This window comes from Moschus berezovskii, chromosome 20 (assembly GCF_049115385.1).
Source record: "Moschus berezovskii isolate FMDL1 chromosome 20, NW_MosBer_1.0, whole genome shotgun sequence".
Taxonomy (NCBI): domain Eukaryota; kingdom Metazoa; phylum Chordata; class Mammalia; order Artiodactyla; family Moschidae; genus Moschus; species Moschus berezovskii.
In genome coordinates this window covers 51,648,980-51,770,875 of record NC_142479.1, presented here as the reverse complement: position 1 = coordinate 51,770,875, position 121,896 = coordinate 51,648,980, and the positions used below count along the sequence as shown (strand labels likewise).

The window sequence follows — 121,896 nt, the reverse complement described above, 5'->3', positions numbered from 1 at the left end:
CAGGTCATTACATCTGATTTTCGCCACTCTCCAGTCTCAGCTCCACATTTCTTCCTCCTCTTCCCTCTTTACCCAGGAACACCTCACCCAAGCCCACCCCTGGCTTTTTGGAAAGGCTTGGGGGATAGCTATTAGCGCTAGGGCAATTAGGACTTCTGAATCCCTGGGATTTCTTGTTGCTGTCTCTGCTGAACTCCGTTTGGACACCTTCTCCACCCCAGCTTCAGCCTCCAGCCATCCAGCACCAACCTATTGGGGACGGAGGGGCCTTTCTGTTTGGCTCAAGGAGGCCTGGGACAACAGTGGGGAGAAAGGAGTTAAAGCCGGGTCCCAGGATCACCAGGGTTGGGAAGTTCCGGTGGCCCAGCCTGGAATGGAATGGGGAGACCAGCTAGGAAGAGCGGTTTGGGACGGAAGCGGGGGGCGGTGCTAGCCATGCTAATCCGCGCTTCGGTTCCATCCGCGCTTGGCATCCACTGGTAAACCGCACCCCCCCACCCCCCCGCGCTCAGCCCCTTGGCAAGGTTTCTAATGTCCCCCAGAGTGGCCACCCTCACCCTAGGCCAGTCGGAGACATGAGCTCGCCGGGAGAGGCGTGCGTTCCTGCAGCCTCCCTCCCATTGTCTGTGCAGAGCCAGCGGAGGGGCTGCGAGGGGCGGGGCCGCGACTGGCGGAGGGAGGGAGGGAGGGAGGGAGGGGAGGGTGGGAGCGGAGGGGGCGGGGGGAGATGCTGAGCCTTCAGGGGCGGAGGAGGCGGCGGCAGCAGAGGGGAGAGCGGGAGGAGGGAGGGAACGCAGGAAGAGGGCAACCGAAGGCCGGGCCAGGTGGCTGGACCGGGTGCTAGCTACGCTGCTCTCGGTTCCGACGGCCTCTCTCATGCGTTGAGGGCGCCCGGCTGGGCCGGGCCGGCGGCCGGAGGGGAGGCTCCTCTCCATGGTCCAGAAGACCAGCATGTCCCGGGGCCCTTACCCATCCTCCCAGGAGATCCCCATGGAGGTCTTCGACCCCAGCCCACAGGTGAGGTGTGATGGCCGGGATCGAGGGAAGGGGGCCGCTCCCGTGGACCTTGTGGGGTCGGATCGAGGGGGGACCGGGGAGAAAGGGGTTACATGCCCGGCGTGGAGGGGAAAAGGCTCTGCGCCCCCCATCCCTGCCAGTGAATGATTGATGGGCGCTTGGCTGGGAGTTGTGCTGCGGTTTTGCAGAGCGGGGAGGGGGCGGTCGGGCCGCCTGTCACCCTCGCCTCCTCCTCTCCCCCGCGTCAGGGGCTTTGCTCTTTGGGTACCGGCTCCAGTGGGTTAAGAGTGTGGGTGCTGGCGGCGGGATCCGAGGGTTGAGGAAGGCTAGAGAGCGAGCTCAGGCAAAGGGGGCGACGCAGAGCACGCTCAGGGGCTCCGGGCGGGTGGGGGTGGAGTGGGGGTGGACTGGGAGATGGCCGAGGCGGTGGTCAGAGGGCGGTGCCAGCAGGCCTTCAGAGCTGCGGACACTGGCCCTCGAGGGTGGGGAAGGGACCAGCACAGAGCTAGGCCCCTGTCCCAGCCACTTCAGTTCCACCTCTATATTAGACCACCTCCCCTCTCCCGACACCCGTGTTAGCCCTTCCCGACCCATCCCTCTAGCCCCAGAAAACGCCTCCAAAGTTTGGAAAGTTGGATGGATGCCAACTCACTGTCCTGGAGGGGAAGAAACTGTGTTACCTGGGGAAGGTGGGGGGAGGTCCTGCCGCCCCACCCCCACTCATACTTTTCCTGTACCCACCAGTTACCCCCAAAAAGGGATATTCTTGGGGGTGGAGGGTACCGGTGGAGTGACCATCAGAGTCTGGGGTGGTCGTGCCCAAGAATTTCTCTGGGACGTGTCCTTTTCCATTCTGGCAACACCCCAAGGCTAGGATCGCATTAACTCTTTTTTTGCTGTGGCCAGCCTGGAGCAACTGTAACCACCATGATAGTATGGCTGATGGGCACGTGGAGGGGGGTGTCAGATCAGACCTAAAAATACTTCCCTTCTCCACCCCAGGCCCCTTGGAGCCTGGGAGGCAGCTGACTGGGGCCTTCCTTTCAGCTGTCCCTTGTCCCTCTGGGTGCCACTCCCTTTTCCTAGTCTGGGATAGTGGTGATGTTGTGAAAGAGCCTTGTGCTCACTGGGGGAATCCTCTTAAATTCATAGGGATCCTCAGTCCTAGAGGTTGGATATATGTCTGGTTTGAGAGAAGGTGAAGGAGGGAGGATTCTTGAAGGGTTCCCAGGTGTCTCACTGATCTATCCATCCATCCCCTTGTACTCAAGCCCAAGGAACCAGAGCCTCTAGTCTGGTTATGGCTTATCTAGCTTCTTTGGCAAAGAAACTCTAGGATGGAGGTTGTGGACAGTGGCTTGGAGGGCCTGGACCCTCTATCATCCCCTGTCACTCTAGATTGCCTGGGGGCTGATGTGAATATGTGAGTTGGGGAGGGCAAAGAAGCAGCCCCCTTTCCACGAGGCCCGGAAATACCTGCATGGGTGGCTACTTGAGAGGTCAGGCAGTGTCCACGACACCCAAGCCAGGAGCCCAGCCAGCGGGACTGAGTCCGGCTTTCCAGAGCCCCTGCAGGGGCTGTGTCCTCGGTTTTTCTTGGGGGAGGGCCAAGGGGTATTTAGATTTATGCAGCCTGGTGGGCATCATGGGACAGGACATGGGCAGTGGCAGCTGAGGGCTAGAGGGCTTAATGTCTCTTGCCCCCTTGGGAAGAGGTATGATCACTGTGATTGTGAAAAGGGGGCTGAAAAAAAGTCCTACCAGGATGAGGGGTGTGCTAAATCTGCCCCCATGGGTCAAGGTTGGGGTTCGATATTTACTTTCCAAATACAGTTTCATGTCCCCTCCCCTCCTCCCTAGAAATCTATTAGTTTTAGGTCTCTAAGACCAGAGAGCTGCAACTCCCCTCCCCACTCTGCAAAAAACAAGGCAAGAGTTGGGCTCAGGAAAGCCAAGCTGGGCCTGGGTTGGCAATTCCTCTTCTCTCTGGGGACTATAGGCACACTCAGCCCCATTCTGCTCCAGCTGAAGTGGAGAGGGAAGGGAACTTTCCCGGGGGCTCTCTCCACACCCCTAGCACTGCAGGCAGTCTCTCCCTTCCCCCCAGACCTCTGCAGCCTGCCCAGCATCTTAATTAGCTTTGCTGCCTAATGAGCTTCCAGCTTCTCAGCACCTCCCCCTTCCCAACCTCTGACTTGGTTTGGGGGTTTCTGTGTGTGCTTCCTAGGGCTCTCTTGCTCTGTCCCCCACCCCATGGCTGTGGTCTGGGCCCTCCCTCTCCCTCGGGCTGTACCATCTCAGGAAGAAGATGGAGGGGCAGGCTCTTGAGATCAGGGATTGACATTTCCAAGGCTTGGCAGCAGTTCTGGACTTGATGGGATGAGGGTTGGGCAAGGGTCTTTGAGATTCTACTATTGTCCCTTCCTGGCTTCTCCAGGGCAAATACAGCAAGAGGAAAGGGCGGTTCAAAAGGTCGGATGGGAGCACATCCTCGGATACAACATCCAACAGCTTTGTCCGCCAGGTAATGGGGAGGCTGGGTTGAGAGGAGGGAGGTGGCTGGTTGGTGGAGACTAGGATTGGTGAGCTAGATCTGAGACTCTCTCCAGGCACCCTCCCCCACGTCATTTGTTACCTGCCTAGAAACACCCCATCACCCTTACACCCCATGACCTCCTCTGCATATACTGTCAGCTGCACCCACTCCCTCAGCCCCCGCCCAGCCCCTGCCCCAGCACCAGGCGCCAGCCCCTGCTGCCTGCCTGCGTCATCTCACTCAGGGACAGCCTGGCCTGCCTCCTAGCTTGCTTCAGGCTGTCACCCACTCCCCCTGCTGGCTGTGTTCTTCCTTGTCCTCCCCCAGAATCTGTGACAGCATGGGGTAGAGGGAGGTCCTACGAAATGAGGGGCCAGGACATTTGGGTCCCTGGAGCCCTGATTAGGTATGGATCGGGGAAACGCCCTCCTCGAATCCAGTTGTGACTGTTCTTTAATATGCAGAGAGAATGTGTGTTGAGGAGGGTGGAGGAGAGGCAGAAGGAAGTTGATTTGAGAGAGGACTTCAACCCAGCACCCGTGAATGAAAGGGCAGGGGGTATAACTGAATGGCCTTCTGGGGTCTTCTGTTCTCAGTCAGGAAGTTGCCATTCTCATCTCTGTTCTAACTCTCAACCCCAGGCCATCTCAGGCTCAGGGAGAAGCAGTGAGAGAGCCATGTGGTTGCTATGACTACAGAGCATCTCAACAAAGCCTGGTACCCAAAAAAGGCGAGAGGGGCTTAGGATCAAACAAGGAAGGAGTACATCGAAGAAAAAATGGGCAGGCACATGAGGACAGAGGACAGTAGGAAAGTCAGCCACCCCCAAGCCAAGAGAGAGAGGGTGATGCCAGGCACATCCGCTACTGATTGGAGTGAGGCCCTTCTTTTTGATTCTTCTGTCTCCACAACACTTGGCACTCGAAAGCCCAGGCCTGACTTGAGAGGGTCAGGAAAGGGACCTTTCATCCCAGGATTCCTAAATACACATACAAATGGGAAGTCCTTTCTTTGATCTTTCCCTCATCCCTTGTGTGTGTTGTAGGACTAGGGCAGGACCAGGGCTAGGAAAAATGACACTCTTCTCAGTGGAGCCCCTCTTGACAGAAAAGGGCCTCATTCCTTCAGTGTTTGCCAACCTAGGGGATCAGACCCCAGTTTCCAGTCCTTTCTCCTCTCAGCTCCCCAGCTCTGACCCCCAGTAGGTGGCAGGGAGTGGGGGGGGGCAGGCCTTGCCACATCTCTGAGCTAAATATACCCTAGCAGTTTGCACATGTAGCAACTCTGCTTGTAACCTGAGCCCCCTGGGGGAACGGGCAGTTTGGGCCACCCCCTAGGCCAGCAGGGCCAGGCACTGAGGGCGCCGGGATGGAGGCGCCCAACCAGACCCTCGTAGTGGTGAGCTGGGGATGGAGTGAAGGTGGGGGAGGAGGGTGGGAGCAGCCCCTCAGGAAAGCTGGTGGGAGGCCTTCACTCCAGCCTATTTCCTTGCCTTCTCACTGTTTCCTTGTCTCCCGCCATTTCTGGTATGCACGCATTTGAGTGTGTGTGTGTGTACAGGTGTGTGTGTGTGTGTGTTTGTGTGTTGGGGTCAGTAAGTGCCTCTCCTTCTCCATCTCTGGGTCTGTTCCTCTGGCTCTCCTGGTGGCTGTCTGCCTGACTCTGAGTGCTCAAGAGGGATAAAGAGTAGTTGATTCACTGGTTTTCACTCTTTCCTTTGTATCGCTTTTCCAGCTTCTATGAAAACCCCACCCCACCGCCTAGTTTTCCTCTCAGAGTCTCCCATTTTCCTGATTTGGCTGGGAAACGGATGGGCCGCCGCACTGGCTGATTACGAGGGCGCTCTGGGGAGATGGGACTTGGTCTTTCTTTCCGAGGTCCCCTCCATACCAGGCTAATGAGCATTCCTGGCCAAGTGACCCCTTCCTGTCTTCAGAAAAAAACCCTCCCACCCCTGCAGTCTTACCCTTTCATCACATCCCCTCTTGCCCTTTGTAGCAATAAATCCACACCTTCTGGCTCCCGTCCTCACGTGCCCTTGGGGACACAGACACTGAGGGCGCCCCCCTGCCCCTGCCCTGTATGCACACACATGGACCTGTGTGCGTTCAGTCATGCGCCAGGACATACCACAGAGCACAAACAGACTTGAAGTTGCACATCCAAGTACACCCGTGAACGAGCGTGTTCATTCACCTTCTGGGCTATGTGTGCCTTACACACGTGTCTGCATTGCTGAGGGAGTTCCTTGTGCCCTGGGATGGTCTGTGTGGTCAAGGCCAGCTTCCTGGCACACCCAGACTTCTGAACCTGCCTTAATGCTGGCAGTTGGCTGCCCTAATACAAGGGAAAAGCCTGCTCATGTTCTTCTCTTGATATGTTTCTCCTGTCTGTCCCACCCCAGGAACCTTGGGTTCTTTTTTGTATCTTATAAGAGCCTAAGGGTTGGGACTTTCCAGCTTCTGGCAGGGGAGGTAAGATTCTACCTTCCCTTGCCCTTGAGCTGAAGGTAGCAAACTTTTGTGTGCCCCTAGCGCATGGAGCAGGCTGCCCGTGGTCACCAGTGCAGAGGGCTCAGACCTAAGCTGGTGGCTGTGGCCCTTGGAAGGCCTTGCTGGGCCTGTGCTGAGTCTGTCTCAGCGGGTTCTGGGAGCAGGGGAGGGAAGGAGGAGCAGGGAGTAGAGACTGACCCCTGGCACTCCGCCTCTGCACTGCACCCTATCAGGTTCCCACCACTCCCTGGGCCCCAAGCAGCTGTCCTTGGACCTGCCATAATTCCCTGCTTGTTGCTGTCACCCTTTTTAGGGCCACACTCTTCCCAGGGGCCTGCAGACCTCATTCTCAGGCTCTTCCTGTCTAATACCACCTTCTCCAGCCCTTGTGGTCTCACGCTGGTGCCTTCTGGGGCCCAGGAGCTGGGGAGGTGGCGTTGGCCCTGAGCTGGCCCTGTCTGTTTTCAGGGCTCAGCAGAGTCCTACACCAGCCGTCCGTCGGACTCTGACGTGTCTCTCGAGGAGGACCGGGAAGCCTTAAGGAAGGAGGCAGAGCGTCAGGCGTTAGCCCAGCTAGAGAAAGCCAAGGTGAGAAAGATGGGAGGGGCTGTGCTGGCATTGTTTCCCTTACCTCGTGCCTTAGAGACAGCCTGGACAGACCTGAGTCAAGTCTTGGCCCAGCCACTTCCCGGCGGACATACGCCTCCCATTTGCCTCTGTCTTTCATCTGTAAAAATGTAAACTATAATACCTGCCTCCTTATAAAGTGTAATAAGTGCCTAAAACTCTTTCCACACATAATAGGAGCTAAACATTTCCAGTCTTTTTGGGTTGACTCTTACTAGCTGTGAGATCTTAAGACAATTCACTTAACCTTTCTGAACTTTAGTTTTCCCATTCATTCAAGTGAATATGATAATAGCACTTTGTAGAATTTTCATAATGAATAAATAAGATAATGGATGTGAAACATATAACACAGTGCCTGGCACACTATAAACAGTAGCTGCTATCATTATTACTACTATTATTATTACTATGACTATTCCTTCTTGGTGTCATTCTGGGGTCCCCCACCACCTGTACTTGTTCCCTGATGCCCCCCTCCATCCTGAGAGGACTGAGTTCTGTTTTTTGCTTTTTTTTTTTACTGTGAAATTTAATATACACGTTAAAAACTGCATAAGCCATTCAGTGTATACTTTTGTTTTTTTAATAAATTTTTTTGATGTATAGTTGATTTACAGTGTTGTATTAGTTTCAGGTGTATAGCAATGTGATTCAGTTATACACGTATATATATTCTTTTTCAGATTCTTTTTCATTATTGGCTATTACAAGATTTTGAATATAGTTCTCTCTGCTATACAATAGGTCTGTGTTTACTTTGTGTATAGTAGTGTGTATAATGTATATCTTAATGAAGAATTTACAAAACAGACCTCTCCATAATCACTGCCCCAGTCAGAAAGTTGTACATCCCATTGTGATTTAACTCTCTGGTTGTCATCCACCCTGGGTGCCTCCTCTAGACCAAGCCAGTGGCATTTGCTGTGCGGACAAATGTCGGCTACAACCCATCTCCAGGGGATGAGGTTCCTGTGCAGGGAGTGGCCATCACCTTCGAGCCTAAGGACTTCCTGCACATCAAAGAGGTGAGGAGAGACCACTTGGTATCTGGAGGGAGGGCAGTGTAGTGTGTACCAGGAGAGGGGCAGTTAGAGCTCTAGTGGAAAAAGACTTCTGAACCAAGCAGAGCTGGGCTAAATCTGCTCTGTGATCAAATCTTTCCACTTCTCTGAGCTTCAAATTTTTCACTGGTAATGTGCAATGGTAATATCTAGGTTGCAGGGTTGTTGGGAGGGTCTGTGAAGAGGATTGTTGGTGGAGTGGCAGTGTGCCAGGCGCACAGAGGTGTCAGCATTTACTTCTCTCCCCACCTTTCCAGGGTAGAGCTGCCACATGGCAGGAGGAAGGACTCTCAGAACAGGGATGTGCTTGGGGGTGGGGTAGTCCAGGGCACAAGAGGATGCTGGTCCTAGAGAGCCCTGAGAATTGGGAGCTGTATTCAGAGGCTGGTGCCGGGGCTCTTTGAGGGTACCATCCCCTGGGCAGAGAAGGCAAGATTGAGGGTGGTATTCCCTGGAGCTGGCTGCTGGCTTGTACCTCTAATCTCCTTCTTGGTCTCCCCCACCCCACCTGCTGTTGTTGTTTGCAGAAATACAATAATGACTGGTGGATCGGGCGACTGGTGAAGGAGGGCTGTGAGGTTGGCTTCATCCCCAGCCCTGTCAAACTGGACAGCCTGCGCCTGCTGCAGGAACAGAAGCTGCGCCAGAACCGCCTCAGCTCCAGGTGTCTGGCTGGGGGCGGGGCACTCCCACCCCCGGGAGAGGCCAGCCAGCCAGGAGTAGGCCCCAAGGGTTGACCTAATATTCTGAGGACACAGAGTTGCCCGAGGCCTCACCCGTGGGGCCAGCGAATGAGGGCCGCGGAGTGGGGGAGGGACAGCCTGTGAGAGAACAAGATCCCCCGCCCTCACACCCCTCTTTGCTCACGGCTCCATTTGCCTCTCTGCCCACACAGCAAATCAGGTGACAACTCCAGCTCCAGTCTGGGAGACGTGGTGACTGGCACCCGCCGCCCCACGCCCCCTGCCAGTGGTAAGAGCTGCCACCACCCCGGGGGGTGGGGTGGTCTCCCCATTGCCTGTCCCTTCCTTTCCCTGCAGTAAGGGGTATCCCAATCCTGAGTCCTCCAAACACATCCAGTGGTACCCCCTCCATGAAGAGCAGGACACCCCACAAGCTGGGCTGGTCAGTCAGCACCCATTCTCTCATGTCTGTCCTCTCCCATTTCTGCGGGAGCGCCACCTCTCCTCCTGACTCCCCGCCCCCTACCCCCCATTCATTTCTCCCAGCCCTGCTCCATTCACCTCTTCTTCTCTCTTTTCTCCCCATCCCATCGCTGTGTTCTGTACTTGTGTCTCCATGTCCATCTCACTCCTCCCCACCTCGCCTCCTTCCTCCCTCAATCCCGACTCTCCGGTCCAGGTAATGAGATGACTAACTTAGCCTTTGAACTAGACCCCCTAGAGTTAGAGGATGAGGAGGCAGAGCTCGGGGAGCAGAGCGGCTCTGCTAAGACTAGTGTTAGCAGTGTCACCACCCCGCCACCCCACGGCAAGCGCATCCCCTTCTTCAAGAAGGTAATTCTTGCTGTGTTCTTGTGAGAGGGGAGGTCAGGGCCCAGCTCTTTGGTGGGTGGAGGGGGGCTGGAATGGATTCAGATGGGGTATCGGCCTGATTTTGTGGGGATCAGGCCTTCCTGCCGAGGAGGAGGGAAGGGTAGAGTGGCACCAGGAATGGGCACATCTGTCTCCATACACAACCCCACCCTGGCCCTCTTCCCCGGAAGGGATGGTTCTTGCCATGGAAGCAGCCCTTCGAGCCCCCGCCCCCCAACTGAAAGCAGATCTGGTTGTAATGAAACCTGACGTTTCCCCCTCACTACCAGTGGCATATTCCATGTTTGCCCTCGCCCCCACACGTGAAGGGGAAAGTGGAATGGTGACCCTTCTTTGCCCTTTTCCGATCCCATAGGGTACCCAGGGATCTCCTGGCTGCAGAGCAGGACAGTTAAGGGAACCCTTACAATAGGCAGGTTGGCCTGCACTGGGGCCAGGAGATGGGCACCAAATTAGGGGCTATCACTCTTCCCAGCTTTTTTCCAAGACCCAGAAAAGGGGTAGAAGATGTCTGAATATTCCCAAGTTCACTGGACTGGCTGTCAGTCCCCACTCCTGGCCCTGATCCAGGGCCATCTCTGGCTCCTCCTTGGCATGGGGTCCCATCCCCTCTCTCTGGCTCTGTCTGTCACTAACACGCATGCCCTGTTATCTCTCCTCGTCCCCCCGCTCTCCCTCCCTCTCTTGTCCTGGCTCCTCCCTTGCCCTCTGCCCCTGCCTGGGTCCCCTCCCCTTTCTCCTCCCCCTCCCCCATCTTGGCAATCTCTGGACCCAGCCAAACAGAAGCAGAAGTCGGTGAGTAGCACAGCTTTCTATGTCTCCCTCCCCACCCCCTGGGATGAGCTAGGGGGGACCTTCTAACACCCATTCCCATATCTGCCCCCATTTCCCCCCACCATTCCTGGTTCTCCCTCTCCATACCTCCCCACCCTCACCCTGATCCCCCACGTCTGGGCTTTGGGACCAGGGGGAGGAAAGGATGCATGGGGGAGCCTGAAGGAGGGGGGACAGGGGCTAATGCCATCTCCACTCTGGGGTTTCCCCTCCCTGCTTCCCCCCAGACAGAACACGTGCCCCCTTATGACGTGGTACCTTCCATGAGGCCCATTATCCTGGTGGGACCGTCGCTCAAGGGCTATGAGGTAGGAGCCCCTAGAGGGGCATAGGGACCAGAGGGGCCCAGACTGCCAGAAAGACTCTGTAAGGTCTTGAGACTCCAGAGACATCCCCCAGCAGGGTCTTCCCAGGGTTTCCTCCCCAGAGGGCTACAGACCTTCAGAGACCACCCCCCTCCCCAGGGGGTCCCCAACCCATGGGGAGATTCTCTCAGAAGGGTCTAGCCTTCTCAAAAATCCCCAGAAAAGTCCTCCTAGAGATTCCACCTGAAAGGATCTCTGGAATCAGAGACCCCAGTGGAGGCCCCCCAAACTCAGAAGGATCACTTCCTCCCCTGAACAGGGACTCATTCATCTCAGGAATTAAAGAAGAAAATGGAATGTCAGGGGCAAATACCTAGTAGTCTACCCTTCTTGAGAGCTTTAAACACCTGACTTCTCCTCCTCCTACTCCACCCCCACCCCCAACCTCAGGTTACAGATATGATGCAGAAAGCTTTATTTGACTTCTTGAAGCATCGGTTTGATGGCAGGTAAGCCCTTCGGAGCTGGCTTTCCATGCCCAGCATGGTTCTCTGCTGCTGGGGTTGGGCAGGATGGCTTGAATGACAATCCTGGAACTCTTGGACTGAGGGCTATGAGGCTGGCCTAGAGCCTGGGGAGGAGGTAGGACATTTTAGCCCACCCTGACCCCTGACACTTTGCTCTGCCCCCCCAGGATCTCCATCACTCGTGTGACAGCGGACATTTCCCTGGCTAAGCGATCAGTCCTCAACAACCCCAGCAAACACATCATCATCGAGCGTTCCAACACACGCTCCAGCCTGGGTGAGCCCATCCCTTGACTCCACCCCTTCCCTGCTCTGGGACCGGATGTGGGAGTGAGGGGGCCTCTCCAGAAATGCTCTATCTACCCACTGCCTCCTGGGAGGCTGCCTTACATTTTTCCCTTCCCCATGACTCCACTCCCCTAGCTGAGGTTCAGAGCGAGATCGAGCGGATCTTTGAGCTAGCCCGGACCCTTCAGCTGGTTGCTCTGGACGCCGACACCATCAACCATCCAGCCCAGCTCTCCAAGACCTCACTCGCTCCCATCATTGTTTACATCAAGATCACCTCTCCTAAGGTGGGTGCAGGACCCCACCAGAGACAGGAGTGCTCTGGGTGGGCTGCCTGTGCGTAAGCCCCAGGCACTGCTTACTAAACGTGTGACTTCATCTCCTCAAGCCCAGATTCCTTTCTCCATCACACTCCATTGTCTGGATATTGTGAAGATTCAACCTAATGTGAATACTTAGCACTTAGCAAACAATCTGGTATAATATACCTCATTGTGTATTAAATGTTTTAAATATTATTATTAGTGTTGTGCAGGTTAGTCCCCTGTCTCTACTTTGTTGACTTCCCATCCTTAGTCCAGAAAATAGAATTCTGTGTGTTTTGCCTCAGTGTCACCCAGCTACTTGGCAGTTGGAAAAAGGTCTCTCCTGTCTTTTTTCTCCTGTCTTTTTATTTCAGCCCTTTTTGCTGTACTGCCCTCATTTAGACCTTGATAGAGATGAACTTGGTAGGAAGACTGATTTACTTCTTTGTCGTATAGCAGCTCCATTAGTTTTCCTCCCTAGACATTAGTGGTTTTGAGAAACGTGGAAGGTGAGCTAAGTTGAAGGATTTTTTAAAATGTTTATTTATTTGACTGCTCCAGAGCTTAGTTGTGACATGCGGGGTCTTTAGTTGTGACATGTGGGATTTTTAGTTGCAGCATGCAAACTCTAGTTGTAGCAATTGGGATCTAGTTCTCTGACCAGGGATCGAACCCAGGCCCCTTGCACTGGGGGTGCAGAATCTTAGCCAGTAGATCACAGTGGAAGTCCCTAGGTGAAGGATTTTGAAGTTAGAAGATGTCATGAGGTTCAAATCCTAGTTCTGAGTGGCTTATTTTAATTAATCAAAGTTTGTTGTTTTTTTGGTTGTATTTTATTGAGTTTTGGATCTTGGGGAGATAATTTAGCTTTTGCACAATTTCTTCACCTACAAAATGGGAATTATAATCCTTCTCTTGAGGTAGTGATGTAAAGAGCCCAGAGTTCTGTCTGACTGATGAAGGCAATCAGGGGTTAACATTGAATGATAGCACCCTATGAGCTAAGCACCCAGTTTCTAATGAGTATAAAGGGGAGGATGGGATTTAAGTACTTCCTGAGGTGGTTGAAAGGATCAAATGAGATAATGGATGCAAAAGCACTTTGTGAACTAAAAAGTAACACACACTTCCATTGTGCTAGCTGGGCACTGACTTTGAGGTTAAGGGTGGGGTCTCTGAAGCCAGGCTGCCTGGGTTTATGATCCACTGATGCCACTTACCTACCGGCTCTGTGCTCTTTGGGCAGGTCACCTGACTTCTCTATGCCTCAGTTTCCTCGTTTGGAAAATAGGAATCCTTAAGTGATGTTTGTGAAGATTAAATAAACAAATTTAAATAAACAAATGCAAAGTGCCTGGTACCTATTAAGTGCTATATGTGTTCAATTCTTAAAGATTTTTATTTTGAGGTAATTTCAGATTTATAGGAAAGTTGCAAGAACAGTACAAAGGATCACCTCTGAATACCCTTCACTCAGACTCGCTACTTTTTTAATGGCTTTTTAGAAATAAAATTCACACGCCATTCAATTCAACCATTTAAAGCATACAATTTAATTTTTTTCAGACTCACTAATTTTGAACATTTTGCCACATCTCCTTTATCTTTAGGGCTTCCCCCATGGCTCAGCAGGTAAAGAAGCTGCCTGCAGATGCAGGAAATGTAAGAGATGTGGGTTTGATCCCTGGGTCAGGAAGATCCATGGAGGAGGGCATGGCAACCCACTCCAGTATTCTTGCCTGGAGAATTCCCATGGACAGAGGAGCCTGGGGGGGCTACAGTCCATAGGGTCACACAGAGTTGGACATGACTGAAGTGACTTAGCATGCACACACTTTATATATGTCTGTATTATGTATATATGTGCTTATATATATTTTTTTCCTTGAACTGTTTAAGTTGTAGCTCTTGTATTTCTTTATTCCTCAAAATTTCAACATGTATTTCTTAAGAACAAGGACATTAACTTACATGTCAAATTCAAGAAACTCACTAAAATACTGTTCATCTTCAGTTTTCACCACTTGTCCCAAAAATGCCCCTTATAGCAATTTCCCCTTCAATCCAGGATCACATGTTGCATTTAGTTGTTATATCTCTTTAGCATTTTTTTCTTCTTTGTGATCTTTAAGCTAAAAACTTTCCTGAGCTTTTCTTCGAATCTCATGAGACTATCATTTTTGAAGAGTACAGATCACTTATTTTGTAGATTGTTGCTCAAGGTGGGTTTGTCTGATGTTTCCCTGTCAACAGATTGAGGTTTTGCATTTCCAGTAGAAATATTACCCAAGTGATGTGTCTTTCTGAGTGCATTACATCAGGAAGCATAGGATGTTGGTTTGTTGTATTGTTGGTACTGTTAACTTTGACCACTTAGTTAAGGTTGTAGCTTTATGTTTAGCTATTATCATCATTATTATTGTTATCATTGAGATGAGGATTATAATAGTGGCTGCATAATGGCATTATTTTTAAGGCTAAATTAAAAAAAGGACTTTCCTGGTGGCACAGTGGTAAAGCATCTGGCTGGCAGTGTGCAAGTCATGGATTTGTTTCCTAGGTTGGGAGGATACCTGGAGAAGGGAACGGCAACCCACTCCACTAGTCTTGCCTGGAAGATCCATGGACAGAGGAGCCTGGCGGGCACAAGTCCATGGGGTCACAGAAGAATCAGACAGGACTTATCAACTAAACATCAACAAAATGAAAAACAGCACAGACTGGTGCCAAGGCACAGCAAGTGTTCCTGTAAAGGATGGCTGCCTGTTGTTAACATGGCGGGGAAGTTGGCTCAGAGAATGAATGAAACCTGTAAAGAAGGTTATAGGGGTTAGGAAGGAGAATCACTGCCCTTCATACAACCACTGTTGGAATGTCCCAGGAGAGGCTGGCATGAGACCCAGGAGAGAGCCTGAGCTTTGTGTAGGATGGATACAGGGCTGGTGAGGTCATTTCTGAAAAGGCATCGAGGGCTGAGCGTCATGGAATGTTCCCCCTACCCTGATACTGTCTCCTCACGTTGGCTCCAACCAGGACCTGCCTCTCCAGGTTGGTGCATTGCTGCGTCCCTCTAGCTCCTCTTTTTCCCCTGCCAAACAGGTTCTTCAGAGGCTCATCAAGTCTCGAGGGAAGTCTCAGTCCAAACACCTCAACGTCCAAATAGCGGCCTCAGAGAAACTGGCGCAGTGTCCCCCCGTGAGTGCCCAAAGGGAAGGGAGGGCATTTGGGTTCTCCTGGTTTCCTCTGGCCTGCTGAGAGAGTAACCAGGAACACCTGGGCCCCGGTCCAGAGGTGCAGATGGATTTTCTGGGAAAAGAGGGCTAGACAGGCAATTAGAGAGTGTGTTTATCTCAGAAGCACCACTTCTCTATGGAGAGTTAAGCCCCTCTCCACGCCTTGGCTACTTTATATATAGAATGAGGGAGCTGTAATATCTAGGGGCCAAGACCTCCTCATATATATTTAATTTACATATCTGAGAGCCCTCCTCTTTCTGAACATCCAGAAGTTTCTTTTTAACTTTGTCCTTCAACCCCTTGACTCCACCCACTGCCCTCAGGCCACACCCTCACCCCTTGGTCACGCCCAGCTCATTCCAGCCCTGCCCTTAACCCCGCCTCCACAGGAGATGTTTGACATCATCCTGGATGAGAACCAATTGGAGGACGCCTGCGAGCACTTGGCAGAGTACTTGGAAGCCTATTGGAAGGCTACACACCCGCCCAGCAGCACTCCGCCCAATCCGCTGCTGAACCGCACCATGGCTACTGCAGCCCTGGCTGCCAGCCCTGCCCCTGTCTCCAACCTCCAGGTACAAGTGCTCACCTCACTCAGGAGAAATCTCAGCTTCTGGGGCGGCCTAGAGGCCTCGCAGCGAGCCAGGGCAGTGCCCCAGCAGCAGGAGCACACCGTGTAGGTGCCCCGCCCATTTCCCTTCCCGCCCAGGGCTCGGAACTGAGTGCAGGAAACTTGGGGAAGGAAGGGAAGAGTTTTATTTTGTAAAAAATGTGGTGAGTGGCAGCTTCTGGTGTCTGTGGTTTTTGATGGGTTTGGGGCTAGCTTGTGGGGCCTATCTGGGCCTGGTCCCATAAGACTGTATCTGCTGCCCTGGGGGCTTCTGCTTTGGGGGCCTTGTAAGATAAGAGACTAGGAAGAAACAGGAAAACCAATGTATGTTTGCTGGACTCTACACCCGTTTTAGACTCAACAGAGGTCACAGCATTTTAGACACAACAGACCAACGGCCCTCAGACCCAGGGAGTCACACAGAGCAGGGCCATTAAAACCAGGGAGACTGCCCCCTGCTCCAGAGCCCTAATCTCCAGGGGTTCTCAGAAGAGACCCAAAATGAAGCATATTCTATGAGTTGATATAGAACCTTCCACACTTCTCCCAGGTAAACAGATTCCAGGGAAGATCCTCCTGTGTGTGCCCCACCCTACTTTGATCTCCCATGGGAGCCATGGCCTATCTCTGAGGTCAAGCCATTAAGTATTGGGTTCTAGATTAGAGCCAGAAGAAACCCAGGAAATCATTCGAGACCACTGCTTTTCAAATTTGTTTTCAGCACCAGAACCCATCTGTTCACTGAATCTTACAGGAAGTTCAGTGTGTAAATACGGCATCCTTGCTCTGCTTGGAGAGGGCTAGTGGCTTGGCCTCCACTTTACCTCCATGGGGACCCCTGAAGCACTCTATGTCCTGTCCACCCACCCCAGAACTCCAGGGAATGAAAATTGCTGCTCTAGCCTAATCCCCATCACAGCACCACAGAGAAACTAGGCCACCGAGATGGGAGTCACTTCTCAGGGTCACACAGCTTGAAGTGGCAGGGGATGCACTAGAACTCAGGCCTCTTGGCATCCCACTCAGCAGCCTCCATGGCCATCTTCATGTGACATTGGTGCTGAGGACACAGCCATCTCACCGTTGCCAGTGGGGAATAGAGACCCCTCAGCCTTCCCCAGTATTCTAGAGAATCCCATGGATAGAGGATCCTGGTGGGCTCCTGTCCATAGGGTCGCACAGAGTCAGACACAGCTGAAGCGACTTAGCATGCATGCAAGCATTGGAGAAAGGAAATGGCAACCCACTCCAGTATTCTTGCCTGGAGTATCCCAGGGACAGAGGAGCCTGGTGGGCTGCCATCTATGGGGTCGCACAGAGTCAGACACGACTGAAGCGACTTAGCAGCAGCAGCAGCCTTCCCCAGCCTGAAGCTTTGAGTCTGTTGAGGGCAGGGGAGGAATTCTATCAACCTTGGAGACTGTCACCTGACTCAGAGTGGAGTAAGGGGAAGTGCAGAGTTCTGGCTGCCTATGATTAGGGTCCCATTGGGCTGAAGGAGCTGGATGAAATTCTCTTTAGTATATTTGGGGCAACGACTAACCCAGTCAACCACTAACAAGTGGCAGTACTAATGAGCTGTTAATGATGATTTAGCCCAAGACCGCGTTAATGAGTGCCTTGAGGAAGTGACGACTAATTGTTCATGGGCTCTCTACCATGGTTACCAGGAGAGTCATGCCTTCTGACACCTAAGAAGGTCGGGCGCCCCGTCTCCTAATGGAAGAACAAATGCCTTGAGTTCTGTCCTCTAGCTGGGCTCCAGAGCCGGTTGCCCAGCTGCCCAACCCCTAGGGCCTGCACCCTCCTCCTTCAGCCAGGCTGGGTGTCTTGGTGCCCTCACTAACCTGCCTTGCTTTGTTGTGTTTCTCTCACTCCTGCCTGATCTGCATGGTGTGTACCGTCTGTCTGCTAACCAGGGACCCTACCTTGCTTCCGGGGACCAGTCGCTGGAACGGGCCACGGGGGAGCACGCCAGTGTGCACGAGTACCCGGGAGAGCTGGGCCAGCCCCCAGGCCTTTACCCCAGCAGCCACCCGCCAGGCCGGGCGGGCACCCTGCGGGCACTGTCCCGCCAAGACACGTTTGATGCCGACACCCCTGGCAACCGAAACTCTGCCTACACGGAGCTGGGAGACTCGTGTGTGGACATGGAGACTGACCCCTCCGAGGGGCCAGGGCTTGGAGACCCTGCAGGGGGCAGCACCCCCCCAGCCCGACAGGGATCCTGGGAGGATGAGGAAGAAGACTATGAAGAGGAGCTGACCGACAACCGGAACCGCGGCCGGAATAAGGCCCGATACTGCGCGGAGGGCGGGGGCCCAGTTCTGGGGCGCAACAAGAACGAGCTGGAGGGGTGGGGGCGGGGTGTCTACATCCGCTGAGGGGCAGGGGCCGCACAGTGGGAGGAAGGGCTCTTGAGCCCAAGGGAGGGGAGGGACAGGGCGGCTCACCACGGAGGTGTATCTTGCCTCCAGGGGGCGCTGTCTCCCTCCTTTCAGATGCCTTTGCTCAGATTGGGGTTTCTTTGGTGGTAACCTTCCACCCAGCTCCTGGGAGTCCCTTAAGCCTCAGCGGCAGGTTTTTACCTACCTGCTGTGGATGTATGGAGGATGCCCACCTTTCTGCAGTATCCCCTTCTCCACCTCAGGGGGCTCTCTCCCCTCACCCAGAGAAAAGGTGCACTTCCTTAACTGCTTCTACTCCGGCCTCTAAAATGGTGTGGCCCTTTCTTTTTCCACCCTGGAGTATTTGGGAATGGGGGGAGGAGGGGCTTTTCCTGGAGAGGGAGACCACAGACTCTTTCCCATGAGGGCTGTCTTCCCCAAACCCCAGATCCAGCGTCCTTTACCATGAGCCCCACTCCCGGCACCTGCCCGCAGCTTCCTGGCTTCATTGTCTGGGAGGTGAAAGCTACAGCACCGGAAGCCCCATGGGGAGCTGTCTCACAGAGTGGTCTGGGTAGATGCTGGCAGGCATCAGGTGTAGTGCCCTGTGCATGCCCAGGACTAGAACCCTGAGGAGGAGGCCACCCCAGATGCTGCTCCCCGTCCCACCACATCCATGCCTCAAGCCTTTGCCTACCCCAGGAATGAGCTTTGCCTACAACATCCCTTGCCTGCTGCCATCAGAAGAGGGGGCCCCTCTGCATCTGAGCCCCCCCATCCTCTCGTTACCTGGGCCCATGGAACACTCTGATCCGCCTCATTTTGAAACCAAAAAAACTGCTCCTTCACTCACCCTGAGGCACCAGGGAAGAGGCCCTGCGGTTGGTGCCCCAGAGTTAATCACCACCCCAGGGTTGCCTCTGGACATCAGATCTCCCTTGGCGGGGTGGGGGGCTTGGCTGCTGCTGCTGCTGCTCTGTATTTGCCTCTTGTGATCCTGTCTACCCGTGTCCACTCCACCCAGGAGAGGCCTTGGTACCCCTCTGCTCTGGAGTGTCCCTCTGCCTAGCATCCCATAGCCCAGCAGCCCTGCCCCCCAGCACCCAGCTGGGCCAGAGAGAGCCGATTGTGCCAACGAGGACTGGGCCCTGCCCGGCTGCCCGCCTCAGGGATGGGCACCTCATGCCTGTCTCGCCACCTCCTGTGCCAATGTTGTCCCACCCCACCCCCCACCTGGGGTGGGGTGCAGCTTCCACTTATTGGTTAGAAGAGACCACTGCCCAACCTTTCCCCTTTCCTGTCTAGTGTCCTGTGCCCCCATCTGTCTGTCTGTTCGTCTGTACTACCCTAGAAGTATTTTGCCACATATAAAACCGCCGTCCTGTCCTTTGCGCCACCTCCCAGGCCTGCTTCTTTGTCCCCATCGCTCGCCACTCGATTGCCAGCCTAGGTGTGTGGGAGCTGCTGACCTGCAGGGAGGGAGCGTGAAGCGATGGGCGCGGGATTCAGCTGCGCCCTGAGCGATTTGCTCAGTGGGAGAGATGGTGCTTTGAATTTCGACTCTGACACATTATATTCAAGCCTGACAGGAGCTTCGTGGCCAGTCTCAGCTCCACTCTGCCTCAAGCCCCATACCTGTCCTATCTCCCCATAAGTAGAGCCAGGGAAAACCAGAAACTGTAGAGGGAAGTGGAGTGTCCCGGATGTCATTCAGGGGGTCAGATCCAGAGCCACTGGCTCACAGTCTTTGAAGCATGTGTGTTTTTCTGCTCCTGTGGCCTCAGTTGCTCCCAGGCTCCTCAGGGAGGGAAGGGCTGAACTTCTGGCTTTCTCCACCGATGCCTCCACAACAACCCCCACCCCAGTCACTGCTAACTAGCCTTGTGAGAGAGAAGGAGGTCTGTTTGGGGGCGGGGGTAGAGAATTGGGAACTCCCCCAGTCCCGGACTGAAAGAGAAAAAGCCAGGAAGAAAGTCAGTGGGTGAGAGTGACAGTTCCTGCTGTCATCACCTGGCAGGATGTGGACTTGTCTGCCTCACACAGCACCCAGAAACCATTTCTCCACTCTCCTGGTTCTTGTTTTTGGGGTAGTAGACCCAGATAATCCTGTCCAGAGTGTGCATGTGTGTGTGTGTCTGTGTGTGTATAGAGGGCAATGGACATTCAGACCCTCCAGATGAGGAGTTAGCAAACCCAGGGAAAGAGGAACCAGACAGGCCCACAGGTTGAGTGGCTCATGGTCAACAGGGAGTTGATGGCAAAGCCAGCGCTGCTGGGACTGGAGCCCATTCTGCCTCCCGTTGTGGTGCTCTTCCCCTTGCCTTGCAGTGGAATCAATCTTTCTTTCCTGTGTTTATTCATTGAGCAAACATTTATTGAGCATCTACTATGTACCAGGCACAAGTCTTAAGTGGGAGCAGCAGACAGTTCATAGGGAGTTCTCTCATGTGGGAAGCAACGGGTCTTAGGGGAACCTGGAAGATAAGTTCCTTAACCTGGGGAGATCAGGAAGGGCTTCCTAGAGGAGGTGAGGCTTGAGCAGAGTCTAGAAGGCTGGTTAGGAGTTAACCTGCAGAGAACGAGGGAAACTATTCAAGGCAGAGGAGGCAAGTGACATGCATGACACATTCTTGACACTTCACTAGCAAAGGGTGCTCTCAAGGTGAAGGGAAGAGTGGGGTCACAGGAGCATAGATTTGAGGCAGCCTAGCTGGGAAACAGCTGCAGTGCTCCAAGTGAGAAATGAGGGTTTGCAGTGGAACAGGTAAGGAGGCAGTGGCTGCAAGAGACAAATCGTGTTTAGGATTGAGAGTTCTTGGAGAGCAACTGGAGGTGGCTAGTGAGAGAAAAGGCAATGGCACCCCACTCCAGTACTCTTGCCTGGAAAATCCCATGGATGGAGGAGCCTGGTAGGCTGCAGTCCATGGGGTCGCTAAGAGTCGGACACAACTGAGTGACTTCACTTTCACTTTCATGCATTGGAGAAGGAAATGGCAACCCACTCCAGTGTTCTTGCCTGGAGAATCCCAGGGACGGGGGAGCCTAATGGGCTGCCGTCTATGGGGTCGCACAGAGTCAGACCCAACTGAAGCGACTTAGCAGCAGCAGCAGCAGTGAGAGAGGGAGGCATGTGGATGACTGTGGGAGATGGTTTTCCCAGACATAGAGGAAGCAAGTGAAAAAACCAGGTTAGAGGCAGACATTAGTTTTGGACAAAGTGGGCACAAGCCTAAGTGGGAGCTGCAGACAGCTTCTCCTGTGGGAGGACATCCAAGAGGGAAAGAGCAGAAAACAGGCTCCTTCTGGGGCTCCACAGAGAACTCCATCTGCAGTGGATCCTGGCATTTTCAATCAAAGGCAGGGATCATTACCTTCAGTTTACAGATAAAGCTCTGTGAGGTTAAGCAGTTTGTCCATAGCTGCACAGCCATCAAGCAAGGACTTGAACTGAGATCTTCAGATTTCAAGTTCTGTGGTGTCCATGACCCCCAAGTCTTGTGCTGATTCCCCTGGCCCAGGATGCCCTGGTTTCTGCAAGGGGAGGGGTGCGGGGCAGGAAGAAGCAGGTGTCCAAGTATGTTTCTGTGTTCTCGCCATGTGCCTTCTGCTTGAAATTGCATTCGCCTGGAACTTGCAAGCAGGGGCATTGCTAGGTGATTTGGAGATATTGAGAGATGAGGGGAGAGAGATTGTTATCTCTTGGTAACCACCAACCCTCAACTATCACATAATAAGCATGTTGGTGGTTGTCAACACGTGAGGATTTCAACGACCATGAAGTCGGTTGGGACTAGGCCCAGAGAGGCTGATGCTTCTACCGCAGCCACCTCAGGGACTCAGGAACTGGGATGCTGAGGATACCCTCTACCTCCCTCCTTCACCAGCTGATTCTGTCTTTTCAGTAGTTTCTGCCCCAGAGTGAGCTGAGGTCAGAGAGATTGAAGGTTTCCCTCATGCTAAAAAATGAGAGCTGAGTTGTGACCACCAGGACCTGGGAGCAGGGCAGAAGATGGGGTGGTTTCCAGCTCAGTAACCTTAAGAAAAATCTCATCTTAGCTCCAGTAATCACATCAGCAGATAAGTGTGCCTTGGCTCCCTTCTAAATCAGGCCTTCCCCCGACTGTCTCTTTTTTAGTTGTTTTTTGGGTGCGTATATTTGTCTCCCTAATAGATGGCAAGCTCCATAAGACCTGGACAGGGCCTGTTTTGTCTGCTTGGCATGTTTCTAATTCCTGACTCACGTTTGTCAAATGAATGAATAAATGGATGAGTGCCCCCTGAAGATCCTACCTCTGGGCCTCACAGCAGAGGCGGCTCATGTCTGTTTACTGGATGTGCTCCAGTGAGCAGAAACAGTCACTTTCAATTCTGCAATTGATGGTGGGGGCAGGGTGCACTACGAGGTTCCTTCCCTCCTCCCATCCTCCACCCCCCCCAGGAAACAGATGGTAAAAATGCTTTAAATATTGCTGCTTCCCCTAACACATTTCTGAGGCTCTACCGTACGCCCACCCCGGCACAGCCCAGCTCATTTTTAACTAGGGCTGAAATGGAATCAGCCTAACTGGGCTCTGGTAGTCAATTCTCCTTCCATCTAACTCTGGGCACCATTCTGGGTGGGATGAAAATTCTGTATTTAGTGAACTTTTCCCTCTTCTCTCCACAAGCTACCCAGCCTTCCTCAGTCCTCTTCAACTTGCGTTCATCCTCCATTTTCAATACTCCAAACACCATTTCTCAGACTGTAACTTAGCTCATAGCCCTTCAGTCCAAAAGCAACACGTCCCCACTGTGCACCAGGCTCTGGGCTGATGGGGAGTGGGTGGTGGGGAATACACAGGTGAGAGAGACAGGACCTCGCCCTCTAGGACTCACAGTTGATTGGAGAAAGCAGACAGGCCAGTTATCATCTCAGTGTAGAAAGGAAGCCCCATTTGACTGGAGAACCAGGCCAGAACTTGGGAAGTAGGTGGCTTATATAGTGGGCACTTGAAGGGATTTAGGAACTCACGTTTCTGAGAAGGTGAAAGGCGCTCAGATGGAGGAAACACAGAAGCAAAATCATAGTTGGGCATGTGTGGGCAAGAACCATGGATGCAGAGCATGGGGGATAACCCACAAAGGCAGGTGGGATGTTGTTCTTGGGGGTTCTTCAATGTCAGGTGAGGAGAATCCAGTGAGCAACAGGGAGCCATTGAAAGTTTATGAACTGTGGAGTAACAGACTCTGAGCTGTGCTTGAGAAAGGTTAATAGGTCTGTGAGGCGGATGCTCTAGGTAAAGGGGAGGCAGGGAGACCAGTTAAAGAGTTGTTCTCTTGGGGCAGAGGAGCACGGATGGGCTGTAGGTGGGCGGTGGCAGTGGGCTGGAAGAAGCTGAATCTCTTGTGTGGTGATAGGTCTCTCTTAACTGCCCCCTCCGTCTGATGTTGGTTTGCTTTCTTCACATCTCCTTTGTCTTCTGGTTTCCCCCAGTTTATGCAAAGAAGGAAATCCACACACAAACAACAACAAGCAGTTCCCCCTTCCTCTGTCTCCTCCAGCTTGGTTCTCTCTTGGCCCGGGCTCTCCTTCGCTGGGTCTCAGTATCCTAGACCCCTTTGTAGGGTCTTGGCTGAAGGCTCTCTCTTTGCTCCATCCCTATGTTCAGATGCCCACTCTTGGGAATCAGAAGGCTATGTCCAAACAGGTGGTTTGCAAGCAAATCATGGGAGCAGCACTGCTTTACTCCTAGGAGGAGCCTGCAGAAGGAGAGGACACCCAGCCCTCCCGAAGGGAGCTCACTCTAAGACGGCCTAAAGGCCCACACTGATGAAACAATTGGAGACCTGTTGAGGGATGGAACATTCTCCCAGCTCAGAGAGGTGGGAGATCCATGAGCTCTCTCTGCGTCACACAGCTAGTAGGTACAGAAGGTGGATAGCTTAGGGTTTTGCTTGTTTTGAGTGCCCCAAACACGGCACTTGGAGAAGGGAGAGCTGGCATCTAGTGTGGGCCCCTGTGCTGCTGCCGCTGCTGCTGCTGCTAAGTTGCTTCAGTCGTGTCCAACTCTGTGCGACCCCACAGAAGGCAGCCCACCAGGCTCCCCTGTCCCTGGGATTCTTCAGGCAAGAACACTGGAGTGGGTTGCCATTTTGGCCCCTGTGTTAGGTTTCCTGATTTGCAGGGGAAACTAGTCCACCCAGAGAACTCAGGGATTTCCTCAGGGTGAGGGGGAAGATGTAAATTCTGGACCCCATTTTCCTTGCACCTCCAGGGCTCTGGACAGATAGCTCATTGTCCCTGTGAGGTCCATGGTGCCCTCCTGGGGCCAGCGTCCCAGGGGATTCCCAGGCCCCTTAGGGGACAGACTAGCGGGGCTTCGGAGACCTCATAGGCAAAGCTTGTTAGAGCCTTCCCCAGAGGGCGGGGCTCCAAGCACCTGGGCTCGACCTGGGCCCCTGAAGTCCCCCCGAGTCCTAGCCCTGTCTGACTCGGGACGTGCCATGGGACAACTGATGGCCAAGTTGATGAGCATCTTCAGGGAACGGGGTAAGAGGCACATAAGTCATCCAAGTGACCACTTTGACCCAGCTCCCACCTGCTGCCCGCCGCCTCTCCTCCACCTCAACCTGTGGGGTGGTCTGGGAAGTTGCGATGGGGCACCTCAGGCTCAAAGAATCCTGCGTGGGGGCTCCCTGCCTGCTCCGAAGTCTCCCCTGCTCCCTCCCCGCCCACTGCTCGTCGGTCGCGCGCTTCGGTGCATCCCTGGGTTCCCGGCCCGGCGAGCCTCCTTCCTCGGGCTAAACGCCGTCGCCGGTTTCCTACGGTCGTGACTTCACACTCAGCGTCAGACCTCTTCTCTTGACAAGAAGTCCTGAGCGCCCCGGACCTTTTGCACAATCATTTTTCTGGAAATGCGGAGAGGGGAAAGTGGGGTTCAGCTCTCATTTCCGCAGTCCCGAGGTGGCTCAGGGGTCTCGTCCTGGTGGGAAAGAAACCTGTCCTGTTAGTTTCTTGTGGGGGGCGGGGGCGCGGGAGCAGAAGCAGTACCGTGGGCCGAGGTCCCCCAGCCTGCTGGGAACACTTGTCTCCTTCCTGGGATGCCTGGTGGGGCACACAATCCCTTGGTCATCGGGTTTGGCCCTGACCCTGCCCTCCCCCCGGATGCCTCCAGAGCACAAGGTTATCATCGTGGGACTGGACAATGCAGGGAAGACCACCATTCTCTACCAGTTGTAAGTGACTAGGGAGGGGGCTGGGCCTTCCTACTAGACTGACAGGCATTTGGACCAATCACCGGAGCCCTTCCCTGGGTCTCTTGTAGCCGGGAGAACAGATAGTGTGACCTTCCTGGTACAGGGCCACTCGGTTCAGTGGCTTCTCGGTCAGGGATTCGAATCCTGCTCGGTATGAGCAACCCCACTGCTCCCTGCCATCTACCCGCGGTCCCTGCCAAAGCCGGTTGTGAGCTAAAAGCTGTCCAAACCTAACGGATGATCTCCTGGTTCGCTCCCCCTAGCGTCAAGTCTCTGCTAACTCCGACACCCCAGCCCTGTGTCTTCATTTTTTCTCCCTCTTTCAGTCCCTTTTCAGACTGGAGAAGGAAATGGCAACCCGCTCCAGTATTCTTGCCTGAAAAATTCCATGGACGGAGGAGCCTGGTAGGCTACAGTCCATGGAGTCGCAAAGAGTTGGACAGGACTGAGCGACTTCACTCACTCACTTTCAGACCCGAAAGGGAGGGCCAGCTTTGGGTCTGGCTGGACTCTGTAGGTCCTGGTCTAGCAGAGCCTGGCACGTGTGCGTTTCCCGATATTCACTCTCTGGATGGCATCTCTCCTGTTCGGAACTTCCTGAGTATTAGGAAAATTCTCCCTGAAAAAGTATAATTTTTCCTGAAGAAAAGAGAAGTTAGAAGAAAAGAGAAATTCAAACAACATGAGTATATATATATATATATAGTATATATATATATAGTAAAGTTCCCTCTCAGCCCTAACTCCCAATTTATGTCCCAGGTTTTCCAGAGGTATTTCCTACGTATAAAAACATTTATTTTTTCTAACTCACTTTAAACAAAGCCCCTCTCTGAAGGCCCTCACTTATGTCTGTCTCCTTTTTTCAATCCCTTGCTATTCGAACTGTGGTCCACAGACTGGTAGCTTTGACATCAGCTGGAAGCTTGTTAGAAATGCAAAATGTTGGGCCCCAGTCCAGACCCTCTGGATCAGAATCTGCCGTTTAGCAAGACTCAGCTGCATATTAAAGTTGGGGGAGACTGTTCTAATGAGTCTCCCCTCTCTGTGGTCCAAATCAAGCAGGACTTGGACTCACTCCTGTCTGCATTCCCTCATTCCCAGCAGAGGCTCTGTCAACCTGGGCTGAGTTGCTCTGAGTTAGATTCAGCCTGACTTAAGGTGGGGGCCGGAGCTGACATTGAATGGGGCTGAATGGTTGGTGCCCTCTCCTGCCTCCCTAGCCTGACAAATGAGGTGGTCCATACATGTCCCACCATCGGTAGTAACGTGGAGGAGATTGTTCTGCAAAAGACCCACTTCCTCATGTGGGACATAGGAGGACAGGAGGCTCTGCGCTCCACCTGGAATACATACTACTCCAGCACTGAGGTGAGGAGGCTGCCTGGGCTGGAGGAGCTGTGTGGTATTAGCCAGTCACTTAACCTCTCTGAGCCTTGGTTCCCCCATTGTGAGATGGAAACTAATAATGACCTCTTGGGGACTTGCCTAGTGGTCCAGTGTTAAAGACTCTGTGCTTCTGTTGCAGTGGGGATGGGTTTGATCCCTGGTTGGGGAACTAAGAGCCCACATGCCGTGCAACTTGACCAAAGAATTTTTTATTTTAAATGATCTCATGAGTTGTGAAAATTAAAAAATTAAACAAGAGCTAATTCAGATGTGTTGAATACCTAATGCAGCACAGTGCCTGTTAAAATTTTTGAATACTTTCTGGCAGCTTTGTCTGCTTGCTGGCAGCTTTCTGTTTGATGCATCAGATGGGGTAAGCTCCTTGTCTCTGGGGGCCTTACTTTTTCAATCTGGCAGCAGCAGAATCCAGGGGTTTCATTCCTGGAGTGAGAGCTGATTTCAAGCTCCAGCGCTACCACTCTTAGGCTGTATGGCTGAGGGCAAGATAGGCCACATCACCGCACCGACCTTCATTCTCCTAGTTTGTAAATGGGGATAGTAACAGTTCCAGTTCTACAAGGCTGTGGTGAGACCCAAGCGGAGTCACAACGCCCAGGACGTGGCATAACCTCTGGCACACAATCAGAAGTTGTGCCCTGTTCACCCTGGGTCTGGATAAAAAGGGAATTCAAATGGGACTAGGGCAGTGAGGTCTTGCGACTGGACAGTTTGATTTCTGTGGGGCTCACATCAAGACAGAGTAAAGTGGGAAGAGACACATTCATGGGATGAATGAATGTGTGTATCATCACTCACAACATCCCTCTGCTGGCCAGTTCATCATCCTTGTGATTGACAGCACAGACCGGGATCGGCTGCTGACCACTCGAGAGGAGCTGTATAAGATGCTGGCCCATGAGGTAAGCTCCCTGCAGTTGGGAGAGGACCCAGGGCACTAGCTACTAGCTGTGTGACCTCAGTCTACTCACACAGCTTCTTGAGCATCATTACTGATGCCCCAGTCTCTGAGCACCTCTATCCTAGCAGCTTGGGCAGGGCAAGATTATTCCAGATGAAGGGCAATAACGCCTTCAGCGCAACTGATCACAGAATTTAGAGTTGCCAGTGCAAGTCTTGACCTCACTTCTCACTCACTTGTGTGGTGGGACCCCACACAAGTTACTGCACTTCTCTAATTCTCAATTTCCCCAAGTACAATATAAGTAGGAAAGGTCATCAATTCCTACCTCCTGGGATCATTGTGAGGATTCTGTGAGTGGGTTGAGAGGCACTCCGTGAACCGTTGGTGTTGTTTCATGTGGCTGTCACTGTTGGGCAGGGCCTCCATCCTTGCCCCACCTGGGCATGGGGCTGTCTTGCTGGGAAAGCAGGAGAGCTAGAGAGGGCTCATGGGGCAGTGAGAAGGGAGGCTGGGTCCTGGCAGGCTGACTGGGGCTGGGTTCCTCTGTCCACAGGCTCTACGAGATGCTTCCATCCTCATCTTTGCCAATAAGCAGGACATCAAGGACTCCATGACCATCGTGGAGATCTCCCAGTTCCTCACCCTTAGTGCCATCAAAGACCACCCTTGGCACATACAGGGCTGCTGTGCCCTCACCGGGGAAGGGTTAGTGGCTGGCCTACCTGGACCTTCAGGGCCTGTCCCAACCAGCTGACCATCAGAAACTTCTCTTGTCTCTCTCCTATCAGAATCTGAATCATTGCATCCCTTAGCATCTGGGTCAAGACAGCTGAACACCTACCCACAGTTAAGATGCTGTGGGTAAGCAATGAGCAAGACAGTGTCTCTGCTCTCCAGGGGCTTGTTCTAGTGGGGAGAGAGGTGATGCTCCAGTCAAGCACAAACATTTTTGGTACTGAGATGTGCTATGAAGAAAGTGAAATTGAATAACAGGGATGGGTTTGCTAGTGCTCTGGTGGTCAGGGGCCATGTCTACTATGAGGTGACTTCTGAACTAAGACCTGAGTGAAGAGACAACCATGGGAAGACCTGGGGGACAAGCCTTCCAGGCAGAAATCACTGACTCTGGCCTTGAGTTTCCTTATCTGTAAAGAAACCTGTTTCCTCCCAGTGTTTCTGTAGAGAATAAATTATATCATTCAATTAACATTCACTGGGAACCTACAGTTCTTCCTCCGTATCCGTGGATTTCACATCCTCAGATTTAACCAACTGTAGATTGGAAATATTCAGAAAAAAAAAAAGCCAGAAAATTCTAAAAAGTGAAAATTGAATTTGTCATGTGCTAGCAATAATTTACATAGCATTTATATTATATTTACCACTTTTTACATAGCATTTACAATATACTAGGCATTATAAGTAATCTAGAGTTGATTTAAAGTACTGATTTAAATCAGTGACTAGGTTATATGCAAATATATGCCACTTTATACAAGGGGCTTGAATGTCTGAGAATTTTGATGTCTGCAGGGGTCCTGGAACCCTGGAACTCCATGGATACAGAGAAACGACTGTACTTTGTGCCGGGCACTGTTCTAGGCACCTGAGAACAAAACAGATAGAAATCCCTGCCCTCATGGAGCTTACTTTCCAGGAGGGGAGAAAGAGACACTGAACAATAAAAATAAAAATGTACAGTAGGTTAAAAAGTGGTAAATGTGAAGGGGAAACATCAATAGGAAAGGGAAGTTGGATGTATGTTGGGGAGAATGTTGCAATTTTAGATAATGTATCCAGGGAGGGGCTGCTGAGAAGAGAGCTGCTGATTAAACATCTGAGGATGTGAAGGAGCTAGGTCATTGTCACACAGAAAGGGCCTTGAATCAGGCCTGGAGAATCCCCTGTCCTCTTCCCTCTCAAGTGGAGTCACAGTGGGTTAGGGGCTTGGATGCCCAGTTGAAGAAGGGGAGACTTTAGGCAGGCCAGCCCAAGAAACCACGTATTTCTGGCCATGTCCTTCTAATTCCTGGGTCAGGAGGAGCCCCCCGCCCCCATCTCCAACCCATATTCAGTTCAATTCAATCAGTATTTCCTAAGTAACCTTCATGTGCCAAGTGATACAGACATGACCAAGACCCCATTCTTGCTTGGAGTTGCTCACAGTCTATGAAAGAACTTGCTTATGGAGCCTCTTCGCAGGCCTTTGAAGCCACCCTGGCACTGACCCAGTAATGGAGTGAGTGAAAAGGTGGCATTGGAGGCTTGTCCAAAGACATTGCTAAGGTGGGTCTCCAGGACTCTTTGTCCAAGAAGCCCTCCCTGACTCCCAAACATCCAGAGGTCTCTGTACATCTCCTTTCTAAACGTTATCACAGTATGTAGTTATACAATTATTTGTTTAACCATGTGTTTAATATCTATCTCCTCTACTACACTGTAAGCCCTAGAGGACATGCCTATTTTTTCACCAGTAACCCCTAGCGTAATACCCATTGCACAGTTCATTTACGTTTGTTAACTGAATGCAAAACTGGATATAAATTTAGGCGTTCCAGCAGTCAGCTCTGGGTGGGGCTGTGGGTTGGGAAGGCCATCAGCCTCATGGGATATGCTGATCCTTGCCCTATTCTTCCCTCCCCCAGGCTGCCTGCCGGGCTGCAGTGGATGCAGTCTCAGGCCACTGCCAATTGATGTCCCGGCCTGAGGCCAACCAGAAACTTGGAGGGTTTTGCATGGACTATGTGGGTAGAAAACCCAAGTGACTATTATTTTTCTATGACGCTCTAGTGACCAGAGGCATCTATGGATGGTGAGATTGCCACTGTCCACCCAACTCCCCCACTGAGGAGCCAGACGGAGCACCCTGAGTTGCTGCAGACAGGACAGCAGAAAAAGCTGCCCTTCACTCCATGGAAGCAGGCATCCTTCTTACAGACACCAGGGAAGCTGTTGGATATGTTGGGGGATTAGGAAGTGAAGCCCCTTCCCTCAGCCCTCAACCTCTCTGTAGGAAAAATGGAGGGCAGAGTAAGAGACTCCTGGAATTGTTCTTTATTTCCTAGACCTCTACCCCAACCCCTTAACCCCAACTCCAGCTTTCTGGCCCCTTAGCCATCTTTGTCCCACACACTTCGGTCAAAGGAGATTCCAGAAAGGTGAAGGGGCTGGCTCAGGAGAAGGAAAGAAAGAAAGTGAAGTTGCTCAGTCGTGTCCGACTCTTTGTGACCCCATGGACTGGGGCCTACCAGGCTCCTCCCTCCATGGGATTTTCCAGGTAAGAGTACTGGAGTGGGTTGCTATTTCCTTCTCCAGGGGATCTTCCTGACCCAGGGATCAGACCTAGGTCTCCTGCATTCCAAGCAGATGCTTTAACCTCTGAGCCACCAAGGAAGGAGGGCAGAACCAAAACCTGAGAGGGCAGAGGGTGGAGGACAGGCCCTTCCAGCCAGAGACAGTTCCTCACACTGCAGGGGGTTCCACTCCTTCCTCCCCTTCCCCTTCCCTCTGAGATGCTGGGTCTGACCACAGTTTTTGAGCTTTAAGCTACCCCTTCACTCCCAGTGTCCTTCCAGTGTGAAGCCCACTCCTCCCAATATCCCAGATTCCTACAGCATTTGTTTATCTTGTCTTTTTGTAGTGATTTTTTCCCCACACCCTAGTAGGAATTTTATGAAGGTGTAATAAATGCCATTGAAAACTGCTCACCTTTTATTTCTGCCTGCTCCTTTGGCTGCACCTCAAAACTGACTTTCAGTTTCATACAAAGTTCTCTGGCAGGGGAAATCCACCTAGGAAATGAAAAGGGGTTGCTTCAAGGGTCTATATGGGGACTGACTCTTCGGTCCTGGGCTCTATAGCCCTCTGCCAGGTGACTAAACCGGGTTTGCCAGCACTCAGAGCTCTGGGCTCTGCCTGGGCCTAGGGGAAGAAGGGGAGTAGGGGACTTTAGGGGTTGGAAAAGCCCAGGAGTCCTGTCAAAGTAGAGCTGGAAACAGGATGGAAACCCAGGCTGCCTGTCCTGTACATGGAGCAGTGCTGCTACCCCCCAGAAAACCTGGGATGGTCCTGAGGTCAGTGGCTCTGTTCTCTTCAAAGTCAGGAAGTGCACAACGCTGTGAGAGTCTGGACACAGATATAGTGGGCTCAGGATTTCTTAACCCTGTGGTTTCCATAAAGAGTGATGGGGGGCAGAACTCAGGAAGTCTAAACATCTCCATTCAGATGCCGTCTTCCTTCCATTAGGTTAGCTACAAAGAAGAACACAATAGGTGAAAATTAATTATTCCCTTATTCCGTAGAAATCCATCCTAACTGGCAAGCAACACTCGAACCGCGGGGGTATAGCTCAGTGGTAGAGCATTTGACTGCAGATCAAGAGGTCCCCGGTTCAAATCCGGGTGCCCCCTCAAAGGCCTGGGTCCTTTTTTTTTTCTTCCCCGGCTTCTTAGTCCTGCAGTGCTCCTACTGAAGTTCCCTTACAGGCTAAAGGGGAAGGGTCCTTCAACGTTGCGGACCTCTTTTGCGGGAGATCAGGGTGGAGCCCCAGGTCCTGTTAAGCCACGCCCTCAGCCTCCTGGGGGCTGTACAAAGGCCCACTCTCCTGATGGTAGGGCGGAGGCGTGAGCGCCCGCGCGCAGGTCTGCGTGTCCCGGGATCTCAACTGCTTCTAGAAGACAGACAGTTTCTAAGGGCCGGGCTTGGGCTGGGACAGGAAGGACTGGAGGTGTCTGTGAGCGTGTAGGAGAGAGATGGGCGCCAAGAGAAACGCTAGGGGCGCTCTAGCAAGGCAGGAAAGGCGGACCCAGGCCCAAAGGAAGGTCCAGGAAGTGAGAAATCTAAGGGAAGTGAGGGACTTCCCCTCCCGCAGTCCCAAACTGCTTTTTCTTACATCATTAGAATTCTTTAGTTCAGAGTTTCAGGAAACAAACTCTGTATTCAGATAAGTAGTCTCTCTGTCTCTTGAAAATACTGGATTCCACTTCCGTTTGCGGATTTAGTCACAGCGCCTGCGCTGGCGTGCCACTAAGAAGTCATTCGCAGGCTCGTAACCGGCAGAGGGGGTATAGCTCAGTGGTAGAGCATTTGACTGCAGATCAAGAGGTCCCCGGTTCAAATCCGGGTGCCCCCTCGGGTACACTTTTAAGGATCCAAATTCTGATTCTCCCAGCCACCACTTTTCTTACAATTTTCTACCTCCATGATTTTGCGTTGACATTTACTTTACCAGTTCTATTTTGGGCAAGATGAGGAACGTGGAGAGAGCAAAACAGAAATTTAGAGCACAGGTTCTCAAAATGTGTTCCTGAGAACAGCACCACCAGCTGGGAACGTGTTAGAAATACGAATTCTCGGCCTCAGAGAATCCTATAGTACTTGGGGGTGGCTCCCAGAAATCTGTGTTTTATAAACCCCCCAGCTGATTCTGAGTACACTCAAGTTCTAGAAGGTTACATTTTTAAAAAATTGACACGTCATTTGCTTCTAATTATTTCCAAGTTACTGTTTCAGCCTGAGTCCTTTATTAAGAGACCTTTTAAAACAGACCACGCGCGGAGCATCCCGGACAGGGGACTGTTCAAAAAGATCAGTGCCGGAGCTGAAATTCCGTCCTGGGTCCTCTCACCTTGACCTCTCGGAAGGTAGGGGCAAGGAGATGTGAACCCGCCTGGCTGGAGTCGGAGATAGCGCGCAGCGCGGAGGCAGGTCTGGAAAATCGAGGAAAACCGCAAAACACGCGCGTTGCGGCTCGTCACGTGGCCACTAGAGGGCAGCAAGAAGCCGCAGCTGGAAGCAGCAGCTTTTTTGATCCTGAGAGTTGGCAAAACCGCAATTTAAATGAGACAAGAAGAAGAACTTACAGACAGGCCTAGTTTTGTCCCACTGTAAGTGATTAGGGGACGTGGGGCTAAAGGAGGTCGGTTCTGGGACCCTGGGTCCTGAGGAAGAAGCAACTGGGATTCTGAAAGATTAGTCTTTAGGGCCCCAGTCTATATATGTCAGGGCGTCCCCTTCACCCTTCCACCCAGCTCGGGATCTCCTTGCCTTCGCACGAAATAGGTCGAGGAGGAAAGACGCACCTCCGGGTCCTGACCTGATTCCCTGCCATCTATTAAATCTCCAAAATTGAGGGTATTTTTATTCTGTTCTGGTAGGGTGAAAAATAAAAGTAATCTATTCCCAGAGCCTGCTTCTAAGGTGGTGGCAGTTGGGGTGAGACGTTTCCTTGCTCTCCTCTGAAGATTGACTGGGTCGGGCCCTGTGGAGGTCTGGGGTCCCCAAAGAGGAGGGTGACCTCAGTTACTTTCTGGGGGTGGGAAGAAGTCTAGGTTATTTCAAAGTAGGGATGATCCAGGTCCCCTCCATCCCCATGTCTGCGGGGTGGGATAAAGTGGAGAGAAGCCATAAGAGGGCGTGGAATTGAGGCCTCTGCTGCAAGGGGAGACTCCTGGGGTGGGGGTGGGCAGATCCCTACACAACTCCGTGGAACAGCCCAGAAAGTAGGGAAGCCTGGTGGAAATGGGTCCGGGGGTGGATGGTAGGAGCCCAGGGTCTGAGGGAGGGGCGCCCGCTGTCCCTTCCTGGGGTCTGGCCCTTCGAGCCTTCTCGCCACCGCCTTCCCCCAGGGAGTGGAGGAGGGGAAGGCAGGCGAGGGCGAAGGTGCGGTGTAGAGGTAGCTGATGCTCTTCGGGGTTTCTCCCAGCCCGAGGGTTCCCCGCCCTGTCCCCCTCCTCCTCCGCTCCCCCCGCCCCCGCCTGGGAAGCGGCCGCGGGAGCTCTCGGGGAGCGCTCGGGCAGGGCTGGCAGGGCCGGGGAAGACTCGGGGCGCGCTCCGGAGGCGCCGCGCCCCCCGCCCCGCCCCCGCCGCGGTCCCGGCTCCGGGAGGCCGCTCGGCTCGCTCGCCGCCAGCCGGCGCTCCGCCGCTCTCCTGCCCCGCGCTCCGCCGCCGCTCCGCCGCCCGCCCCTCCGCCGGCCAGCCCCGGGGACCGCGCCGCCCGAGCCGGGCCGGGCCAGCTGCGGGCCGGGGGCGGGTCCTGGCCTCCACCATGCGGGCCGAGCTCTGGCTCCTCGCGCTGGTGCTCAGGGAGGCTGCCCGGGCTCTGAGCCCCCAGCCCGGAGCAGGTAGGACTGGCCAGAGTTGCTGGGGGTGGGTCAGGGTCGTGGGTCTAGGGGGCAGGTGGGCGGGCATGGACAGGTACCGGCAGGCTGGCGATGTCAGAGGCGCCGGGGGTCGTGTCCGCGGGAGGCCAGGAGCGCTGTGGACGGTGGCAGGTGAACAGGGACCCCTACTTTCCTAAACACACAGGGTGTTTAAGTGAGGGTGGAAGGATCAGACACCGATGCCCCGATTTCTCCTTCCCTCCTGGAAGGACACTGGAGAGACCCCAGTAGAGAGGGAATTCATAAGGCACTGGGCTCTGGCCCCAAAAGGGACGGTGGGAGAGTCACAGGGACCCCTGGCCACACTGGGTGAGGCTGAATTCTGATGAGATGCGGAGTCTGGGATGTCTCTTGCCTCAGTTTTGTTTCCTTTTTCTCTCCCCTGCCCCCACTCCCAAGCTGACCCAGTCTGGGGGCTGAGTGGCAATAGCCAGGAGGATGGAGGAGACCCACCATCTCCTCCAGCAAGGGCAGTGGGGAGCCTCACGCCCTCTCCTCTCTGTTTGGTACTTGAAGAGCAGCGCTGGGCCCAGAAAGAAGCAACTTGCTGCTTCCCCACCCTCAGCCTCTAGGGTCCTCCAGTCACTTTTGCTCTACTCTGCCCTGGTGGCCCTTGGCCTTTAGCTGTTCTGGCTCTAGATTAGGAGGGTGGGGTGTCCTACCTTTCCCACAGCAGTTCTCTGCAATCATTCTCCCACCTGGAAGTCCTTTCTGAGATCTACCTTGAGTCTCTCCTGTTATAAAGGAGAACCATTTTTCAACACGTAATTTTGCATTCTCCTCTTTCTTCCTCAGGTATGCAGGCATCCTCTGGGGTTGGGGAGGTGGGTAATTGCAGTCAAGCCTCTTGACAAAGAGAATTGGGAAGATAGAGTTCCTTGCCTCACAGGCATAGATGTCCCCCACGGTGGGATGGAGCAGGTGGAGGGTTTGTCCAGGGGGATGCTGTAGTTCGGCTGCTGTGTCTCAGGGGTCTGCGGGTATCAGGCACAGCATCAGTGACGGCATTCTTGACTTTAATGATTCCTGAATATAGTTGAGACAGGCCTGGGTTCCTGTTGAGAAGGAGAGTGTGGGCAGAGGGCAGCAGAAGCTGAGGTAGCAAGAGGCTGCTGATGCAAAACCACCAGTTTTCAGAGAGACCACACAGAGAGTGGCCAGAGACTTGACTTCTAGTTCCAACATCTTGCTTGCTGTGTGACCTTGAGCAAGTTACTTTCCTTCTCTGGGCCTGTTTCCTCCCTTATAAAGTGAGGCTGTGGGCAAAATCTTTGTGGGATTATGGGATTATGAGAGAGATTTTTTCTTTTTTGACTGTCTCTCCTTTTCAGATTTGTTATGATGTGTATGAGGTAATTGCAAAAAAAAAAAAGTTAAGTCACTATAAAAAGGAATGGGTTGGACAGGTCAATTTTTGAGGTCTTTTGCAAACCCATCCTGGTGGGATCCTTTGAACTCTGGATATGACTGGGTTGATGAGGGATGGCTCTAAACCTGACTGAGATGAGAGATCCACGGAAAGGGGTGGGGAAGAGGGCATTGAAAGGAAACAAGGATGGGCAATGCAGGGGCCAGAGCCAGGCCTGACTGAGGGCTGCCTCTTCAGAGTTGGTTGGAAGAGTAGATGCCCTGAGGGGCCAAAACGAGGGGCAGGCAGAGATTCGAATCACATCTCTTAGCAGAGGACACCCTGTGTCCTCAGCTTTGACAGATTGAGCCAGGAGAAATGAACTTTCTCTGCAGCAGGCGAGATTGGTGAGCCTGAAGGAAGCCAGCGGGGGCAGCTGCTAACTCTCAGGGTCGTGCTTTTTTTCTTTTTTCACAGCGACCAGACTGGGTTTGGGGTGGGGGGGCCTGTATGGAGGCAGGGGCTGTCTTCTAGGGAGAACAGATGTGGGGGCGGGACCCTCCGGGGGAGGGCTGCTCTGATTGGTGGAGCCCTGGTGACAAGTGAGAGGGTAGTTGGGAGCTGGACCTGAGGGGTGGGTGCTGCCATCCAGCCCCAAGGCTCCAAGTCCTTTGTGCTCTGCGGGGAGAGGAGATGTGGGTGGGGGGTGGAGGGGGGTGAGGCTCAGTGGGGAGCTGAGATCTCCCCTCCGTCTTGATGAACTGCACTTGAAACTTCATCTATCATTTAAACAGGAGCAGGAGAAAGATGGATGAGTGACCCAAACATACAGTCAGGTGGTAAGGGAGACCAACAGAGGCTGACAGGCAAATAGACAGATGGGGAGACAGGAAGATACTAGTGCACATGGTGGGAGCTGAGGGCACTCGGGTCTGGGCTGAGTGAACCTGGAAGTGCCTACAGCAGACAGAGAAGGAAAAGGTCTCTGGAGGTGGCATCCTGTCCTGGGAGTTCACAGATCAGGCCCAGCTCCAACCCTGGGTGACCCTGGCATCTTCATCCTTTTTCTGCCCCTTGGATTCTCCATCCATAAAATGAGGTTTGGACCAGATTGCCTCTAGGGCCCCTTGTAGCCTTGACTCTGCTTCCAGCCTTCTCCTTGCTCACCAGGGATCTTCAAATAAATGGAGACTGAAATCCAAGTTCTGCCCAGTGGCCACTGGACAGCCCTTCCCCACCCCCACCTCTGCTTGCACTCTGTCCGGGTCTGTTCCCCAAAACACGCAGGCTGCTGTCCCCTGGGGTTGCCAGGTAACTGGCTTCTCTCCATCCAGGTCTCAGTCAGCTCAAGGGCCACCTCTGAGAGAGGCTCCCCGAGGGCCCTGTCCAGAGCAGGAACAACGCCCAACCCTCTCGTCCACCGTCCTTCTTACCGTCTCATACTGTCTTACCAGCTGAATTACTCATTTTGTGTGTCTTTCCCAACTAGAATCTTCGTGGCACAGGGCTTGTGTCCACCTGTTCTCTGTTTTTGCCCCAGCACTCACACAGTGCCTGGCACATAGTGCGTGCGTGCCAAGTCGCTTCAGAGTCTTTGTGACCCTATGGGCCATGGCCCGCCAGGCTCCTCTGTCCATGGGTTTCTCCAGGCAAGAATACCGGAGTGGGTTGCCATGCCCTCCTCCAGGGGATCTTCCCAACCCAGGGATTGAACTTGCTTCTCTTAAGTCTCCTGCATTGGTAGGTGAGTTCTTTACCACTCTTGCCACCTGGGAAGCCCGCCTGGCCCAGGGGGCTCAATAAATGTGTATTGAGTGAGTGAATGAATTAGAGGGGGTCACAGACCCCATTCTGTCCCTTTGAGAGAAACTCAGAGAGGAAAATTCTTTTCTCCTCTCCTCCCCTCTTTTCTTCTGAGCCACTGGCCATCCGTCCCTGCCCCTTCCTCATGCTTCCCTCTCTCTCCCCAGATCAGGGTCCTCAGTGAATCTCTGCCTGCCTGCAGCAGGGAAGAGAGTGTGATTGGCGGCTTTGTAACTGAGAGGCAGGATTTCAATTCAGTCTGGGGAAGGCTAGACCCTGGAAAACTGGTCCTCATATGAAACCCAGGAAAGGCAGGAGGACGCTGCTGGGTGCTTTGTGTACAGTATTTTGTTAAAGACTCACAATGACTTGCCAAGTGTAGGTTTTATCATTTCCGTTTTCTAGAGGAGGAAACTTAGAGATTGTGCGATTTGTCCAATGTCATAGTCAGTAAGCAATAGATACAAGGTTCAATCTCAAGCTTATTTGATTCCAAACTTGTGTTTTTATTGCTGTGATAACATGGAGGGTTTCTGGTGAGGCTGTGCCCCAAGGGAAGGGCCTTCTAAGCCCTGTGGGTCTCAGGAGTTCTGAGAATTTAAACATGCCTCCCTCCTTACTTCCTTCTATCTGTCACCTGTGTGTGCTTGACCAGCATCTGCTCTGTGTCAGGCACCGAGAGCTTGTGGTTGCCCAGGTAGCAGTGATTTGTCAGGATCAGGGCTGGGACTATGCACATAGCATGTGGGGTGAGGCAGAGAAGGTGCTGGGAAGAAGTGACATCTCGTGAGACTTGAAGGATGAGCAAGAGCTTGTCGGCGCCATTTATTTATGGAGCAGAATGATCTAGGCTGAGAAAACTGCCTGTGTGAAGTCCCACGGCCAGAGAGAGTGGGGCTGAGTCTTGGAAAGGACTCTAGGAAGACAGGGGACTGAAGAAGCCAGCAGGGATCTGATCACGAAGGGGCTCCAGTGCTGAGTGGGAGAGCTGGGGTGTCAGCCGAAGGGTTGTGGCAAGAGAGGAGCACGGGAAGGATGGAATGGAGTTTTTCCTCTGGATAGGATGCACTGGCAGGCATGTGGGAGACTGGCCCAAGGACATGAACAGTAGAGGCTGAAGTCATCACCAGGGAAGAGGTGATGGTGGCCACAACCAAATGGTGGCCATGGGGCTGGAATGGCAAGCTTGGGTGATAGGTGGGATGAAGGTGGCTTGGCTCAGGTGCTGGGATGGTGTGACCAGGTCTCCTGAAGTCAGCCCATTGCTTCTTGCCCTGGAGCAGGGCAGTGGCACCAGAAGAGGGTTGGGGCATGGCCACTGGGTTGCCCCTCTGCATTCCAAGGGGTACAGTCTGCTGGGGAACCTCCCAGGTTCAGGCCCAACGGCACCTGTGCTTCCTGCCCTGGGCCTGCCCTGCACCTTAGAGAACAGCCTGGCGTGTCGGTCACCTGGTGTACTGTGGTGTGAGCAAACCTGCACTTGCTGTGCCTGAGTGCAAACCCTAGTGTGGACTGGTCACGTGACCTTGGTTTCACAGTTTGTAAAATGGGTCTACAGCAGCACCCCTCTCATTAGGCGACTGTGGGGATTAAATGAGTTAGTGGGTTTAAAACCCTTGGAATAGTGCCAGGACAAGGTAAGCATTCTCTAGAAGTGAGCTATTATTGTTATTATCTCTCACAGTGCGAACATTAGACTTGTTCGCCACTTGGGGTCATGGGTGGTGGAATGGATGAACACATGACTAGCTGTGCTCTGGAAGCTTCTCACCATCACTCACAGGCGGGTCCCCTCACATGCAGAGGCAGGGGATGGGTGCTGGGAAGAGGGCAGAGCAGGCAGTAGCTGGGGGTTGGAGCCCAGGCCTTCAGGCAAGTGTGTGTGTATGCACATAGGCCCTTACATACACACGTGCAAAGCCAGCTGTGCTGGCTCCTTCTGCAAGCTGAGGGAGTGATGTCCCATCCTAGTCAACTGGGAGGGGGCAGGGTGTCAGGGAGACAGTTGTGGTGGGGGCTGGGAGGGAAAGATTCAGGGTTAGGTCAGGGTGGGGCAGGTTCCTCGGTGATCTCCTTCTCTGTCCCTTGGCCCTTCTCCTTCCTGGATACTTGGTCTTTGGTCCTGGCCCTGAGTCTTCCTACTTATAAAATCTTATTTTTGCTTCTTACTGTATGCTCATGGCGGCCTGTGCCATAGGCACAATTGTCATTCCCATTTTCTACTTCTACTTAGAGAAGTAGACTGATGGGTCTCAAGGTCACACAGCCTGTGGGTGTCAGGTGTGCCCTCCCTGGCCGCACTTCTGGTGGGGCCCTCTCACCAGGCCTCGGGCCGCACCATCCAGGCACCTCCTGTCTCGGATGCAGGACTGTGATGCCTGCAGATCCCTAGCATCCCTTTCTGGGCTAGCTGAGCTCCTCTGCTTGTTCTGCACAAGCTCCTTTCCTGTTCTGGTTCCTGCCCAGGCCCAAGGGCTGCTTGCAGGAGGACCCAGGGAGCTGGGCAGGCCAGCCCAGCACAAATAATTCTGACTCCAGAGGCAGCTGTGGGCCCCACCCGAGAGAGGCAAGACAGCCCTGCCTTGGGGTCTGAGCCACAGGCAGGCTGCCTCCCCAGTACTGGGTTCAGGTCTGTCTCAGCCAGTGGGCATCTTGGGGCAGGGGTCTGGAGACCACCCTTTCCCCATCTTCTCCAGAGCATCTGGTTGCAATTAGGGGCAGGGGAGTGAGAGGGGGCCGGCAAGGATCCAGCAGGCGCCAGCAGCCAAGAATGACTTAATTGGATAAAATGTCTAATGACAAACCAGAGCCCCACAGCAAAGAGTCCTGGCCCTAGCCCCAGACCTGGTCCTGGCCAAGCCTTTTCTCAACCTCTGTCCTTGCTGGCTCCCAAGTTACCAACAGTATCGTGTCCTCAGTTGTGCAGTGATTGAGCACCCACTGTTTGCTAGGTACCAGGATGCACATTTATGGTATGGGGCAGAGTCCTGGGGGAACCCAAGTCTACTAGGGAGACGGGCACATAGTTGGACCACTGGCGGGTGCTGCAGGAGAGGAGGCTACCTCCAGGAGCTCTGGGAACCAGGTTGGGCAGGGCATCTGACCCAGCACAGGCCTGAAACTGATGGAGGTCACAGGGAATGTCAGCTCCTCCCACCTGGTGCATATACACATCCATAGTAGGTGTGGCAATTGGAGAAACAGGTTAAGACACATCTTTGTGGGCATGCGTAAGTTTTTTTCTGAACTGGAAAAGCATGGTTTCTGTGTCATTTGGAATACATTTAATGACCAAGAGGGAACTGGAGAGAATATTGGGTCGAGGAATGGCTGCTAGATGGCCTGGGTGCAGCCACTCTTCAATCCTGGGCCCGCCGCAGACATTGCCAATTGATCATGACTATCTTTCCTGCTAAATAGAAATGGATGGAACCTCAGAATTCTTCCCAGTTAGAGCATTCCTGATTCTCACTAATCCATTGGAGGTGGCTTTTGAGATGAAACCCCTTTGTTATCCTCAATGAATTTGTAAAGCTGCTAGTTTCATGGGGAAAGTGACTTGCCCAAGGTAGTGAGAAGACTAAACAGTGCTCCCCACTATAGAGACATCTTCATTTGTCACAACCTGGGAGGAGGGGCTAGTGGCATCAAGTGGGTAGAGGCCAGGAATGCTGCTAAAAAATCCTGTAATCCTGCAGTGCATGGGACCGTCCCCCACAACAAGCAATTATCCAGTCCAAAATGTCAGTGGTACCAAGGATGAGAAGCCCTGAACTAAAATAACTCTGTTCTCTGGCTTCTGGTCCCTGGAGTCCCTTGGAAGATGAGATTACGTGCCATTTCTGGCAGAGAGATAGGGAATTGGTTTGGAAAGTACTAGGGCAGTTGTTCTCACCCTTGTCTGCCTTGTTAGGTCCAGGGCTTCTCAAAAACTCCCCTGGGAATCATTTAAGAGTCCTCATGCACAGGTCACACCACAGGCTAACTACATCAGAATCTCTGGGGTGGAGAACCCAGACACCAGGAATTTTTAAAGCTCCCCAGATGATTCTAGTGAGGTTGAGAATAATCAACCCTTTGGGGGCAGATCAGCCTGGGTTTGAAACTTATCTCCATCCCTGATCTGCTCTATGACCTTCTTTAACCTCTGTGAGCTGCTGATTCCTGTTCGAGAAATGGAGAGCATCCGATTTTCAGTGGAGGGCTGGAGTGAGGGCTCAAGTGTTCCGTGTGCAAAGTTTGTGGGGTGGAGTTTGGTGCATGCTGGGTGGCTCCTACTCTGGTGTCAGTGTCCCCAGAGTCAATGATGATATCAGGAGGGTCAGGGCTTCTCAGAATAAGCGGGCCGGTCCCCATCCCGGCCTTCACTCTGACTGCCAGGACTCAGCTTTCTTCCCTTTCTCCCAGGTCAGGATGCAGGCCGAGGCTCTGGAGGGGCCACCCAGGGGACTGCATGGGGCTGGAATCGGAGAGCCCGAGAGAGCCCTGGCCAGGTGTCGGAGCTGGACAGGACTCAGCTGAGCCAGGACCTGGGTGGGGGCACCCTGGCCATTGACAAACTGCCGGATAACGGGACCAGGGTAGTGGTGAGTGCTGGAGGGACACAGAGCGGGAGGGACGTGGTGGTGGGGGGGGGCCCCAGGTGCCCCTTGTAAACTTGTCAGACCCACAAGTGTATCCTTTGGGGTCGATCCTGGAGGTCTGCATGGAGAGAGGGCTCCCTGGGGAGAGGAGATGGAAGCCCGGCTTAGCCTGGGTCAGAAAATTTTAGCATCTCAGAGCTTCATAGGCTGCCTACCTCCTTGTGGACTCAGAGAGGTGCAGTGACTTGCTCAAGGATGCACAGCATATCCACAGGGTTCAAGACACTGGACTCTTCCACGTTTTAGGGCCTCCACTAGAAGCAGAATGAAGGTGGCTATTACTCGTCACCTTGACTGCCAGCTCTTGCCCTTTGCCTACCTCATTTCTGTACCATCTACAGACCACGTAGCCCCAAAGGCTTAATGGTGTGACTGCTCAGCCCCAGGGCAGGGCACTCTGAGCAGAGAAGACAATTAGGGTGGTGAGGCTAAAGAAAACCTCCTCTGCCTAGGGCAGCCCTGGGCTGGTGAAGCAGGGGAGATGTGGAGACTGTGCAGTGCTGGCTGGCTTCCTGGCCGGCCGGAGAAGAGCTGATGGAGGCTTCTGTGTCTGGGGGAATCTGTAATCACATGTGTGTCTGAGGGTTACTGTGTATTATGTACGTTTGCCTATGTGTCTGTCACCGTGGGCTGCTGTGTCTGTGTTGAATGTGTGAGAGAGACTGGATGAGCACGCCCATGGTCATGAGCGGAGGCGGCCACGGCTGCGAGTGAAGAGGGTGGATTCACAGGAGGCAGAAAAACTACAGAAGGAGAAGCAAGAGGATGGGCATTTCTTTATGTTCCAATAACTCGTTTTTTAAATCTAAGACGTGCACACAATCAAAAAGGTCAAATAGTGCTGAAGTCAGAAAAGAAAACACAGCAGTCTGCCCCTCCACTCTGGACCTGCCCACCCCTCGCTCAGAATATGCCACTTTGAGCTTTTCACCTGGCTGTTACCTCCGTGTTTCTAAGTAATTTACTTATGCAGCTGCCTCTTGATAAATCTGTTTTGACATTATGTGTTGATTGCCCGTTTTATAGATGAAGATTCACCTTCTGTATACTTCCCCAAACATGCTTTAATGCTCTCAATATTGTTAAATCTATAGACTCTGCTTTTTATCTTTATCAGGTAAATATTATTCACTACTAAGCCAATCAGGGCACTATCATTGTTTCCTTTCTTGCATCATTTTTTCTTTTCCTACCTCCCACCCCCACCTAGTTGCTTAGATTTTTGTATTTACCAACAGTATATGTTCTTTTTTTTAAATTTTTTTTTTAATCTTTTGACTTCACTGCACAGCATGTGGGCTCTTAGTTCTCTGATTAGGAATCAAATCCACATCTCCCTGTACTGGAAGCACTGAGTCTTAACCACTGGACCACCAGGAAAGTCCATGGCTATGTATTCTTAAACACTGACTGGCCTCAAATATAATTTTTGGCATGGTGAAACCTGTCTTATTTTTATTTTTTGGAATCTCTCTCCTATTGTCACGCTGCTCCAACCTGGCCTGGTGCTCGCCTGCCTGCCCGCAGCCATCCTGGAACTCCCTAGTCTCTCTCCTCTCTGGGTGCCCTGTCCTCTTGATCCTGTGTCTTTTCTTTCCTGCTTTGCTCCCTCATTTGTTTAGCTTCCTGAGAAAGGTTATAGAAGAAGAGAAATTCTTTGGAGAACTTGCACGTCTGAAAATGCCTTTATTCTGTCCTCACACTTGATTGATGGTTTGGCTGAATATAGAATTCTAAATTAAAAATAATCTTCCTTCACGAGTTTGCAGGCATCTCACATGGTCGTCTGGCTTCTGATGTCACCGTTGAGAGGCCTGATGTCGTGCTTATGCTCATTGTAGATAACTGCTTTCCCGGAAGCCTTCAGGGTGTTACCTTAAGTTAACCCCAGCCTCCTAAAAAGTGCCTGTCCTGACTTTCTCTCTTACTGCACTGGACAGTTGATGGGCTATTTCAACCCAGGCGCTTATATTCGCCAGTTCTGGAAAATCTTCTTGTTTTGTTGCTTTGACTATCTTCTCTCTACTGCATACTCAGTTCTTTCTTCCAGACCCCTTGATTAGATGGCCATCTAGGGAACTGATCCCCAAACTTTCTTCTGTCTTCTGTTGTCCATCCCTTTGTATTTTTTGTTGTCTGTCTGTTAGTTGGCTTGTAAGTGTTGTTGTTGATCCACTTTCTGGGAGATTTTATCAACCTTTTTTTTTTTTTAGTATTTATTTATTTGGCTTTGCTGGGTCTTAGTTGCAGCCTATGGGATCTTTGCTCTTTAGTCGCAGCATGCAAACTCTTAGTTGCGGCATGTGGGATCCAGTTCCCTGACCAGGGATCAAACCCTTGCCCTCTGCACTGGGAGCACAGTAGCCACTGGACCATCAGGGAAGTCTCCTTGACCTTATTTTCTTAATTTTTTTTTTTACCAATTTTTTTCCCTACTATTGTATTTTTCATTTCCATGAGCTATTTATTTTTTTCTTAAAAAAATAGTCTCCTATGGTTCTTGTATCATGGATGTAATAGCTTTTCTAAGGATATTTTTAGAATTTTAATATTTTTTCCTGCATCATTTCTTTCTTTCTGTTTTTTAAAGAGTTTAATGTAGGAATAGTATACACGGAGGGGCCAGGAGTGGGCAGGGTGAAGGAAGAGGTGTTAGGAGAAGCTGCAGCAGGGAGCAGCTAAGACTGTCCAGGTGAGCCTGAGCTGGCAGGAAGAGAGGTTCCCCAGAGGAGGAAGAATTGTGCCACTCTGCCATAGGGGCTGCTGAACGGGGTCGCACCAGTGTGCCAGGGAGAGGGACCCAGCTGCCCTGCAGCCTGGTAGGGAGGAAGCAGGGTCACACATGCTCTGAACTCGGTTTCTGCATTGTTTCTGTGACTTATTTTTCCCTTTACCTCAGCATCTGATGTGTCTTGGCACCATTACTGATCCTGTCTTTATTTAAAATGCTAATCTTTTGTTCAGCATGGACTTTTTGGCATCAATTGAACTAATTAATTTGATTTTAAAAATATATGGCATTAAAATATTCTCTTGATGGCTGAGTTTGTTGATGCCACTTTATTATTTTAAAATATTTTTATTGGAGTCTTGTTGATTTACAATGTTGTGTTAGTTTCAGGTATGTGTGTGTGTTAGTTGCTCAGTCGTGTCCAACTCTTTGTGACCCATGGTAGCCCACTGGACTCCTCTGTCCATGGAAATCTCTAGGCAAGACTACTGAAGTGGGTTGCCATTCCCTCCTCCAGGATATCTTCCCAACCCAGGGATTGAACCCAGGTCTCCTGCATTGCAGGCAGATTCTTTACTATTTGAACCACCAGGGAAGCCCAGCTCTAGGTATATATACAGCATAGTGATTCAGTTATATGTACATATTTTCCTTCTTTTTCAGATCCTTTTCCCATATAGGTTATTACAGAATATTGAGTAGAGTTCCCTGTGCTATACAGTAGGTCCTTGTTGATTACCTATTTTATATATAGTAGTTTGTGTGCATGTTAATCCCAAGCTCCTAATTTTTCCCTTCCCACCATGTTTCCCCTTTGGTCCCCATAAATTCATTTTAAAATCTGCAAGTCTGTTTCTGTTTTGTAAATAAGTTCTTTTCGCTGGTGCCATTTTAAGGGTTGGACCGGAAGTCAGGGCCTCCCTCGCCTCACCCTAATACCAACCCTGAGGTGGAGCCTTAGAGAAGGCAGTCCCATTCACTTCCCATCCTGCCCTGTCTTCTTGCAGAACCAAGGAGCCATGGTGGGGTGATGAAACGGGGGGCCAGGGCAGGGGAGGCACCCCAAGGAAGGGAACGCCTGGAGGCTCACCCCTCCCCCAACCCCCAGCTTTGTTGGGCCATCAGTTAAAGAACTGGTATTTGCTCTGGGCCAGACCCCAGGGTCAGAGGATCATGGCCCAGTCTGGGCAGAGAGGCCCTTGCAGAAGAGAGCCACAGAGACATGGCCTTCTGGAAGCAATTGTCTGTGGGCGTTCAGAAAGGGCAGTGGGGATCATTAAGAGCCAGTATGGATTCAATAACCCCAGAGCCTAAAAAAACAAAACAAATACTCGGGCTCCACCCTGAACTGACTGGTTAAGAAACACTGGAGCTGGGCATTTGTTTCTTTGATGGTTCTCTACGTGTGGGAACTTCTGAGCTATAACATTCCACGCCAATTTTATTTTATTTTATTATTTTTTTTTTCACGCCAATTTTAAAATCCATTACCAGGTTGATCACCGGAAGGGGAGGCTTTCTCAGGTGCCATGTGGCTATACTTGATCACAAGACTTCCACCACCCTGGCCCCCTCAAGAGTCCACACGAAGGAGGACTTCTCTGGTGGTCCGGTGGTTAAGACTCCATGCTTCTACTGCAGGGGGGCAGGGGTTCTATTCCTGGTTGGGGAACTAAGATCCCCCATGTCATTTGGTGCAGCCAAAAGAAAAAAAAAGAGTCCACATGAAGGAGCACAGCCCCACCCTGGCAGGAGGCCCCTCTGACTGCAGTGGAGGTGTCCCTAGCTCTGCCCAGAAGATTGGAAAATCAAACCTCTAGATCAGACTTCTCCCATAGCCGGAAGAGAGTTCAGATGTCAGATTAGGAACCAGAAGCCCTCCTCTGTAGGCTGGATGATAGGTGGCCTCAGGCCAGATGAAACTTCCGGGACAAATATAAATCCTGGCACTTCAGCTTCAAATCAGGTGGGAGAGATGTGGCTTAGCAGCGGTTCATGAGGAAGAGTTGGAGCTCCTCACTGCTTGTGGGCTGGGATGAGTCAGGAGTGTGGAGTGGCTGCCAAGGATGGAGGTGGGAGCCAGCTGTGTTCATGGAAACCCACAGAAACCCCGGCGACAAGGGTTGGGGCTCTGGGAATCCTGTGGTGGGGAGGGAGGGTGTTTCTTGCCTTGACCATGGCTGAGGGGCTTGTGTCCCCTTTCAGATGGCTATGTAGAAACCAGAGTAGTCTAAATGGTTGAAGGAGCCTGGGGTATTTAGCCCACAATAGAGAAACTTCTCGATGTGGCTGTTTTCTAATAGCTGCAGGGTTGGGACTGGGGCAGAGGGAATGCATTATTTTTCTCCATAGCTCATATCCCTTCCTGCATGGAATTATCTATTTGTTTTTATTGCCTCTCTTCCCCTGAAACCGAGGCACGTGAAATTTGAGATTGTCTTATCACTCTGTCGCCAGTGCCTGGCCCATGGTGGGCATTCCTCCTTTGAAGGAACAGAGGAGGCAGGGATTTCTCATCTCCAGAGCCCTTGAAAGACAGGGTTGGTGAAGAGAAGAGGTTTTGCCCAGGGTGAGTCATTGGACTTAGTGGCCTCAAAGGACCCAACTCTACTAACTCCTGGGTTCCCACACACATAAGACAACATCAGTGCTTATACACCCTATACGTGCTGGAACACATGCACACACACTGCGACCCGGAGTGGGGGCCTTGTGCCTGAATCCTCAGAGGGTTCTGTGTTCCATTCCTACCTGGCCTTGAACCCATTTGGCCTTGCCTTGAGAAGCGCTCAGCGGAGAATGGTAATGACTGCCTCTCTTCAGCACAGCCAGACCTCCACACCCCCCGGGCTGTGTACTCACCCTACCCTGGACAGCGGGCCCTCTTGGCCCCTGCAGGTGTCCCAGGAAGGGGCCCAGAGACGCCTGTCTCCAGTCAGCGTCTCTGAGAGCTGGGTTCTCCTTGTCCAAAGGAAACTCCATCTTGGCAGCAGAGGGCTGAGCAAGAGAGAAGTGGCAGAAAAGCGACATCTCAGCAAGTTTGATTTGGTCTGCTTCAGGAAGTTTTCTTCAATTTCCACAGGACAACATTTCTACCTTTTATCCATATCACAGTCTATTCTGTGCCAAAAGGAACCAGACTCTGGTTCCTTCTGCTCAAGAGGCTGAGGGCCTGGCAACTGGGCTACCATCCCTTTTGCCCCGACCTCTCAACCCCACCCAGGAGCCTCATTTTCCTTCATGACTCCTCAGTCCACCCTCCTGGCCCCGGCTTCCCTGCTGGCCCAGCTCCCTCACCTCAGTGTCTGCCCAGCCCCCATTCCAGGTCTTCTCTGCCCAGCCCTGGTCCCCCATCTTCCCTTCTCACTCTTTTGGCCCAACCCCTTCTTCCTAGTCCCTTCTGCCCAGCACCTCCTGCCTGGCCACCTCGCCACAATGCTCCTTTAACTCGGACCTCTTGCTTTGGAAGCTTTGAGGTGTCTGGCCTGTGTTCCCAGGGTGGACTCAGAGCCATCTCCTGGGATTTTATTCCCATGCCCACTCTGCCACCATCTACCATCCTATATCCCCGTGGAAACAAGATTCTTATCTGGACTCAAGCTTTCCAGAGATTTTCCACCAAGACCAATCGTGAGGCCCTGGGGACACTGGAAATTTTATTGGGGAGGGAGGAATTGGGGAGGGCTGTAGTGCTAAGTCAGAAATCTTGGAAGAGCCACAGTTTATCCTCCAAGAGGCTGAAGGGGAATGTCTTCAAACCTGGGGATTTCCAAATCCAAATGAAGGGTTTTCTTGGTTCTGTGGTTCATGTCTGGTTCACAGTTTGGGAGGAACCAAGTTTAAGAGCATTCAGATTTTGGAGTTCCCCCATAATAGAACAGTTTTACTCCATAACAGAAAGTTCTGACTCCCCACCTCTCACCCCAGTATTTTCCCTGGCCTCCCTTCCCTCAATTCCTCTCCTCTCTCTCTGACCCAAGCAAAACTTCCCAGCTCATCCGACCACCCTGGCAAGCCTAGGAATGCTGAGGAACTCTGTAGCTGGGCAGGGACCACAGCATGCAAGACAGCTGGGCAGCTAGAGGGACAAGTGGGTGCAACATCTGCCTGGTTTCTACACCCGCCCAAAGGAGGCAGTTCCCAAAACGAAACCTCTAGAAGGCCCGCTCCCCAGACCCAAGGGCCTAGGGGAGACAGGACAGACAGACTCGTAGCAGGGACACAAGAAGAGCCGCAAGCAATGGCTCAGGGAAGAACCCAGGCATGCCAGGGCCTGCACTCAGGGGCAGGGATGAGGTGAGGAGGCTGCTAGGGCAAGATTCCTGAGGGTAGAGGCTGAGGTGGGTGGAAGGAAAGTTGTGAGCTGAACTGCGAAGAGAGAGAAAATAAGAGATTTTGTGAAAAGGAGAAGTGTCTTGAGAGGTGAGAGGTGAGAGGTGGAGTCCGGACATTCAGTCTTCAGCACTGGAAAGAGTACCACCACCATCTGGCATGCACCAGCGGCAGACCTTGGGCCGGGCACTTAAAAACCTTCAGTTAGTGAACTTGGAGTTTCAAACCCCTACCAGCTTCAGATTTCTCAAATGGAGCGGGTAGGTACTGATCTTACAAAGTTGAGACTCAAGAGCAAAATGCCAGGCACTTGATGGATTCTCGGTCGGGGATGTCTCCCCTGCGGGCTCGGTAAGGGTGCCACAGCGCCCTCTGCTGGCTGCTCAGCCTAAGGCGGTCCGCCTCCCGCGCAGGTCCCTCTCGTTGACCCTTTCCTTCAGCCGGCTAGTTGGTCGGTCGGTTGGTTGGTTTTCTTTTTTGTTGAGGTGAGATTCACATGAAAAAATTAACCATTTTAAAGTGAAGTGCGTTTAACACGCCCACAGTGTTGTGCAACCATCACCTCTATCTAGTCCCAAAACATTTTCATCCCCCGAAAGGAAACCCCGGATTTAGGCTGTTGCTCCACATCCCCGGGCTCCAGTCCCAAGTAACCCCCAATCTGTGTTCTATTTCTATGAATTTACCTGTTCTGGATAGTTCATATATAAATGAAATACCATATATGATCTTTCATGTCTGGTTTCTTTCACCTGGCATGTTTTCAAGGCTAGCCATTTTATGGCTGAATAGTGTCTTCCATTATATGGATATACCATGGTTTTGTTCATCTGTTCCTTTGCTGATAGACATTTAGGTTTCCTCCTTTTGGCTATTGTGAACAGTGCTGCTGTGAACATGTATACGTGTACTTGTTGTAGTACATATTTTCAGCTCTTTGGGGTGTACACCTAGAAGTGAAATTGCTGAGTCATGGTGTAACACTATGCTAAACTCTTTGAGGAACTGCTGGACTGTTTTCCACAGTGACTGAACCATGTTACATTCCCACCAGCAATGTATGAGGGTTCCCATTTCTCCACATCCTTGCCAACATTTGTTCTTTCTCTCTCTCTCTTTTTTAAATTATAGCATCCTAGTGGGTGTGATCTGGTATCTCACTATGGTTTTGCTTTGTGTTTCCCTAATGACTAATGATACTGAACTTCTTTTCTTGTGCTTGTTGGCCATTTGTATATTTTCTTTGGAGAAATGTCTACTTATGTCCTTTGCCCATTTATTTTTCTTTTGCCCATTTATAAAATTGGGTGATTTGTCTTTTTGTCTTAGGCAGGTTTCTTAACCTCTCTGAGCCCATTTCTTCATTGTCACATGAGGATGCTATTTATTGCCTAATGGCAAAGGTGTCATACACTAACCTACAGAAAGGGGCCTGGGGTTGGGAATGACATACATTAGCTGACTCTGAATTAGGCTTTGGTAAGTGACCAGCCATCTGTGTTTTCCCAAGATGGTCCTGTTTTTGGCACTGAATGTCCAGCATCCTGGGAAACCCCTCGGTCTCAGGCACACTGGGACAGTGGGTCATCTTAATCTGGTCCCAATACGGTAAATAGTGTGTATCTTTACTGCATTGCCACTCTAAACCTCGGTTTCCTCACCCAAATGTCTCATAGAGTTTTCATAAAAATCAGTTGAGCTAATTGATTGAAAATTTAATCAGAAAGGTCTAGGAAAAATGAGTAGTGATTTCCTCCCAAATCTTAGCTGGAAGTACAAAAATGGGACCCCAGCCACAAAGGAGGATTTCCTGGCCTTGAAGCTTTAGGGGCTACTCTTCATATTATCACAATTCCTCATTATATAGTGGGAGCTTGTTAGGAATGCAGTTGCTCAGGCCCCTCAGACCTGCAGAAACAGAATCTGACTCCCAGGTGATTCTGCATATTAAAACTTGAGAAGCACTGCCTTGTATCAGAGGCTTTGAAGCAGGGATGATAATTCCAGATATGAAAAGTGTATCAACAAATTCATCACCATAGTATTTAAAATAGAAAAATAGAGCATACAAACTGGAAACTATCTAAGTGCTCCCGAATAAGGAGGTAGTTAAGAAAATTATGGATTTTCTTCTGAGTAGATGGTCATGACTCATTTACAAATGATTGTTAAAAGACCATGTTCAGCATCAGAAACTGCTTCAGATATCATGAAACATGACAGAAGCCGTCCACACAACTGGATAGTCAGCAGGATTATAGCCACGTGAAATTACATCCAGATGAAAAAGACTAGAAGGAAATATGCCAGAATGGGACCAGGTGATGGGTGGAGGAGGCCTGTTTTTGTTTTTTTTTGTTCCTTGTTGTTCTAACTCTCTGTGGTTACATGAAATATATTGATGCGGTCAAAATCTCTGGTTGACTGATAGATACTCCTCCAAAAGCCCACATTTTGAATCAGTGTCAGGATAAGATGATTCTTCCATTTCCATGAAGTGTCAGGGGGTATTAAAAAATGCTTTGTTTAGAAGCAGTTCACACCCTCATTCCAAGCCTGGTCCAACCCCTCTCTCAGCACCTTCTCAGGTCAGCCTCACGCACCCTGACAACGCTTTACCCCAGGTCTTCAGCACCATATCAAGGCCCCTTTGTCCAGCCTGGGTCCCTCCCTTCCCAGGCTAGCCCAGGGGACCTGCTTTCTGCAATTCTGTGATGACAGTGTTCCGTGTGGTTTATTTCAGTCTGAGGCTTGAGTGCCTCAAGAGGGCAGATCGAGGTTATTATATAGGTGCATGAGGTGAGGGGAACTAAAGGAGCCCTCCCTGAGAGCTGGCCTCATTCCCCGGCCTTACATTTCATCCACTCAATGACAAAGGTCAGTATAGTCAAAGTTATGGTTTTCCCAGTAGTCATGTATGGATGTGAGAGCTGGACAATAAAAAAGGCTGAGCGCCGAAGAATTGTTGCCTTCAAACTGTGGTGCTAGAGAAGACTCTTGGGAGTCCCTTGGGCAGCAAGGAGTTGAAACCAGTCAATCCTAAAGGAAATCAGTCCTGAGTACTCATTGGAAGGACTGATACTGAAGCTGAAGCTCCAATACTTTGGCTACCTGATGCAAAAAGCCTACTCACTGGAAAAGACCCTGATGCTGGGAGAGATTGAAGGCAGGAGGAGAAGGGGACGACAGAGGACGAGATGGTTGGATGGCATCACCGACTCAATGGACATGAGTTTGAACAAGCTCTGGGAGTTGGCAAAGGACAGGGAAGCCTGGCATACTGCAGTCAATGGGATCACAAAGAGTTGAGCACAACTGAGCGATTGAACAACACTCCAGGAAGCAAGTGTTTCTAATACTATCTGGGAACAGAGACCTCAAGTGCTGGGAGAAGGTTGTACGACTAGTGAGTGGCAGAGCCAGGATGAGAACTCAGGTCTTTCTGTCCTCGGAGACCTCAGAGACAAAAACGAGTGACATGTTGGTCCATACAGAGGACACTTCTTGACCAGAGCTTTTCAAACTTTATTGTGCCAAATAATGCCCTGGGAAGCTTGTTGAAATGTGGATTTTGATCCAGCAGTTTTGGGGTTGCGTCTGGGTTCTGCAGCTGGCACTACTGGTAAAGAACTCGCCTGCCAATGCAGGAGCCATAAGAGATGTGGGTTCGATCCCTGGGTTGAGAAGATTTCCTGGAGTAGGAAATGGCAACCCACTCCCATTCTTACCTGGAGAATCCTGTGGACAGAGGAGCCTGGTGGGCTACAGTCCATAGCGTCATAGAATCAGACACAAGTGAGGTGATTTAGCACACACACACCTGGATTCTGCATTTCTAGTGAGCTCTCAGGTGAATCTGATGCTGCTGGTCCCTGGGCCACACTTTGAGTAGCAGGGATCTAGTTAACATTTTCATTGGCCTTGTAAGGCCTCCTAGAACAGTGGAGGCAGGCAATGGGATACCCAGTAATCCCCTCAGCACGTCCTGGGTTGGACCCAGCTGCCTGGCCCACCATTCTAACCAGCACGGCCAGCCTGGCTTCTTCAACAGGCCCTGCAGGGTGCACTTGGTTGCCTACCCCGGCATTTCCACCTGCCAGTTGGCTGGCAGGTGATGGGCTAATGGTGACAGCTTAGCCAGAGTTCCCGTCCAGAAACGGCTTGAGCTCAGCCAAGGTAAATGCCGCCCCGCTGTCAGAAATGAAGTGCCTGGCAGGCTCCCGGCATGAATAATTGAGGCAGAAGAGACACTGTAACAGCAGGCACTGAAGATGGAGCTGGGGATGGTTTTGAGGAGGCAGCCTCCACAATCAAGACCTTTCCTGGAAAGGTTCAACAGATGCATCATAATAGCTCCCACTTTTCAAACCCCTACTGTGGATGCTGGGCCAAGAGCTTTATGTGCTTATGTTTTGTCTAATCCTTGCAAGAGCTCTGTGAGAAAGGTTACTGATGAGGGAACTGATGCTCAGGGGGGAGAGGAATGTGTGGCACCAACTGTTATATAGTGGGGCTAGTTGTTGAACTTGGGTCTGCTAACTCCACAGCCCCTGCCCTTGATCCTAGAGCAGTGGTTTTCAAGTTGCAGTCCACAGAGCCCTAAGGGTTCCCAGAGGTACTCCAGGGGCCACCGTGGATGGAGGGTGGTAGAGAAGGAAATAGTACAGCAGGCTGGGTTCCAGGCCTTCTCTTTTCTCCCTGCAGAGTGCTTTACTTTGATGTAATTTATGTATTGTGCCTCCATGGAAAGTTAATTGGAAGAAAAGGTTTCGTGGCCAAAAAGGTTTGAAAGCCACATCATGCTCCTTCCCCAAATGAATGTGGTTTACCCACTGGGGCTTCTTGCAGGCATTTCAAGGAAACATGGTTCCCTTTGGCGGACTTGCCAAGTGGTCTGGCTTGTGCTGCGCTCTCTGACCTTCTGTAGTGTCAGGTCACCCCCATCACAGCTTCAAGCCTCTAGCCGCAGTGCCTGGGAGGCTACCCTCTGAGGTAACAGCTCTGCCCCACAGAGAGTATGTCAAATGCAGTGTCATCTGTGAAGTGTGTGAACTCCTCAGGTGAGTTCACTGGCAGGCAGGCCTCTAAATCCTTTTCCTTTGTTGTGCCCGGACTCTTTGTGACCCCATGGACTGTAGCCCGCCAGGCTCCTCTGTCCACAGGATTATCCCAGGAAAAGTACTGGATTGGGTTTCCATTTCCTCCTCCAGGGGATCTTCCTGACCCAGGGATCAAATCTGCAGCTCCTGCATTGGCAGGCAGGTTCTTTACCACTGAGCCACCTGGGAAGCCCTTTCGGGAGACATATCTATGTGGAAAACAGTGAAGAAGGCTTCGGATTGAGTGGCCTGAGGAGGCCATTTATAAGCTTGCATTAATTAGGATACAGATTCAGCTGTTGTAAAAATAACCAACTGACAAGGTACTTAGACATGAAAGAGGTTTATTCCTCTCTTACATGTAATAGTGTGAGCATAAGTAAGCAGGAGTTGTAGTGTCTCCATGGTGTTAGAGACCCAGCTTCCCTCTACAACATTTATCTCTCATGTTATGGTCCAAAATGGCAGTTTCAGCTCCTGCCATCACATCTGCATCCCAGCCAATGGAAACTAAGAAAGGTGAGAGCCCCTTAATTCCTTTTGAGGGCAATCATTCTTTTCATCTTCCATTGGTCAGACATAGTCATATAGCTACATGTAACTGTAAGGAGGGCAGGGAAATGTGGTCTAGGTGGATGTCCATGTGTCCAACAAAAACTGGGTGATTCTGCTACTGAAGGAAGGAGAGGAGGATGATTACTGGGAGACAGTTTTCAGTGTCTACCATGAGTGAACTTGCACCATCAAAACTGCATGCCGGTGGCAGCATGATAAGGGACCTGCAGTGGCAGACAGGAAGCACCCCCATGGCTGGTGAATTCCAAACCACCACCAAGCCCAGAAGCCAGTGGCGATTGACTTTGTAGAAGAAAAAACATGGCGGCCAAGGAAAAATTCTCCCAGAAATTTAGTTTCTCATTTCTCTCTCTCCATGCAGATTCTTGCTGTCTATGCTGGTGAAGGACTATCTGGGGTATCCCTCAAAATCCTTCTGATCACCCCTAGAGCACAGCTGTTCTCTTTAGAGCTCTTTTGGTTCCAAAGAAGCCATTCAAGCTGTCTTGGGAAAGGTTTGTAGAGAGAGTTCAGAGACATGCCATGGGATCCACGGGCTAGAGATGAAGCCTGACCTTCCAGCCTGACCTCGGACCTAGAAAGCCATCAGAAACCAGGACTACTTTCTCTGTCTTTCGAGACCCTTCTCAACTTGGTCTCTTTTTCACTTATCCAGCATATATTTATTGAAGCCACATGTGAGGGCTGGCTTCCTTCTCCTTTCTGTGGAACAGCAGTCACGCTTACGACAAGGCCCTGATTACACCAGAGGCCCTGTGCTCCTCACTTGCTGCCCTGCTCTCAGTCACGTGACTGAGTACACTTCCTCTGGGTTTATTGTGGTTTTTGGTCAGGTGGCAGCATGGAGAACCTCCCTGCCCAGGAATCGAACCCATGCTGCCTGTGTTGGAAATGCAGTCTTAACCACTGGACTACCGGCACCTGCTTCGAGTCTGAGCGGGTACAATCAGGGTTTCCTTGCATGGCCTGAAAGCATCTCCCTCGTTAGCGTCACTTCCTTGGAGAAGAGCTTGAGGAATTAGGAGATGTCCTTCCTTCCTTCCCTCCCTCCCTTCCTCCCTCTTTCCTCCTTTGACAGAGAACTGTTTTTCTCATCCTCTCCCCTTGCCTACATCTCAAATTCCTCCTACCCTGCCCCACTCCAGACAGGAATACAGCCCAAGGGACGTGCTTCAAGCTGCAACTGTACCAATTCAGGTCTTTTGACTGGAAGGGCCTCCTCAGGTGATGGTACAAGCGTTTGGGGAGGAGAAGATGGGGAGCTGGAGGCACCTTCCCATGTGCCTGATGTCCTGCCTGTGGGAATGCTGTCCAGAGACTTGCTTCCTTCACAAGTGGCTCTTGAGTCTGTCACCTGCTGTCAGTGGCAGGCGCTTGAGTCACCTGCCATCAGTGACGGGGGAGGATGCTGTCCTTATTGGAGCTTCAGCTTCAGCATCAGTCCTTCCAGGGAATAGTCAGGGTTGATTTCCTTTAGGACTGGTTCGATCTCCTTGCTGTCAGTTAAGATGTGCCACTGGAAGGCTCCTTGGGAACTCCAAGAATGAGATGATCCTGTCCCAGGATTCCCCCAGTAGCACACAGCCTCCTCAGCGGAGCAGCACTGGCTAGAGTGGTGGGCTGCTATCCTTCATGGGCAGAGGACTCAGAGTAACAGGCTGGCGAGACACATCCCCAGTCACCCCACCCTTTGCCTCTTAGGTGACACAGCAAGAGATGTGTCAGCGTCTGTTTGGGCTTCACAACAGCAGAGCGTGGCTTCTGTGCAGGGCTCTCATTTCTAGTGCTTGGAGGTTTGGTGAACACGGTCACCAGTTGAGTTCCGGGAATTAGGTGATGGAAACCAGACCCTTTTACAGGCCTCCAAGCAGCTGTTTTAAACCTGTTCCTCATGAGCTGCTGTCTCGCTTTGTTTGGTAATAACATCCCATCCTGCTCACTAGAATGCATGGCGATAGCAATAAAACAAAGGAAGAGCAGGCTTTTGACAAACTATGCTTTGAAACTATGAATGGTTGGTCATTCATTTATCAACATATCCTCCAATCAAACGCACACTCTGCTTAAACCCCAGAGATGGGACTTCCCTGGTGGTCTAGTGGTTCACACTCCCAATGCAGGGGGCACGGATTGGATCTCTGGTTTGGGAACTAAGATCCCACATGCTGTACAGCACAGCCTAAAAATAACCCACCATAGGTAAAGGCTGACCTTATTTGTGGGGAAATTATGGTCTTCTAGGAAAGGCAGGTATGGAGATAATAAGTCTAAAAGTCAAATCAGTCATTGCAAGTGTGCAACACGTGGAGAGGCAGAAGACCGAGGTGCGATGACAGTGTAACAGGGACATCAGGAAGCCACTCCTGATGAAAGAGCACAGGAAGTGACCACCGAACTGAAGGACCATGAGGAGGCAGCTTCTGAACTGAATGAAAAAGAGGTTTTGAGGCATAGGAAGTACCAAGGTCCTGAGTCAGACAAGCACTTGGTGATTTCAGGAATTGAAAGAAGCCCAGCAGGGCTGGGGCAAGGAGAGTGGGGGTGGGGGTGGGGAGGGGAAACCTGGGGAGGGAGGTGGACGGGGGAGGGGCCAGACTACCGAGTATCAGGAAGAATTCCTGTTTGCATATAACAGAATGCTGAAAGGGAGGACTTAACAAGCATTCCTCCAGGGACCCAGGTTCTGTCTAACTGTCCACTCCACCATCTTTAAGATGCAGCTTTTATTGCTTCCCTGGTGACTCAGATGGTAAAGAATCTGCCTCCAATGCAGGAGACCAGGGTTTGATCCCTGGATTGGGAAGATCTCCTGGAGAAGGGAATGGCTACCCACTCCAGTATTCTTGCCTGGGGAACCCCATGGACAGAGGAGCCTGGCAGGCCACAGTTCATGAGGTTGCAAAGAGTCAGACATGCCTGAGTGACTAACACTTTCACTTGTTTTAATGCTCACAAGATGACTGTTGAAGCTCCAGTCATCACATCTGCATTCCAGGCAGGAATAAAGAGAAGGGCAAAGGCAAGAGGGATGAGCAGTCAAATTTGACCTCTTGTAAAAGCTCTACTAGAACCTTCAGTATATCTCATAAGCCACTCTGCACCACATGATAAGCCTTAAGTCATCCAGGGAATGAAGTTTTTTAGTTGACTATACTGCTGCTTGCTACAAAATCAATGTGCTATTAATAAAGATGAGGGGTAATGAATATTGGATAGGCGAAGTCTAGAGTTTGCCTCACAGGGCCTTGGAGGTCATGTAAGGAATGTGGCCTTCAATCTGCAGCTGGGAAGCCACAGAATGTTCTAAGAGGGGCTGTGATAAGAAGGGGGAGACATTGAGGGTTGCCCCCTTGACGCACAGCATCACACAACTGTGGACTTGTGTATTAGCCTCCTAGGGCTGCCTTAACAAAGTATCACAAACTGGGTGGCTTAAAACAATAGAAATTATTCTCTCACAGTTTTGGCCAGAAATCTGAATCAAGGTGTCAGCAAGGTCACAGTCAGTCTGGAGGTTAGGGGAGAATTCTTCCTTGCCTCCTCCTAGTTTCTGGTGGTCTCTGATAATCCTTGGTGTTTCTTTGTAAACTGCATCACTCCAATCTCTATCTTTGTTGTCACATGGATTTCTTCCCTGTGTCCCGTCTGTGACTCTGTATCTAAATCTCCCTCTCCTTTGTTTTGCAGCAATCATATAACAAGCCTGTCATTGGATTTAGGTCCAACCCTAATGCAGTAGAACCTCATCTTAACTTGACATCTGTAAAGACTCTTATTACGTTCATATCCGAAGTACTGGAGGTTATAACTTAAACATAGCTTTATGAGGGACACAGTTAAACCTTCTGTGCATTCAAAAGGACTAACCTGGTTAGTCCACCAGGTCAAAGAGGGACTTCCTTGGTGATCCAGTGGCTAAGACTCCCAACTTCCAATGTAAGGGGCCTGGTATGGTTCGATCACTGACCAGGGAACTAGATCCTGCATACTGCATCTAAGACCTGACACAACCAAATAAATAAATATTTTTTAAAAAAGGACTAGAGTGCCGCCTAGATCCTGCTTGGCTCTGTTGGCTGCTCGTGTCCTCCTCCCCTACTTTTTATGAAAAGACAGCCCAGGAATTAGGGAGGCAAGTTTACTTCCAAAATTTTGACTGTGCTGGGCACTGGTCCCTCTTACTTCTATAAAAGGGCAAAAGGAAGGTTCTGGGCTCCCTGCACAGGCCTCGCCTCACCTCAGCAAACCCTTCTCAGGCATCAAGGATTCAGGGATCCTGAGTCGTGATGCAGAGGTGATTTTGCCTGTCCCTCTGTGTCAGGGGCTCAGAGTTTCAGGCAATGGGGTGGAGGTTGGAGAGGACATCTAAATGGTGGGCTGAATAGCATCTTAACTAGGGTTTCCTTTCTTCAGGCAAAATTTTAGGCCCACTGATGCTGTTTAATAAACCACTCCTTTGTTGGACCTAGTGGAGAGAAGAATTGAGCTCTAGCTGTTTCTGTGGCAGGTGGTCGCAGCTGAACCTGAACTGGCTTCAGAGTTGCAGTCCTGTAAGACTTTCGGGCGCACAGTGTTGGTCAGGGCCCCCTGTGGTTGTTTGCTGAGGCTGAATAAAACCCAATCACCACGTGATTCCCTGGAGGCAGCTTGGGGGCCTTCAGACTCTTCTCATGGGCACACTTGTTCATGTGTCTTTGCATGAGTTGGTGTGCAAGGGGCTTTCTTTCTTGGCAGGTTTTTTTTTTTTCTGGAGCTTCTTTTTTTTTTAAAATTGAAGTATAGTTAACTTACCAGGTTTTCCTGGTGGCTCAGATGGTAAAGAATCTGCCTACAATTCAGGATACCCAGGTTCGATTCCTGGGTCAGGAAGATCCCCTGGAGAAGGGAATAAGAGAGGAGCCTGGAGGGCTATAGTTCATAGGGTCTGAAAGAGGTGGACACAATTAGCATGCATGCATATATAGTTAATTTACAATGTTGTGTTAATTTCTGCTATACAGCAAAGTGATTCAGTATACACACACACACACACACACATTCTTTTCTATATTCTTAACCATCATGGTTTGTCTCAGAGTACTGAATAGAGTTCCCTGTGCTATACGGTAGAACCTTGTGGTTTATCCTTTCTATGTAAAATACTTTGCATCTGCTAATCTCAAACTCCCAATCTGTCCTTTCTGTACACCCTCTCCCCCGTGGCAACCGCAAGTGTGTTCTCTGTCTGTGAGTCTACTTCTGTTTTGTAGATAGGTTCATTTGTGTCATATTTTAAATTCCACATATAAGTGATATCATATGGTATTTGTCTTTCTCCTTCTAACTTGCTTCACATATATGATAATCTCTAGCTGCATCCATGTCGCTGCAGATGGCGTTATTTCATTCTTTTTATGGCTGAGTGGCGTTTCGTTGTTTATATGTGCCACGTCTTCTGTATTCAGTCATCTATCAGTGGACATTTAGGCTGTTTCCATCTCTTGGCTGTTGTGAAGAGTTCTGCTATGAAGACAGGCGTGCATGTATATTTCTAAATTATAGTTTTGTCTAGATACATGCTCAGGAGTGGGATTGGTGGATCATATGATAATTCTGGTTTTAGTTTTCTGAGGGACCTCCATACTATTTTCCATAGTGGTGTCAAGTGATTTGGGGAGTCGTCTTTTGCTTTTTTTTTTTTGGTGGTCAAGGTGGGGACCCCAGCAGAAATGACTGGGGATAGGAGACTTGGAAACCCAGGGGAGAAAATGTGACTTCTAGTCTTTGGCAGGGGGTGGGATGAGGAAAGAAGCAGAAGCTGAAAGGGCTGTTTTCTTGAGGGAGGCTGTGAGCACAGATATTCCCATGTCTGTGGGCAAGCTGAGATGCAGTGCTTCCTCCTCTGGGCATCTGCTGGGATCTCAGGGTAGATGACTGTGGCAGCAGTGGGAGGCAATATCCATGGCATCCGTGGTTGGCGGCATCAGGTTGGCCCCCCTCAGAAGGTTTCGTGAGTAAAACCAGAAACCCAACAAGCATGGGCCCAGGTGACTCTCACAAACAGTATCTGTGAGTCACCCCTGGAGGACTCCTGTGGATGGTGGAGGTCCTCACTGGGCAAGTTGGGGGAGAAGATCAATAAGAAGGTGATCTTTAAGCTGAGTATTGAAGAGGAGGAATCTGCCAGGGGAGAAAGCAGAGTCATTCCAGGCAGGAAGATCAGCATATGCAAAGGCCTGAGTGACCGATGGTGGCCTGAGACTATTGGGGAGTTGGTCTGGTGAGTAGGTGCCCAAGGACACATAGATGAAGGAGAGTGAAGCTAGAGAGAGGGTGGGGTGGGCTCATGGTGGAACCTCATATGCAAGGCTGAGGTTTGGGTTTTCGTCTCCAGGGCAGTGTGAGCCCCAGATGGCTTATGAGCAGAGGAGTGTGGCCTCATGTGTTTCCGATTTGTTTAGATTTGCTTGATGTCCGTGCTAGGAATGGGTGGAGGGGCCGGCAGTCTAGAGGCTGGAGGGGAGGAACCAGGCAGTGGCCAAAGGAAATCTACCCTCCACCCCCACCCTGCCTGGCCCCATGTTGCTCCTGCTCATCTTCCCCCAGCCCTGCCCCAACCCCAGGCCCCCAGAGTGTGTCATTTGTCAGAAGAACAGAGTCTGCCTCCGGACGGGTGGAGAGAGCAGGCGACCCTCGGCCCTGCTCATGCTGGGACCCGGGCAAGGGCTGGCTGGGCAGCTGGCAGCTTGGCAGGGAGAACATGGTTAGCTCTGCTGTGTCTGCAGCCACTGCCGCCCGACAGCCTGATTAATGACCCGCAATGCTCAGGGCTCTGCACGGGTCAGCAGCCCCATGGCTCTGGCAGCAGCCAAATGGACCTGCCCGCTGTGCCTTCACTCCTCCTCGGCTACGCTCCCAGATGGGCTGAAAGGCTTTGACATGGCCTCCTCCCCAGGCTCTCCCGCTCTTTCTGCAGATTGTTTCCCAGCCTCCTTTAAATCCTGCCCCTAAATGCTCCCTTGCAGGAGAGGCTTTACAGAATTAACTCCCAGCCCTCTGGATTCTGGCTTATTCTTTATTTTGTCCCAATCAGGCACATAGTAAAGCTTAAAAATATGTCTTGAAGGCATCATTGCTGCTTCTTTCCCTGTTCTCTACTCTTTAGTGACTCCTATGGGCCCTCTCTTATCTCTCTGCTAGAGGGTCTCTGTTTGGGTATTCCATCTGCATGGGTCCCACCTCCTCCATCAGACTAGCAATGCCCAAGATCAAGGATCTGCCGCCGTCTTTAGATGGGTAGCTTCCACGATTCAGATTTTTCTTCTCCGTTAAATGGGGTGCTCCCCAGGGCAGGGGGCTGTGTCTCCCCCTCAGTCTGGGAGCTCCCTGAAGACAGGGCTCTGTTTGGGGCTGCCTTATCTGTTGCTCCCTCACGTCCCAAGTTGAGCTCTGCCTTGGGTGTGCTCTGGGGTGGGGGCAAGGTAGGGAGGAGCAGAACTCAGGGCTCTAGGAAAAGCCCCCTGGCCTGTCCTGGGGATGGCAGAGTGGAGCACAGGTATAGCAGGCATGGATTTAGCTGGAGCAGAGCTGTTGGGGGGGTAGCTAGGGGACAGGTACTGAGCTCTCCCGGGCCAACAGCATCCAAGGGGCTCCCAGGCCTAAACCAGCTCTTCTGGGCTATGGTCTGGGAGGACCGTGAATTCTCTATCCCGACATCTGGATGGAGGAGGTGCAGAGGGTGGTTGCTAGCGTCCTGTCTCCTCATCCTCCCGTGGACTCTGTCTTGGATAATGACAGGAGGACAACCACAGCTACTATGTGTCCCGTCTCTATGGCCCCAGCGAGCCCCGCAGCCAGGAGCTGTGGGTGGACGTGGCCAAGGCCAACCAGAGCCAAGTGAAAGTCCACAGAATCCTCTCCAACACCCACCGGCAGGCTTCGGTGAGTGCCCCAGTCCCTGGCAGCACTGCCCTGGGCTGGGAGGCTGGGGGCCAGCCCACTCTGCCTGGTCAGTGGGCATGGCTATGGCCTGAGGTCTGGGGTCTGGGGAGTGCCTTCCCAGGGGGTCCTGGGGGGGGCTTGACCAGAGTTTGGGTGCCCACCTGTGGTCCTGGGGGCCTGCCCTGGACATGCCTACACCCCCCCATCCAGATAAGCATGGGGCAGTGTGACTGCCCGGCCACCTGGCCTGCGGGTTGGCCTTGCTGACTCTCTCCCGTCCCCTGCAGAGAGTGGTCTTGTCCTTTGATTTCCCTTTCTACGGGCATCCTCTGCGGCAGATCACCATAGCAACCGGAGGTAAGGCCTTGTCTGTGGGGCTGGGAGAGGGTGTGGAGATTTCAGCCAGAACCTGGGACCTCACTGGGAAGGTTCGCGGGAGGCAGGGTTTTGTAGATGGACTGGGGTGGGTCCCACATGTGACTCTCTCTTGGGACCCCACTCTCAGGTGAGAGGTCAGGAGTGTTTCGGACCACCTCCCTCACGTCTGCTGACTTAATTGTGTTTGTGTGTTTGGATGTGAGTGCACGTGCTTGTGTGTCTCCCTCTGGGTCAGCACAGGCCAGTGTGGGCAGTCCCTTGGCCCTTGTGCTTCTGAGTCTGTGAACGAGAGGGAGGCACTGAGAGCCCGTTTCCTGGGACCAGGCCCCCTGTAGATATGAGGGAGCCCATCTTGGATTCCTGTGCACTTTCCAAGGGACAGAGGCGGGTAGAGGGGCAGAGAGAACCTTCTCTAGTCTGGGCCCCTTTTGCTCTATATACACCAGACCCATGCCTACCATGTGATGCTGGGGGTCAGAGGTCCAAGACTCACTTCCAGCTCCATCTACACTACTCTTTCCTGCACAAGGAAGCAAGTCCATCTCTGATGACTCATCTACACTTCTTCCCACCCCAGGCTTCATCTTCATGGGTGATGTGGTCCATCGGATGCTCACAGCTACTCAGTACGTGGCCCCTCTGATGGCCAACTTCAACCCTGGCTACTCTGAAAATTCCACAGTTGCTTATTTTGACAATGGTGAGATCAGAGCTCAGAGTTGAATTCATCCAGATCCAGAGATTCCTTGGTCTAGCCCCTTTAGAGGCGCCCAAGGCCCAGAGAGGGCAAGGGACTTGCCCACAGTCACACAGTATGGCAGCTACCCTACCTTTGTGTTCATTTTCCTCACCTGGGGACAAAATGCCTGCTACCGGATGAGAAAATTAAATGAAAACAATTGGCTCTCGGTAGAGGTGAAATAAATATTAGAGACCTTGATTGTTTCTTACTCTCACCAGGTTGTCCCTTGAGCACCTACCTTCCGCCCCAGGAGAACAGAAGTTTCTACTCTTTCTCCTCCTTTTCATCTCAGGGGGTCAGGATAGGCAAGAAGGACAGGGCAGTGCTTGGGGTTGGAGATGATACAGGTACAATCACAGTACCTGGTTGGGGGCGGGGAGGTGAAGCAGGGTCTCCTGGCTCCTCTCCAGCTTGGGAGCCAGACTGTTTGTGGGCTGCCCAGCTCCTGCCTCCTGTCAAATTTGCAAACTGCCCCCATCATCGCTAAGGACACCAGCTGGTGTCCCATCCACATGGGCCACCATTTCTGCAGGGCCCGGCTGCCCCCACGACCTCCCTGACCAGCCAAATCTCTGCTCTCCTCACCAGGGACGGTCTTTGTTGTTCAGTGGGACCACGTCTACCTCCAGGGTCGGGAGGACAGGGGCAGCTTCACCTTCCAGGCGGCTCTGCACCAAGACGGCCGCATTGTCTTCAGCTACAAAGAGGTGAGTGGGCCGTTCTTTCATTCAACAAATATGTCGAGACCGTGTAGGGCGCCAGACTTAGGGTGTGGTGCTAGAGATACAGAAGTTCACAGGATGGCTGCCGGCTTATCTTTATGGAGCTGAGAATCTGGTTGAGGGGATAGATAGTAACTGTGGGGGCAAGTGCTCTTAAATAGTGATGCCAGGAAAGCCTTTCACAGGGCTCTTTACCTGAACAGGAGCCTGGGAGGCTTTCCCGAGGAAAAGAGTTGAAATCTTCAGAACGTGTAGGAGTTAAGGAAGCAAAGAGGAAGGTGAAGTGTGTTCTGGGAGGGAGCAAAGCATATGCAAAGGCTCTGTGGCAGGACTGAGCCTGGCTGGTATAAAGCCCTAAAAGAAGGCGGCCTAGGGATTTCCCTGGCAGTCCAGTGGTTAAGTGCAGGTGGTGTGGGTTCCATCTCTGGTTGGGGAGCTAAGATCCTACATGCCTCCCAGCTGAAAAAGCAAAGCAGAAACAATATTGTAACAGATTCAATAAAGACCTTAAAAATGGTCCACATTAAAAAAAAAATCTTGAAAAACACCACTCTGGCTTCAAAATGGAAAGCGAGGGCTGGGACTCAGAGGGAATGCTGGGAGATGATGCAGGAGAACAGGCCAGCTTGGGATAGGGTGGGGGTGATGGAGAGAACTGGATAGATTTGAGAGCCGGTTAAGGCTAGTTAACAGGATTGGAGATGTGTTTGACAGAGGAGGAGGGAAATGAAAGGAAGCTGGGAGAGGCTGAGGGTGACTCCTCCATGGAGGTGCCATTCACAAAGAGAAAGAAAAGAAAAAGGAAATGTGTTTGGAGATGATGTGGGGAAGACTTGGAATTTGGATGGGCCCTTTGAGTGTGAGATGTCTGAGCCCTCCAGGAGCCAATGCCCACAGGGCAGATGGGTCTGAGCTCCAAGGAGAGCTGGTCCGAGAGTGTTTGGGGGGTAGACGGAGCCTCTTCTTCCCCCCATGCAGATCCCTATACCCGTCCTGGAAATCAGCTCGTCCCAGCACCCTGTCAAAGCAGGCCTGTCAGATGCCTTCATGATTCTCAATCCATCCCCAGATGTACCAGGTGAGACCCCAGGGACTGACAGAGATCCCTGGACAGGGCTGGACTCAGCTCAGATTGAGCCAGACTGGGTAGGGGAGAGGGCAGTGGCAGGAAGTGGTTGGGGGTGTGGGGAGAGTTAAGTGGGAACTGAGGGAAGAAAAGGGGCAGAGTGAGTTCCAACTTCTCTTCATTTGAGCTGAGGAACCATTTTTCAATAAAATCTCCAGTGGGAGGCACTGCTCTGGTGGTGGAAGGGGGTGGGGAGCCAGGGCCCTTCCACTCAGCACACCCTCCACTTAGAAAAATCTCCAAAGACACCAAATTAAGGTTTATTAGTCCTCCCAGAACACAACCATAATTGCCTCCCAAACCCAGATGATAGAAGGAGCATCACAGGGGGCTTCAGAAGACAAGAAAGTTAGATGTCTCTCCTGTCCCTGATCGCCGTCCCCCAGTTCCCCTTCCTGGAAGCAACCAGGGCCACCAGGGTATTTCTAGAGCTACAAGCCTTCAGGTAAGTATACATAAGTATATTTAACATAAACAATGGCGTAAGATGTCGTCTGTTCTGCTCCTGAATAAAGTGTATCCTGCCCATCTTTCTGGATCACTCTTTTTAATAACTGTATACCCCTTGCATGGATGTACCTTAATTGAACCGGTCCCCTGGGCCCAGACTTTTCAGTTGCTTTAATCTCTCATTACAACAAATAGTACTGCAGTGAATATTCTTGCAAATATGTACTTTTATGCTCTTGTGTGAGTATTTCCATAAGATTAATTCCCATCACTTCACTTCTCCCTCCATTGTCCCTTCTCCCACCCCCAAACTCCCAGCACTCTAGTGAGTGGCTCAGTCCCTGCTCTGCTGCGCCAGTCAGCTACTCTAACAGGTTGGTTAAAACCCATACTGAGCTAGTTACTGAAGAGTTTCAGTATCACCCTGATTGTATTAGTTAGCTACTGCTGCATAATGTGCCAAAACTTAGAGGCTTAAAACATTATCTCAGGGTTTCTGTGGATCAGGGAACAAAGCATGACTTAACTGGTCCTCTGGTTTGGACTCTTTCATAGGCTGCTCTCAAGGTGGTTGCCAGGGTTGCCTCCGTGACTGTTGGAGGGACATCTTAGCTTTCATGTGGTTGTGACAAGATTCAGTTCCCCCTTGAGCTCTGGCTGCGTGAACCTCCCCATAGGACAGTTCATAATGTGGCAGCTGGCTTCCATCAGAGCAGGCAAGGAAGACAGCAGTAGAGGGTGAGCAAGAGGGAAGCCAGAGGCTTCTCGTAACCTCATCACTTTTGCCACTTTCTGCTGGTTGGAAGGAAGTTCCTAGGTCCAGCCCACGCTCAAGATGGGATTAAACAGGGTGTGAATCCCAGGAGGTGGGGAATCACTGGGGTCGTTTAGGGGCACACTGATTACAGCCCCGTCCCTAGATGCTGAGCTTATCTTATTGGATTATCCTGCAGCACTGTGAATGAAACTTGTGCATTTGTCTCTTTCTAAATGAAGACAAGGAGGCTCAGAGAGGTGGCGTGACTTGCTTTTACACAGCCCTGAGTGTTAGAAATGAAACCCAAATCTTCTGTATTTTAAACCCTAGTGTCCACCATTGAGGCTTTCTAAATCCGACCAACTCCCACTCCATCCAGAGCGGAGAACCCTTCCCTCCTCAGTTCCCCAAACCCCCACAGCACTGTGTGCGCACACCCAGGCTGCTTTACAGGAAGGACTGTTCTTGGTATCCATGCTTCCCTGCCCCTCACCACTGCCCTGTGTTACGCACCTTGGGGGTGGGGTCTGCGCCTCCCTCGCAGGCCCTGTGCCCAGTGGCGGAGTCTCAGGAAATGTGTGTTGGATCCAGCTGTAGAATAAGGGTGAGTTAGAGGAAGTCAGATCCCCCGAGAGTGTCTGCCTCTGAGGCTCCTCTGTGGTTCTAGAATGAAAGGCTGTTTTAGAGCAAACCAGGGAGATGTGGGGAGGTGTGGTAATGAGGGGTGAGGGAGGAAGCAGAACCCACCTGAAATAACAGGAGGGCGCTGCGCCTGTTCTGTAAGACCTGGAGGAGATACAAGGGCTGTTGTGGGAGCGGCTAGATCAGGTGACTCCAGCTGTGGTTCATGAGACACTAAGTCTACCAGCCAAGGGAAACCCACGTCTGACCCTGGACACTGCCCAGCAGCTCCTGGCCTCCAGGCTCCCTGCCCCCTGTCCCTTGTCCCCCTACTCCTTGTTGTCACTGCCAGACAGAGCTGATCTTGTCACTCTCTGACTCCTTATGGCCCAAAGCATTAATTCAGAGTTCTTAGTGTGGCACTTGGGGCATAGCCTACTGTTTTATTTTTCTTTCAGTGTTATTGAGTCGTGTCCGACTCTTTGCGACCCCATGGACTGGAGCCCTCCAGGCTCCTCTGTCCATGGGGATTTTCCAGGCAAGAATATTGGAGTGGGTTGCCATCCCCTCCTCTAGGGGATCTTCCCAACCGAGGGATTGAACCCAGGTCTCCCGCATTGCGGGTGGAGTCTTTACTGTCTGAGCCACCAGGGAAGCCATATAGCACTGTGTAACTTTCAGGTGTTATAGCATAAGGATTTGGAGAAGGCAATGGCACCCTACTCTAGTACTCTTGCCTGGAAAATCCCATGGGTGGAGGAGCCTGGTAGGCTGCAGTCCATGGGGTCGCTAAGAATCGGACACGACTGAGCGACTTCACTTTCACTTTTCACTTTCATGCATTGGAGAAGGAAATGGCAACCCACTCCAGTGTTCTTGCCTGGAGAATCCCAGGGACGGGGGGAGCCTCGTGGACTTCCATCTATGGGGTTGCACAGATTCGGACACGACTGAAGCGACTTAGCAGCAGCAGCAGCATAAGGATCTGACTTACATACATCATGAAATGATTACAATAAGTTTAGTCAACATCTCCCATCTCATGAAGATGCAAAATTAAAGAAAAAAAATAGATTTTTTTTCCTAGTGATGAAAACTTAGGATTTATTTTCTTCATAACTTTCATAGATAACATACAACAGTGTTAATTATATTTCTCACATGTATTATGGGCACAGGCCTACCTTGACAGGCTGGTCTCTGAACCCTCCTGTCACCCACCACTCTGTCCAGTCAGCACTGGTCTGCATGTCCTGTGTTCCCCAAACATGCCAAGGGGGAATCTGCATCTTTCTGATGCAGTTCCTCATGTAAAATGCCACCCCTACCCTAGTCCTTTTACCACTTAGCAAAATTCTACTTATCCATTGGTCCACCTTCCTCCATGCAGCAGAATTCATGTTCCTCCTCCATCCTCTGGGTACTTTGTTGCTGCTGCTGCTGCTAAATCGCTTCAGTCATGTCTGACTCTGTGCGACCCCATAGATGGCAGCCCACCAGGCTCCCCCGTCCCTGGGATTCTCCAGGCAAGAACACTGGAGTGGGCCGCCATTTCCTTCTCCAATGCATGAAAGTGAAAAGTGAAAGTGAAGTTGCTCAGTCGTGTCCGACTCTTTGCGACCCCATGGACTGCAGCCTACCAGGCTCCTCCATCTATGGGATTTTCCAGGCAGGAGTACTGGGGTTAAGAGCTTTAATATAGAACTCATGATACCACCCTGCCTCATTCATCTTCTCCCCAGCTAGCTGTGAGCTCCTTGGGGCTCCAGCACTTAGCCCAGTGCCTGCAGCAGGGCAGGTGCTCAAAAAGTGAGCCCCAGAATGGGTGCTGAAGAGACTGGGTAAGGTAGAGACCGTGTGCTCCGCCCTCTGGTGACCCTAAGTGAGAACAGAACCTGACATCTGAGTTTAGGGGTGAGTGCTCTGATAACTTCATCTCTTTCTGTCGGAGATTTTTCAGCTTGGGGATAAGGCGTGGACTTGAAAGGAACACTGAGTTGTGGGTGAAGTATGTCACGTGTATGCATTTTTCTAGGGCACTACCCATGGCCTTCATTGGATTTTAAAATAGGCTACAACTCCTGCTTTTCAGAGTGATGGCTTTTTTGTGGCTGAGAGATCAGATTCCTCTGGGTCTGATAGTCAAATTCATTTGAATTTGGTTGAGATGCAAATATTGGGTTAGCCAAGAAGTTCGTTTGGGTTTTTCCATAAGATATTATGGAAAATGAACTTTTTGGCCAACCCAATAACAATATATTTCAAAAAACCATGATAGAAGTTCAGGGAGAGGCCTTTGGTCCACAGACAATGTCACTGTGATAGTCAGTGTGGATATTCCTGTTGTCCCAACCCACATGTCCTATAGAATAGGTGATGGCCCTGCCCTGGCACCCAGGCTTGCCTCCTCCCTGCCTGGGGTGCTGTGAGGAGTGGCATTTACTCCCCACTATTCAAGAATCTCCCAGCCACTGAACCATGTCTGGGGCACTCTCTCCTTCCCCCAGGGTCCCAACACTTTCCTCCCACCCCTGTCTGAAGGTGAATTCTGCAGTCTCATTCCTGGGCTTGAGGGAGGAAAACAGGCAGAGTTTCTCTTACCATCATCTCCTTCCAGAAACCACTCTGCAGGCTTTGGAGCAGAGAGTGCAGAGTGTGCTTTGTTGCAAAGAAAAGATTCAGATTAGTAGCGTCTGTTTGCAGAAGCAGGCAAAACATACAGAGTAGTTGATACACTCTTTATTTGATTAGAGGGGGACCCAGAAGTCAATATAATTTCCTCTATTCATTTAAGAAACCCTATCTTTCACAGACAGTATAAAAGCAACTTTAGGGTCTCCAATATCAAAACTGACAGATTCTGAATTATTGGAATTGATTAATGAGGATTTCCTTATTAAAAGCTCCAAGTGGCAACCTGCCGCTTGGCTGGCCCCAGAATAGCCTCAGATGGCCCAAGCACTGGAACCTTCTCCTGTTCCAGAACCTTCCTTTCATTTCAAAGGCAAACTTGAGAAATGTGGCAGAGGCCCGTGCTGTACCTTGGTGCTGGGTGGGGAAGAGGCAGCCCCGGAACTGGCAGCAGAGGAGTGAGAAGGACCAGCCATGTAAGGGCACGGGAAGGGTATCGTCACCGTGTCTGGCCCATTCTGTCGTCTCCCTGCTCCTGATAAAGGATCCTCCTTGGTCCTCTTTATTGTAGCTTTTTATCCATCCTGGTGCCCTCCCCCAATCCCACCCCCATGGCCCTGATTTTTACTTTTATTTTCTGGTTTTCCTTCTATTCTGCTCCCTGAGCATTGCCTTTTCTTGTCTCCTCTCCTCCCTCATTCCCTTTTCTACTTTGCATCTGTGCTGAGGGGCCTCCCCTGCTGGGCTGCAAGCTTCTAGGGGTATAGGATTCTCACTGTATTTATCTCTGGGGTCCCCTGCTGGGGCTCGAGTCATGATTATTAAATGAATAGCTTACTGAGCAGAGGAAGATGTGAATGAGTAAATGAAAAGTTCCTCCTGATCCACCATCCTCAGTTGTTTTGTACGGTAGCCGCCATCTCGGAGGGAAGTTTGTGGCTGGATCTGTCAGTCTGATTTCTTCTGACCAAACCCACCCTCTCCCACTGGTGTCTGGTGTGGAAACAAAACGGGGACATGCCAAGCTCTCCTTTGAGCCACAGACATCTCTTGATTGCATGGCAGGGCTCTCTGGGGCTGGATCTTAGTATTTCTGAATGTTTGATGAGTGGAAGCAGAGATAACACAGAACGTCTCAAACTGCCAGGAATGTGGCTCTGGGGCGGCCACCATCTCGGTTCCGGGAGGGATCTGTTGGTCATGAAGACGGACGTCATCATCTTTGGGCGAGCCCCAGATGTTGGCAAGATAATCCAAATGCAAGTAACACAAACTGGGATACTAAGGGTTCTGCTTATTGGGAAATAAAAGTCTTACCAAATCAGACAGTTAAACAAGTACAAGTTGGCCACTGAAGTGAGCAAATATTTTTAGTCAGAGATATGTTTCCGTCCACCCACCCTCCTCCGCCTTCTTACCACACACATCTCCGCTTCGCTGCTGGTGGGGCTGTGCTGGGTTTTGGAGGATATATCCCATTATCTCTGGCTGCACCCTCGCTTGAGGCACATCCCCACTCCCCAGCTGGCTGGTCGGAGACCCATCCCTAGATTCTGGGGTAGGGTTTACTGGGAGCCCCGCCTTCCCCAGCTGCTGCTTGCTCCTCTCTATCCCTAAAATCGACTCTTCACAAGTTCATGCATCTCTCTTCGTGCCTCAACACTGACCCCTTTGTCCTCCTATTTCACCCTCCTTCTAACCAAGGTTTGATTCCTGGGTCAGGAAGATCCGCTGGAGAAGGGATAGGCTACCCACTCCAGTATACTTGGGCTTCCCTTGTGTCTCAGCTGGTAAAGAATCCCCCTGCAGTGTGGGAGACCTGGGTTCAATCCCTGGGTTGGAACGATCCCCTGGAGAAGGGAAAGGCTACCCACTCCAGTATTCTGGCCTGGAGAATTCTATGGACTCTGTAGTTCATGAGGTCACAAAGAGTTGACTGAGCGACTTGCACTTTCACTTTCCTAACTGAGAGCCAGCTCTCCCCTACAGCGCTGTAGGTAGAGACACCCTGGAAGCCAATTCTCCTCCTGTTTTAAGCTCTAGCTTAGGAAAGGTCTGACTTTCTGGGGCCCGTTGGGGGCGGCCCTTTTGAGAAAGGCCTGTGGTGGGCTGGGGAGGAAAGGCATTCTTCCTTTGTGCTGCGGGCTGAAGTTATGATAAATTGCTCGGGTTTTCCTATTTATAAGCCATTCATTCATTCACAGTTCTTTCTCAAGACCCTGTTGTGTGCCAGGCCTGGGGCAATGGGCTGGGGGACAGAGACGTATAACTTGCAGGCTCTGCCCTTGGGGAGCTTACAGTCTCAGGGGGTGGGTGGCCAGCAGAGTAAATGTTTGTGAAGCAGGTGACACTGGATGGGGCACAGGGGGCTGTGGAGCTCAGAGGAGGGGCCACTAACTGCATCCCAGCTTGGGGGATGTCTTCAAGGAGGACCTGTCGTTTGAGTTGAGCCTTGACAGAAGAGGCAGATTAAGGAATAAATGTTTACACAGAGTCTAGACTCCAGGGCCTCAGGCATCTTGGAAGACCTGGTTTCACATTTACGTTTATCCTATTCCATTTTGGTGTTGAAGGGGGTGATTTTTTAGTAGAATTGGCCCCTGGGGGTGGTAGGTGGGATGGAGCTGCAAAAGCCTGCCTGGAAGTTCCCCATCCTCCACCTGAGGTCTCATATGGTCCAGGCTCAAAGTCCAGGCCACCTTTGCAGAGAAGTTGGTGTCACATACAGAGGGCCCTACCGCACCTGTGGGCTGTTGGGTGAATTGAAAATTGGAGCCTCTTCTGAGCAGATAATCTGTCACCTTAATCTCTTTCAGACCCACCCCTGCTTGGCAAAGGGCCTTTCTTATATCAAAAAAATCTCGTGTGTGTGTGTATGTGCAGACTCTCACACACATGTGACTGCGTGTGTGTGTGTGTGCAGGCATGCACATGTGCACGCGTGAGTGGGTGGTACTCACATTTCAAGAGCAGACCTTTGAGGTGGGGCTGCAGATTCCTCTTTAGTTCCAGGGAAGCTTTGTGGCCACCGGCGCCAGAGCAATTTCCTTTGTGTTGCACAGAATGTCTCAAGGACATTCTGTGGTTGCAGACGTTTCAGGGACAGAGGTGTCCTTAGGCTCTGCCGCAGAGAAGAGAGCACAGTGGAAAGAGAGCATGCTTTGGAGTCATCACCTGGGGTTGAATCCTGGCTTAAGCAGGAGGTGTTAGTTGCTCAGTCGTGCCTGACTCTTTGTGACCCGATGGACTGTGGCCCACCAGGCACCTCTGTCCGTGGAATTCTCCAGACATGGTTTGCCATTCCCTTCTCCAGGGGATCTTCCCAACCCAGGGATCGAACCCAGGGTCTCCTGCATTGCAAGTAGATTCTTTACCGTTTGAGCCAAGCTATAGATTGAGGATAAACAGACGATAGAAACATAACTGAAATGTTCTTTTGAGCAACGTATGCTGCCCTAGATACTTCATTCAGGTCGGGGTGCCCAGTGGTTGCACAGGACACCCTCCTTTTTATGGATGCCCCTACTGAGTTCACTCCAGTGTTCTTGCCTGGAGAATCCCAGGGACAGGGGAGCCTGGTGGGCTGCCGTCTATGGGGTCGCACAGAGTCAGACACAACTGAAGTGACTTAGCAGCAGCAGCAGCTACTGAGTTTTGCCACCTTAGGAAACTTTCCTCAAAATCACCTTCTGCTGGAAGGAAACTTATATCCTCACCTATTCTGGGCTTCTAGTGACAAAAAAAAACAGCTGAAACTAGTTCAGCTGAAAAGGGGTGCATTGGGAATACTGAAGTAGCCCAAAGAAACAAAGGAAGAGCCAACGCCTGGGAAGATAGGACCAGGGCAGGTCCAGGGACTCCGGGGACTGGGATGCCACCAGTACTTCATACTTCTTTCCACAAGGTGACTTCATCCTCTAGCTTTCCCCGTGAGACTGGAACTGTGGCCATTCATGGACACCAAGCTTGCATCTTCTCAGCATTATTACTCGAGAGCAAAAGGCTGCATGGTTACAATTAAAAAGTCCCAGGGAAGGTCTCTGATTGGTCCGACTTCATCAGATGCCCAATCCTGGACCAATCACTGTTGGCCAGGGAGGCAGTCATGAAAGAAGATACAGTACAGACCACATGTAGAAAGGGGCTGGGGGCAGTTCCTTCTGTTTCCAGAAGGAAGAAGGGGTGCTGGGTAGGCCAAATACTAAGTGGCCCTTTCCCCTCATGGGAAAACTCATTCATGAAACTCAGCTGCTTGCAGCCTGTGTTTTGGAGCTGAAGGAAACCAACTACAAGTCATGGTTCTTCGGTGGGCATGGGGGAAATATCAGAGCATCTTAGACTGCCATTTTAGGAAAAGTCTTCTTATCTCCAATTCCAGCTTTTTCCTTGCAAGGGTGTTGGGGCAGGTGTTAATGTTTTTCTGCTTCACAGACAAGAAACTGAGGCCCTAAGTGTATCCAAATTGTCAGGAGCAGAACTTGACTCAGAATTCAGGTCTTTTGACTCTGAGGTCCCCTAGGAAGTTTCTGCAGGGACTGAGGCAGGATGTCAACCTGGCTCTGGCCCTTGAACCATCGAGGAGGGGAGAGGATCTCCGAGGTCAGCCTGTCCATCTGCTGATATTTGCAGAGCAGTCACTGTGGGTCAGGTTCAGGACCAGATGATCACAGTTGAGTGGTCCCCACCCTCCAAACTGACCATCATGACCACATAATGCAAGGGAGGAGGGCCTGGGGCAAAGGGAGTAACAGGAGGGAGCTGGTCAAAGGAGGCTGCTCAGAGGAAGTGGCCCTGAGCTAGATCTGAAAGAGTGAGCTAGACAAGAAGAGAAAGGGTGGAAGAGTGTGATGGGTTAAGGGAACAGCAACTGTGAAGGCACAGAGGGTGGAATTCTGTGTTCTGGCCCCAGCAACAGCTGGGCCTCTGCATTGTCAATCTGCTTATGACATAGAGCTCGCTGCTCAAAGTCAACTCCCATCCTGCTGTCTCTCCACAGTTTCAACATTATCCTGGGATGATGGTTTTACTTCCTGCCTTCAGGGGCTGCATACTGACTCCTGGTTCCTCTCACTACAATCTCCTGCCTCCCTGTCAGGCTCCAGGTCCCAAAGCCTATGAAATGCTCCCGATGACAGGCTCTGTCTCTGTTTCAGAATCTCGGAGAAGGACCATCTTCGAATACCACCGTGTGGAGCTGGACCCCAGCAAGGTCACCAGCACATCTGCTGTGGAGTTCACCCCATTGCCAAGTAAGTAGGGCTTGTCCCCACTGGTGGAAGAGAGGCATTCCGTCATCCTGGCAAGAGCACTGAAGTCAGACTGAGTTCCATCCCAGGCTCACCAGGGTCCTCTGTCTAGATACGGTCACCTGACTTCTTTGGGACTCCATTTCTCATTTGTAACATGGGCCTCACACTGCCTTCTTCCCAGGGCTATGGTATGGGTGAGAACTGCACTAGGTAGAGCTGAGGATGCAAATGAAAGTTCAGATACTCACTGGCACATCCCAGGCCCAGGGCATGACTTGTGCTTGATACATGACAGCTGCTGGTATTAACGGGCTTCCCTGGTGGCTCAGAGGTAAAGAGTCAGCCTGCAGTGCAGGAGCTGCAGGAGACAGGATTGATCGCTGCATCTGGAAGATCCCCTGGAGGAGGGCATAGCAACTCATTCTAGTATTCTTCCCTGGAGGATCTCATGGACAGAGGAGCCTGGTGGGCTACAGTCCATTGGGTCGCAAGGGGTCGGATACGACTGAAGTGACTTAGCACACAGGCGCTGTTATTAACATGTAATTGTAACCCCGGAAAGAGATACCTCTGATAACTTGGACTGAGCTCGTAGAAAAGATAATGCAGGAACTGAACGGAACCATAAGTTTATCCTTTAGAGGAGGCGTGATGCTGGCATCCACAGGCAGAAGGCAGTGTCGGGATTTAGCCCTCCAGGATCCAGGGGGCTGGGTCCTGTCATTCTTCTGCACCTGGCTCACCTGCTGTTGAAGGCACGCCATGGTGGAGGCCCCCCCACCGCTGCTGTGGAGCCTGAAGGATCCAGTCAGGGCAGATGGGGAGAGTGAGGGAACGATAGTGCTCCTGTTCATATATTTATTTATGTAAACTGCACCAGGTCTTTTATGTGGCTCATGAGCTTCAGTAGTTATGGCACATGTGTTTAGTTGCAGCATGTGGGATCTAGTTCCCTGGCCAGGGATTGAACCCAGGTCCCCTGCATTGACAGCATGGAGTCTTAACCACTGGACCACCAGAGAAGTTGCCACCCGCCCCCCACCCCCATGCTTATATTTCTAAAGACAGTTTTAATTTCCTCTCCTGTTTCATGATACCTCCCAGCTTCCCTCTGGAGCCATGGCTTTCTCCCTGCCTTCTGGTTCTTGCCTCTCTTTCTCCTCTTCCTTTTCCTTGGAGGTTCTGGGAGCAGGGGGTGAAGAAAGAAGAGGAGGAGGAAGGGTCTTCTCAAATGCTAGGCCATGTCCCAGCAGGTGTCCTCCCCTGATGCCTAGGGACAGGGCTGGGACCCCTGGGGGTCCCAGGCTCACCCCCATCCCAGTCGCCCTCCCTCTGGGCAGAGCTTTCTCTAGGACTGGTGAGAGCAAACCTCGAGTCCCAGGAATGACTAAACTACATTTGGGAGCAAGGACATCCAAGGGCAGGGCTAACCACCCAGGCAGAAGAAGTGAAACATCCTGGGAATGTGGTTTCTGGGACACGTCTGTACATTTAAGCCTCTCCCCACCCCGCCGGTGAATTTTGTGAGCATTTAATAGCACACAGGACATCTGAAATGCAGATGAAAGTAAAGGTCAGTGTGTTTTTTATTAATGTCTCATGAGGCTCCTAGGGATTTTTCTCAGTTTGACTGGAGCCATTTAAGGGGCCTCCAGGGTCACTGGAAACGACCAGGTCCCAGGTTCCCGTGTCCAGGAGGGAACTGCTACCAAAAATGTGATTTAAATTCCTGGAAGCTGGTTTGCCTTGTTCTCAGAAAACTCTGCACCCCACAGCCCCAGGTTTTCTCCCTTACTTTTGGGGGTTGGGGGACTTAGCCAAAATTCTTCCAGAGATGTGGCTCTTCAACCCATCATACGCCGTGGCCGGTCCTTCTTCTAGAAGAGACTCCTGAAAAGGTGGCCTGGTGTGAAGGTGGAAGCTGGGGAAGGGGGTCTCCCAGGGGGACCTCAAGGCTAGAGCTCAGGTTCTTGGCTTAGACAGACCTTGTTTCAAACCCAGATTTGCCTCTCTTAGCTCTGTGACTCTCTCCAAGCCTCAGGTTCCTCCTCTGTAAAATGGGGGTGAGAGCAACTGTATATTGATTCCATAAACTTTTGTTAACTGCCTACCACATGCTGGGCACTGCTGTGGACCCTCGGGGTGCGACAGAGAAGAAAATAGCCAGAGCACTGTCATTCTGGGGCCAGGCCAGTCCCTGCTTATTCTCTGTCTACCGTGTTCCCTCCACCCTTCCAGAGCCTGCAAAGCCCTGGTAGACAAAAGCATACAGTGCCCCCTGCAGCCAGTCCCTCCCACAAGGCAACTAAAGGTGACCACGCTGTGCCCGAAGCAGCTTTTCTCCCCCTCACTGAGGGCTGGTTCCCAGATGCTGCCTTGCTGGGGGTCCACAGAATGCAAACTGGTTCCCTAATTAATGGATTGTGGTTCTGCTGCTGCTGCTGCTGCTAGTCCAGGCCCATGAAAACCCACAGAGTGAAGAAATGCCTATTGAATAAGTGGTCATTTTCTGTGGTTAGCGGTCCCTTCTTGCTGTTATCAACGTGTTCTGTTCAGCTGCTCTTTCAGATGAGTCCTCAGACTGCATACAGTTATTCCGGGTTAGTGCCTATCTGTCCTTATAGTAAAAGGCATGGATTTTGTGGCAGCTGCTTGCCACTCCGAGGTCATTTAAGTGGGCAGCATTTGAGCAAGTGAAGGACTCTTAAAATCCAGCTCCCATTCTTCCTGCTCCCCTGGCCCTCTCTGCTTTTCTGGCTGGCTGATGACAGAAAGGGTCCACATACCCTCCAGCAGCCACTTCCACTAACTTCCCTGCTTTCCACCCCTGCCTTGCCCAGCAAGGCCCCAGCTGCCATTCCTCCCCATTCCTACCACCTTCACCTCTCCACCCAGCAGAGTGCTGCCTGCTGTTGGGAGCACCCTGGAACCTACTCCTGGGCCTCTGCACAGAGGGGTCCCTCTGCTTGGACTTCTCCCCCAGGAGAGTTGCCTGCTGGCTTCCCTTCTCTGCATCTCCTCAGAGGCCTTCCCCAGCCTCCCTGAGGAAAGCACATCCCCCACTTGTTCTGCTCCACTTTTCTCCTAGCCCTTCTCACCACTGCAAGCCCCAATGTAATGTGTTAGTTGCTCAGTCATGTCCGACTCTTGCAACCCCATGGACTATACCCCGCCAGGCTCCTCTGTCCATGGACTTCTCCAGGCAAGCATACTGGAGTGTGTTGCCATTCCCTTCTCCAGGGGATCCTCCCGACCCAGGAATCAAATCTGGGTCTCCTGTATTGCAGGCAGTTCCTTTACCATCTGAGCCACCAGGGAAGCCCAGACGGAGCCCTATATTGTCTGTATATTTGTTGACCATCTCCATTTGCTTGCAGGCTCCATGCAGGCAGTACTTCTGGCTCTTCCTGTTCACACTGCATCTCCAGGGACAGTACTGGGCCCTTGATAGATGCTCAATAAATATTTGTTGAAACGAGTGAAGGAGCACCGAGAGGAATGATGGACCAGAGTCGATAACAAGAGCCATTCACTGGCTGCCCGTGCGGCCAGCACTGTCCGAAACCCTCTGTGCTGGCCTGCCACACAGACAGCATCCTTATCCCGCTATTACAAATGCGGTACTGAGGCACCAAGAGGTCAGGTGACTTTCCAGGGAAGATTTAAGCCTGTTTGAGCAGAGGTCAGCACATTCCCTGGGAAGAGCTCACTTCCAAGAGGAGACAGAGAGGAAGGGAATGGAATCCCATACGCCTGGGTTACTCTTGAAAACTCAGAGCCCAGACTTCCCTGGGAGGAACTGGACAGGCCAGGAGTGGGTGTCTGATGGCAATTCTGCCACATGGAGTCATCAGGAGTGGGGAGCGCTAGCTGGTCAAAACATCTAAAATCCTTTCAAATGATAGAAGACAGCACAACTGCATTATAAACACTAAATTTGCTGAGAGACTAGATCTTAATTGTTCCCAGCACTGGAAGAATGATACTGATGTGGAGTGATGGAGGCGTTAGCGAAGGCTACCATGGTCATTGTACAGCAATATGAATGGATCAAATCAATGTGCTGCACACCTGAAACTTACATGTTGTATGTCAGATATATCTTGATTTTAAAAAATCCTTTTCAACCCTGTAAATTGTAGGCAACAGGTCAGAAGTCTAACTTCCCAGACTAGGTGTGATTCCTTGTACATCTTTATGACACCCTGTAATCTTCCTTTGTAAACCATATCGCAATGATAATTACGTAGTTATTTTTGTTTGATGATCTGCTTAGTGTCTGTCTTCCCATGTGACTGTAAGGCCCAGGAAGGCAGGTACCAGGCCTTACTGCTGAATGGCCAGCACCAGCTCAGGGCTTGATCTGCTAGTGACAAAAGGAAGAAAGGATGTGGGGAGGTGGAGACAGGGAGGGAGGGAGGAAGGGAGGGTAAAGAGGGAGCGTTGGAGAATCAAGGCTGGACTCAAATGTGCGTTAGTTGCTCATCGTCTCCAGCTCTTTGTGATCCCATCGACTGTAGCCCACCAGGCTCCTGTCCATGGGATTCTTCAGGCAAGAATGCTGGAGTGGGTTGCCATTTCCTTCTCCAAGAGATCTTCCCAACCCAGGGGTCGAACCTAGATCTCCCACGTTCCAGGCAGATTCTTTACCATCAGAGCCACCAGGGAAGGACTCAAGTGAGGGTAGCATTATAAACTTCTAGGGTCCCTGCTGATCAGAGCCTCCGGAGATCTATAAGGACCCAGCATGCAGGGAAGTCACACCTTTTGGAGGTCTGTGGAGGGACTAGTGCTGAGTGACTGCTGCCTTCTTCTTTTCCGCAGCCTGCCTACAGCATCGGAGCTGTGATGCCTGCATGTCCTCAGACCTGACCTTCAACTGCAGCTGGTGCCACGTCCTCCAGAGGTTTGTACCAAGCTCACCCTCTGGTTCCCACAGGCAGACTGTGAGGGGGTCAGAGGGTGGCACCGCCCTGCTCCCTGCCTCAGGTCTCATGGCCAACATGAAGGTAACTTTGGCCAGTGCTATTCTGATGCTTAGGACAAGAATATTATAGCATTGATGTCTCCCTGAGGCTTGTGACCCATCAAGGTGACTATTTCACCCTGCAGTGAGTCTAGACTTTGGAAGACCATTCAGAGATTCCAGCTACTGCAGCTCCCTCCTCACAGTCGGGAGGGTTGGTTCATCCTCTGGCAGGCCTTTTCCAAGAGTGATCCAAAGCTATGAGCATCCCAGAATTAGCTAGGGCTCGAGCTAAATGTGCAGATTCCTGGGGCCCACCCCTGGCCCCCCGCATCAGGGTCTTTAAGAAAGAAGCCAGGGAACCTGCATTTTACCTCATTGCCTCATCTGCAAGCAAGCGTGAGACCTGCCAGCTCAGGGGTGAGCCTAAGACCCACCGTCATTGGGCAAGAGCCCCATGATCCTGAAACCCCACCTCAAGACTGTTCTCAGGCTACAACAGGGTTCCCTGAAATCCAAGGGTGTGGACATTGCAGGCATCTGTGGAAAGCTGGGACAAGTTACAAAGCTGTATTTGTTTGGTTTTGGAAGCAGGGAAAATTCTGGATGAGATTCAGTTTCAGGGATAAGTTCTTAAATCCTACTCATCTTCTACTCCTTGTTCTGAAATCATTTCCTCGCAGATGTGACTCAAAATTTGATCCCTATTCTCCCGTCCAGGATAAATAAATGGTGGGGGAGGGGGGAATTGGGGGGGGGAAGGCTTTCTTGGGGGACTAGAGCTCCCATGAGATTGGGAAGACCTATGAACTCCAAGAACCTTGGAATCTTGAACACTGCAAATTACAGAGGCTCTGAGTTCCGTGCAGCTGTCCTGTAACTGTCAGTATTTCCTTTGCTCCTTTCCAATGTCCTGGTGCAGAAATAAAAGCCACTGCCTTTATAGGCGGCCTGCCTAGCCCACAAGACACAGCTCAGGGCCAGGAGGAGAAAGAGGCCCTCATCAGGCCTCCCAGCTGTTCTTCCCACCAGCTGTGCTCTTATTCACTCTCTTGCACCCTCGGTTTATTTTCCCTGTAAAATGGGCTGGGGTTATGTGATTCAGGGAGATGTGGGTGAGGAACATCCCTGTTATTTTAACTCCTCAAATACCAAACAGAATTTTTGCAAAGTGTTGAGAGGCCATCACAGGAAAGGTACAGAGCTTCAGAGAGAGGACACGGGGGCGACCCGAGACTGCGTCTTCCTGGCACGGAGACTTGCGGTGTGATCCATCTTGTGCACTTTCAAGTGTGAGAGCCCTGTGTGAATGTGAGGCGATAATCCAGATGACCTCAGATGGGCCCTGGAATGCTGCGGCCGCTGCCACCATGTGACTCAGCATCATCCAACAACAGCTGAGCCATGAGGACTGCAAAATGGGTCAGATGAAAGCAAAACCCTAGCTTGCTACACCCCCACTTAATTCATATGCCCATACCCAGAAAACCATGACAATTTAATGAGAGTTGATCAGGGGGAGGGCAGGGCCTTGGCTGTAGACATTGTCTTTGCTGGATTATGTCAACTAGAGGACAGAAAAGCTCCATCAGGAATCCTGTCCCCAGGTGTATGTGGGCCTGGGCTCACCCAAGCCAGGCCCATCCCTTCCTGACAGATCTCTGGAGTCTCAGCTGAGAGCTGACTCCAGATTCCTAAAAAGCCAGAGATCAGGGCTGCTGCAGGGCAATCGGCCATCATGGTCTCTCCCACCAACTGCTGCTTGAAACCACCTCATGGTTCTTGGCTTCGCCTCCACCTGCTTTGCCCTCTGCACCCTTGCAGAGCCTCCCGTCCCTGCGCGGGGGCCAGATCTGGCTCAGATGATTTCACTTATCATGCAGATATTTTCCTTTCATCTCACACTGTCCCCTAATGGCCCACCTTGGAGTCTACGGGTGATCCTGAGTTCAGGGTTTGGCTCGGAAAATGAGGGTCATAACGCTTGCCTCACAGTGTCATCGCAAAGGTCCTGTGAGATAGCGCAAGGGCAGCGTGTGACTGGGGCAATACCTGGCATTCAGGAGACGCTCAAACAATGGCCGTTTCTCATGCCTTTCTCCTTTGCGTCTGGGTTGGTTGGCCCCGGGCTTGGAATGGGGTGCTTTTAGACCGATATCCAAGGCTCAGCCCTTGAAAGAACCAGTTAATCTGGCCTAAAGGAAACCTCAGTTCCCAGCCCCCAATGGTGCCCCTAGGCTTCCACGCCTCAAAGGAGGGGGCATGGAGGACCCGAGAGAGGGGGCTGTGGACGGCTCCGCTTAGTGTCCCTGCTACAGGAGGAACAGCTCAGAAGCATCTTCAGAAGGAAGGACTGACAGAGCCTGGAAGCCTTGGCCTCGCCAGGTCTTAGACAGATGGGCAGGCAGTTGCCGGTGCAGAGTTCACCAGCCTTGCATGCTTTCTCAGCACTGGTGGCTGGTGATACTGGCTTCCCATGCAGAGGTCCCTGCACTTGAGTAGGACTTGGCGGATTCTCCTGGCACCAAAGAGTGAAGAACAGAACTTTGAGCATGACGCCGTGGAGAATATTCTCTGGTTCATCCTTGTACCCCACCCCTTCCCTAGGGAAGCACTTGATGTCTTCCAGCCCAGCTGAGCTGTGCGCTGTCCTCTCAGGGGACCCTGGTCAGCCAAGATCTCATCTCTCCCAGTCTCTGGCAGGACCCTCACTTCTGCCCTTCAGTGACCACATGGTGGGTGTTGGCCAGATTGGCTGATGTCCAGCCTTGGCCCCGCCCCTCCTTGCCAAATTTAGGCTCCTCCACAAAGAAGGGGAGCTCAGCGAATGAGCAAGACTTTCCCCAGATGAGAACATGTATGTGAACTCCCTGGTTTCTCAGCAATTTCTGGGCTGCCCAGAGTTGCAGGGTGGGGCTTAAGGTCTTTAGAGGTCACGCAGTCTGTCAGCTCCGTAAATACAGAGACACAAACAGACACACACACACACACACACACACACACACACACGCATCTAGGTGGGTGTGGCCTTGGTCCTGGGGAGCTGGGTCAAGAGAAGGGTGAGGATGCCACAAATAGCTTCCCCTCCTTTGGGAGAAGGAGTAGAGGTGGCAGGAGGGGCTTGATCACAGCCATCTGGTGCCAGGGCACCTGCTCAGTGGTCTTGGGGAGGTTCGCCTCCTCCTTGCTCCCCTTGGAGATCTATTACTGCATGGAGGGGAGGGGAGGGTTTCTCTGTCAATCCCATCACACCTCCGGTCTCTTGGTTCCCCCTGCAGATGTTCCAGTGGCTTTGACCGCTACCGCCAGGAGTGGCTGGCCTACGGCTGTGCCCAGGAGGTGAGAGGCTGAAGTGACCCGGGTAGGGGAAGGGCAGGGCTGCAGGCTCACCCCTTGCCTGGTCACTCTTCTCTTGGTGACTTTCTCCCCTCCACCTGGGGCTTGCCTCCCTGTCTGTTCTGCGCCAGTGAGACCAATGTGGGAGGTTTTTGAGGGCTCTGTGGGTCCTTGAGACAAGCATTTCTCCTGGTGACTTGGCCCGGCGTGGCTGTTCTCCAGGGGCTCTCTTGGTCCTTGCAGAGGGTATACTGGGTGTGGCCTTGGCCACACTGGAATCTTCTAGGAGGCTGCGTGCCTGGTAACATTCAAGAAGCGACTGCCCTGGCTGTCATTCTAGGAGCAAAGTGGGTTGTACCTGGCACCTCCCATTTAGAATCCCATACAGGTTCGACCCCTGGGTCAGGAAGATCCCCTGGAGGAGGACATGGTAACCCACTCCAGTATTCTTGCTTGGAGAATCCCATGGACAGAGGAGCCTGGCAGGCTACAGTCCATAGGGTTGCAAAGAGTTGGACATGGCTGAAGTGTTTTAGCATGCATGCACAAGCACAGGTTCCTTCTCACTTGGAATTTTCCGGAATGCTCAGCGCTTTGGATGGGTAATGTCCTATTCTCACACCTTTTACTGACACAGAGAGACCCATTCATGTATGCATCCCTTCCCCTCCCTTCCTCTCACTTTCCCTTCTTGCAGGGCAAGCACATGGCATGTGCCCAGCACTTGCTCTGATTTAATCCTATCATGGTCCCAGAAGCTAGAGACCAGTGTCCCCACTGATTAGAGAAGGAAACTGAGGCTCAGAGAGGTTCAGTGACTTGGCTTGCAGCTCACAGCTGGTGAAATGGTGAAAGTGCTGGGCCCAGCATTTAAATGGGAACCCCCAGAATTACTACTATGCTCTCACTACCATCTGTTTTATCAGTGAGGCTGGGTGAGCGGATTCTGGTCTTCAAAAAACTCCCCCCAAAACCCCTTGTGCATCCAGCAACCCGTTTCTGACATTGGCTGTCAGTGAATGTACTCATTCACTTTATTTATTTAAGATTGGCATCTCAGCTCCTTCAGGAAGGATTCGAGGCAGCTGACAGATAAATTGCCCTGTAAGATAAGCCACTTTCAGGATAAAGTGGAAAGCTTAAATGCATTCAGAGCCCTTAGATTACCATGCTTGGACCACTCACTGGAATCTTAAATCTTCTGGCCGCTGAGGGATGAAAGCACCCCCAGGGTCCTCCTGTGTGCGACGTAGCTGCTGGCAAGGCCTCTGTCCATCGCAGCACCGGGTCTCTCTTGCAGGCAGAAGGCAGAACGTGTGAGGACTTCCAGGACGAGGACTCCTACTCGTCCTCTCCCGACAGCTCCTTCAGCCCCTTTGAGGAAGACTTTACCACCACCTCTTCCTCCCTCTTCATTGACAGCCTCACCACAGAAGGTAAGGGTGGGGAGGAGCCATGGCCCTGGAGCATCACTGCCCCTGATGGGGATTATCTCAGGGAACAGAGTTGTTGCATCCTGTCACATCTGAGGCTCCCAGAGCAGAGGTCACGTGCCAGTGAGACACAGAGCTAGGTTTAGGACGAGTGGACTCCACACCCACGTCAGAGTTGTGGAACAGAATTCACTGTGGCGATGGGAAAAATTACCGTCCCAGCACAATGCCAATTAGTTTACATAATAACTTGATTCATCTTAATAGCAGTTCTCAGAGAACCTGTGAGATCTTAGCATCCCAGTAGCAGGTATGAACTCAGTCCCACACACTCAGATGTCAGAGAAAGATTGCATAATTTTTCTGTGACTTCCCTTCTGGTTCCCACCCCTCATTGGGCTGGCGTGGTGGGAGGTTCCACCCCCGCCATGCTGGGGCTTGACTTTCCACTCCTGTGATGTCCAGGGGGCAGAGGGTAGCGCCGGACAGCTCTGTCCATCTTGAGTTGTTGTTGAATTGCTTCTTCAGGCCTGGCTGTCCCTGGGGCCTTCTCTGCCATCCCCATGTTACTGGTGGAATGGTGATTCCTGGGTTCTTGTCCTCACAAGGGAAAGAAATCAATCTAGAGACATAAAACAGTTTTAAGCAGCAGGAGTTTTAATAAGCAAAGCAAAACGTACACTCTTGAGAAGGAGGAGAGTGGACTGGGGGCTGCTTCTGGCAGGTAGAGTTGGTTGTTCAGAGTGATGGGAAGTCCCTCCCTGTGTCCTGCATCACTGGATTGATGAGTTGATTGACAGCTTTAGGTTGCGTAACTTTTCTCCTGTGTGCAGCCTCTTACCCATAAGCACCCAAGTGGAAATGGGTTGGAGGGGGTGGTGGGCAGGGAATGACAATACTAATTTATTATAAATACTGCATAATGAGCCCCAGGCTATTCTGAGTCACCTCTTAGGTCTTGTTGCACCTCCACCAACCAGTACTGGCGGTTTGGAAAGCCCCGTTGGATTTTTGTTATCTGGCTTGGTCCTGATAAGGCTGGAAATTTTGCAGTCCTTAACCACAAAAAGGGAGCTCTCTGCGCATGTTCTGGTCACCAGGGTCCAGGTCAGGCAGGGAAATGGTAACCCTGTCCAGGATGGGGTGGAACCTGCTCTTGTCTGACTTGCTATCTAACAGTCTTCAGCTCCAAGGTCAAGTTGTTTCCATTTTTTGAGGCCAGTTCTCGGAATTGTGGCATTTATGTCCTGGCTACAGTCTGGCCATCACGCAGTTAACCTCTTCCTCCTGGTGGAGATTTTGGTGTCCCAAGGTCCTTGACTCTGCCTGGTGACGGTGTTATCCTTTAGTCTCGTTGAACTGTTTTCCCTTGTTTCTGTGTTTTCTCACCTCTCTGACTCAACTTATTCTTTGGTTAAAGTTTTTCCACAGAGAAAAGGTAGGCTGAGGACATGCGGGGCAAGGGCCGTAGGATCCTGCTCTGTGTCACCCAGCCCTCGGGTTTGATTGAAGCTGCTGGAGGTGGGGAAGACCGGGCAGCGTCCCTGGATTCTATGGCTATCTCTGAGAAATTTCTTCCTCATCCTTTTTTGATACATGGCATCTAGATTTTAACCCCTTGCCCTAAGTCTAAGACTGAAAGACGTATGGGGGTCTTCCTACCTTCCCTGAGCCCAATTACCTGTTTGAAAGGAGCAGATGGAAAGGAGAAAAAGTTGGTATTTTTAAACATTATTCATCCACAATCCCATTTTATAGACAAGGAAATGGGCTCATGAGGGGCAAAGTAGGTTGCTCAGCAGTGGAATATTCTTTCTGTGGTCTCCCCCTGCCTTTGAAATGCAGCCTGCTGCTGCTTAGTCGCTTTAGTCGTGTCCGACCCTGTGCGACCCCATAGACAGCAGCCCACCAGGCTCCCCCATTCCTGGGATTCTCAAGGATAGAGAACCAGAAAGCAGGAACCCATGGATCCGGCTGGAGGGAAGTGAACAGCCCATAGAAAGAGCAAACATTTAAGGGGACTGACCATGGGCCAGGATGGGTGCTGACATTGTGTACCCATTAATACTCACTTAATCCTCCTAATTATCCTGAATTTTGATGCTCTTTGATCCCCAGTTTACAGAGGAGACACTATGGCTAAGAGAGGTTGATGGGCTTACCCAAAATCACACAGCCAGGAAAATGTGGTATCAGGTGTCAGCTGGTTCCCAAAGCAGCAATCTGGCTTGCTCAACCGCGCTGCCTTTCTCAGTGTTGAAAGGAATAGAGAAGGGTCTTCAATGGTTCAATGGGTGGGAAAATAGTGAAAGGTGAACAATGAAGCAGGAGATTCAATACATTACATGACAAAGGAGCAAGAGGAGACCTTGCCCTCAGGAATTATAATGGAGTTCAGGAGTGACCTTCCAGTTAAAGGAAACTCCACTTAAAAGAACCCCCTGGCCAGCCACCCTTGAGTTAACCCTATGTGCTACTGGGGCCTCAATCTGAGCCCAGAGCTGGGCTGGGGTCTGCAGACACTAGGTGAGAACCAGCCTTTCCCTCAGGGGTTTATGTCTGGGTGAGCCACGGTGCCTGGCCAGAGGGGTGGCTGCGGTGGGCATGGAGAGAGCCCAGTGGCTGGCATCTGGAGGTTGGGTTTAAACCCTGACTTGGAATTATTCTCCTTTAGTCCCAGGCTACTGCCATGAAGCGCTGTCCCTACACAGTGTGTCCCGTTGATTTTATCTCGTGTGTGTCTCCTGTCAGCCCAGGAATGTGTCCCTCCTGTTTGCTATGTAATAAAATTCCATGTGGGAAACATTAATCAGAGTAAGGACAGTTATGGCTTTATGGCCTTCCAGTCCTGGAGGAGGTGGCAAAGACTAGCAAGTTGCCTTTATAAGAAAAAAAATGTGACAAGGACTTGTCCCCACAACAAACTTTCAAGGTGTCTGGAGGGACAGGTTTAGGTCACCCCTGCCTGTGACCTAAACAGGAGATGATGTGCTGGGGGCAGAGGCTAGCTCAGGGTCCAGGAAGATGCTGTGAACGAAAGGGATACAGCACTTCAGCCAGGGGGACCCACCTGATCAGGGCAGAGGTGGAGAGCAGAGAAGTTAGTGGGAGCAGTTGCTGAAGGGTCGTGGACCCCTTCTCTCCCCAGCCAGCCAGAAAAGCAGAAAGGGCCAGGGAAGCAGGAAGTGTGGGAGCTGGATTTTAAGTTACTTACTTGCTTAAATGCTGCCCACTTAAATGAACCAGAATGACCTCAGAGTGGCAAGCAGCTGCCACAAAATCTATGCATTTTATCATAAGGATAGACAGGCACTGGCCCGGAATATCTGTGAAGTCTAAGGACTCATCTGGTGAGCAGCTGAACAGAACATGTTGGTAGCAGCAAGAAGTGACTGCTAACCACAGAAAATGACCACTCATGCAGTAGACATCACACACATTTCTTCACTCTGGGTTTTCATGGGCCTGGACCACAATCCGTTAGTTAGGGAACCAGTTTGCATTCCGTGGAGCCCTAGCAAGGCAGCAGCTGGGAACCAGCCCTCAGTGAGGGGATGAAAAGCTGCTGTGGGCACAGCGTCGTCACCTTTAGTCGTCTTGTGAGAGGGACTGGCTGCAGGTGTCTTTTTGTCTATCAAGACTACATGTGGCTTGAGCTACCATGTATTTCCAATGGTCTAGATTCAAAAAATCAAGTTAATTTACCCAATCATGTTTAGGATTACTTTGGTCAATTTTGAGTAATCAATTCATCATTTTCAACCTGTAGTAAAAAAATAGATTCAGAGGCATATATAAATACCTTGTGTATTGCAATTCCTGAAGAAAATGTATCTTTCTGTTATAAGTCAACAATTCTCCGTTTTGTTTTACTTTGAATTTTTAGGGTGTTTCTATAATTTTGTTCATTTACTTTTGACTAGGTGGGGCCTTCGCTGATGCGCAGGCTCTTCTCTAGTTGCGGCTTCTCATGGTGATGGCTTCTCTTGTTGCCGAGCACTGACTCCAGGAGGTGGGCTTCATTAAGTTGTAGCACTTGGGCTCAGTAGTTGTGGCTCCTGGGCTCTAGAGTGCAGGCTCCTTAGATGTGGTTCACAGGATTAGCTGCTCCACAGCCAGTGGGATCTTCCCAGACCATGGATCAAACCCATGCCTGCTGCATTATCAGGCAGATTCTTTCTGAGTGTAACTTACCTGATGCGAACAGTCAGCTCATTGGAAAAGACCCTGATGCTGGGAAAGAGTGAAGGCAAAAGGAGAAGAGAGCAGCAGAGGATGAAATAGCATCACTGAATAGCCTCACTGATTCAGTGGACTTGAACTTGGGCAACCTCCAGGAGATAGTGAGGGACAGGGAGGCCTGACGTGCTGCAGTTCATAGGGTCGCAAAGAGTTGGATACGACTTAGCGACTGAACAATAATGACAATACATGATAAACAATTAAATGACTCCAAAGTCAAATCTACAAAAGCAACTATATCCAAAGAAGCTTAGTTTCTAGTTTTCTTCCTCCATTCTATTCCCCCTTTCCCCTGTGAAAGTGAAGTGAAAGTGTTAGTTGCTTAGTCGTGTCCGACTCTTTGTGACCTCATATGCTGTAGCCCGCCAGGCTCGTCTGTCCATGGGATTTCCCAGGCAAGAATACTGGAGTGGATTGCCATTCCCTTTTCCAGGGGATCTTCCCAACCCAGGGATTGAACCAGGGTCTCCTTCTTTGCAGGCAGATTCTTTACTATCTGAGCCACCAGGGAAGCCCCTTTCCTCTGTGGGATACTATTCTTAAATTTTCTTATGGTTTGTTCTTCTATTATCTAGTGTGATTTTTTGATATTTGAAGATTTATTGGAAACGCATAGCAGAACAGGGTGTTATATTCAGGTACTGGGAGCATAAACGGTTGGTTGCTGAGAGGCTCATAGTCCATGGAAACAAAGGGACTCAAGATGCTCCAGAAACAGATCAAATGCCGTGGGACACAGGGGAGGACACACCCATCTATCCTCTGGGAAGTGACAGGGCTGGGACCAGGACTAGGCTGAGGTAAATGATACACTCAATGCAGATATAAAAGTTAAGGAGGCGCACACACACACAAGCAATAATTAAGAGAAATAATCTTTTCGTGCAATATTTGCAAAAATCAAAAGTAATGCCAAGAATTCCTCGGTGAACAAACTATCAAAAAACTTTAAAAAAGAATAAGACCCTGTTTCACTCGTGTCACCCTAGCCTCAGCCCTGCAAGAGGCATTTCAGGAGTGGGACTTTTGAAAGAGGAGTGGTAAAGGGGAAGAAGGGCATGTCCTGTAGGAGGAACAGAATATGCAGCGATTCAGAGATCTGAGGAGACCCGAGGTCTGGAGAGCCTTGAGGAGTAGCTTGTTACCCCCACTGTGACAAGTGCTATTGAGTTGACCCGAGTGACAGGAGAGAAGACTGGGGCAAACCGCCAAGGGGCTTGAACATCTGTAATCCAAGGGGAGTCAGGGGAAGCTCCCCTTTGAACGAGGAGGATGGTGGAGGGGGAGAAGGGACGCAGAGCAGGTTGCAGGCCCTACATTGTGGAAGCTTCCATTAGCTTAATGTTTGATGCTTGAAGCAGTAATCTCTCGTCATCTAGAATATTCTCCTGACGTGGAATTTTTGCTGTCCTTTCTCCACAGGAAGGGTCAACCATTGAAACTTAATTAGGAGGCTGCAGGGTACACTCTTTGAGGTGTAGAGGGAGTGTGTTGGCCTGGAAATCTGTCTCCCACATTGCTCCCTGGGGGTCTTCAAGCAGATTTGATCTTGTGACTCACACATACCCCACCTCAAATCCTTCCCCCTCTTCCTGCTGCCCCTTAGGATACTGTGAAAGGCCCTGAATTTGGCTTTCCAGGCTGCTGTCTCCCCAACCCCCAGCCTCACTCACTCTCATCACCCCCTACTCACAGCCTGTCTGCCCTCCAGCTGCACTGAACTGCTTTTTATGTCTCTACTGGCCAAGTTCTTGCTGACTCCAGCCTTTGCCCCACCGTCTGTCTGGGACTCTGTCTCAGCCCCATATCTCATCCTGCCTTCTTGACTGCCTTCCTGTGGACAATTTTAATTGTCCCTCCATTCCCCGCCCCCCACCCCCACCCCATGACCTCCCTGAGGGCAGAGATCACATCTATCCACTGTACTCAACTCCCAGTAAACACTCAATAAGTATTTGTTGAATGAATGAACGCTGGGAAAAGTTGGCTTGTCTGTGGTCTTTGACCTTTAGACTGCTGTGTGACTTTGAGCAAGTCAACTCCCCTCTCTGGGCTTCAGTTTCCTAGCCTTCAGAATGAAGGGCTGAACTGAACCTCCCTAAAGTCTCATCCAATCCTAAAAGGACAAAGGCCATTGTAATTCTGCTAACCTTGCACCTTCTCTCCTTTCTGTTGGAAGATGACACCAAGGTGAATCCCTACGCCGGAGGAGATGGTGAGTACAGAGGTACCTGCCCCTCTTCATTACACCACTGCCTCTTGGACTCACCCCCCAAGAGGGTGCAGCCTTCACCTGGCCTTTTTGCTTTTACTCCTTGAGTGGGAGACGGGGAAACAACAGCAGCCTGGGCTTCTCCAACCTCCTGTTCAGTGGGAAGGTACGGGAAGTATGCAGGAGCTTCTGGGCACACACTCCCTAGACTGAAAAAGCAAATCTACATCTAGGCATTTCTCATCTCAGGCGGGAACCTCCAGTAGTTCTTCTGACCACAGTGCTCTTGAGTATTCACTGCCCTGAAAGGAGCGAGAGGCAGAGGAGAGGTTGAGCTAGGGCAGACATGGCCATAGACCTGTGGCCCTGGCCTCTGTCCCCAAGGAGCCTCCCAATCAATGATGGGTGGAGAGTAGATTCTCTCCTTAAAGTTGTTGCAGGAAGGGGAACCCCTTCCAGGGCCCGAGAGTGAGCTCTTGTCTAACACTCTGAAATGAATTGTCCGTGGAGACACATGGGCTGACAGAGCAAGAGATTTTATTGGGAAGAGGAGCCCGGGTGAAGGGAGCAGGGTAAGGGAATTCAGGAGGACTGCTCTGACTGCAGTCTCTGGTTTTATGGTAATGTTAGTTTCTGGGTTGTCTCTGGCCAGTCATTCTGCCTCAGGGTCCTTCCTGGTGTAATGCACATCAGCCAAGATGAATTCCAGCCAGGATTCTGGGAGGTTAGTAGGGTGTATGAACTGGAGTCTCCTTTCTCCTCTGGACCTTTCCTGAATTATTCCAGTTGGTGGTAGCTTGTTAGTTCCACGTTCCTTACCAGGACCTCCAGTTTAAGATAACTCATTCAAGTGGGCACTATGGTGTCTGGCCAGGGCAGGCGGCTTTGATCAGTGTTTGCCCTAACAAAGTTGCCTTTGATTCCCAACGTGGGTTGGCAGAGAGGACACAAAAGTTGTCCACCGCAATTTTACACAGCTTAAGAAGGTAGGGTCCCTGCTCCCAGGACTGCCTGGGGGGATAATCTCCTCTCTAGTGATGTGGGGGCGGGGGTGGCCATCTACCCTGGCCTTTGCCCAGAGCCAGCTTAAGCTCGTGCTGCAACTACGACAGCGGAGAGCTGGAAGAGCCTTCCAGCTCCAGGGGGCCTGGGAGACTGTTAACCGGGCTCCAGCAGGAGAGGAGGGACTGTTAACACAGCGCAGTTAGATGGTTCTCCCACCAGAGACGAGGCCATTGCTCCTCTGTGGGCACCAGGTGTGAGCGTGCATCTGTGTCCGTTGGGCTGAGGGGAGGCAGGAGGCTCTGAGCCACATTCGTCCCTCTTATTCCACATCGTGTGCTTGTCAGCCCAAGCCCTGCCCTCAGATCATCAGGGTCACTGAAGGCTGCAGGCTGATGGCCAGGTCAGGAGAGGCCAGCTCGGGGTGTGTCCTCACCACTCCCCCAGTTCTTGGCAGATACCCTGGCAGTGCCCCAGCGTAGTTTCTCTCCTAAGCTTTTTTCTCTTGCAGAGAAAAGGAGATGGGGGACACAATGACTTTGGATGTATGTGGCATTTTGTTAAAAATCCCCACCCCTTGTTGATTCCCATCACACCCACCAGCGAAGTCAAACAGACTTCAGTATTTCTGTTGCTCGCATGCTGGTCTGTCTTTTCTATGTCATTATCCCCACATCCTTTTAGGATAAGGAGCAGCAGCAAAAAGCCGCCACAGGTAATATTAGTGAACTAGGCTTCTTAGCATCACCGACTTGATGAACGTGAGTTTGAGCAAGCTCTGGGAGTTGGTGAGAGACAGCCTGGTGTGCTGTAGTCCATGGGGTCACAAAGAGTTGGACATGACTGAGCGAATGAACTGAACTGAACTGAGGCTTCTTAGTGACTGGCACTGTGTCCTTGGACGAATCCCTGTACCTCTCTGTATTTCCATTCCTTCAGCTGTACGAGAATGGGTTGGGCTGGATGTGCTTCCAGCTCCATAGTCTATGGAAAATCCTCGGCCTTCTCCTTGGGCTGTATTTCAAATGCTTGCAATGTTCTCAGAGAGTGTTTGCTGGCTTATTAGCCCTTAGAGGACCTAGTTCATTTCTTTTATTGAGTTCCTCTGATGGGTCTGCCATTTTTTCTAAGAGTTGAGGGCACTGAGATGAATAAGACCCTGTCTGCCCTCCAGGAGGTCACAGTCTGGTAGTGGACAGTGACAGGTAAAAATGTGGTCATTTTGCTCTCATAATAGCTACACTTATTGAAGTTGTCCCAGAGACTGGCTGTGCTCCTCGGCAGTTAACATGAATTATCTCATTTTAATCCTCACTGTAATCCTATCAGCTCGTTATCATTATTATCCTGTTCTACAGAAATGATGACTGAGACACACAGAAGTTAAATAAGATGCCCAAGATTACACAGCTAGTAAGCAGCAGAGTCTGTATTTGAAACCAGACAGCCAGACTCCAGATCCCACAACCATCAGATGTCTTAACCATCACATGCCCTTTGTGAATTCCTTAAAAGGAACTATATGGGATGGGTATTAGAGAGAGCTTTTATGATCCTTAGTAAACATCTGGGCAACTTTTAAGTGATTTTGGAAAACCACCTGAATTGTGCTAAGAACAAAGTTAATGTCACCCTCATGAAGTTCCACCCAATCCACCCTTTCATGTATTTGATAAGTAGATCTGAAGGTTCTGCTGGCTTTCATCTCTGGGACTTTGTCAGAACCCAGGACTCCACAGCACCCGCTTCCTCGATCCCCTGACCTAATGATCTCTTTGCAGGCCTTCAGAACAACCTGGCCCCCAAGACGACGGGGTCCCCTGTGCGCCTGGGCACCATTGTGGGCATTGTGCTGGCCGTCCTCCTTGTGGCTTCCATCATCCTGGCTGGGATCTACATCAATGGCCACCCCACCTCCAACGCTGCCCTCTTCTTCATCGAGGTCCGTGTGGGGTGGGGCCACCCCTCTGCCATCCCCATCTGTGTCGGCATTCCCCAGCCATTCAGTCCCTATCTCTCCTTATCTCGTCCCTTACCCACTTCACACCAGGCTCCTGTTTCCACTTGAGGGGCTTCATCAATTCCATCCGGGCATATCTCCCACTAGCAGGCGCTCTCTGAGTCCCTAACCCCCAGGGCTTGGTCCCTCAGGACTCCTCTGGCCTGCTTGTCCTGTCAAATGGCCTCTGCTTTGGCTCCACCATTTGTGGAATCAGAACAGCGACCATCCCCAGAGGAAGGAGAGAAAACCACAGATGCCTCACATGCCTTTGAGTGGTTATGTGACCATCCCCAATGATTTATGGTTTCTCACATAATATTCAGGCCTGGGGCTTATCCAAAGCCATAATGAAACTGAGGTCTTTGCCTCTTGGCCTGCTGTGTGCATTTTTCAATTAGATTTGACAGGCCACAGTGATCATAAGAGTCACTCTGTCTGGGAGCTTTCATTGAGGATGCTGCAGTTTTGAACGTCTCAGAATTTAGAAGAGCCAGCCTGACGTGCAGCATGGGAAGTAAGGCCTGGGCTCCTTCATTGTGAGCCGCAGAGCTCAGGAGCCCCTGCCCACTCCCCACCCGTGGTGACTGACTAGCTCTCTGAATCCCACAGCAGGGTGGCCTCTAGGTCACCTCCACGTGGGTCACACGCCCCTTGACCTCATCATCCAGAGGCCTGGGTGGTTCCCTCCCCTCTGGTTCAATGCCACCCGTTTCTTATGAATTCTAACCAGTCATTGGTAGGTTAACACTAAGACCTGCCAAGGCTAAGACCTATCTGGTTTCACCTGGGGAACCTGCAGATCCCCAGCCACAGGGATGCAGACAGGAAGGTCTGAGACCTGGGAATCTGTGTTTTCTTCAGCTCTCCACCTCTGATGTAGGACCTGTCCTGTCTAGAGGGTTATCTTGGCATTTCCAGAACCTCCCAGATCATTCCATCTCTTACCCATTTCCTCACTTTCTGAAGTCTTAGGGCTCCACACTGTGTATTGCTGAGTTTTTCACCTTGTGTCCTGCAGTCCACATGGCAAAGGATCAAATGACCTCATTCCCATTCCTGGGGCTCCCAGCGGGTTTCCCAATGTGCCGAGGATCACAGCTGGGAGCCTTCTGGGGAGGGGGGTCTACACTTCACCTGGCTCACACACAGTAGCCCCCAAGAGCCCTTGAAAAGTGCTCAGAGCTGTCCCCCTGGGTGAAGGGGAGAACGTGGGGAGGGTCCCCAGTGGGTGGGGTCGGGGTCCCGCCCACTCACTCTGTGTCTGTGCCCCTGCAGCGGAGACCTCACCACTGGCCAGCCATGAAGTTCCGCAACCACCCCAGCCACTCCACCTACACAGAGGTTGAGCCCTCAGGCCACGAGAAGGAGGGCTTCGTGGAGGCGGAGCAGTGCTGAGAGCGCAGGTCTCCCTTGGAAAGGTACAAAGGAAGACCCGGGGACCTCAAAACACACGCGTCAAAGCAAAGCAGAGAAATGACTTTTCTTGGCCTCCGAACACACCCTGGCTGGGAAAACAAGCCTGTGGTCTGCAGTGCCAGCCCTACAGTTTGGCCATCACACCCCGAATATTGAAGCAGGGGCAGAAAAGCCACAATAACCAGTAATAGTCACCAGTGCCAGGGGTCTCCCCTTCTGAATCTCTCAATAGTCTACTCTGGAGCTGCCTCAGAGGTCCCTTCCCACCTGGAGATGGACAGATGCCCTGCTCCCATCACCTAATGCCCCTGTGTATGACAAAGAGAACCAAGCTCTTGATTGTGGCCACCACATTCCAGGGTCCATAGACTCAAGAGCAGGTCCTCATGGCTATGGATTCAGGGTATTTTGCCCCGGCTTCTGTGGTCTAGAAGTCTGGAGAAGGAGTTCTCACCATCTGTTACACACAGGTACAGCTGCTCCCAGTGCTTTCGGCAAGACACTGATTGGCATGCTGGCATCCGAAGAAAGCCAAAGGAGAGAAGAGAGAACTTGTGGGCAGATTGCATTTTTAGGCTTCGCTCCCCCAACTTGCCCTATCTGCTGAGAACCAGTTAGTTTCTGCATTGAACATGTGTGTGGCCCATGTCATGGTCTTTATCCAATGGCAGCCCTGCCCACCAGGTGAGCCGTGCTGTGTGCGGCCACATCTACCAGGTGGGCTCTTCATTCCAATGGCACGTTTGGGTGTCCATTGTCTTCACTGGCCTGGTCTTCCATCGGTGCCAGTCAGTACCTCCAAAGGCAGGGGCTGCCTGATCAATACTTTGCCTCCTCTGAGCTGGAATTTTATAGCCATTAAAGAGAAATAAGGTGGGGAGAAGCTTCTTGAAACATACCCAACAGGGAACTTCAGTTGGATTCTGTTGAAAAGCAAAACCTCTAGAACAATTGGGACAGAGGAAACTGGTGCGGGAAGGAAGGACTGTATATTTGCCGGAAATTCTTGGGGCAGAGAGTTTAGATTCCCAAACCTAATCTGGTTTTAAGTGAGTTCTGTCCCAGAGATGAGTTGGTGTTGCTTCTGAAGAGAATTTCAAATGAAAACCTATAGTTCACCCTCATTCAAAGTAAAAAAAATATCAACAGCAAATAAACATTAAATCACAGTCTCCACTGTCCTTTGTTGTTGTTTAGTCACTAAGCTGTGTCAGACTGCTTGTGACCCCATGGACTGTAGCCAGCCAGGCTCCTGTGTTCATGGAATTTCCCAGGCAAGAATACTAGAGTGGGTTGCCATTTCCTTCTCCAGGGGATCTTCCCAACCCAGGGAGCAAACCCATGTGTCCTGCATTGGGAGGCAGATTCTTTACCGCTGAGCCACCTGGGAAGCCCTCCACTGTCCTTAGTCATGTCCTTTTATGCATATCACCAGCATGCTGCCAAATAAAGAAGTTTATGTACAAAGCCTCCTGAAGTGGGGGGTAGGGAGTCTGCAAATAACTGGGCACATACAAACACTGGACTGATGGTCTTGCAGATGCTCCATGGTTTATCCTTGGTGAGAATGCTAATAACCATTGGAGTGGGAAACATGCTTGGCTTTCCATAGGGTATCCTTCATAAGCCAGGCAAGGAAGAGCTATGATTTTGAGAAATCGTATCCAAATTTGAGAAAGTAAAAAGATAATGCAACAAAGAGAATAGAGTTCTTTTCAAGCTTCTGAAGGTATGAAACAGAGCCCTCCTAATAAGAGAATCGCAGCCAGGCACTGAAATACTCGGGGATCCCAGCACTGCTGGCTGGCAGGAGGGTGATTTTTGCCCTTGGCTGACCAGCAGAGAATCTATGATCTTTGTGTGTCTAAAACAGCCAGTGAGGGAGTTCCAGCTGTGATAAGATGCAGCACACAGCATCACAGGTCCCACTCCCAAACTCCAGCATGCTTCTTCCTAACGGGGGCTCCTCTAATCATGCTGATTCCTGAAGGGAAAGACCAAGAATGAAAAAATGGGCGGTGATGTGCTGAGGCCTCCACTAGTAACACTGCAGGTGGAGAGAGAAAGCAAGCAATACCTCGGGCCGGTCAGAGAAACCCTCGCTGGCCCCTGGGATGACAGTGGTGAAGGCAGGGGAGCTGTTTGACCAGAATTAATGCTGGTTCTCACCTGTCCTTAGGCTCTCTCACGAGATCAAGCATCTCTTAGACCCGAGAGTTTAACTCCAAGGTTCAGAGGGGGTTCACCGGGTAGCTACAGAGAGGGACTCAGCTGCAGAGTGAATGACCAGAACGAGACATGGCGGTTTCATGGTCAACCAGCAAAGGAGTACTTTTGCGCATCATCAACCACAGATAGCTTGCAGATTTCCAGACCCCTCTGCCCCACAGGCAGACAAAATCACCCAGGAGAGCAGGTGGTCAGCAGATCTTTCCCTACGTGGTGACTTTGGGGATCCTCACAGTGAGCCCACCTGAGAGGGGTTGGATGGGTCCATGAAAGCTCATCACTGTGACAAAAAGCTTCAACCCCGTGAAACAGCTGTCCATGTGGTACCCAGAAATCAGAAGCTCTCTGGGAGGCTCTGTTTTACATCAGAACTCTTAAGAGAGACAACAAGAAAATGAGAAGGAAATCTGCTAGCGGTACAGAGGTCAGGACTCTGTTTCCACTGAGGTGGCCGGTCAGGGAATTAAAATCTCACAAGCCACAAAAGAAAAAGAAAGAAAGAAAAAGAGAAGAAAAATGCAGAGGCCAAGTGTGAGGGGGGATCCCTGGATCAGGCTGTGAGCACAACTTAATTCCCCTGTAATCAGCCGTCCTTAGATTTGTGGATTTGTCCAATAAGGTCCTTGGGGGTTTCTGATTCTAGAACATGAATGCATATAAGCCCAGCCAGCAATTCCAGTACCCAGGAATGCCCCAGGTGGAGCAGATGGGGTTTCCAAGCTGGACTAACCATATCCCTCCTGCCTCAATCAGGTGTCACCACCCACTCACCCCAGCAGGCCCCTGACTCTGGAGACTGCCTCTTCATGTCTTCAGGTCTCAGCCTGGAGCCTGAGGTTGAAAATGTCCTTTTGTCACTGTTAGAGGTTCTCGATGGGCCTATGGAAACAATTTTTTTAATTTGTGTGTTTTGCCAGGACTCTCCTGTGTAATGGAGCCCCTGTGTATGTATATATATTTATACAAACACACACATACATATATGTAAAATTGCTAAAAACATTGGATGAAGCTTATAGCTGTGCTCAGCCTGTAGCTTGATGTGTTATGTTAAGACAGTGGGAAAAGCTGTCAGTCAACCACACTAGGTGAAAAGCAGAGTATTCACTTGAGCTGTTCACTTATCTCATTGTGGACAGAGCTAAGGCTGTCACCTCTGGGTTCTGGAGAAGATTTGCATAAAGTACTGATCAGGAGCCACATCCAGACTCCCCACATCAGGTAGAGTCACAAATCAAATCAGCCTCTCTCTCTGTCTCTCACCATCTCCCGTTCTCCCCTCCCCCAGGTGCCCCCCGAAACAAAAAGACACCTGAGCTTACAGCACAACTCAAAGGATTTGGGATATGAGGGCATCGCGTGTGTGTGTGTGTGCGCGCACGCGCGCATGTGTGTGTGTGTGTGTGTGTGCGCGCGAGCGTGTGTGCGTGCGTTCCTGCGCGCACACACATGCATGCTCAGTCACGTCCGACTCTTTGGGACCCCATGGGCCTCGCCAGGCTCCTCTGTCCATGAGATTGCCCAGGCAAGATTACTGGAGTGGGTTACCATTTCCCCCTCGAGGACATCTTCCCAACCCAGGGATCGAACCCACATCTCTTGCATCTCCTGCGCTGGCAAATGGATTCTTTACCACTGGCTCTACCTGGGAAGCCTACCTGTTTTAAATGCAATCTATTCACATATTTAGCATGAGAATTCTTTGCACAGATTCCCAGTGTTAATAATAAAAGGCAACATTCTTTTATAACTTCTGCCATGTGCAAAATTAAGTGCAAAAGATTTGGAGTGACATTCTGCAAGTCATCACACAGCCCTTAGTCCTGATGACTGCCTTCTTCTCTGAGGACCTACCCTAAGGAGGAGAGGAAGAGCCTCCGTCAATCTGCCAAGCAGTTGTGTTCTTCCCAAACTCCTGTCCCACCTCAAAGAGAAACAGCCTGGAAAGAGATTCTAGCTATTTATTTATTAGAGGTTTGTAAGTCCCTGGAAGTAAACTACGTGGGTTTCTAATCTACTATCTAGAGACAGAAAATAAATCTGCTAAGTTGATGCTGCCACATTTCTGGAGATTTTGCGTTTGAACCGCCTTAGCAGCTTCGCTGTTTTTATTACTTCTCGATTTTGCTCACAAAGCATGGTTAAGCAAATCAAAACAGAAAGAGGAAACATTTGAACTCCTCATAGCCAAACTCAGCTATGCCAAATTTCAGGCTCCAAACAAGCCAGCATATAAATAAACATGCTATGTTTGCCAAATAAAGAGGAGTGTATTGGAGAAGGAGATGTGAATTGATGAGAAAGCCCTGGGTTACTCCTCTGTGCTTCAGAAGGTGGGAGCTTCTGCCCCTGCCCCACCCCTGAGAAGCTGTGTGTTGTTGGCCAAGTCACCCAACTTCTCTGGGCATCTGCAAAATAAGAAGTGGGAGGACTAACTGATCTAATAAGGAGAGGATGTTTTCCTCTCAGCAAATACGCTCATCTGGTTTTGTTCTTTCCAGTTCACAAGCAGCTTGAATGGAAGCATCCCTTTGGTTTCCATTATCCTTAATAAAGTGACCAACTTGTTCTGGTTTGCCTGAGACTTCCCGACTTTAACAGAGAGTCCTGTGTCTTGGGAAACCACTCGATCAAGAACCCACTGGGACAGTGGTTAGTCTATCCTTGGAGTCTATCCTGAACCCACTGGTTGAGGAGATGTTAACAATCTCAAGTACCTGTAGAGCATTAAAGTGTGGTCCATACAGGCATCCCCTGGGGGTTAGCTGGTAATGCAGAATTCAGGCCCAGCCACCCAAGACTTACTGAGTCAGCATCTGCAATTGACCAGCTGCTCAGGTGACTCAGGTGAAATGCATGAACATTTGAGAAGCATTTCTAGGAAGCAGTTTTACTGACATGATCACAGCCTGTTGTGAAGGCATTATTACCCCATCTCTCAGATGAGGAAATTGAGACTCAGACAGGAGGTTTCCTTGTTTATTTACTCATTTTCTCCATACTTATTAAGCACCTACTGTGTGCCAGGCATCCTTAAGTTGCTTGCCCAAGGTCACCCAGGAGTTGAGAGAATTCCCAAACCCGGGACTTTGGGTTACCATCTGGGGTTGTTCCTCTAGGGTGGGGCGTTGCCAGAGCTATGTGGCCACAGTTTATTTGGGGAGCAGGGACTTCCCTGGTGGTCCGGTGGCTAAGACTCTGTGCTGTCAAAGCAGGGGGCCTGGGGTTCGATCCCTGGTCAGGGAACTAGATCCCACATGCTGTAACCAAAGATCCCACATGCCGCTACTAAGATTCGGAGCAGCCAAATAAATAAATAAAGATAAACTGAGCCATCAGAGGCCTATAAGAGTCTTAAAAAGATGCAGAACAAGGACGTGCACTCTTATCTCCTGAAACTGTGAGCTTATCAGCTATTTATTTACAGTCCAAGACTCACTGTTCTTGCCTCCTCATCCGGATCCCCCACTCCAGTAACACTCCCTCAGGAAGATTTGGAAAAACTATCCTTAAAGTTTTACAGAACACAAGGCCTGCCCTGGGGCTTATTTTTTTTTTGAATGGAAGACAATTGATTACTTCACTGTCCCCATGGGGCTGGAGAGAAGGGAGATGGGAGTGGAGGGAGAATCCTTACTTTAACTGCTGTCACCATAGAAATTCTTCAGGCAATGGTTCTTCTGATGTTCATAAAACATTTTTACATTTGGTCCCTAGAGATAACTGAATCATACCCACAGTTTTCCACAAAGCTAAAAGCACAAAGAAACATCTGAATGTAGGCCAATAAAATCTCATCATACACTCCCAGTCTTGGGTGAGAAACTTCCTTTCCAGCTTCAGTCTTTCCTTTTCACATATCTCGATTCAGAAAGTGACTGTCACCACATGGGGTATCCAAAAGGTATAAGACTCACCATAAGTAGTGGCGAGAAGTCTGAAAAGCCTTAAAAAATAACAGATCCCATCTCTCCTCCATTGATCCATCTTACCATCTCTCAGTTTAGACCCCACTGGGTTTTTTTAAGTTTTCATTTTTAAATTTTTATTTATTTATTTAACCGACCAGGTCTTAGGTGCGGCACGTAGGATCTTTAGTTGTGAATGTAGGATCTAGTTCCCTGGCCAGGGATTAAACCCAGGCCCCCTGCAATGGGAGCACTGAGTCTTAGCCAATGACCACCAGGGAATGCATTTGGAATGCAGTTTTGCTGCTCTCGACTAACTCAGGCACAGTGGAGGCAAGGGTCTAGTGGTGATCTTTTGTTCTCACTGCCCCCACCCCCAAGGAATGGTCAGTCAGTCAGTCAGTTCAGTCGCTCAGTCGTGTCCGACTCTTTGCGACCCCATGAATCACAGCACGCCAGGCCTCCCTGTCCATCACCAACTCCCGGAGTTCACTCAAACTCATGTCCATTGAATCGGTGATGCCATCCAGCCATCTCATTCTCTGTCGTCCCCTTCTCCTCCCGCCCCCAATCCCTCCAATCTTCAGAGTCTTTTCCAGTGAGTCAACTCATCACATGAGGTGGCCAAAGTATTGGAGTTTCAGCTTTAGCATCAGTCCTTCCAATGAACACCCAGGATTGATCTCCTTTAGAATGGACTGGTTGGATCTCCTTGCAGTCCAAGGGACTCTCAGGAGTCTTCTCCAACACCACAGTTCAAAAGCATCAATTCTTCGGCGATCAGCTTTCTTCACAGTCCAACTCTCACATCCATACATGACCACTGGAAAAACCATAGCATTGACTAGACGGACCTTTGTTGGCAAAGTAATGTCTCTGCTTTTTAATATACTATCTAGGTTGGTCATAACTTTCCTTCCAAGGAGTAAGCATCTTTTAATTTCATGGCTGTAATCAGCATCCGCAGTGATTTTGGAGCCCAAAAAAATAAAGTCTGACACTGTTTCCACTGTTTCCCCAACTATTTCCCATGAAGTGATGGGACCAGATGCCATGATCTTTGTTTTCTGAATGTTGAGCTTCAAGCCAACATACCAACAAGGAATGGTATGTATTAATAATTCCAAGATCGCCCCCTCAAGTTCAAAAGGGCAGCCAGCTTCAGCTCACTCCCACCTCTAGAGCTGCAGACACCCCTCTGTGTTCCATGGGGCTTGTTGGGCTGTACCCCATAGACCTCCGAGGCTTGTGCTGCCCAACTTCAAGACCGAAGAAAGAGTCCAGAGTCAGCATCAAAGTTATCAACGGTTTCATGCATGGGGAACTTACACGTCTGAAGCAAGGTCCTGGGGTAACACCCTGTTATAGCCACGCGTTCCAGGAAACAAACTCACTCAGAAGGACATTGCGGATAGTGGAGTGCAGTTTATTACACCGGTGGGCCCAAGGCAGAGTCTCCTCTTAGCCAAGGACCCCGACCACCATTTGTGAAAATCTTTTATACCCTATGTGTACGTCGAACCCACCACTCAATTTCCTTGAGACTTACATAAAAAAAAAGGAAGGGTAAATACAATCACAATAACCCCATCTTTCATGTGTTAGGTGTTCAAACAGTTAATAATCAATAAGCCTGTGATTACATTCAGATAGACACGGAAAGAGTTTATGACGTGTCCGGAGACGGGTGATTAGAGTATATTTTCTCTTAGGTGATGAGTAACCTGGATATGATCTTCAAGATTCCCATGTCTGCTGCTGCTGCTGCTGCTAAGTCACTTTAGTCGTGTCCGACTCTGTGTGACCCCATAAATGGAAGCCCACCAGGCTCCCCCGTCCCTGGGATTCTCCAGGCAAGAACACTGGAGTGGGTTGCCATTTCCTTCTTCAGTGTCTAGAAGGGGTCTTATCTTTCTATTGTAGTTTCCATAGGCACTAAACACAGAGTTCAGAGTCCATTGGAGAGGTGGCCAAGCATGATCAGCATGAACAGGCCTAAGATGGAGTCCGTTCCGTTCCGTTCAGTCGCTCAGTCGTGTCCGACTCTTTGCGACCCCATGGACTGTAGCCTACCAGGCTTCTCCGTCCATGGGATTCTCCAGGCAACAATACTGGAGTGGGTTACCGTTTCCTTCTCCAGGGGATCTTCCCGACCCAGGGATCGAACCCGGGTCTCCCGCATTGGAGGCAGACGCTTTAACCTCTGAGCCACCAGGGAAGATCCCAAGATGGAGTCCAGGCCCTATGAATTCCCTCTTCACCCTACTGTGTGCAGCAGATGGCAGTGGGCAGGACATGGTGGTGGTTTTCACTACTTCCCAAGGGGAAGGGGAGTTTACCAGTTATAAGGGAATTGACATCGGGTGGGCTCATTAGTTACCACAGAAACCAGTAGTGGGGCATGCTCCTCATTGCCCCTTTGACAAGAATGATGACTAGCTAGGGCCAGGGGCAAGCACATAGAAAGGTCAGTTGTGTGGGTAAGATAGAGGTGAAGCAGACACTGGTCGGGCAGAAGATGTGTAGAGAGCAAGAGAATGGCCATCTTGAGAAGCCCGACAGAGATCTTCTCCCCAAGCCCTCTGTGCTCACAATTCCTTCTGCCTCCAGAGACAAGCACTCAGCCCTCCCTCACTGTGAAGGAGGAACCAACCCAACAAAACCAGGCATTAGCAAAGCTTACTTACCAAGACCCTGATCTATTTACTTTTGAGATGATGATCACACAGCTGACAACTCACATTTGCTAGGTACTGTGTTCCAGGCAGCGTTTTATGAGAGTTATCTGTATCATCACCTATGGGCCAATGGCACTGCTTTATCTATTTCATCTAGGAGGGCACTGAGGGTCAGAGCATGAGGGAATTTGCTCAGGGTCACCAATCAGGTCACTCAGGCAAGGTATCTAGAACTTGGCAAGGGTAACTAGAAGTCAGTTGGCCTTTGGCCCTCAGCTTTTGTTCCTGAGGCCAAGGTATGCCCACTCTCCTACCCTTAACACCTTGACCCATCCTCTATCAAAGGCACTGAGGACCCTGTTCTCCACAGAAGATTCATTTCCCAGTCAGGAAGTGAAATTGGATGGGAAGAGGCACCATTGCCCTAGTTTCAAGTGGAAGTTTTAAATCTCTGGATGGGGTGACCCTAGTATACTAGTCTTTCACCCTGTAGAAATGAACCCTCTTGGGGTGCTCTTCCCATCCTTGGGCCACACATCTAAGAGACTCTTACCTGATGTTTTCTCATTTGTAAGAGCCCAGTTTGTAAAAATGACTCTCTGTTCCAGTCCCTCAATCCCTGAGTTTCACAGATGGAAAACTGAAGCTTCAGGAAAGTCAAGAGTCACACCCAAGACCACACAGGAAGTGATAGAGCTGCCCCTGCTGGTGCACCAGCATGTGCAGAGGGTAAGTGGATCTGATGGTACCAGGCCTGAGCTGAATCCTGGTGATGCCACATACCACCTCTGTGACTTCACAAAGTTGCTCAATGTCCCTGTGTACTTTCTGCTTTGGTTAAATGGAAGAGATGAAAAGAACAGCACCACGGACTTCCCTGGTGGTCCAGTGGATGAGACTCCATGCTCCCAATGTAGGGGGCCCAGGTTTGATCCCTGGTCAGGGAACTGGATCCCACATGCCTCAACAATAGATCCTGCATTCCACAACTAAAAAAAGTGTCCCACGTCCCACAATGAAGACTGAAGATCCCACATGCCACAGCTAAGACTCAGTGCAGCCAAATTAATAAATATATATATATATTTAGAGCAGACCACCTTACCTGTCTCCTGAGAAACCTGTATGTGGGTCAAGAAGCAACAGTTAGAACCTTACATGGAACAACTAACTGGTTCAAAATTGGGAAAGGAGTAGGACAAGACTGTATATTGTCACCCTGTTTATTTAACTTCTATGCAGAGTACATCATGCGAAATGCCAGGCTGGATGAATCCCAAGCTGGAATCAAGATTGCTGGGAGAACTACCAACAACCTCAGATATGCAGATGATACCACTCTAATGGCAGAGTGAAGAGTAACTAAAGAGCCTCTTGGTGGTTTAGTTGCTAAGTTGTGTCTGACTTTTGCAACCCCACGGACTATAACCCACCAGGCTCCTCTGTCCATGGGATTTTCCAGGCAAGAATACCAGAATGAATTGCCATTTCCCTCTCCAGGGGGCTGCATTTTGTCAGAACTCTTCACTATGACCTGTCTGTCTTGGGTGGCTCTGCACAGCATGCCTCATAGCTTCATTAATTTACACAAACCCCTTTGCCATGACAAGGCTCTGGTCCATGAAGACTCTGATATTGGGAAAGATTGAAGGCAAAAGGAGAAGAGGGTGGCACAGGTTGAGATGAAAATGAAAGTGAAAGTCAGTCATGTCCGACTCTCTGTGACCATGTGACTATAGTCCATGAAATTCTCCAGGCCAGAATACTGGAGTGGGTAGCCATTCCCTTCTCCAGAGGATCTTCCCAACCCAGGAATCAAACCCAGCTTTCCTGCATTGCAGGTGGATTCTTTACCTGTTGAGCCACAAGGGAAGCCCAAGAATGCTTGAGTGGGTAGCGTATCCCTTTTCCAGGGGATCTTCCTGACCCAGGAATCAAACTGCGGTCTCCTGCATTGCAGGCAGATTCTTTACCAACTGACCTATGAGGGAAGTCCCTAAAGGATGAGATGGTTACATAGAATCACTGATCCAACAGACATGAATTCGTGCAAACTCTGGGAGACAGCAAAGGACAGGGAAGCCTGGCATGCTGCAGTCCACGGGGTTGCAAAGAGTAGGACATGACTTAGTGACTGAACAACATACACATACGTGTAGCACCTGCCTCCTCAGGTTTTGTGAGGGTTAAACATTTCAGTGTTTGGAGCCAAGCATAGCGCTCAGTTAGTGCTCCAAGTGTCTTGGCTTCTTTTTTACTGTTGTTACTGAATGCAACTCCACCTGTTATCCAGGGCAGTGGATGGATTTTCTGGTGCTTCTTGCTGTCTGTATGTTTGAGCATCACTTCTACAGAAGGAAATGCCTGCTGGTTAATCTGCTCAGAAAGCATCCGTCTCAGACCGCCTCCCACTTTCCCCGGAGATGGTGAGAGACATCAACAGACACCCATGTAACAAGGTGGCTCTGCTTTCTTTCAAGGAAACAGGCATTGAAACTCTTCGTTCTAAGCTTTCTATAATTATATTCAAAAGCTCATTTTCATGTCCTTTAAGGGAAAAAAGGGAATATGAGAAAGGAATATTGCAGAAATCAAACCTTAGAAACTTCCCTCAGTGAACAATTTTGAAGGAAGTTCTCTGTACTCAAGGCTGACTTTTTTTAAGTAGACTGGATGAGGCACTGGGCTGACTTTTCCATTTCCTTTTCTTTTTTAGTTTTTCTATTTCCTTTTCAACGTAATCAGATTAATTGTTGCAATTTCTTTTTAAAAACAGATTTAACTAATAAAGCGCCCACAATAAGTGCATAACAAGTACTTTGCTTATTTGTAAAAGATGCACGTAGAAGGAGAGGAATTCCTCTTAACCAGAAACTCTTCCTCACCTAGGAAATCATGGATATTTTGATGAAAAGGAAAAGGGTGAAAAGCCTTTAGTGTTTTTTCAAAGTGAGGCCAAAATAAGCCCGGATGTGGCTGTCCTGCAGGTCCACAGAACAACCAGAAAACCCAAATTTAGAATCCTCATTCCTCTGATTACTAGCTTCCTCTCCTTCATGAGGGGAGACGTCGAAGTCCCAGGCAACCCCAGAATCAGGACAACAGGTCATTGGACACAGAAGCACTTCCCACTCATATAGGCACCCAGGGCTGGGTCTGCCAGTTTCTAGTTATTTGGGAGAAAAGGCACAAATTAGCTCTCAGTCCTCAGCACCCAAGTACAAGACTCAGGCTGCCCGCTGCATTAGAAAAGGACACAAAATGCAGAGCAAAGTGCCAGAGGCGTTTCTGGAACAAACTCCTTCCAGGCTGGGTCTTTGTAATCTGATTCTCAATTTCTGGGTAAAATCGTTTTTTGCGGTTGAAACACCCAAGCAGAGTGGGAGGCATGGAAGGGTTCATGGCCCTAGGGGATCAGAGTTAAGCACCAAAAAGCTACAAAGGAATATCCCTTTTCCTGTGTTTATGAAGATTTATTGAAAAGTCCCTTTGAGGGAGTTGTTATGCCTCTCAGGGCTCAGAGAAGCATAAAAGCTCCCATGAACCTTCTCTAAGGTTTCTCCTGGTTCTTTACTTGGAGCTGATAGTTAAAGAAATATCTACCACCTTGATTTCTGTTAGTTCCATGAGTTCCTTCTTTACAGGCTGTAGATCTGACAACCAGCAATTACAAGAACCTAAATGAATACAGCTCTCATGGCACTTGTGTTTCCCTATGCTCCAGTAAAACAAAGCTCCTCACCATTTGGCATAACGGAGGCTCCATCTCCACCTCCACTCTCACTCATAATAAAAAGATAGCTCCCTTAGGGCTTTACAGCTTTCAAACCACTTTCACTCGTTCAAGTTGCATGCCTTGAGGGCCATCTGGACGCCTGATCCTGCCCTTACTCCCAGTCCAACACCAAGCAAGATGCCGAGTTCAGTAGTAGTATAATCATATGTGATATTGACAGATCTTCTTGAATTTCAAAACTCTTTCTCAATATGGTATCTCATCTGAGCATCGTAGTTCTTCTTTGAGACTGGCGGGGTGGAAACCTGCATCTCCTACTAAGGATAAATGAAACTGAAGCTCAGAACACTGAATGATTTTCCCAGGTCCCACTGCCTCTGAAAGGAAGATCACATTAGAGCTTCACCTCCACCATTAATAATATACCAATGACAGCTAACATTTATGGAGTATCATTCATGGTCCAGGGAACACTAAGCATCTCATAGGTATTTAGGCCAGAAAGTAGAAAAGACAGTGACTTCACTTACTGTTGAATTCCTAAGGACACCAATCTAAGTGCACTTTTTAGGCATCGACCTGAGCCCAGTAAAGCAGGAGTTTAGAAATACAAAATATAGGGAGTTCCTTGGCAGTCCAGTGGTTAGGACTCGGTACTCTCACCACCAGAGCCCAAATTCTACCCTAGTTGGGGAACTAAGATCCTGCAAGCTTCATGGCACATCACCCCCCACCAAAAAAAAAAAAAGAGAATACAGGAGCTAGTTGCCTTTATGGGACTCATTGTGGAGTCCGTCAGAGAGAAGATGAGATGCTTCAAGACAGAAAACAATACAGTCTAATTCATATTTATGGCCTAAGTTGGTAATCTTCCCTGGTGGCTCAGTTGGTAAAGAATCCGCCTGCAATGTGGGACACCTGGGTTTGATCCCTGGGTTGGGAAGATCCCCTGGAGAAGGGAAGGGCTACCCACTCCAGTATTCTGGCCTGGATAACTCCATGGATTGTATAGTCCATGGGGTCACAAAGAGTTGGACACAACTGAGCGACTTCCACTTTCTTTCAAATTGGTAAGCAGACTAAACTCTCAGAGTTACAGTAGCTCAAAGGAGAAATAAGTTGGAAGATTTAAAATAATTTTTTAAATATTCATTTAGTTTTGGTTGTGCTGGGTCTTCATTGCTCAGACTTTTCTCTAGTTGCAGTGAACAGGGGCTATTCTCTAATTGTGGTGTGTGGGTTTCTCATTGTAGTGGCTTTTCCTGTTGTGGCACGTGGGCTCAGCAGTTGTGGCTCATGGGCTCTAGAGCACAGGTTCAATAGTTGCAGCCAAGAAATTAAAAGATGCTTGCTCCTTGGAAGAAAAGCTATGACCAACCTAGCTGCTGCTGCTGCTGCTAAGTCACTTCAGTCATGTCCGACTCTGTGTGACCCCATAGACAGAAGCCCACCAGGCTCCCCCGTCCCTGGGATTCTCCAGGCAAGAACACTGGAGTGGGTTGCCATTTCCTTCTCCAATGCGTGAAAGTGAAAAGTGAAAGTGAAGTCTCTCAGTCGTGTCCGACTAGTAGCAACCCCACGGACGGCAGCCTACCAGGCTCCTCCGTCCATGGGATTTTCCAGGCGAGAGTACTGGAGTGGCTTGCCATTGCCTTCTCCGATGACCAACCTAGACAGCATATTAAAAAGCAGAGACATTACTTTGCCAACAAAGGTCCATATAGTCAAAGCTATCGGAGAAGGCAATGGCAAGCCACTCCAGTACTCTTGCCTAGAAAATCCCATGGACAGAGGAGCCTGGTAGGCTGCAGTCCATGGGGTTGCTACTAGTCGGACACGACTGAGAGACTTCACTTTCACGCATTGGAGAAGGAAATGGCAACCCACTCCAGTGTTCTTGCCTGGAGAATCCCAGGGATGGCGGAGCCTGGTGCGCTGCCGTCTATGGGGTCGCACAGAGTCGGACACGACTGAAGTGACTTAGCAGCAGCAGCAGCATGGTTTTTCTAGTAGTCATGTATGGATGTGAAAGCTGGACCATAAAGAAAGCTGAACACCAAAGAACTGATGTTTTTGAACTGTGGTGTTGGCGAAGACTCTTGAGAGACCCTTGGACGGCAAGGAGATCAAACCAGTCAATCCCAAAGGAAGTCAATCCTGAATATTCATTGGAAGGACTGATGCTGAAGCTGAAACTCCAATACTTTGGCCACCTGATGCAAAGAACTGACTCACTGGAAAAGACCCTGATGCTGGGCAAGATTGAAGGGGATGACAGAGGATGAGATGGTTGGATGGCATCACAGGCTTGATGGACATGAGTTTGAGCAAGCTCTGGGAGTTGGTGATGGACAGGAAAGCCTGGTGTGCTGCAGTCCATGGGGCCTCAAAGAGTTGGACACAACTGAGCGACTGAACTGAACTGTGGGCATAGTTGCCCCACGGGACGAAGGACCTTCCCGGACCAGGGATGGAACCCATGTCTCCTGCATTGGCAGGCAGATTCTTTATACTGAGCCATCAGGGGAACCCCCAGATGGAAGACTTAGAGTTGCACTGTTCAGTATGATAGCCACTAGCCACATGTGACTACCGAGAACTTCAAATGTAGCTGATTCAACCTGAACTCTGGATTTTTAAAAATTTAGTACCAAAAAAATTATTGTAAACATATCACATTAATAATTTTTATCTTGATTACGTGTTAACATTATAATGTTCTGTATATGTTGGGTTAAATAAATTAGTAAAATCAATTTCGCTTTTTTAATGTGGCTTCTAGAAAATTTTAAATTACATTTGAGATGCTTATTATATTTTCTTTTTTTATATTTAAGAACCCAGGTCTCCTGCACTGCAGGCATATTCTTTACTGTCTGAGCCACAAGGGAACCCCAATTTAAGTATAGTTGATTTACAGTGTTGTGTTAGTTTCTGGTGTACAGCAAACTGATTCATTTATACATATACATACAGGGCATACTCTTTTTCATATTCTTTTCCATTATAGGTTATTACAAGACAGTGAATATAATGCTACACAGTAGGGCCTTGTTGTTTGTCTACTTTATATATGTTGTTGTTGTTCAGTCACTCAGTCATACCTGACTCTTTGTGACCCCGTGAATGGCAGCATGGCAGGCTCCCCTGTCCTTCACCATCTCCCGGAGTTTGCTCAAACTCATGTCCATTGAGTCAGTGATGCCATCCAACCATCTCATCCTCTGTCATCCCCTTCTCCTCCTGCCCTCAATCTTTCCCAGCATCAGTGTCTTTTCCAATGAGTTGCCTCTTTGCATCAGGTACCCAAAGTATTGGCGCTTCAGCATCAGTCCTTCCAGTGAATATTCAGGGTTGATTTCCTTTAGGATTGACCAGTTGGATCTCCTTGCTGTCCAAGGGACTCTCAAGAGTCTTCTTCAACACCGCGATTCCAAAGCATCAATTCTCTGGGACTCAGCCTTCTTTATGGTCCAACTCCCATATCCATGGGCTTCCCTGCTGGCTCAGTTGGTAAAGAATCCACCTGCAATGCGGAGACCTGGGTTTGATCCCTGAGTTGGGAAGATCCCCTGGAGAAGGGAAAGGCTACCCACTCCAGTATTCTGACCTGGAGAATTCCATGGACTATACAGTCCATGGGGTCACAAAGAGTTGGACACAACTGAGTGACTTTCACTTTGTCACATCCATACATGACTACTCGAAAAGCCATAGCTTTGACTATGTAGACCTTTGCTGGCAAAGTGATATCTCTGCATTTTAATATGCTGTCTAGGTTTCTCATAGGTTTTCTTCCAATAAGCAAGCGTCTTTTAATTTCATGGCTGCAGTCACCACCATCTGCAGTGATATTGGAGCCCAAGAAAATAAAGTCTTTATATATAGCTATATATATATATATATATACACATACACACATATATGGATGTGAGAGTTGGACTGTGAAGAAAGCTGATCGCCGAAGAATTGATGCTTTTGAACTGTGGTGCTGGAGAAGACTCTTGAGAGTCCCTTGGACTGCAAGGAGATCCAACCAGTCCATTCTAAAGGAGATCAATCCTGGGTGTTCATTGGAAGGACTGATGCTGAAGCTGAAACTGCAATACTTTGGCCACCTCATGCGACGAGTTGACTCACTGGAAAAGACTCTGATGCTGGGAAAGATTGGGGAAGGGAGGAGAAGGGGACCACAGAGAATGAGATGGCTGGATGGCATCACCGACTCTGTGGACATGAGTTTGAGTGAACTCCGGGAGTTGGTGATGGACAGGGAGGCCTGGCGTGCTGTGATTCATGGGGTCGCAGAGAGTTGGACACAACTGAGCGACTGAACTGAACTGAACTGATATATACACATATATATTTACTTATAGCAATTTGTATCTACTAATCCCAACTCCTAATTTATCCCTCCCCTGCCTCTCCCCTTAGGTAACTATAAGTTTGTTCTCTATCTCTGTGAGTCTATTTCTGTTCTATAAATAAGTTCTTCTGTGTCATATTTTAGATTCCACATGTAAGTAATATCATATTTGTCTTTCTCTCTGACTTACTTCACTTATTATGATCATTTCTAGGTCCACCCACATTGCTGCAAATGGCATTATTTCATTCTTTTTATGGCTGAGTAGTATTCCATTGTGTGATCACATCTTCTTTATCCATTTACCTAAATGTCAGTAGACATTTAGATTTCATGTCTTGGCTATTGTAAATAATGCTACTATAAACACTGAGGTACCTGTATCTTTTTGAATTAGAGTTCCATCTGGATATATGCCCAAATCCCATTTGTTTATTTTTGCTTTTATTTCTATTGCCTTGGGAGAATGACCTAAGGAAACATTGCTACAAATCATGTCAGATAATGTTTTGCCTATGTTCTCTTCTAGGAGTTTTATGGTGTCCTGTCTATATTTAAGTCTTTAAGCCATTTTGAGATTTATTTTTGTATATAGTGTGATGGAGTGTTTTAACTTCTTTGATTTACATATGGCCGTCCAGCTTTCCTAACACCATTTGATGAAGAGACTGTCTTTTCTCCATTGTATTATATATTCTTGCCTCCTTTGTTGAAGATTCATTGACCGTCTATGTGTGGCTTTATTTCTGGGCTCTCTATTCTGTTCCATTGATTCGTATGTCTGGTTTTGTGCCAATAACATGCTTGTTTGGTCACTGTAGTTTTGTTGCATCATCTGAAGTCTAGGAATGTTATGCCTCCAGCTTTGTTTTTTTTTTCCTCAGCATTGCTTTGGCAATTCTAGGTCTTTTATGGTTCCATATACATTTTAGGATTATTTTTTCTAGTTCTGTGAAAAATGTCATGGGTAATTTGAAAGGAATCACACTAAATCTATAGAATGCTTTGGATAGTACGGCTATTTTAATGATATGGATTTTTCCAATCTAAGAGCATGGTATATATTTCTATTTCTGTAAATCATCTTCAGTTTCCTTTATCAATGTTTTATAGTTCTCAGTGTATAAGTCTTTCACCTCCTTCAGTTCAGTTCAGTTCAGTCACTCAGTCGTGTCTGACTCTTTGTGACCCCATGAATCACAGCACGCCAGGCCTCCCTTTCCATCACCAAATCCCAGAGTTCACTCAAACTCATGTCCATCAAGTCGGTGATGCCATCCAGCTGTCTCATTCTCTGTCGTCCCCTTCTCCTCCTGCCCGCAATCCTTCCCAGCATCAGAGTCTTTTCCAGTGAGTCAGCTCGTCGCAACAAATTTGGAAAACTCAGCAGTGGCCACAGGACTGGAAAAGGTCAGTCTTCATTCCAATCCTAAAGAAAGGCAATGCCAAAGAATGCTCAAACTACCGCACAATTGCACTCATCTCACACGCTAGTAAAGTCATGCTCAAAATTCTCCAAGCCAGGCTTCAGCAATATGTGAACCGTGAACTCCCAGATGTTCAAGCAGGTTTTAGAAAAGGCAGAGGCACCAGAGATCAAATTGCCAACATCCACTGGATCATGGAGAAAGCAAGAGAGTTCCAGAAAAACATCTATTTCTGCTTCATTGACTATGCCAAAGCCTTTGACTGTGTGGATCACAACAAACTGTGGAAAATTCTGAAAGAAATGGGAATACCAGACCACCTGACCTGCCTCTTGAGAAACCTGTATGCAGGTCAGGAAGCAACAGTCAGAACTGTACATGGAACAACAGACTGGTTCCAAATAGGAAAAGTAGTACGTCAAGGTTGTATATTGTCACCCTGCTTATTTAACTTATAGGCAGAGTAGGAGTCGGACACGACTGAGCGACTTCACTCTCACTTTCATGCATTGGAGAAGGAAACGGCAACCCACTCCAGTGTTCTTGCCTGGAGAGTCCCAGGGACGGGGGAGCCTGGTGGGCTGCCGTCTATGGGGTTGCACAGCGTCGGACACGACTGAAGTGACTTAGCAGCAGCAGCAGCAGAGTACATCATGAGGAATGCTGGGCTGGAAGAAGCACGAGCTGGAATCAAGATTGCTGGGAGAAATATCAATAACCTCAGATATGCAGATGACACCAAGCTTATGGCAGAAAGTGAAGAGGAACTCAAAAGCCTCTTGATGAAAGTGAAAGAGGAGAGTGAAAAGGTTGGCTTGAAGCTCAACATTCAGAAAACAAAGATCATGGCATCTGGTCCCATCACTTCATGGGAAATAGATGGGGTAACAGTTGAAACAGTGTCTGACTTTATTTTTTTGGGGCTCCAAAATCACTGCAGATGCTGATTGCAGCCATGAAATGAAAAGACGCTTACTCCTAGGAAGGAAAGTTATGACCAACCTAGATAGTATATTAAAAAGCAGAGACATTACTTTGCCAACAAAGGTCCGTCTAGTCAAGGCTATGGTTTTTCCAGTGGTCATGTATGGATGTGAGAGTTGGACTGTGAAGAAAGCTGAGCACCGAAGAATTGATGCTTTTGAACTGTGGTGCTGGAGAAGACTCTTGAGAGTCCCTTGGACTGCAAGGAGATCCAACCAGTCCATTCTAAAGGAGATCAATCCTGGGTGTTCACCTCCTTGGTCAGGCTTATTCCTAAGTATTTTACTCTTTTTGATGTGATTTAAAAAAAATTTTTTTTTGCTTTCCCTTTCTGATATTTCTTTGTAGTATAAATAAATGCAACAGATTTCTGTATGTTAATCTTGTCACCCTGCTGAATTTTTTTAATCAGTTCTACTAGTTTTTGTGTGGAGGCTCACGTAATAGCCTATGGGACAATGCTGGTTTTGAATAATGATCAGTTGTCATGTTTTAGATGCCTAACTAAATGCTAAGCACTTTATGTGCATTCTCTTATTTAATCATCTCCACAATTTTATTTGTTATTCTATTTTACAAATGAGGAAGCCGTGGCTTAAAGGAGTAAAGTATATAACTATGAGAAAAGGATAAGTTAAAACTAAATGTATTACAATGGAAAATGTCCACAATAAATTGGATTTTTGGCCATGCTGGATCTTAGTTCCCCACCCAAGGATCAAACTGTGCCTGTTGCATTGAAAATGCCAAGTCTTAACCACTGGACCGCCAAGGAAGTCTCTAATTTTTTTTTTTTTTAAAAGCAATGATCATCCATTATCAGAAAAATAAAATATACCTATATCACTTATTTTAAATTAAGACATTAAATGACTTGCTTGCTGCCGTTCTACTAACCACAGGGCCCAATACTTGAATCCTGGGCCTGTGATGACTCCAACTTCATGTTCTTATCCCCATGAGGAGCCATAGGGATAAAAAGGCTTTGGAGGGCATAGGAGCTAAACTACCACACACGACAGGTCTTCTTTCTGCAATACTCTTGGAAAGTGGCCAGCTAGCCCCTGCTTGAATACCTATAGTAATGGAGAGTTCATTAGCTTCCTAGGCAGCATGACCCATTGTTGACTACTTAGGAATCTGTTCATCCTAAATTCTATCCTTAAGTCTGGAATGCTCTTAGTGGAGGTGGCCCCCTTGAGCTCGACTGAAAGGATAGGCTGGTTTGCCCTGGTCTCTAAGGAGAGTCCAGCATGTTCCCCACTGCTTCACGGGGCTGGGAGCCCTAATCTGCCTCCACCCCTGCTCCCACCGCCCAGACCCAGCACTTCCTGTGGACTGACCCAGGTAAACCTTACCAACTCAGCACAGGCTACCTCCCTCATGTGGCTGCGGGGCCACAGCTGCTGCAAATGCCTGAATTTCCATTCACAGTAAAGCCTCCCTCCGCTGAAAGGATAATCAGCTCCCTGCTCCACTGACAGGTTCTCACTGGGTAAGGGCTGAATGCTGGGTCTTTGGGAAAGACACCAGAAAAGGCAAGAGAAGTAACAATAGCAAAGATGATATATCATATCTCTGTATTTAATTATCTTAAGTGGACAAAAGAATGCAGGAACTCTACCTGTTATCAGGCAAGAGAAGTAACAATAGCAAAAATGATTGATCAGTTGTAAAGACTCCCAGTCCTTTTTCTAATGGTAAAGATTATTAGCCTGAAGTGCTCAACCACTGGAACTGGATCAACTGGAAACTAGGGGAGGATGTGACCTTTTCTGACCTTTGTAACTTCAATCAACTAAAGCTTAGACATTACCTACAGCCCAAGCTCCTTCATGAATAGGCATATATCCTTCAGTCAGTTCAGTGCAGTCACTCAGTCATGTCCAAGTCTTTGGGACCCCAAGGACTGCAGCATGACAGGCTTCCCTGTCCATCACCAACTCCCGGAGCTTGCTCAAACTCATGTCCATCAAGTTGGTGATGCCACCCAACCATCTCATCCTCTGTCATCCCATTCTCCTCCCACCTTCAGTCTTTCCCAGCATCAAGGTCTTTTCCAATGAGTTAGTTCCTCTCATCAAGTGGCCGAAGTATTGGAGTTTCAGCTTCAGTATCAATCCCTCCAATGAATATTCAGGACTGATTTCCTTTAGGATTGACTGATTTGATCTCCTTGCTGTCCAAGGGACTCTCAAGAGTCTTCTCCAACACCACAGTTCAAAAGCATCAATTCTTCAGTGCTCAGCTTTCTTTATGGTCCAACTCTTACATCCATATATGACTACTGGAAAAACCAAAGCTTTGACTATATGGACCTTTATCGGTAAAGTAATATCTCTGCTTTTTCATATGCTGTCGAGGTTGGTCATAGCTTTTCTTCCAAGGAGCAAGCATATTTTAGTTTCATGGCTGCAGTCACCATCTGCAGTGATTTTGGAGCCCAAGAAAATAAAGTCTGTCACTGTTTCCATTGTTTCCCCACCTATTCGCCATGAGGTGATGGGACCAGATGCCATGATCTTAGTTTTTTGAATGTTGAATTTTAAGTCAGCTGTTTCACTCTCCTCTTTCACTTTCATCAAGAGGCTCCTTAGTTCTTCACTTTCTGCCGTAAGGGTGTTGTCATCTGCATATCTGAGGTTACTGATATTTCTCCTGGCAATCTTGATTCCAGCTTGGGATTCATCCAACCCAGCATTTCACATGATGTACTCTTCTTATAAGTTAAATAAGCAAGGTGACAGTATACTCCTTTCTCGATTTGGAACCAGTCTGTTGTTCCATGTCTGGTTCTAACTGTTGCTTCTTGACCTGCATACAGATTTCTTAGGAGGCAGGTCAGGTGGTCTGGTATTCCCATCTCTTTAAGAATTTTCCACAGTTTCCTGTGATCCACACAGTCAAAGGCTTTAGCATAGTCAATGAAGCAGATGTAGATGTTTTTTCTGGAATTCTCTTGTTTTTTCTATGATCCAATGGTTGTTGGGCATTTGATCTCTGGTTTCCCTGTCTTTTCTAAACCCAGCTTGAATATCTGGAAGTTCTCGGTTTATGTACTATTGAAGTCTAGCTTGGAGAATTTTGAGCATTGCTTTGCTAGCTTGTGAGATGAGTGCCATTGTGCAGTAGTTTGAACATTCTTTGGCATTGCCTCTCTTTGGGATTGGAATGAAAACTGACCTTTTCCAATCCTGTGGCCACTGTTGAGTTTTCCAGATTTGCTGGCATACTGAGTGCAGCACTTTTACAGTGTCATCTTTTAGAATTTGAAATAGCTCATTTGGAATTCCATCACCTCCACTAGCTTTGTTTGTAGCGATGCTTCCTAAGGCCCACTTGACTTTACATTCCAGGATGTCTGGCTCTAGGTGAGTGATCACACCATCATGGTTATCTGGGTCATTAAGATCTTTTTGTATAGTTCTTCTGTGTATTCTTGCCACGTCTTCTTAATCTCTTCTGCTTCTGTTAGGTCCCTACCATTTCTGTCCTTTATTGTGCCCATCTTTGCCTGAAATGTTCCCTTGGTATCTCTAATTTTCTTGAAGAGATCTCTAGTCTTTCCCACTCTATTGTTTTCCTCTGTTTCTTTGCATTGATCACTTAGGAAGGCTTTCTTATCTCTCCTTGCTATTCTTTGGAACTCTGCAGTCAGATGGATATATCTTTCCTTTCCTCCTTTGCTTTTCACTTCTCTTCTTTTCTCAGCTATTTGTATCCTTAGCTCACAACTTCCCTAATTTTCCTGTTCAGAGAGCTGCTTTGGGAAAGATCCTTGGTATTCCAACTTTCTGCAAGTAATAAATCCCTCCTCCTGTTCTTTGGCTTGCTTGTGTCTTTTGGCTTGACACCCACCTGAGGCGAACCCAGATTTCAGGTAACAACCCTGTCTTTTCCCACTGACAGTGTTCTCCCTTGTTGTCTTATTTCTACCAGTGGTCTTCCCATTCTCTCCACCATCCTAGAGTCCTTGCTATTGCTTTCCTCTCACATCCAGTCACTTGCCAAGGTTTTTAGATGCTCCTGATGAAGTACTGTGGCTCCCCAACCTAAACATTTCTACTACAGCCACCCCTTCAGAAAGGTCTCAGTACTTGAGCCCTAAACTGTCTTCATAGCTTATCACAAGTGTGACTTTTTCCTTTCTTCCTTCCCTTCTTCCCTCTCTTCCTCTTTTTTCTTTCTTGTAACAAAATTTGTTGAGCACCTACTATGTGCCAGGCACTAATAATTTTATTGAATACCTACTAATGTCAGGCACTAGGGAAACAAAAAACTAACACAGTGCAGAACAATTCCTCAAGATGTTTAGAGCAAGTGTTAGGGAAAACACTGATTGAAACTGCCTGCTCTGGCCAGGCATTGTAGTAACCATTTGCTTGAGTTATTCTATGACGGGAGGTCCCAGTAAAGAACTAACAAGTCATTGCCAACCAGAAAAATTTGGGAAAGGTCAAAAGGAGACACCAGTCTATATATCCTACCTACCTCCCAGAATCCTTCTAGCTGGAATCCATCTTGGTTGAGCCATGCGCATGCCACCAGGAAGGACCCTGAGTCAGAATGATTGGCCAGACAACCCGGAAACTAACACCATTACCATAAAATCTGAGACTGTGACATATGGCAGAGCATTCCTCCTGGGTTCCCTTAACCTGCTGCTCTTTGCCCGGGCACTCCTTCTCAATAAATTCTCTTGCTTTGTCAGCTCATGTGTTTCCTCAGACAATTCATTTCTGAATGTTGAACAAAAGCCCACTCTCAGGCCCTGGAAAGAGTCCTCCTTCCTGCAATACAAGTAGAAGGCTATTTCAAGAGGACTACTTCCCAGTGGGGGTAAGTAAACAGATAATTACAAAGAGGCTAGACCTTAGGCCTTCTTTCTAATTGGTTTCCTGGCTTCCATTTATTTCTTCCGTTCCAAACCATGTCACTTGCTCTGCCCAATTGACATTCCTCAGGTACAGTAACAGTTCTGCCAGGTCCCTTCATTAGCTCCTCATTGCTAATCTAAGTCCTCACCATGTTCTTATAGTATTCACAAAATGCCCCAGCCTGCTTCTCCAGATACACCTCCATGGTTTGCCCCATCTTGCCCTTCACTGCAGCTCATCCACCAGTTGGAATATCCTGCCTCTGCCTTTCTTCTTATAGTTACCTCTCCCATCACCTTAACAATGGGTCTATTTGCACTCCCAACCCTAGAAGGTATAACTCTTTCCTCCAAATAGAGCTTCAAACCGCCTTATCATCTTCATGATACTCAGAAAACGGATGGTTTGATGAGCAAACACATCTGTTGGAGTTGCAGAGAGCAGAAGCATCACTCTGCCTTCTGGGGTTAACAAGCAAACCCTGAAAGCCAGCAGCAGCAGCAACTAGGGTTCCATGGGAGAGGCAGCAGTCCAGAGCAGTCAGGGGCACCTTGGAGTCATGGAATAAGAATGCAGATGGAGCCAAAGCCAGTTACACTCAGTAAGGGCCATCACCAGTGTCATGATGAGAAGAACACAGTATGTGGCTTCTAGAGTCTATGGCATGGGGCATGTACAGCGAACTGCACCAAGTCCTGGGAAGCAATCTGTTTGCACCTCCCCCACCAAAGTTTTCCGGTTTCCCTCAGTCGTATAAGTGCTATCGCCTTTCAACTCCTGGACATGTTATTTTTACATCTGCTGTGCCAGTTGGTGGGTTCCTCTATGTAGATCTTTTTATTTGTACACTTATTACTAAGTAAGCTGCAGACTTGAATGCACAGAAATGTCTTGCATTGTAGTCTAAGGCGGGAACTATATTCTATTCTTGGTACCCTCTATGGTGACTCATAGGGCGACTTCTATGAATGTGTGCATTCTCAAGAAATGCTGCTGATTGATGGATTCAGCCCCTGAAGGGATTATATAGACTCCTTTCCATAATATTCCAGCACAGGGTGGAATTCTAACCAAATGGAAATTTGTTCTTAAAACTTTGTATTTACGTGTTTGGCTGTGCCAGGTTTTAGTGGCAGCATGCCAGATCTAGTTCTCTGACCAGGAATCGAACCTGCGCCCCCTGCTTTAGGAGAGCCGAAGAGGCTTAGCTACTGGATCACTAAGGAAGTCTCCAAATGGAAATTTGAACAGAAAAGATCAGATTGAAATTTTTAAAAATCACGCATTTGGTTCCAGACACATAAGGAAGGAAGCCCCTAGCTCAGTGTCTGACATATGGTAGGTGTGCCAAGCTGATGTTAATGTTATTCCATGGGCACATGACAGCCAACAAGGTAACAAGTTGTGAGACAGTGCAGCTGGAGAGAACTGGTTAGGTAATATTTTCCAGCAGATAAATGTTA

General features: G+C 50.1%; 3 protein-coding genes and 2 non-coding genes across 10 annotated transcripts; all 5 read left to right on the top strand.

The window, feature by feature from the left end:
• The first annotated feature begins 751 nt into the window (after positions 1-751).
• On the top strand, positions 752-22,954 carry CACNB1 (calcium voltage-gated channel auxiliary subunit beta 1). Of its 3 annotated transcripts, none has more exons than XM_055407737.2 (14): positions 752-1,017; positions 3,455-3,541; positions 6,514-6,633; positions 7,578-7,700; positions 8,264-8,400; positions 8,632-8,708; positions 10,068-10,087; positions 10,354-10,434; positions 10,882-10,940; positions 11,126-11,235; positions 11,382-11,533; positions 14,651-14,746; positions 15,177-15,362; positions 17,317-22,954. In XM_055407737.2, the coding sequence occupies exons 1-14, from the start codon at positions 934-936 to the stop codon at positions 17,779-17,781; spliced, it is 1,797 nt and encodes a 598-aa protein (XP_055263712.1). In that variant the 5' UTR covers positions 752-933; the 3' UTR covers positions 17,782-22,954. The 3 variants fall into 3 exon arrangements, with proteins under 3 accessions (XP_055263712.1, XP_055263711.1, XP_055263713.1); XM_055407736.2 differs by lacking the exon at positions 10,068-10,087 and adding an exon at positions 9,099-9,253 and having other exon boundaries at positions 753-1,017; positions 17,317-22,942; XM_055407738.2 differs by lacking the exons at positions 752-1,017; positions 3,455-3,541; positions 10,068-10,087 and adding exons at positions 4,828-4,951; positions 9,099-9,253 and having other exon boundaries at positions 17,317-22,942.
• Positions 22,955-24,163: 1,209 nt separating this feature from the next.
• Positions 24,164-31,034, top strand: ARL5C (ARF like GTPase 5C). 3 transcript variants are annotated; one of them, XM_088829035.1, is made up of 6 exons: positions 24,167-24,313; positions 24,939-24,999; positions 26,244-26,391; positions 27,246-27,329; positions 27,885-28,036; positions 30,122-31,034. In XM_088829035.1, exons 1-6 carry the CDS (start codon positions 24,268-24,270, stop codon positions 30,177-30,179), a joined length of 549 nt encoding a protein of 182 aa, XP_088685161.1. In that variant the 5' UTR covers positions 24,167-24,267; the 3' UTR covers positions 30,180-31,034. The 3 variants fall into 3 exon arrangements, with proteins under 3 accessions (XP_088685163.1, XP_088685161.1, XP_055252823.2); XM_055396848.2 differs by having other exon boundaries at positions 29,977-31,034; XM_088829037.1 differs by lacking the exon at positions 27,885-28,036 and having other exon boundaries at positions 24,164-24,313; positions 29,977-31,034.
• Positions 31,035-31,668: 634 nt separating this feature from the next.
• On the top strand, positions 31,669-31,740 carry TRNAC-GCA (transfer RNA cysteine (anticodon GCA)). The gene has a single exon. It is a non-coding gene; the product is annotated as a tRNA-Cys (tRNA).
• A 650-nt stretch (positions 31,741-32,390) lies between these two features.
• On the top strand, positions 32,391-32,462 carry TRNAC-GCA (transfer RNA cysteine (anticodon GCA)). The gene has a single exon. It is a non-coding gene; the product is annotated as a tRNA-Cys (tRNA).
• Positions 32,463-34,120: 1,658 nt separating this feature from the next.
• Positions 34,121-97,600, top strand: PLXDC1 (plexin domain containing 1). Of its 2 annotated transcripts, XM_055407734.2 has the most exons (14): positions 34,123-34,452; positions 42,050-42,228; positions 62,800-62,943; positions 63,231-63,300; positions 63,899-64,021; positions 64,652-64,770; positions 65,764-65,863; positions 75,524-75,619; positions 80,444-80,525; positions 83,864-83,924; positions 85,222-85,357; positions 91,776-91,811; positions 94,592-94,752; positions 96,088-97,599. In XM_055407734.2, the coding sequence occupies exons 1-14, from the start codon at positions 34,377-34,379 to the stop codon at positions 96,205-96,207; spliced, it is 1,503 nt and encodes a 500-aa protein (XP_055263709.2). In that variant the 5' UTR covers positions 34,123-34,376; the 3' UTR covers positions 96,208-97,599. The 2 variants fall into 2 exon arrangements, with proteins under 2 accessions (XP_055263710.2, XP_055263709.2); XM_055407735.2 differs by lacking the exon at positions 63,899-64,021 and having other exon boundaries at positions 34,121-34,452; positions 96,088-97,600.
• The last annotated feature ends 24,296 nt before the right edge of the window (positions 97,601-121,896 follow it).

Bases quoted from the DNA above. Each gene is read 5' to 3' on its own strand.
- ARL5C (XM_088829035.1), top strand. From the start codon at position 24,268: ATGGGACAACTGATGGCCAAGTTGATGAGCATCTTCAGGGAACGGG. The intron at 24,314-24,938 runs GTAAGAGGCACA...GGATGCCTCCAG, and splicing joins GAGCATCTTCAGGGAACGGG to AGCACAAGGTTATCATCGTG. The intron at 28,037-30,121 runs GTTAGTGGCTGG...ATGACGCTCTAG, and splicing joins TGTGCCCTCACCGGGGAAGG to TGACCAGAGGCATCTATGGA.
- CACNB1 (XM_055407736.2), top strand. From the start codon at position 934: ATGGTCCAGAAGACCAGCATGTCCCGGGGCCCTTACCCATCCTCCCAG. The intron at 8,709-9,098 runs GTAAGAGCTGCC...TCTCCGGTCCAG, and splicing joins CCCCACGCCCCCTGCCAGTG to GTAATGAGATGACTAACTTA. The intron at 15,363-17,316 runs GTACAAGTGCTC...TCTGCTAACCAG, and splicing joins CCCCTGTCTCCAACCTCCAG to GGACCCTACCTTGCTTCCGG.
- PLXDC1 (XM_055407734.2), top strand. From the start codon at position 34,377: ATGCGGGCCGAGCTCTGGCTCCTCGCGCTGGTGCTCAGGGAGGCTGCC. The intron at 64,771-65,763 runs GTGAGTGGGCCG...CCCCCCATGCAG, and splicing joins TTGTCTTCAGCTACAAAGAG to ATCCCTATACCCGTCCTGGA. The intron at 94,753-96,087 runs GTCCGTGTGGGG...GTGCCCCTGCAG, and splicing joins CTGCCCTCTTCTTCATCGAG to CGGAGACCTCACCACTGGCC.